Raw genomic sequence first — 126,670 nt, forward strand, 5'->3', positions numbered from 1 at the left:
GTGACTATATACACCAGCATATGAATCATGTGACTATATACACCAGCATATGAATCATGTGACTATATACGCCAGCATATGAATCATGTGACTATATACACCAGCATATGAATCATGTGACTATATGCACCAGCATATGAATCATGCGACTATATACACCAGCATGTGAATCATTATGTGACTATATACACCAGCATATTAATCATGTGACTATATACGCCAGCATATGAATCATGTGACTAAATTCACCAGCATATGAATCATTATGTGACTATATACACCAGCATATGAATCATGTGACTATATACGCCAGCATATGAATCATGTGACTATATACACCAGCATATGAATCATGTGACTATATACACCAGCATATGAATAATTACGTGACTATATACACCAGCATGTGAATCATGTGACTATATACACCAGCATATGAATCATTATGTGACTATATACACCAGCATATGAATCATGTGACTATATACACCAGCATATGAATCATTATGTGACTATATACACCAGCATATGAATCATGTGAATATATATGCCAGCATATGAATCATGTGACTATATACACCAGCATATGAATCATGTGACTATATACAACCTCATATGAATCATTATGTGACTATATACACCAGCATATGAATCGTGTGACTGTATACACCAGCATATGAATCATGTGACTATATACACCAGCATATGAATCATGTGACAATATACACCAGCATATAAATCATGTGACTACCTGTATATACAAGAGCATATGATTCATCATGTGACTATATACACCAGCAAATGATTCATGTGATTATACACACCAGCATATGATTCATTATGTGACTATATACACCAGCAAATGATTCATGTGACTATATACACCAGCAGATGATTCATTATGTGACTATATACACCAGCAAATGATTCATGTGACTATATACACCAGCAGATGATTCATTATGTGACTATATGCACCAGCAAATGATTCATGTGACTATATACACCAGCATATGATTCATTATGTGACTATATACACCAGCAAATGATTCATGGGACTATATACACCAGCATATGATTCATTATGTGACTATATACACCAGCAAATGATTCATGGGACTATATACACCAGCATATGATTCATTATGTGAATACATACACATCATTTTTTCAATGTACTTTCAGCTTTCCCATCTAATTTGCCCACAGTCTTAGCGTTAAGCTCAGGCAGCTGGTCTGAAAGCCCCAGAGATCCAATCAACATTCACCTGGAGTCATCTAGATGAGCAAGAACCTTACTCATAATGACTGAAAAAAAGAACAACCGGTTTAATAACCCGCATCCCAGATTCTCTAATTAATGTTATGACATTATTAGAAAAAGAGAGATTCAAGGTAACTTGCTGAGAATAATTCACAAACAGCAGATAATTATTTAGAGCTGATTATTTGACTTCAGATTGTATTTGACACCGTCATGCAGGATTATTAGTGTTAGATGTGGATGACTGTCACACTCTTGTGTTCGCTTGTATGATTAGGCACTCTATGAGACGTGTGGCTCTGCAGGAAGTCTGGTGGAGAGACGGCAGACGGAGACTGTCTTGTTCACATTAAAGCACTGTCTGTGTCCAATCACAGGTATGTCAGAGCCATAAAAAAAGTTTTTGATTTCCACGTGAAGACAGATGAACACTTTTAACTCTTCAAATCTGTGTACCTATTCTTTCGTGTGAAGATGCTAAAGAATGTCATATAATATTTTGGTGTGCTTCTTAGTAAGCAGTTGCTCATTTACCAGTTTGCATGTCTTGCTTCCTACCAATACATTTAAATGCAATTCAATATATATTGAATTACACTTTGAGCTAGTCTTTATTGTAGGGATGAAGGGGATGGTAAGAGAATAGTGGGATGAAAGAGATGGGAAGTAAGAGGATAAACAGTACATTTAATTTGTTATGTGTATACAATCAATTTTGTAAGTCATTATGTTAAAAATGGAAAATGGCATGTGCAAAAAAGTATCTTTCGAAAGAAATGTTTAATTTAACTTTAATCTAAACAGGCAACATGGTGGCATCCGCTGCATAAAACATATGCTGGATAAGTTGGTGGTTCATTCAGCTGTGGTAACCCCTAATTAATAAAGGGATTAAGCTGAAAAAAAAAATGAATAAATTAATTAATCTAAACAAAGTAACTAACTAAACTAACAAACTAACGAATTATAAAATGGTGAATTGCTATTAATCTGATTCATTATAACTGTTCATTTATTCAACAATTAAGTAAACAACTCTATATAAATGCTCCATTGAGTTCTTTGTTCACTCGATTTGTTCAAAACGCATGATTCATTCAGTGTTGATTTGTTACAGATGAACAACCACTCTGCTTTGCCTTCACATAATATTTTCATTGCCAAATCTGAGCAAAAACTATTTACTATTTATAATATAACAGAATATTAAGTTCTTGTTTATTGAAATGTTGAATAAAAGTAGTAATATTCATTCGTTCATTCATTTTACTTCAGCTTAGTCCCTTCATTAATCAGGGGTCGCTGCCAATTGCCACTGCCAATTTACCCAGCATATGTTCTACGTAGCAGATGCCCTTCTAGCTGCAACCTATCCCTGGGAAACACCCACACACTCTAATTCACACTCATACACTATGGACAGTTTAGTTTATTCAATTCACTTATAACCCACATGAACACGGGAGAACATGCAAACTCCGCACAGAAACGCCAACTGGCCCAGCCGGGACTCGAACCAGCGACCTCCTTGCCGTGAGGAGACGTGCTAACCACTGAGCCACAGTGCAGCAAAAGAAGCAATATTGAATTTAGATATATTTATTTATTTATTATTTTTTTATATTTATTCACTTCAATTCATGTTTATTTAAATCATACTTTTCACAATGTAGATTGTGTCAAAGCAGCTTATTATAGTTCTAGTAAAGTCCAGATTTCAGAGTTGAAGTTCAGCTAAGTTCAGTTCAGTGTGGTTTATGTTTCACTGCTGAAAGTTCAAACACTGACTTATTTAAATATTATTTATTTACATAATGCACACTGTGCCATGAATTGTCAAAATTATTTTATGGATTTTTCATCCATAATGCACTGTAAGTTAAACAAATTGTCACTCTCAATAGTAAAATATCTTGTTTAAACATAAAAAAACATTAATCTGGTGCGGTGCATACAGTATATTCACTAAAGCTAGCTTACTTTATAGGCTCAATTACATTTTAAAAATGACTTCAGCTATATTGTTTTTTGTTTTTTGTTTTTTTTTTTTTTTTTTTTTTGGGGGGGGGGGGGGTTCATACATTTTATTTACTTTTGTCTGTTTAATTAGCAATTTTATGTTCAACTCAGTGTGTTACTATCCTCTTTTCTAAGTTCAGCATTTGTACATTTTAGCTTCTAAACTAAATAGTAAATTATTTAGTAATGATAAATTGTGTTCTTTTCCCAGTACTGGGTTGCAGCTGGATGGGCATCCGCTGTGTAAAACATATGCTGGACAAGTTGGCGGTTCATTAAGCTGTGGCGACCCCTGATGAATAAAGGGACTAAGCCAAAGAAAAATTAATGAATACAATGATGTTGTGTGTTTAACATTTTACTAATTTGTTTAATGTTCTAATCCATTGAGGATGGTTGAGTCCACACCACAACAAACACAAACAGCCAACTGAAACACATACAGTTGAAGTCAGAATTTTTAGCCCCCCTGAATTATTAGCCCCTCTGTTTATTTTTATATCTAATTTCTGTTTAACGGAGAGCAGATTTTTTTCAACACATTTCTAAACATAATAGTTTGAATAACTCATCTCTAATAACTGATTTATTTTATCTTTGCCATGATGACAGTGAATAATATTTGACTAAATATTTTTCAAGACAATTCAATACAGCTTAAAGTGACATTTAAAGGCTTAACTTGGTTAATTGGGTTAACTAGGCAGGTTAGGGTAATTAGGCAGGATATTGTATAATGATGGTTTGTTCTGTAGACTAACAAAAAATATATAGCTTAAAAAGGCTAATAATTTTGACCTTAAATGGTTCAGAAAAAAATTAAAACTGCTTTTATTCTAGCCGAAATAAAACAAATAAGACTTTCTCCAGAAGAAAAAATATTATCAGATATACTGTGAAAATTTCCTTGCTCTGTTAAACATCTCTTGGGAAATATTAAAAAATATAAAAATTAAAAAATTCAAAACAGCCTAATAATTCTGGCTTCAACTGTATATGATGAGTATTTAAAGTGGTATAAGACATAACTCTATTGTGTTCTTATTATTCTAATAAGCAGAATGTTTTATCATCTGTTGGCTTGGAATGCACAAAAATGTAATTGCAGTAAATAATGTTCAGTTTCTAGCACAGACATAAGCCCTCAGTGTATCCTCAGGAGTCACAATTTGTTTTGGCTGTATGTGTTTATAATAAAAAAAATTAAAAATTAAATCCATTCCATTAAGATTTCCACTTGCATTTTATGAATCACCAAATAGCATCAGCTAAAGAAATTCTCTTATAACCTACTGACTAGAAAAATTCACCTACATCTTAAATGTGTAGAATTACCCATGAAAATATTTTAATTCAGCTGAACTATCTCCTTAACCCTCTAACTTTTAACCCAAAACAGTTTAGAAACACAAACCCCAAGGCCGCGGCTTAAAAGCACTTGAGCATATTTTCAAAAACTGTCCATTTAAACTACATTCAAACAAAACGCTTGCCAGACTAAATAAAGAAGCTTCCTGTGAACAGCACTATTGCAAATCACTTCCTTGAGCTGCAAACTCCGAAATGAATCACTAGACGTAGTGGTTTTAGGCTACTTCCAACTCCAAAAACAAACCTATTTAATATTACATGACAAAAAAATACAGTCTACTTCAGTTTCTGCGTTCATACCCACAGTCCACAATTATTAATGATATTTACCCTCATCCCTGCAACTCACCCTTTGCTTTCCTGCCAAAATCTTCTCAAGTCCCCCGAGATCCGAAATGCTGTTCCTCAAGAATTTTTCACACAATGTGTCTTTTTCTCTCTCTCTCTCAAAAGTTTCTGGTTTCTCAAAGCTGGCATCGGCACAATCAGGCTCATGTTAGCAACCAACAGACTTTTCCCCCTGCTGCTTGCAACCATTATAAAACCATATTTTCAAACTTGTGCTGTACGGGACTATTTAAACAGTCCTGTCCAAAAACACACACACACACATGAATAAAATACCATGGGCTTCAATATTTGAATAGCGCAGACCTATGACCCTGTTTTCTGTGGCTACTGTTTGTTAGCCGCTCATAGGAGAGGCTTGCGGGAGCAGTTTAGATCTGTTTTTATGATATTTCAGCACACAATTTGGCACTGGATACTGCTGGAAGGGAGAATCTGAGCAGGTGAAGAAGGCGTAGGGCTCTCTCTGTTGTCCTTTGAGCTTGGATAAACAATACATTTACATGCTTATTTATTCAGTCCAGATATGGATAGATTACCAGGGATTCTGGGCAGGACGAAAAGGGGGAAAACAGACTTTTATTGGGACATTATTTGTATTATGCAGGCAATCAGAGCGTCAGGCTGCGGCGTGAGTCATCTAATCACAGGTGTGACAGGAGCTTCAGTGGGACTGGGACATTACGGATAGAAAGAGGTCGTGATGCCCACGGTGTCCCAGCTTCACAAAGAAAAGGCTTCTATCATAGAATAACCTCCTCTCATATTCAGAGTGTTTCTTTTTCAAGTGTTTGGTGGCTTGCAGTCAGTGTTGGGTAAGTTACTTGAAAAAAAGTAATAGATTACAAATTACTGATTACTACTGGATATTGTAATCTGATTATATTACTAATTACTTTTTGTAAAAAGTAATCAGATTACTACCTAGAGAGCATTCGAATGTGGGCCACTTTAGGCAGTTATGCAGCACTGGTGGTCTTCCTTCGGCCCAGACAAAATGAATGTGAGCCTGTAGTGGCCCACTTGTAAAATGGCAAAAGGGGGACAAAGATTCCAATTCATATATGGGCCATTTAAGGCAAAGATTTGGCACTTTGGCACTATATGCGGCTTTGAGCCTAAAATGGCCCAGAGAAAATATGGCAAATGTGGCCCAGTTATTTTAAAACATATGTGGGCCACTTTTGGCAATTTTTCCCCACAGTAAACTCTGGCTAATGTGGCTTTGAGCCTAAAGTGGCCCAGAGAAGTTATGACAAATGTGGCCCAATTATCTTAAAACATATGTGGACCACTTTTGGCGAATATTCGGCACAGTAAGCTCTGGCCAATGTGGCTGTTAGCCTAAAGCAGTGTTTCCCAACCCTGTTCCTGAAGGCACACCAACAGTACACATTTTAAACCTCTCCCTAATCAAACACACCTGAATCAACTTATCATAGCATCAGAAGAGACTCCAACACCAAAAGTTAATGGGTCAGAAAAGGGAGACATCCAAAATATGTACTGTTGGTGTGCCTCCAGGAACAGGGTTGGGAAACACTGGCCTAAAGTGGCCCAGAGAAGATATAGCAAATGTGGCCCAATTGTCTTAAAACATATGTGGACCACTTTTGGCAAATATTCGGCACAGTCAGCTCTGGCAAATGTGGCTGTTAGCCTTAAGTGGCCCAGAGAAGATATAACAAATGTGGCCTAATTATCCTTAAAATATGTGTGAACCACTTTGGCGAAAAATTTGGCACAGTAAGCTCTAGCTAATGTGGCTGTTAGCCCAAAGTGGCCCAGAGACGATATAGCAAATGTGGCCCAATTATCTTAAATCACATGTGGACCACTTTTGGCGAATATTTGGCAGGAAAAGCTCTGGCTAACATGGCTGTTAGTTTAAAGTGGCCCAGAGAAGATTTAGCAAATGTGGACCAATTATGTTAAAACATGTGGGTCACTTTTGGCAGATATCTGGCACAGTAAACTCTGGCTAATGTGGCTGTTAGCCTAAAGTGACCCAGAGAAGTCATAGCAAATGCAGCCCAATTATCTTAAAACATTTGTGGACCACTTTTGGCAAATATTCGGCACAGAAAGCTCTGGCGATTGTGGCTGTGAGCCTATAGTAGCCCAGATGAGATATGGCAGCTATGGACAAGTATCTCTGGCTAATGATGGTGTGAGCTCAAAGCAGCTGAAGTAAGATGTGGCAAGTATGGTACTGTTATCCAAAAACATATGATAGGTCACTTTTTTTTCCACAAAAGAATACATTTAGAAGAAAACTGGATACCTGGAACTATTGACATCCATTGTATGAAAAAGCACTGCAGTGTTTGCGTGTTCTGTGTTTGTCTGAGGTAATTAGTAAATGTGTATATTCCAAAGTATGAAGCTGATCAGGCAGTTCTTGTCATGGGACTAGTGGTTTTCTGCTGGGTGCGCCTGGGAAATGCAAGCTCGTATGCAATATGCGCTCCCAATAAGCATGTGCGCAAAAGATGCGGTTATGAATGGCCCCATAAGCAGCTACTCTTCTCTTCACATTCAGAAGATACCTTCATCCCCAATCTTTCACAAAAATTCAATTTAGCCTGTTTAGGCTGAGTTGTGTCGCTGTGTTTTTGGGCGCCGGTGTCCTCCTTGGTGATGAGTATTGTCATAGAATGCTTTCTGTTTCAGTGCTGAACAACTTTCTGGTTGAGTTAAAAGCAGTCGAAGGTTCTTTAGAAACTGGACATAGACTGAATTTCACAGCAATATTTTTGTTTTTACGCTCAATGAAATCGAAGTAATGTCTGTATTTCCATTTGAAGAAGCAGCCACTTTTGACAGCAACCATTTCCACTCGTATTCTCCAACAATTTAAAAGCGCATGCTTATTAACTTATTAACACGGAAAACGTGATTTAAAAGAAGCATTTTTTTCTTATAAAAACTAAATTTGTAACGTAAGTAACGCAAATGCACTGACTTTAGTAACTGTAATCAAATTACACAAATTTAAAATGTAATTCGTTACAGTTTTTGAATTGTCGTAATAAATTTAAAAAAAAATGTTGTGTGTGTGTGTGTGCGTGTGTGTGTGTGTGTGTGTGTGTGTGTGTGTGTGTGTGTGTGTGTGTGTGTGTGTGTGTGTGTGTGCATCATTAAAACTACCAATCTACATGGGATGCACGTAGTTTTAGTATTTGATTTTATGGTAATCTTTAAAATAAATGAGCTCTGCTGCACATTCTGAAACTTTATCATACATTCAGGTTTATTTAAGGAGAGTCAGGAAAAGCAAACATAAAAGGGTTAGTTCACTCAAAATGTAAATTATGTTAATAATTAATCGCCCTCATGTCATTCCAACCCCCCTGAGACCGCCGGTATTTTAGATAAATCTGAGAGAATCCCTATCCTCCATTTTATGTGACTTTGACTGTAAATTAAGTTTGTTTATCAATGTCTTCAGCATCACAGCAAAATATGCATTTATGAAACTTGAATGTTGCAATGCAGACTATAATGGCAATATGTTGTACAGCCTAATTTATGCACACCCTAACTTGATAAGGAAGAGATATGCAAATAATTTTGTATTTACATAATTTTTGCCACCTAAAAGGATTCTTAGAACTTTGTATGATTAAAGTCTAACCATTGAAGTCATATGGAATGTTTGGGTCCTTTTATTGACTTTGACTAATGACCATTGCTGTCTATGGAGGGAGCGAGACCTCTCAGACTGTATCAAAAATATCTTAATTTGTATTCCAAAAATAGACAAAGGTCTCAAGGTATCCCAATATCATGAGAAAATGGTACTATTTTATATATTGTCAGAAAAGTGTTTTTTTTTGTATGAAAATGTACATATTTAAAAGTAGGTGTGCCCCTAATGACCCAACCCTAAACCTATCCCTCATTGGGGGATGAGCAAATACACATTGTACAAATTATTATTAATTAGGCACTAATTCAAAAAGTTGTGAATTGTCATGATTTTGCATTGGTAATTAATAATAGAATGTCATATTTTGGATGAGCTAATCTTTTTTCCTGTTTCCCAATACTGGGGTGTGGCTGGAAGGGCATTCGCTGCTAAAACATATATGAAATAAACATATACCAGAATAAACATATACTGGAATAGTTGGCGGTTCATTCCACTGTGGCAACCCCATATAAATAAGGGACTAAGCCAAAGGAAAATGAATGAATAAATAATCCTTTAAGAAAAGAAGTGGCAAGAAGCAGTATAGATTCACAGACAAGCAAGGAATGTACAATACAAAACAATACAATACAGTAATGTGGGAATGGGAAGTCTGAATCAGTTTGTATATACTGGGTTAGTGCAATAAATAAATAATAAATAAACAAACAAAAACAAGAGACCAGAAACAGTGTAGAACCACAACCAACCTCAAGTAACTTGGTAGGATGGCAAGAGTATTTCAGAGTCTGCTTCAGGATTTAAACACAGTCATGTTTGGAGAAGAGTCTAAAAAAAGAGAAAGTCCAGAGATTTGCAATTGTATGGGCAGAAATGATTTGTTGATGTCAGAGGAAAATAACTGGACTGATTCAGCCATTTCAACTGAAGTCTGACGAACATTCAAACTTTGAAGCAGAGCAGCTCCAACAGCAGAAAAAAAGTGTAAACTTCTGTTAGACAACAGCAATCTGAGCCTACAGTTTACATAGGCTAACTAAAACTGGACAACAGACAAGTGAACAAAAGCTGCCTGGTTTGATTGGTCTTGATTTCTACTGCAACTTTCAAATGGTAGAATTTGGCATAAAATACATCCTACCGTTTCAAACAGATTACGGTAAATTACAACATGCTGATTTGATTATGCTCCATCAATAGACTAGGATTGGTGAAATATCTTTTAGAGAATCATGTGTGCTTATATTGGTTAGCTTAGGGAAAAAAGAGAGATGCATTTTATCCTCATCCAAAACAACAGCATTAAGACCACTTATAAAAGACTCTGACATTATAGAGTCATATTTAAAACTGTCGTGGAGTTAGGCTATGAAATGAACACGGTACCAAAGCGCATCCGAACACTCAACAACATTTTCATTAAATAAGAAAAATATCAAATCAAGTGGCATTCACTTTAAAGGGAAAAAAGCACTTCAAGCGAGTCACTTCATCCATGAAATTGAAGGGATCTGACTTGCATCCTAAAAATAAAACCACCTTGATGCCAGCTGTTACACAAAAGAAACCTGACTTGAAATTTAGACGTTTAAAATGCAACTGAAAATGTTCAAATGCTACTGTGTGCAACGACAGCTTAAATGCTTATTGGGAAAGCAGGAGGTGAACATTGTCACTCTTGCTGGATGGCCATCCATCTGGTCTGCAAAATGAGGTGTTGCTGTGCACTGTGGGATCTGGAATGTACCTTTAACATGAACATTTGTGCCAATTCATCTGGTACCATTTCAACCCAAAACAAAGTCAATAAAGGTCCTCTTAAGTGCCTAGCAATGCACAGATTAGTTAAATGAATGACGTGATTTCAACTGAAACAAGAAAGGTGGGACATATAAAGTAACTCATCTTTTTAATAAACAATAAGTGTTTTGTTTATATCACAAGCTGGGTAAGTTACATTAAAAAAGTAATAGATTACAAATTACTCCTGGAAAATTGTAATTTGATTACATTATTAATTACTTCATGTAAAAAGTAATCAGATTACTAATTACTTTACTTTGAAGTTACTTTTAAAACATATAAAATATACCTATAAAAATACTAAATAAACTGCAGCTCTTTCAGTAAATTAATATTCACTGCAAAACATTACAATGGGCTGATCACAGCAGCTTTACATATTCAAAATACTTAAAAAGTTCAGGCTAAGCTTAAAGCCTGGGAAATGCGATACCTTCACTCCCGATCCTTCACAAAAATCCAATTTACCCTGTTTAGCCTGAGTTGTGCTGCTGTGTTTTTGGGTGCCGTTGTCAGCCTTGTTGACAAGTATTGTCATAGAATGCTTTCTGTTCAAGTGCTTGAACAAGTTGCTGGTTGAGTTAAAAGCAGTTGAAAGTTCTTTAAAGACTGGACATAGACTGCATTTCACAGCAATATTTTTTTGTTTTTACACTCAATAAAATCAAAGTAATGTCTGTATTTCCACTTGAAGAAGCCAGCACTCTCGTCAGCAGCCATTTCAGCTCGTGTTCTCCAGCAATTTAGAAGCACATGCTTATTAACTGATGTTGCAGTGGAAAACGTGATTTAAAAGAAGCATTTTTACTTCTAAGCACTATAATTGTAACATAAGTAATGCAATTACATTGATTTTAATAACTGTAATCAAAATTTGTTACATTACTGTGTTCCTCAAAAATGTCCTCACTGTGTTCCTCAAAAACACCTTACTGTGGAATGCGTTACACCAAACTCTGATTTTCATCCACCTATTTTAACGCACATTTTGGAATTAAAAATGCTGGAAATGCCAAGACGTCTTTACGTTTTGTTTTTTTTTTTACAACTGAGTAAGATCAATTTTTAATCCAATAAGAAAAAAGTATGATGTATTTAGAAGAACATATTTAGAGAATAAATTTCATCATGCGCGTAAAAAATCAAGTGGTTTTGTTTTTACAGATCATGTGATAATAAAAGTGGGTAACATTAGATGTCCGGGTTCGTGTGGGTTTCCTCCGGGTGCTCCGGTTTCACCCACAGTCCAAAGACATGCGGTACAGGTAAATTGGGTAGGCTAATTGGCCGTAGTGTATGTGTGTGTGAATAAGTGTGTATGTGTGTCCCAGTAATGGGTTGTAGCTGGAAAGGCATCCGCTGCATAAAACAAATGCTGGATAAGCTGGTGGTTCATTCCACTGTGGTGACCCCAGATTAATAAAGGGAATTAGCCGAAAAGAAAATGAATGAATGAATGAACATTGTATGTAATGGGATGCCATTAACAGACAAACCAGAGGACTGACCACGACTTAAACCATCTGAAATGTTGTTTTGGTCATTCTAAAATGCCTTAGCCAAAGTCCATCATCAAAGTGGTTTGGTATTATTACCTCTTAGAGCTGACTATATTTTCAAAAGCAGTCCCACACCTCTAAATGTAATTTATTATATACAAAAGGCCAACAGTTGCTTCTCTTACTGCAGCAAATTACATTTTTCTTTTTGATTTTTGGTGCCAGTTCATCAGAAAGTGACAATTTTGTTCAAAACAAAACAAAAAGTGCTCAGAGGTAGCCTAAATATTGTGTTGGTGCTATTTGACAACAAAATTGTCAGGAAAAATCAGTACAAGGTACTTGAAAAATGTGAAAAAATTTATTCACATGGCTATTAATAAAGGCTTTTAAATATTTTTTTTCCACATTTTTGGAGTGCCTTGGACTGATTTTTGCAGACAATTTTGTTCTTTTTGACTTATTGGATGGAAAGAATACTTTATTTGCAAATGTTTTATTCAAAATTCCTGTTTTGTGCACAAGTTTAACCCATATTTGGATGGAAACAGCTATAGTTTGCTAGACAGATCAACACTATGTTGGCTACTGGGTAATTTTTTCTTTATAGGCGAGCACTCGGTTAAATGGAAATAAACAACAGATTTCAGCTGCAACAAAAGCATCTTGTAAGGGGGCGGGACACTTTAGATAGCATTTGATTGGTCAGAAGATCTAATGAGAAACTGAGTATGAGGTGATGTCATAAATCATTGAGCGATATTGGCGGAAGAGAGAAACTGCAAGTTTGGAGTGCTTGTATCTTCTAAATGCTAATTTTGTCACTGTTTTGGAGCTCAGTAGATATCTAGTTATCTAACATATTGATAGTAACAACCAAACATCTTTTATTTTGATTTCATGTGGACTTAAAACAAGATTTCAAGTTGAACTCCTTCAGACGCATCGAGGAAAAGCAACACCTGGGCTGAAGATGTGGGTCAGAAGGCTAATAAAGACTCCCGGGGAAGTTTCTGGAACGGCGAATAGCGAAGCATCGCTGGAAGCTGGACTGGCGGAGGTGGAGTGGCAGCAGGCCATGATAGTGGGGCAGGTGGTGCGGTGAGAGGCTGGACGGGTCAGAGGACAGAGGTGTAAGGTCTGGACCCAAGCTGACGGGTCAGAGAGAGCCAGCTGGCTGACCACACCACACAGCTGAATGATTCAAAGGTTACAGGCAAACTATGGAAAATGAAAAGCTGAGGGAAAAGGCAGGTAAATATGATATTAGCTTCTGCATGTCCAAATATTTACACAGGCATACATGTTTGTGCTACAGCTATACATGACTTAGTGACAGCTAGTTCTCGTTGCTTGCTGTCTCGTCACCTCAGGCAATGAAGTATTAAGCGTTCTCCCAAAGTAAAGTCTGTCTAAGCCAGGTCTAAGCAAAATGCCAGCAGGTGTCTAGCTCAGCTCACTCTCCATCTCTTTGCCCTTGTTTGGTATCCCGCCGTGGGTACAATGACTCGCAAACAAAATGGCGACGGTTGGCCGCGCCTACTTGTAGCTTCTTTTGCAGAGTTTAGAAACCTATGGGTGACGTCACGGATACTACGTCCATATCTTTTACAGTCTATGGATGGAACATGCACGTTGCATGTGTGAGTGCACGGTGATTGTTTTTATTTGTTGTGTACTTGTGGCTTGTGTTCAGTTTTGTTGGTGTTGTGTTTAGCACGTGGTTCATGTTTATATGCGCTGTGTGCTTTAGTGTTGTGTTTTATGTCAACACATGGTTAATGAGTTCTCTCACTGGCTGCACGTTCTAGTCCTGTTTTGCTCGTGAGCCTCCTAAACCACCCCACCCACACACACACACACTCCTAACTTTGCGATCACAGATAATGTTTTCCCTCTACAGGTTGTTTTTGTTATCTTTTTGTTTTATTTTAATTATTAATAAACCGATTTGAGTTCCTGCACTTGAGTCCTCACCCTTTCCCCACCTAAAACCATGACAGGATTACACACAGCATTGTTGGTCTACAAAAAACTAATTCTGTTGCACTACTACACTTGATTTTGATTTTATTGTAAAAAAAAAATAATAAAAAATTCAAGAAAATGCGTTAAATGAGAATCTGAAATATTTTATGGCATACTTCAAAAAATAAAGATGATTTAATAATCAGATAATTTTTTTTAAATAAATTGGTCTTAAACTTCATATTTTCAGATTTTTTCTTAGTATATTAATTCTGTTACTTTTACCATAAACCGACTCATCAACCATTTGGTATAGGTTGATATTTTAGAAATTATGGGATGTGTTAAAAAAAATGCATTGTGTTAACTAGCGACATTAGGAGTTAAGAAATACAATCCAAAAACTAAATGTGGCAAAAGTTTTGTAGGTAAACCTCAAAATGGGAAAAAAATCGATTATTTTCTCACTCTGCTTCAGCCTACGGAAATAAGTTTATATGTTTGTTTCAGATTCTACAAGAAAAGACTGATGATCATTGAGAAAGGCACTGGGCAAGTGCAAGTAAAAAATGTTGAGTTTGCTTAAGGGGAGCACTTAAAAAAATGTTTCAAGAGCTGAAAATTTCAGCTCCAAAAATATGTTCACGGATGGATCAGGTCCAGCTCTGTATCAAAGTTCAGGAAGTAATGATGGATCTTACCTAAAAGATGAGCACCCTGAGGAGCCAAAAAACACCCAACTCTCACAAGGTACCGGTAAAGATTCAACAAATATTAAAGTAGAATAAATGTGCCAGTATGTAGCACAGTACACAATTCAAACACTTCAGCAAAGCCCCGCGGCGCTAAAAGACAACTCTGTAGCATAATACAACTGCGCTAACATGCTAGCCCACTAATAGACTGTGACGTACTGTTCCATTAGATTACTCTCTCTCAAGCTGTTCTTTCCAATCTGCTTCAATTCTGAAGTCAGACATGAACATGCTGGCTGTGTGGCCCGTCCATGTGAGGTCTCTGGCGACGACAAACTGTGAACCTGCAGTCTGAGGTGAATTAGCCTGAGGCGAAGTTCTCGTGTGATATTATTCATTCCAGCGACGGACAAAAGAGAGTACTGACACAGCAGCTGTATAAATGAGAACAGCAAGATAGCTTTTTATCATTCTTAGCCACCCAGACTCAAGAAAAAAAATGAATGTGGTGATACGTTGATTCTTGAACTTGGCAGTATTGAGGAGTGCTAGTATTTTGAGGAAACAGATGTGTGATTGTGGAAGTATTTTATTATATTGTTCAGACATGTATTGAAGGAGTTCGGAAATAAAATAATATTATAGTGATGGTAAAAGGTGCTACAAATCCTTTACGTTTTAGGTTGCTATGACTTTATCTTCATTAGGATCCTTTAACAGCATTGATAGTATAGTTCATAGCAAGAATATAGTCAGTGAAATAAACAAGCATTCATTCAGTTGTTCATGTGTAAAATGAGCTGAAAACATTTTAGGGGACAGCAGCAGATCACTGAATCTACCCAGCAGGCACAGGACGTCAACATGATGTCAGATTGACATTGTACCCCAATGTCAATCCCAATGGGATGCTGCATATTGGGTGGAAATGAAAATCGAGTTGACGTCAGAAGCCAGCATCAGCGTTAGACAGATGTTGCATTTCGGTTACTTTCCAACAAACCTAAAATCAAACAAATATCAACATCAAATGATGTTACAGCTTGACATTGTGAGGACGTTACCAATATGACGTATATCAGATGTTGGATTTTGGTTGCCATACCGGATAAATAAATGGAAGTATTTGGCATCAATATGACATTGGTTTAAGACAGGGGTTGGAACCTTTTTTTCAGCAAAGAGCCATTTCAGATTTTTTTGGGCAAATGCAATTTTTTTAAAGAGCCATGTGCCTTAGGCTTATTATCAGATTTACTCATGTTTAAAATATATATATGCTTGACTGCCTCTGGCCTTTTGAAAACAGTTATTATTTAGGTAGGCCACTATGCCATTATTTCTTTTCGCTGCTCACTGTACATGAAACAATAATCACCAACCAATGAGAGTGATTGTAAATGTAAGAAAGCTGATTGGTCAAAAGTGACTATGTGTGTCACACACACACTCAACACAGCTTTGCCTGCTGTTTTTCACTCGGACTCATTCTCTCTAATGAGTTTACAGCTTTCATTTTCTCCATAGCTGGGTTATTATGTACCTCCCTGTCAGAGAAAGGCTGTCCGGCAAACTCACAAGCAGTAAATTGTGCACAGTTATCTGCCCTTTAAATAGTTGGAGAATTTTAATTACTCGCTGTCTCCTCCCTCGCCATAGCAAGTGATAAATGATGTCTGTACGTAATAACAGGTAACGGGTTATGATTATTACTGAACCGATACCGAATTGTAAATTGTTGCTACTGATTAATACATACTTATCAATATCCATATTACATTCATTCATATCCACAATACACTCATATCCATATTTATATTCTTCTTTAATGCTGCTGTTCTTGACTGCAGCCATCTTGTGGCTGAATAATAGATTAGTGTAGGCTGCGTTCAGTCATTTTTGTTTCTTTACATTTAATTAAAAATATATAGATGATTTATCACAATCAGTGTTTTGTGTCTTATTGTTTAGCTTTGTGGCCGTTTAATAGTGGCATAATGAACATCTAGACTGTTGTTATGGCAGAATAAAGCCCTTCAGTCTTATACAAGAGCTGATAAGCCTGTCAGCCTTTATTCTGCAAGAACAACTGTCTAGATGTTCAATATTCCCTAATTAATACCCAGGTATTTTATTTAGATATTTATTTTAAAAGCATTGTGTCATACATTAGTACTAAATAATCACTTTCTTGATTAGGTCTTAATTATGTAATTGGTCTTAATTATGTAATTGCCAGCCTGTAATCATAACTTGCATGAATAGAAATAAAAGATGTTTTCATTTTGCTGCCTCTAAAGTTCTTATCAACTGAAAACCGCAGTAAATTAGGTAAAAATACATTTTTGGAAAAATGTTGACAGAGGCACATTTTTCCACTGAGCTTGGTAAAAATTCTGCAGTCAGGTGTCATCCTATAAACATTTAAATTTTGGTTAAGAATCCTGATGAGGAGGCCGACTCCTCTGACAAGACACAAGCCTGTTATAGTGACAGTCTGAGCAGACAGAACACAAGTAAACGTCAGGAGTTTTCTCAAAGCTGCGAATATTCAGGGAGACACCTGCCTGCGAGCATTTGTCATCCTCAAGGCACTTCGGTATTGTTAGTTTATCATCCCAAAATAATTTCGCTCTGTTTTCAGCTCAAAGAAACCAAAAAAAAAAACCCTGACTGATGGGAGCATCTTCTGGAGAAAGAGTCTGGTTCAAAGACTGGAAGTCATCGGGTGGCAGATCTCCGGGGAGAAGTTGACATGCTGACGATAGGCAATGCAGGTAAATCAGATTCTGCTACATCTTTATTAAACAGATCACATCTCTCTTACATCCTGAGAGCCAGGGGCAAAAACCTAATTAGAATGAAACTGGAACAAAACAGAAATGTGTTATATGACAGAAGCCAGACGTATGACAGAATTAATGATTTGAGACGAGTCCGTCTGAGGAGCTGACAGTCACGCAAAATCTTTATGACAAGTCAAACTCTGCTAGAAATTCAGTTGCTGTGCAATGTGTAAATGGTCTGAAGATGGAAAATTGATTGCTACCATACAGCGGGAATCAAATTTAGACAATCTAAAATTTCCTCAATTTTGAAATCACTGCTTAGTTCTTCAGTATTTGAGGCTGGGCATAAACTGTGTAATTTCCATGTGATTTCAGCAAACTCACACTATTCATCTTATTCTTTGTGTACGAGCAGGGGCAGCCATTTGAATCATTTTGACACAAGAATTTTGGTCTCATTGACTTCCATTCATTTTTTGACATTAAAAAAAAGGACCAGGACATACACACATACACTATGAACAGTTCACCTATAGCGCATGTCTTTGAACTTGTAGGGGAAACTTGAGTACCCGGAGGAAACCCACGCCAACAAGAGGACAACATGCAAACTCCACACAGAAATTATAACCAATCCAGCCGGGGTCCAAACCAGCATCCTTCTTGCTTTGAGGTGACAGTGCTACCCACTGCACCACCGTGCCACCCAATCCCTGTATTATTCCACTAATATTATCCACTTAAAGGAGTGAATGAAAAGAAGCAAGTGAATTGGAGCACTTTTGTTTGTGTTGCACTACTTGATAATTCCCTCAGACAGATTAGATTTTCAACTTCAGACCCTGTGATTGTTATTTAACTCTGAGCGAGCTGTCTGTTAGTAATGAAACAAATTATTTTCATTTCTGTCATGTGTACAAATGTTATGTTGATTAATATTTTATTTTGAAACGTACACAGATAGAATTCTGTCTTAGATCTTGTGGTCTGACTCGGAAATTCATTAGGTGCGCACATTCTCACAGCGCATTTTGGGTTTATCTAGCTGAGATGCCCAAACTTGGGTCCGTGGGCCAAAGTTGGCCCATGGTAACCTTTTATTTGCCCGCCATCCCATCTGAGAAGAGGGGGAGAAGGCTGTGGCCAATGCCTTTAACAGACATGGTCATTTCTAATTTAACATAACCTTATGTTTATTTCTTTCTTTCATTGTTAAGGCACAAAAACGCTAACTGACTGTTTGAATTAAATGTTGTGCATAAATCAGATTTTTAAAAATGTAAAAGCTGTCACTCGAAGATAGAGGACGATTGACAAGACATTGACGAGCAAATCAATAAAAAGTTCATTATAAAATATTAAAAAATATTTATATTTAATTTTTAATACAATTAAAATAATTTTCAAAGTATTATTTATTTGAAAATCTTAATAAATTAGGAAATTACTGTGGCAACTTTAATGTAAAAGTTTGATATATTTACCTTCAGTCCACTACCCTCAATCAAGTTTGGGTTTTGGTCCTTCATAAGAAAAAGTTTGGGCACCTCTGATCTAGCACCTCTGATCCTTGGTGTACTTCACACAGGTGAGTGGGCTTGACAAACCACTTGTAGGAAGCACTCTTTTCCTCTCCATATGAACCAGACACTTTCCTACAAACACTCCGATACAAGGACTCAAAATAATTTAAACTCACTAAACAAGTTTTGCCTTGTCAGTACATCAATATGTTACTCTCTGCTAATGTGAAGTGCTTCTTTTATCCTCATATGTAAATTGATTTGGATAAAAGCATCTGCTAAATTAATGAATGTAAATGTAGCAACAACTACAATTCTGTCAAAATTGTAATAATGAAAACAACCTGATATTGATCTATAACAAATATTGCTATGGATAGAAGCACTGTATATTTTCTATATGTTCTACACTAAATCCTCCCTCTTACACCCACGTTTCTCAGTGAAAGCAGAACCAAATTTATTCGTTCATTCTTTGTGTATTCAAAATGGAATGCATTGAAATAATACAGAAATGCCTTTTTTGGCCAAATGTGATTCTCTTTTTTTGTATACAGAATTCATCTCACTCCTACGTCTCACAGCACTAAAGAAACAGACAGTATTCGATCATTCATCCTTATCTTTTTGTGTATAAAACTGATGAAATTATGAAAATGCAATTTGTCACCTCATACAACATTCATGACTTTAATTTAAAGAATTTTCAAATATTGGAAACCATTCAGAACAAAAAACTAAAATGTCCTTATTATTTAAGAACCCATCTGTCTTTAAACACAGCGCTTGGCAATAAGATATGTGCTTCATAACGCTAAATGACTCCTGCGGTGTGGCAAATCACAACAGTTACTGTACAATGATTTCCAGATAATCTCCAAAGACATTGAGCAGCTCAATTCAGAGCTGTCATTTAACAGTCAATGCATTTTCTGTGAGTGGCGGTGTGCAGGAAAAGAAGATTCTGACAGGGATACTGATGCGAGAGGAAATCTGAAGGTCACTGCAAACTTTACCAACTAAACGAACAAAAGACTTCAGCTAAGCACTATATTTTCGATACTTGTACTGTTATACACTGTAAAATCCAATAGGCCCAGAATAGGTTAAATTCATTCAAAATGCAATCATTTAATAAATGTGTATTTTTTTCTATTAAGTACAATAACATTTCCATGACATTTGAGTGAAATTAATTTCTTTTTTGTTTTACAGTTTATTGAATACACATTTTGTATATTTATACAATTGAAGTCAGAATTATAAGCCCTCCTGACTTATTAGCCCCCTGTATATTTTCTCCAATTTCTGTTTAATGGAAATAAGTTTAACACATTTCTAAACACAATTGTTTTAATAACTAACTTCTAATAACTGAATTATTTTATCTTTGCCATGATGACAGTATAATATTTTAATAGATATTCTTCAAGATTCTAGTATTCAGCTTATAGTGCAATTTAAAGGCTTAACTAGGTTAAGTTAATTAGACAAGTTAGGGTAATTAGGCAAGTCATTGTAGGATGATGGTATGTTCTGTAGACAATAAAAATATATATTGCTAGCCAAAATAAAACAAATAAGAAAAAATATTATAGGAAAATACTGTGAAAAACTCCTTGCTCTGAAATATTTGAAAAAGAAAATTATAATTTTGACTTCAACAGTATGTAATAATAAATGAAGATATTTCTGCACAGGTCTAACATTTAATACATATTTAGAACAAAGGTGTAATGAATTATGTACATTTTTATTTTTAAATATGGATTGAGTGCATGTTTGTACTTTACCATCAAATAATAAATGATAAATATTTACACAATGAACACCAACAATAACAAACATTACAGTTTCTTACAATGTTTTAATGATTTTTTTATTTTATTTTAATGCTAAATAAAATATATAATTAAATTTATAAACAAACAAACAATTTCTAAATTCAGTTCTAATTTCCCGCAAACAAATAAATGAACAATAATAACGAAAAACTCCAAAACAGACGTCTGCAAAACCCAACAGGTGGACAAATCTAAACTTGTTTTTATTAAAACAAACATAAATATGCATATAATAAATAATATTCATAATAATACTAACATTATACTAATTGTCATAAATAAACTGACCCCCCACATTCCAAATGAATAAAGCATGGAGGCAGTGTTTTTTATATTTATGTAGAAAATAATATTTTTATATATTTGCAACATTTTAATCCTTTTATTTTGTTTTTCAAATGTAAAGATATTTGTGTATTGCTGTACAGCCTGTGTGTAATAAGCAATGTGTAAGCGTTTGGACCTGCATAGGCTCATAAATAACGCACTACGCTGGACTTTAGACCAGCTTTTAGTTGGTCAGTGGTGCAGTCCATTTCAGTTCCTCAAAATAGCAAAGCACCAACAATGCGCCTTAACACACTTCCTTTATAGATCGGCACACCCATGAGTCTACAAAGTGAAGCAAATGAATTTGCCATTTAAACAACTTGGTGCAAAACATGCAAATTAGGGTTGTGCTGGTCTGAAAATAACAACAAATCATGCCAAACATGTCTTGTGCCTTGTTGTGCCAAGTGTATGGCACAATGAGGTGCAAACTTTATAGCAATGACACAAACACACTGCACACAAAACTCTTCATTTCAACTATTTGAAAATTGTGATTTGTTATGTAATGAAATTATATTATTTTACAGTAATTCTGCATGATTTTTTCTCCTGTTATTTTTTTTAAATAATAGTTAATAAATAATAGATTATATACATTTTGGGGCAGATGTAAAATGCAATTAAAAGTATTTATTATGTATAACATATAACATTTTAATCAGTCATGGCAGTTTATTAAAATAATTGACAAGCGGATTTTTTTATTGGTGAACCACTAGTTTTAAGTTTAATAAATTCTAACATCATATACCCTGAAAACTTTCATTTGAACTTCATGCAGAATTATTCAGTACTAATTTATAACATTAAATATTTAACCATTCAAATATTTACTTTGTGTCTGTTTTTAGGGTATTTTTACCTAAACCTTTGCAAAATAAATGCTAAATTAATATTATGGTACATTTTTAATGTTGTGCTTTTTCTAAAGCAATTTTTACAAAGACAAAACAAAAACACTGAACTTTAACATCAGCCATGGAAGTTTAAAATAAGTACCAGCTAGAATGCTAATATGGGTTCATCCCTATACTTTTAAAACTAATAAATCACAGCAATACATTACACATTATTGCAATAACATACAAAAAAAATGTAAAACTCATGCGTGAACATAACGAAGCATTATAGAATTATAGAAGCTCCTTCCCAATTGTTCAATTTCACCAAAGCCGTGCAACAATAAGATTTGTGACTTGTGTAATTGCTTAAACAAAACATTTTTAAAGCCACGTTTTTTTTGCCCTACCACAAACTCATTTGCACCGTTCTTATCAGCAATGCTTTATTTAGTGTACCTTACAGATACTCATAATAGGATTCTACTGAAATTTAATGTGCGTGCCTTAATATCTGGCATATCTCATCTATAACCAGCCACCAAACAACTTGTGTACTTAATATGCTCATGAAGTCTCCTGCCCGAAGAATGCAATGATTAATTGGCTACATTAGACCCCTTTTTTTGGGACTGATTCAACTAAGTGGCTTTTACATACTAACTGCAGTTTAAAGTGCTATTTTCTGAACATATATATATATATATAGGAACATTTGTGGCCTAGATCCATTGGAGCGCATCATATGAAGCCTGCTTTGCTCAATGGTAGTATTGTGATGGCTGTATTAAACCATGCGATACACCAAAGGCCTTACAGCACCTGATTGATAGGGCACAGAATTGTTCACGTAAGGGAAAGTGTGTAGAAAACGGTTCATTAGGCGGTTAAAAGTTGCTCAATCCTCATTATCATGATGTCCAACATGCAAAAGGAAATAAAACAGAATTTTATGCATGGGGAAAGTTGAAGGACCAGACTGTTACATTGTAATTTCGTTGTGTGTGTATATACAGTGTATTTAGGCTGCTTTATATTGGGGGAAAATGACATTGTGATTATTTTTAGTTTTTCTGCAATATAAATTGAGACATGAATAGAATTACACCACATGACTTGAGTAAATCAATTTGGAAAGATTTTATGTTACATCGATTGGGATGATTTTGCAGGACAGATCATCTGCATAAATTTAACAGTGTTGACTGGTTTTCTGAATAGTCTAAGTATTCAGGGTAATCAATTACAGGAATTAATCAAATGTAAATAAATGACACTGCATACAGCCTTCATTGTATAGACATAAATACAATTAATATTTGTTAAAACTACAAATGTTAGGATTTCTAATACACAAATGGTTTCAATACACTTGAAATCTCACAGTCATAGGCCTTAAAAACAAACCAAACATGCAAATAATATTAATAATTTATTAATAATAATTCCTTACATTTATATAGCACTTATTGGACATTCAAAAGCACTTTGGACGTTATCTGGAGGGATTTTCGCATCCATCACCAGTGTGCAGCATCCACCATAACACAACAACAGCCATATTGCGCAAGACTACACACCACACACCAGCTGATTGGTGGAGAGGAGACAGATTGATGAAGCCAATTATGGGGATATGGAGGCCATAATTGAAAGAGGCCAGTGCGCAAATTTGGCCAGGGATTTTTAACAACCACAGACAGTCAGGATCTCAGTTTAACGTCGCATCCGAAAGACTGAGCTAACTGAGCAATATAAAGTCCCCTTCACTATACTGGAGCATTAGGACACACACAAACCGCAAGTTGAGCGCCACCTGCTGGTCTCACGAACACCACTTCTGGCAGCAACCTAGCTTACCCATGTGGTCTCCTGTCCAGGTACTGACGCAGCTCTTTAGTGGGATAAACTTCACAATGACTCCACAACGTTTCCTGATTTAATCCACCTCCAATTTCCAAATGGATTAATGAACTAAAACTGAACATAAACTTAACTGACATTACATATCCTGCGATTTGACTGCTATCGATTCTGAAACTAAATATTGGGCAGACCTAGTTTGTTTATAAATCGTATATGTGAATATATAAAAGCATCCCAGCATGCACAGGACATCAATATGACATCAGACTGTCAATTTGTACCTCTATATCGTGGGGAAATATATCAATGTATCAAATATACCAAATATCAATGTCTAATGATGTTACAGCATGATGTTGTGTCGACGTTACCACTATGGCATCTCTCAGACGTTTGGTTGCCATACTGACGAATAAATGTAAGTATTTGGCATCAATATGGCGTTGGTTTAAGATGTCGGCTCGACGTTGGATTTTGGTCATTTTCCAGCACAACCTAAAATCAACCAAATATCAACGTCATTTGATGCCATTATTAGATGTCAAAGTAACGTTGTCCTTAGATGCTGGCTAGACATTGAATTTTGGTCAGCTGATGTCACAACCTAAATCTAATGTAACAATGTCTTTTGATGTTGTGTGCCTGCTGGGATGTTTTTCAGTCACAATCTTGTTTCGAAATAGACCTTCAGACCAATTGTTGTAGTAGTAGTCGTACTAAGTAGTTGGTGACTTTTTTTCTTCACTTATTAGGAGCTCTAGGAATGTTTTGAGCGAATCTATTTTACAGTAAATTTTTTTAGGGTAACGTTATATTTCACAATAGTTATTTTAAAAGTATGCATTTCAGAAAATTAACAACAAAAAAAATTATATTAAACAAATACTTCAGAAATTACGGTTTGTTTTTGAGAAGTGTTTATTTTCAGAGTCAGGTTTGAGATTTTCATTCCCTATAAGTGTTAGCTTCTCACAATAAATTAAAATCAGACTTGTGATTTTATGATCTCAACTGATGTGTTGTTCTTACATAGAATTTAAATGTGTGTGTGTGTAACAGCAGCCTGTGTTTATATTTCGTATGGGGCAGGCACTAGGACCCAGCAGGAGGCCACTTGGGAGCAATTTGCACTCTCAAAAATACAAGAGCTGTCACTGGAATGGCACCTTTTCAAAAGGTACAAATGATAAAGAGTCCATTTTAATACTTCAAGGGTGCATATTAGTACCTAAAAAGAACAAACGTGTACCTCTTAATTTTTAAATACTAATATATATTTTTGAGGTACCAATATGGACCTATTTGAAAAGGTACCACCCCAGTGACAGCTCTCGTACATTTATTTCTAATAGTGTAGTTAAAAAGGAAGGATTGATAAAAGTATATACTGAATTTCTGCATTATTGTATAATTTCAGCTAAATGGATGATCATCAAATCCTGAAATGAAAGGTGCTGGATGTGTCCTGCTCTGTTCAGATCAGCTAGGAGATGTTGGTCTGTAGAGAGAATCTGGGAAAAACCCAAGCAGAACTGCAGGTCATTGTGTACTCTCTCACTGTGTTAACTGGATGGTTTTTCTTTACTCTAGTTTTTTTCCATCTCCAAGCAGCATTTGAAACCATCATGGCAAGATGATGCATAATTTAGACTGCACAGAACTAACTTATAGGATTGGGTGGCTGAAGGGAGCCAGCCGAGTGCCTAAAAACCAATTTCTCCATTCTGTTTGGTGCTGGGTTTTTCAATTCCATTTCTAAGCCACTAGAGTGTCCAAACCCACACCAGTTGAGTCAACAGTAGCCATTTCCATCCATGTGTTTTTATTCTTATTTTAGGACATCAAAGGGGGGGGGGGGAAGCTAAATCAAATAGCAAAAAAAAAATCCATATAAAATAAATTGGCACTTAAAAACATATGTATATTTATAAGTTTTTTTTTTTAAAGGAATCAATATGCCCTTGATCAGTTGACATGAGGCAATTGTACTGTACAAAGAGTTTTTACTCAACTCAGGGATGGGCAGTTTTTATGAAACATGCATTTCAAATACATATTTTAAATACAAAATATCTTTTCATTTGTATTTGATAGGGTTAATGAAAATGGGTTAATATTTTGTATCAAAATACTTTAGTAGCTTGTATTTTTGGATTACTTAAAATACTTTGTAAAAAGTCTACATGATGACATCATAAAATGCAGCCTCTGATTATTTCAGCTATTTGCCTAGGCTTGAGATCAGACCAGAAAATTTGTTACGGTGGTCATCATTTCTTGGAGTATATGGATGGAAAAAAAAAACAAAAAAAAAAAAACTGACAAATGGCATGGGTACGTTTGAGAGCAAGTCAACAACCATTGAAAACATCATGCTGCACAATAATAAGACCAGTCATGACTGTAGTGCACAATTCGGCATCAGCGTCTTTGCTTAAGAAATTAGTTGGAATAAAAATATCAGTCCTTAAGAACAGGATGAGGAGTCTTCAGCACATACAATAATCATTCTCAGTCTCAAAAAAATGTGGAAACGCAGAGAACTTTAGGATTATAAAAAAAAAAAAACACCTAAAGATTGTGTACTTGTGTTCACTAAGGGGGTAAACTGATACTCCTCCAGTTAAAGAGGTTTAAACAGTTTAAAAAAAAAAAAAAAATTCAGGAGAATGAGTATATTGCACAAATTATAGTAGTTCTGGATGTATTGGAAGTATATACACCAAAAAAAATAGACAAACAACATAAAAATAAGTCATATAGTGGCGATACCTATACTTTATTGGCTGTTTTAAATGCCAGTAGTTGGCCTGCAGTTGCTCTTTATACTGTAGTTAATGAAGAGGAAAATGTCTGTCTAAAGATGTCCAAGTGGCACAATACAGTATATGAGTTTTAATAATACTCAAGCCTATACAGTCAAAAACTCCAGACTCTGATGATTTTTTTAGGGATATCATGTTTGAAGTTGTGCATTGAAGAGAACTCTTGCAAAAAACATAATATATGGAAATGACTAAAAGTTGAGATTTTAGTAGTTTTTAGCAATCATGTTGTTTTTACATTAAGTATTGAAGATTTCAAAAAAAATAAATAAATAAATTATGTGAACAAAAAAAAAAAATAAAGTGACCTCTTCATATATATTACTCTTTTAAATAAGATGTAGAATATAAGAAGGGATGGAAACAATCAACAGATATAGAACTATGTTCCAACTCATCTACATGTTTACAGTGATCATCTTCAAGACAGGTCTTTTTGTATAAAATTTGTACCAAATTTATACTAAACTGAAAGAGAAACAAAAGTTTATGAATAGCTACTCATGTACAGGAGTAGAGGTAATTAAGTTGGCAGAGAAGCTGACTTAAACTTGCTCAAAGAAATGCTGTTGCTGTCAAACATTGTTTACTTCAAGTCAGTTTAATGGTGAAGTGAAGTGCCAATTGATGGAAGGTTTGCGAAGAAATGTCATGCTCCCTTGTAAAAATAAATATTGCTGCAAATACTGCATTTTAGTTTGATACATTTATGGCTGCTGTATTAATGTAGTTTGATACTCGTAAAATTGATCTACTTGGTATTTTATTTTAAAATGTATTTCAATGTATTTTTGCCCATCCCTGACTCAACTTCACTGACAAATTTAAAAAAATAATAATCTTATATTGAAGCCAAATAATGTGAAACTTAATTTAATAATGTGCACTTAATTTCACAAGTATCTAAACTTCACCTATACACTGATTCACAGATAGTAAAGAACAATGGTACATAATAGGAATCTGTGCAGAAACTAAACGAGAAAGATGTTCTGACGACAACAAGATGCAGGGTAGTGCCAAGTTAATGGAAAAACACAGTCTGTCAGTCAGTCAGTCAATCACTTTTGGACTACTTAGACTGCCCCAGTAAGTGATGACTTTGTCTTCTTGACTAGAACACATGGGATGGAAATGTTCCCTTTTAAAAGAAAGAAAAGAAAAAAAAAAAACGCAATGTTCTAATTTGTTCTTTTCTGAACATTAAGCTAAACTTTAGTCACCTAACAATAAAAATTCAATTTAAATAATTTTTACACTGTAAAATTGGTTGAACCCTTTAGCACATAGGTCTCAAACTCAATTACTGAAGGGATGCAGCTCTGCACAGTTTTGCTACAACCCTAATCAAAGACACCTTCTCCAACTAGGCGTTCAAGACTTCTAGACACTACTAGATCAGCAGTGTTTGATTAGGGTTGGAGAAAAACTGTGCAGAGCTGCGTCCCTCCAGGAATTGAGTTTGAGACCCATGCTTTAGCAGGGGAGAAACACCATATAGTAACTTCATTGACAATAGCTGGTTTAATGCTTATCAAACTGCGTTAATGCTCTTTTAAGCATCACACGAGAGACAAGTGATTAAAAGGCCAAAATTTAAATATAAATCTCTCATGTGGTAATATTGCTAAAAGTTTACACTTGTATGAGGTAATTTAGTAGGTTAATGCGAACAAGAGATGGAAAGGCATTTGCAGAATAAATTCTGACAAAGCGAACATTACAACCACTTAACTAGTCAGCTGTCTGCATTGTGCTTGCCTTGTTTACTGTTGGTTACTAGGTTACCAATACTACACTCAGCCACTCTAACAACTTGATTGAATTGCAGTTTAATCAGATTGACACAGATTTTTTTTTTTTAAAAACGAGTATAGAGTATAAGATCCTACAAAGACAAAACTATCTGCCTTAACTTGGAAAAATAAAGAATAAAAATCAGCTGCATAAACACTGTACAAAGTAGTTGTTTATTTTGCGTTCATTGTTTTAGTAAGCTTGATGGTTTTCCACAAGTCTCAGCAGTTTTAAATTACAAGCTCAAGCTCCAGGAAAAATCCACATCTTGTAGGAATTAAAAAGACACTGAATCTTTTACTGAGTTAATTGGAAACTCCAGTCTTGAAAAATACATCTTCTCCCATTCTAAAATGCAAAACAAATAATAATAAATTATATATGTATGGAATCATAGATGTTCAACAAGCACTTAAAATTTGTTTACACAACACAGCCTACCTGGTACTTCCCCAGGCACTTGCCAAATTGTCTGCAACACTGCGCAACATCCAGAAGGTTTTCAGCACTTGTGCCCCGTCATCTAAAATAAAGCACTGACCAACCCAAGCAGAGCATGAACCTGCAGATAAAAGCACACATGTAGCATTGTGTTTAATTAAAATTACACATTTGCAATTGTACCATGGTAACCACAGTTTCTAAAAAAAATTATCATAGTTGCCAGCAGGAGGAATTGGTCGCTGCCTTAAATCCTGCTGGTAAATGGAGCAGATCATTATGCTGTCAAAAAGCTTTTCCAATTGATGTCCATTTAAAAGTAACTACATATTAACAAAACAGCAAGCAAGGTAGTTTGGCAGCGCGGTTAGCCGGATAAAATGCTCTAACATGAGTGATGACAGTAAAAAAAAAATGAATTGATGGATTTAAAGTGCTACATTTTATTATTTTTCAGATACCATTAGTCTTGATCACCAGCTGACATGATTTCGTATCTGTGACTTTGCAAATTATTATTTTTATAATTTTTTTTAAGTTGTTAAAGGTAAATCAAAAACAAAGTACAAGCATTACTTCTCCAATTATATATATTTCAATTTTATGGGCTTTGTACTAGCATCGGTGGTTGAATTAAAATACTCACATTTACCTGAAACCACAACCACATTATTGGTTTATATTTGCATTAGGGCTGCACAATATTGGAAAAAACTACACATTGCGATATTTTTTATTCTGCGATATATATTGCGTTATGAATACAATTTCACTAGACTAAATAAGATTTTTTAAAGTAAATAATTTAATGTTACAATTAAAGTATTTTAAGCAAATAAATTTATCAAGTTACTTACTGTAGACGTTCAATATAACCAGAAAATTATTGACCACATAAATATTTGAACACCAATTTGGCATAATATATTAAAATGAATTCTGAAACATTAAAAAACAAAACAAAAAAAAAATTCAATTTACTAGAACTTTGTATACGTTAAGCTGCTGTTACACAATCTACATTGTAAAAAGCACTATAGAAATACAGATGAATTGGAAAGTTTAAAATCGATTTATTACTGCTATCATTGTGATTGTTTAGCCTATTTACAAAGAAATTAAATACTGGTTCACTAAACCATGTGATGATATAGTCTTGAAAATATAATATTGACAACAAAAAAAAGAAAAAAAAAGAGAGTTGCAATTTAGACAATATCATACGTGTTACTAGAGTTGAAAAACTTCTGTAGGGGAGTGCATAAAATATAACAAACAATCTACAAGCATAGAGAAATTCAATAAAGAAAAATGTGCAAATCAAATAAACAGCATTTTATAATTTTCCGAAGAGTTGAAATGTGTTCAGGTATATAGTAACTGAATAATCAAAATGTAAAATACTGTATAGCCTTAGTTTTTTTTTTTTTAAACAATTCAAAATTAATTGTTGTTAATTTGTAAGTGTTACAAACGGTACATTTTCTTATGCCTGAATGCTTGTAAACCCTTACACAGTCACAAGCCTCAAAAAACACTTCCGAAATGATTAGTTATAACCCAGACTCAACATTGCGTATACCCACGATGTGACCATAAAATGAACACTTTGCGATATTGATGCTGAGACACACTCAGCACATTTTGCAGTCCTAATTTGCATGCATATTTGTGCTCTAAAGAATCGTAACAGATAACAAATAACAGATGTGTTGTTTGAAATAGGTTGCAAATGTTTTAGAATACACGGTGTATTTGGATTTTAATAAAGTCGATTTTTCCTATGCTCATCATTTATCTGCACCAAATGCAGTGATATTGTGAAATGCTACTACAATTTTAAAATGCTGTTTAATGTATTTTTACATATTTTTGTGATAAGTTATGGCAAAGAAAAAACTTCATTCCTTCAATTTCACGTGACTCTTCAGAAACCATTCGAATGTGGTAACATTTGGTGTAAAATAGCATTTATATTTAATGTTGAACACCGTTGTGCTGCTTGGTAATAATAAAAAAAACGGTTTAAATTAAAATATATCTTATAAATATGTAAATATGTAAAAATAACTCAAATGTTAAAGTAATTTAAGCAAATAAATGTATCAAGTTCCATAAGCTAAGTTCAATATAACCAGAACAATCAACTACATAAGTATTAAAGCACCAATTTAACAAAATTTATTAAAATTAATTCTGAAACAATAGAACAATCAAAAACAAACTTACTAGAATCTACAAGTCAACTTACTAGAATCTACATTGTAAAAAGCACTATAGAAATAAAGATGAATTGGGGAAAAAAAAAAGTTTAAAACAGTTTACTAATGCCATCTTTTTGGATATTTTATTGCAAAGGAATTAAATACTGGGTCACTTAACTATTCGTTTAAAGAAACGAGAATGTGATGATAGTCTTGAACATAATACGCACAAAAATTGATTAGTGTTGGGACAATATGACCAAATTAAGTTAACGTAGCCTACTAGTTCTTACAAACTTATATGAATAAACAAATCAATTAAGTTATCTCCAATAAAACCTTATTGTGTTGAACAAACAGCAAATGTATTTTTTCAGTGTAGCCGACGTATTAACGTAACTTTATTTTCAGCACGTTTGAGGCATTATGAAGTTTCAGTAACAAAGCACGTCGCCGATTAAGAGTATAGTTTACCTTTCTCCCATAGCACGGAGAAAGAGAAGGTAGGTTGAGTCCCGTCACTGACCATCCCGATGATGCGGCCGGAGCGGTGATGACCTGCGGCTCCACGCGTGGTCTCAACAGCGGTCTGGTACACACCTCTGACCTCCGAGCCTTCAGCCTTCACCCGCAGCGTGGAGCCCAGCTCGTTGCGCCAAACACCGGTAACATTACAGTAGCTCACCTGTGGGCATTAACATACGTAAAGTGCAGAAATATCACTTTCAAAAAACGTTTATTATTCATATAAAAACGTCAAATAGGCCTACCTGCGCATTCGGCGTTGAGGACTCGTTTGCGGACGCGGTTTTGGAGGTCAACAAAGTCCAGAAAACCAAATGCCATATTAACGAACTCATCTTGGTCAAATACCGTGACATTGTGGGGGATATTTCACACTTTTGCCTGCCTGCGGTGGACTGGAGTTAATTAATTTGCATATGGAGGTAATTATGTCATTGGTAGCTGTTAAATTAGGCTTTTAGTTTTTCCCTGGTTGGAAATTAGTAATTAGAGCGACCAGAGGGAGGCAGTGTTGAATCAAGAGATGAAATTAAAAATAATTTACATTTATTTGAGATTATGTACTATCTCATAGTTAAACGGGTCTAGATGTCATACATTTTACTTCAAAAAATGTTCATTTTTAAAGAAATTTTCTATTTGCTCACAGCAAGTTTACTCACACCTATTAAGTATACACAGTTTCCACTTTTATTGCCCTGTAGATAACTGGACCACGGTTTATAATTTTGTAATCAGTTAAAATATATGCATTTATATGTCTATGCTCTAAAGTGTGTTTAAAATAACAGATGTAATGTTTGAAATGGGTTGCAAACGTTTTAGAATACACACACTGTATATTGTTAGTCATCATATATTTTTACATATTTGTGGCGACACAGTGGCGCAGTAGGTAGTGCTGTCGCCTCACTGCAAGAAGGTTGCTGGTTTGAGCCTCGGCTGGGTCAGTTGGCGTTTCTGTGTGGAGTTTGCATGTTCTCCCTGCGTTCGCGTGGGTTTCCTCCGGGTGCTCCGGTTTACCCAACAGTCCAAAGACATGCGGTACAGGTGAATTGGGTAGGCTAAATTGTCTGTAGTGTATGAGTGCAAGTAAGTGTGTATGGATGTTTCCCAGTAATGGGTTGCAGCTGGAAGGGCATCCACTGCATAGAACAAATGCTGGATAAGTTGGCGGTTCATTCCGCTGTGGTGACCCCAGATTAATAAAGGGACTAAGCCAAAAAGAAAATGAATGAATGAATATTTATTTGTGATAATTCTATATGATGGCAAAGGAGAAATTTCAGCATCATTCCTTCAGTTTCATGTGACTTCAGAAACCATTTGAATGTGGTAACATTTGGTGTAAAATTGCTTTTTTTATTTAATGTTGAACACAATTGTGCTGCTTGGTGATAAAATAAACAGTTTGAATTAAAATATATTGCGCTGCTGGATAATATAATATAATACGGTTTATAATTTTGTGATCAGTTAAAATACAAATTTTTAACCCTCCTGTCATGTTCCTATCCTGCCCCTTAGTTTAGTGTTTACTTCTCTTAAAAAAGCAAAAAAAAACATTCTTTAGCTGTGAACAATGTCTCAAAGTAGTATTTAACGTGAATTTAAAGAATTAGATATAAAATAGCTTCAGTGAAAATACAAATATGCACTCAAATGAACAATAGATGACAGAAAGCAAAATACTTTGTTTCATTACCAATAGACAGCTCACTAAAATAACTTTCACAGGGTCTGAGCAAAGAAATTGAAATTTGAATCAATCTGAATGATTTATCAACCAGCAAAGCACAAACAAAATGATATCCTTTCCTGTGTACGGAGTGCTCGCATTTTCATTCAGTCCTTCAATTGGACTATATTAGTGTACTAATGTAGGGAACAGTGACCGAGGGTTAAGACGGTGAGTATGGACACAACTAGAACTAATATATTTTGGTCATTTTTGAGTGAGATGCTAACGGTCTAATCCAATAAAATAATTGATGCTAAGCTAAGCTAAAAGTGCTCCTGCTAGACCCTGAGATTGGCTGAAAGAAAGAAAGAATTATGGTGTTATTTATCATTTCTAATGGTGGTCACTTTTGACCGGGAACACCACAGGTGTACAAGGTTGATTAAAAACTCAAAATTAAATGAAAAAGGAAGTGGCATAGCACAAAATGTGTGACCCCCCCCACAAGGATTATTGATAGGGGCCCCAGCTGAAGGGGAGGGAGGTAGAACTGCTCGTAAAATCAAGTAGGAGGGTGGTGGGTGGGGGGGCGATGGCGATCGCAAACTGAAGGGGGGTGAGTCCTCGTACAACCGAATAGTTAGGGGTTGGGGGGGGGGGGGGGGGGGGGGGTTGGGGGGCTCATCACGCGGGGCCCGTCTGCTACGCCACTGGAAAGAGTGCATGGTGTGGAGGATATCGTAAGGCCTTGAGGAAATCAAATGTAAAGCCCAATATCCCGAACATTAAATATATCATGGTCTCCACAGAAATAAGCTGATTTTTGCAACATTAATAATATGATGAAATATTAAAATGACTCCTTATATGCTGATTTCTTCCCAGCTAATTATCAAATGCAAAACATTTATGAACAAACAAAGCAATTAATGAAGCAGCATTTCAAAAGCAAAACTGCAGGTGACATGCGATGAGAACGAATGCTCCCAAAACTCTGAAGTAATTATCATCCAGTGCCATTGACCTTTTCAATTCGCAGTACATCTGATATTTAATGCGAGCATGCCTCGGTTGATTTTAAAGTATATGCTTCAGCCGTATGAGAAAATCTTCCTCTTATGACTCAGCAAGTAAACAGTGTGCGAAATGACAGGTTACTGGAGGCTGCTGCGCGGCCCTGTGTGCCATTAATGGTTTTTCACTCAACAGCTGCAGAGAGGAAGCAACACTTATGTGGCATTTCAGAGAGCATTATGTTATGTGCTCATTATATTCGTTCAGAGACACTAAAGGTTTTCTTTCATTTGTTTTTTTGCTTCTTTCCACTTTCAGGGAACATGCTGCTACAAATTTGCATCGGTTTGAATGGAAGAAACAGCAGTGGTCGTCTGGTACGTTTGGTTTATTTTTATACTACATGGCTGTTAAATGCTCCATTTTGATTGGTTGAGAGTTGTGCAATTATTTTCAAGTAAATGTTAAGAGAAAGTAGTTCCGGTCAGGCATTATTGTTTCATATTATTACGCCTGTTTCATATCATTACGCCTACGCTGATTTTGGTTTTATCAAAATTCATTATAAAGCCTATATCACCAAAGGGTTCAAAATCCACCAAGCAAATATTATGACAGATTATTGAATAAAACTTATTTATATTTCCACCCTTTTCCACAATTTTTTTCCACCATTTTATCCGTAAAGGGCACAAATTTGGCCCTTTTTCAAGATTTAAGATAAGTCTTTTGTGTCTCCAGAATCTGTCTGAAGTTTCAGCTCAAAACACCCATCAGATTATTTATTATAGCTTTTAGATTATTGCAATTTTCTGCTCTGAACAATATGTAGCTGTTTTTGTTGCCTGTGCCTTTAATGCTTAATAAAACATTGGAGAAACTGTAAAACACTAAATGTCCTCTTTATATCCAGGAATCTTTAGTAACTATTAATTCTGAAACTCTGGACAAAAGTATTTCATTATTATTTTCATCAAATTGCTGTTTTTGTGTTTGATAATGTTTGTTCAGATAATCCAATTGTCAGCCAAACCTCTTTGAAATAAAATAGTTCATATAAAAATGTGCAGGGATGCTCAGATAGGCTAGTCCACAGGACTGCAAGTGCTTATGAAGTGTGACAATTGGGATAGGGCTTTTTGTCTTGTCTACTTGCATGACACATTTCTGTGTTTAAGTGTTTAAGTGTTTAAGTGGATGTGAACACTCTGAATGTGCAAAGAACTTTTGCTGAAAAAAATTCTCTTCCTGAATGAGATAATTGATTAGAAACATTTAAAAGTACAGTGTATAATTTTTTCTACTAAAGGACATATGCACAACAAACGAAGATAGTTTGATGAAGCTGTGACTGAGTTTGAAATCAGGGGAGTTGTCGTCTTCATTAACGGACTCTTGTTTTTGGTGTTTTCCTGATTGCTATAAAACCAATCTAGAAATTAAGGATAAAAGGCAATAGCTTAGTGATACAAGGTATGGTCCAAATATGAATTTTCATTAATGTCAAAGGTCTGGAAAAAAATTGGTTAAATAAACTTGATTTGAATAAACATGCACACAACTTAACTGTCATCAATTTTTATGAAGGTAGGTCAAAATTAATAAGGTGCAAAATATACAAGAGTAGTGTGAGAAATTGCTCACTGTTATGTTTATCAGAGTTATAGAACAGGGGTTACGAAGTTTGTTTTCGGGGTTATCAATAGATGCTGCCCCCTGCAAAATGCCATCCTGGGGATCGTCCATGCCTAAATCCACCACTAGCTCTTTGGCAACTTTTTTTCACCCATTCAAATGCTCACTGCAGTAATATTTGTCGCTCGATTATACACTAAAAGAAACTAATTTTTGGTGTAATCAAATCTAATCAATTTACTCTCATGATTTATGTTAAGTATCGATGATAACTAGACATTTTAAGTAAATATATAATATCTACACATTTACATAAATGTATGAGTGAAAAGAGCTAAATAATAATTTACTTGTACTATTGAAATATTTTCTAATAATTGCAAACCTAGTAATATTTAGTACATTTAAAAATGGATATGCCGCAATAGATATGTAGTTCCCAGCAAGCTTTGCAAGAGATTGAAATAAGTAAAGAGTATTTTAAAAATAAAAGCAATCTTAGGTGTTTAAATTCATAGAAAGAGTTGTTACAGTTTAATCTTCATTAGTTTGAAGATTAAGAGGTGTTTTGAGTATACTTTTTGTTGTTGTTGTTGTTGTTGTTGTTTTAAGGTGACCACCTTGCAGAGAAGTAGCACTCGTGCTTAGTGTCTTGGCATTTCTATTATCAGCATTAATGTTTGACACTTCACTAAAAGAGCCATTGCTGTGCTAACACTACCTCTGGAATCAGTAAGCATTTTTTAAGTAAATTTGCTCTTGGGTTCAATTAGCATAAAATAAAGTGAAATAACACATCTCAAATGGAAATGTGTGTCTTAATTAAACCAATTTACACCAAATGTACTCATTTGTAACTAATAAGATTTATTTAAATCGATAAAAGCAATGTTTCTTCTGCTAAAACATGAACTTGGTTCATTGAATTCAATATAGACTCTAAACTGAAGACAATCAATTAACTTTTAGCTAATTAATTTAGGAGTGTTAGGTTAAACATTAAGTACATTTTACATGATACTGACAAGTTAATTGTAATTTTGTGTTACAAAAAAATAAAATTTACTTGAAATTTGTTTGTGCAAATTGTTACGAGGACTTTTTTAAGTAAATCTTAAGAGTTATTTTTTTCAGTGTAGCAATCATATACACTGACCTGACGCCCTGACAACAGCAGCATGTAGGAAAACTATCACCTTTAATTATCGACATTTCAGACAAACAGCAAGAATATATTAAAAAACTAACTAGATTATATGATTAACACACATTTTTCACAGAAGTATATACATATTTTTAATTCCTTACAAACAATTAGTGCTCTTAAAATATGAAATGGAGGTGGTCCCGGATTAAATTCTCTCCAGACTTTGAGAAGCCCTGATTTACAACATTACCTTTAACCCACAGATTCTTTAAATCACAAAAGTAGTTCAGGCACAGCTAAAGTAGTCCCACAATAATGTTCATAATATCACTACGCTGAATGATTTTAGTCATGGGGTATTGAATTCTTGATTCTGATTGGCTGATAAACATCCTAAGGGAGAGTTATTTTCAGCGAACCGCAGACAGGTCTTGACCAAATTACTCTTCAATATCCGTTCTTACAGTGGCCAGTTGTCAATTATTCCTTGAAATAAAACATGTCTTGAGTGTTACAGTTTTTCATGATTGCTAACACACTAAAATTAAACTTTTCCCACATTTAGCAAAACCGTACACTCAAGGAGCATAACACAAGGCTAGATCTGCACAACTGTAAGCACATTGTCAGCTTCACCCTTTTTGCAAAACATTACACACAGTGATATGCAAATCACTAAACACACTTGGATGCTTTTGAAAAACTTTTTCATAATGGAAATTCCTTGCAATTTCAAAGCAAAGGCCTTCAAATGAATACACACATGAACCATTGGTTAAAACACAGCCATCAGGTGTGCACACACACTGCTGCAAAACTGTAGACACACCAATCAACCACAATAAAAAAGCAATAGGTATAAACTATAAGTCTTCAATAAACATGTTTACAGTAGTATAGCTATAAATAGAGTCTTCAATAAATATGTTTTACAGGAGCTATAAATATTAATCTCCAATAAATAAGACAATGTAGCAGTATGGAAGAGGAAGCACGAAAGTGAGGAAGATTGGTAAAGCAGGAGACAGGGGATGGAATTTTTTTACATTGAAATGTTTACATCACCAGAAAGCTGAATAAGTACACTTTACATTGTTGTATGGTGTTGTTATGATAGGGCAATATTAAGCTACAAGTCTATCAATGTTTGGTGAATACAGTATGTTCATGTACTTTATAGCAATACCTCTGAAACCCTGATTATATCAGTATTAGTCAGTTAAAAATGATACAAGTTTTTAAATTGATTACAGCAGTGTGTAATTGAAGCAAACAGATTTCTATTCAATGAGAGGTGTGTGTTTTGTACAGTGTTAAAATTGTGTTTTGTTATAGTGTTGTAAAGTTTTGGATGAAGTGTTTTAAATTTCTGATGTGTTCTGCTGTTTGTGTGTGTGGATGTGTAAAGTGTGTGTAGTGTTTTGACAAAATGAGCCTTAATTTCAAAACTGTGCTAAAGCAATCAGAAAAAACTGTCACTTAAGTGTGGTATCAAAAGTGGTAACACTGTTATAGGTGCAATAATTAATGGCAATAGTTAACAAGTGAAACACACAAAGTTAGAAACACTGTCACAATGAGAAGCATGTGATGTTGACATAAAAATAGCTGCTCTATCGTTCATTTAAATATGTACATGTTTTTGAGCTTCTAGTGGGCAGAAGATTGATGTGTAAATATTAATAGAAGTTGCAGCTTGTGTCTGGAATGGCCTGATTTTTTTATTCCTCTACTTTTGGCAGAGCAGGTGTGTGTGTGTGTGTGTGTGTGTGTGTGTGCATGCGTGTTTGTGTGTGTGTGAGTGTGTGTGTGTGTGTACCTCTGCGTTCTGTCTTTCTTCACTGAAAGGATTATTGTGTCACTTGGGTGATGGTTGCATCAGTAATCCCTGTCCCATCGGACATCATTGCTGGTTTAACAACAAAAATCAAAATACACAGCAAAAAAAAAAAAAATCCATCCATCCATTCTCCACTGCTGATCCTCTGTTGGGTCACAGGACAGTAAAAATGCCTGTTGGAGAGTAAGAAATAAAATAATATAGTCAAGTCTGAAACAGGTGAAAAGCAAAGTTGGAAAACAAAGTTTAATATTTAATGTGGCTATTTTTATTCAGATAATGCTGGTTGTTTAAAATAATAAATATTATATTTTATTAGTATTAATTCAGATGAAAAATAGACAATATATTTAAAAAATGCAAAAGATTCTTCATTCTGCTTAGATATGTACTTTATTTCTAAAAGATTTTACTAGTTTAAATAGAAAATAATAAAAAAAGAAATCTAAAGAATATTCACTCTCTTTAGAAATGTACTTCAGTAGAGCAAACAACTTTAAAAGGAGTAACAGAATTAAAAACATATTATTATTATTATTATTATTATTATTATTATTATTATTATTATTATTATTATTATTATTATTATTACTACGGTGGCTTGAGAAAGCCAACATACTGTTATACTACATAAACTCATTATTCTTCCATCTTTGTCTTCGTCTTCTTCTTCTTCTTCTTCTTAGACTATTTTTAGAACGCATCTCCTAGACCGTTCATACTACCTCCACCAAACTAACACTAAACCTCTAAACTATACTGAATTAAGTTGCTATATCTTTTCCAACAGATCCAACTTAAGGTTTTCCGAAAACTGACCCGGAAAATTCGGAAAAGTCCCAACCGTAGACCAAACTTTGTTACCCCATAACTTTGTGCCAGTCTGTCATACAGACTTAAAGTTTGGGCTCATTTAACCAATCTGCCAGTCACCGATGACCTTTTAACTTACTAGCCACACCCTAGCAACCACTTACATCACCCTAGCAACTGTCCAATAGACTTCCATTGTAAAAAAAAAACTGCCATTGACTTTACATTGGACATAAAAACATACCAATCCATACTAACAATATACTAATCTATACTAGAAACATACTAACATACTAATAATACTAGTAACATGCTGATTCATACTATAAACATACTAGCACCATGCTAATTCATACTAAATTCATGCTAACACATACTAGAAACATGCTAATTCATACTAGAACCATGCTAATAACGTGTTAATTTATGCTAGAAACATGCTAATTTATACTAGAACCATGCTAATTTATGTCATCAACTGTCTTGCAACTACTTAGAACACTAAAATAGCCTAACAACTGCTTAGCAACCGACTAGCAACACCTTTGCAACTGCCTACACTGTAAAACCCAAAAGGTGAAAGTAACTCAAACCGTTTGAGGAAACTGATTGCAACAAACCAAAGTTCAAAAACTAATCCTAATGAGTTCTGTGAGCTTAATACATTTGAGTAAAAGAAGCAATTTAAGTCCAATAAAACCCAATAATCAGAACACCCTAGCAACCGCCTAGCAAGACATCAGCAATCACCTAGCAACGCCTTAGCAACCACTCAGAACACCCTTGCAACACCTTAGCAACTACCTAGAACACCTTAGCACTTGCCTAGCAATACCTTAGCAACCACCTAGCAACGCCTTAGCAACCACCTACAAACACCTTAGCAACGACCTTGCGAGAAACATGCCAATCCATTCTAGAAGCATGCTAACATACAGTTGAAGTCAGAATTATTAGCCCCCCCTAAATTATTCACCCCCTGTTTATTTTTTCCCCCAATTTCTGTTTAATGGAGAGAAGATTTATTCAACACATTTCTAAACATAATAGTTTTAATAACTCATTTCTAAAAACGGATTTATTTTATCTTTGCCATGATGACAGTTAATAATATTTCACTAGATATTTTTCAAGACACTTCTATACAGCTTAAAGTGACATTTAAAGGCTTACCTGGGTTAATTAGGTTATCTAAGCAGGTTAGGGTAATTAGGCAAGATATTGTATAATGATGAATTGTTCAGTAGACTATCGAAAAAAAATATAGCTTAAAGAGGCTAATAATTTTGACCTTAAAATGGCTTTTATAAATTAAAAACTTTTAGTCTATAGCTGAAATAAAACAAATAAGTCTTTCTCCAGGGCATACTGTGAAAATGTCCTTGCTCTGTTAAACATAATTTAGGAAATATAAAAAAAAAAAATAATAAAAAAATTCAAAGAGGGGCTAATAATTCTGACTTCAACTTGATATGTAGTTATCCATTTATGCCAACTGTTTCAAACTTTTTCAACTTTGAAACTACTTCAAACTTTCAGGCTAGGCTTTTTCAATCCACCATAAAGTTTGTCTACGAACTTGACTTTTCTAGTTATTATTATTATTATTATTATTATTATTATTATTATTATTATTATTATTATTATTATTATTATTATTATTATTATTATTATTATTATTATTATTATTATTATTATTATTATTATTATTATTATTTGAATACAGCTAGAGCTATTTAATGAAACATTCCATGTAATGTTTTTGTTGTTTAGTAATTCTGCAGAAAATATATCAGATGTTGATATTCGTTTTAAGACAACACAGTACCAATGTTTTAACTTCAGTTCAATATTTGGTAGAATGACGTTGATTTTCAATCACAACAAATGAAAACAGTTGTTTTACCGACCCTACAACTGCATATAAGTTTTGCAACAACAAAAAAAATGTATACAGAAAAGTTTCTTAGTTGAACTCCGTCAAATCCAGATGTGTGTGGGAAGCTGACAGCACTGAATCTACCACTGATGGGATTAGAGCTATTTTGACAAGATTGCCTGTTATAAATCACTCTTTCTAGCTGTGTGCCACTCATTCAGCTAAAATAGTGGAAAAAAGGGTGGTTTCTTTCTTGTAAATGTCCCCTCATAACCTTCCTCATCTCATCTCACCCACACTCATATCCAGCATCTGCTGAATGAAGTCTCTTCTCTGACAGACAGCCCTGTTTCTCCTGATCGCATCTATAATACCTGCAACATTTACAAACTGATTACAGTTATAAATGGACTCTGTTTCTCTGCGGTTTAAAGGGATGCCAATATCTAAATGATGACTGATTGATTAATTGTTGATATCCATTAATTATTAAGTGTCAATATCAATTATTTGCATACTTTTGGATTGTTTAGATATGGGCAAAACATAGAGGCATGGAGAAAATAATTAATTAAAAACTCTCCAAACTAGAGAAAACAGAACGGGATACTGGTTTACTGTCTAGAGTTGTGTTTTGTTTTGTTAGTCGTGGACAGGATCTTTAGATCATTGTTTATCTGGGGTCCGTTCTTCGTACATAGATTAATCAGTTAGCTGGATTTGGTGATTGACAATTTGACACGATCCAGGATCGTTTCGTTCGTCAAAACTGATCCGAGAGTTGTTGTCATTGCAACAGTTCTGGTAGCTCAAACCTGCTCGGGGGCAGGCTTATATCATATAAACAGGATTAGATTGGGTCAGTTTAAGCCAAGGTAATACTGAAAGCATGTAGCGAATGCTGATAATTTCTTACAGTAGTAGGCCTAGTAAAATACATTTGGGGAAATAGTAAATATGTATTTTTAAACTATATATATATACATAAAATATATATATATATATATAATATATATAACTATATATATATATACATAAAATAAAAATATATATTTTATATATAATATATATTTTTATAAAATATATATTTTAATCAAACTTATGCAATCTACACTCTGAAATAAAAGTACAAAGACTGCCACCTGGTGGTTCAAAGAGAAGATTTATTGATATGAACTTTTTAGATCGCTTTATTTACAATTTGTGTATGATAATAGACATGCACAATATGTGACTGTTAAAAAAGCAATAATACATTTATGCAGTCATAAACATGTTTTGACAGTTAATATGACAGTGATTTGATGCTTCACAAAAGTTCCAGACACCTTTACCAATATCAAAATGCTTTTGTAAACATCCAGTTATTCTTTACACCGATTAAGAAACAGGCTACTATACTACTATGGCTACTATAATAATGAAAATCCGCTCTAAATGTAAAACTAAATAAAATGCTAAATACTCTCGACACATGGTAAAGCATGCAGCCCACAACAAAGGTGGAAAGTTATTGCGTATCATATTTAACAAACCGTTTACTACGAACTTTATGTAATTTAGCTCACATGGATAATTGAATATTAATCAGATGATGTCATTACGCTGCTGTGCCGTCAGTCAATCGTTGCATTGCTGATCATGATTTCGAGGATCGATAGATCTGTCTCTCACAGCACACACAGAGATCTCAGATCAGTTTATCCAGACATTTTAATCTGGTTCACGAACTTGTTTGAAGAACCAAATTAGCCAGAGATCAGTTATCATGATTAAAAGATCCAGGATCTTTCAAATTATCTTAGATCACTTAAGCGAGCCGAGGTACGAAGAACGGACCCCTGGAATGGATTAGCATAACAGCTAACCCTTGTTAGCTCATGTACATTTTATCAAAGATGAAGTGGGCTAATAAATGACCTAAGCCATAACAAAACGCGTTCACATTCTCCATATTTTCCTTAAAGGGACAGTACAGCCAAAATTTAAATTCTGTCATTATTTACTCATCTTCCACTTGTTCCATACCTGTTTGAGAACACAAAAGAATATATTCTGAACAATTTTGGAGAAAACAGCTATTGATGTGCATAGTATATTTTGTTCCTTGTGTTGCATAGAAAAAAATAAAATAAAACTAAAGGTCTGGGCAAATTACAGAACTTTTATTTTGGGTAAACTATCACTATAACAAAATCCTCTGTATCTGAGAAGGTGAAACGTTGTTTATTTAAGTATGTTCTGATTTGCATTTATTTTTTGTGCAAAAATCATAAGTGCAAATTTTTGGGCAAAACATTGGATGAAATCAAGGGTTTTATACATAGGGGATTTAGAAATACTTCAAACAAGTATATGCTATGTTAACTATGTTTTATGTAGCGAATGCCCTTCCAGTCGCAACCCATTACTGGGAAACACCCATACACACTCACATTCGCTCATACACGATGGCCAATTTTTTTTTCCTTATTCACCTATAGCGAACTGTAGGGAAACCCTAGAGAAAACCCATAAAAACACGGGGAGAACATGCAAACTCCACACAGAAAAAACAATTGGCCCAGCTGGGACTCAAACCAGTGACCTTCTTGCTGTGAAGTTTGGTGTATGAAAGTGTTGCTTAAGAGATTCATGGCTCAGTGCAGGATTAAAGATAAACACATTTTGAGGAAACACTCTTTGAAAAAAAAATAAAAGCCAAAAGTCCACTAGCTGTATGTCTTGCTTTAATGTATCAATCGTTGATTTTTTTTTACAACCCCATTAGCATTTTATTTACAATTAGAGCATTTTCATTGGGTGATGATGTTTTGCTTGAGTTTCAATTGCATAACTTATCATTCTGTTGACTATGTGTCGCTTAAGACATACATTATTATTGTTGGATAAATGATTAATTGATTGTTAATTTCATTGTGCAATACTGAGTGTGCTTAACACAGGTGAATAGGCTTAATAAATTACCTGCAGGATACACACTCTTTTGCTCTCCAAATGCACTAGACACTTGCCAACAAAACTCTTTTGCCAGTCTTCAACCAGTTTTGCATTTTTATTTAGCACTTTTTCTGTGTATTGCCTCTTGTTGCTGTGGCGCAGTCGCCTCACAGCAAGAAGGTCGCTGATTCGAGCCTCGGCTGGGTCAGTTGGCATTTCTGTGTGGAGTTTGTTCTCCTCGTGTTTGTTCTCCCCGTGTTCACCTGGGTTTCCCCCACAGTCCAAAGACATGCGCTATAGGCGAATTGGGTAAGTTTTTACATTAGATTATCCCCACAGCAATAGGGTCATTTGCAACAGATTGATTTTACAGCACCAGCCTAAACTTTCTGACACCTTTTTGACACTCAAATACATAAAAAATTAATACAGGCGACTGAACATGAAGGATGATCTCCAAGTGGCGGTCTCCAAAGTTAAACCAAGAATAGGCTTGTGCTGTAAACATTGTGCCAACCAGTCTCATTAGGTAAGGTTAATATAAAATTAAACAAATTAATAAATTACTATATAAAATGATATGGTTGTTAGACTGTTACACTTTTTGTGTTGTAATGTGAAGAGGGACGCTGGACAAAGTAAGTGCGGCTCCAAATGCAGATTTTATTAACATGAATAGTCAGACAAGCAACAGTCAAAACAGGAGCAAACAGATGTATAGAGACAATCCAGAGTCATGGCTGATAAACAGGCAGATGGTCAGTAGAGGCAGGCAGCAGGCAAAGTAAACAAACAAAACAAAGTATGGATCAAACACGGAAGTCAAGGCAAGGAAAACACGTAGTAATGTTCACTAACAGTATAACAAGACTCAGCAACTGGTGTGTGTGTGTGTCTGTACTGCGTTTAAAGTCCATTTAATCAGTTCTGAACAGCTTCAGCTGTGTTTGATAGCAATCAGTGGGAAACCAGAACAGGTGTGAGTGTGTGGTGCGTGACTGGATCTTGTAGTCCATTTAACGGTGGATTTGTAGTTCTATGCGATCTGTGAGTTTACCAGCGATCTGTAAGGATTAGATCGCTGGTGATTGTGACAGTTGTCAATATTCTCATGTTTATATAGGCCTATTAGTGTGTGGGAGCCGTTGCATTCAGCATTTGTATGTTTATAACCACCTCTGAAAGTAGTGGGGGTCGTGAGTCATTGGCATTGTTATTTTGGGGGTTGTGGGCTGAAAAGTTTGGGAACCCCAGTGCTAAATAGCTAAATTCAAATGTACAAACACACTTCCTTTTAAGGAATCACTAATAATAATAATAATAATAATAATAATAATAATAATAATAATAATAATAATAATAATAAATTAGACTTCTATAAATTCTAGCATCTATGCTGGTACACTCTGGTGATTTATTTTATTCTCATTTTAAGTTGCTTTGGATAAAAACACCTGCTAAATGAATAAATGTAAATGCAATGTAAATGCCACTTTAAACAATGATCCATCATAGGAATTTGCAGAACCTGACGTATTTTCAACATGATTTGAAGGGATATAATGTAGTGTTTGAAGTCTTTTGAACATAGTGTTGTTCTTGGAAACCTTTATCTTTAGCTTTGTATTTCTTGAGCATTCGGTCTGAGCAATCTCAGCTTCTCTGAAAATGAAGTTTGCGAGCGAGAGATGAAATGGACCAGACCTTGTAGAAGGATCTCTCTGCTTGAAGCCTTTGATGAGCATCAAAGCCCCTCCACAGGTGATGTGCTCCAGTCCTCCGTCCAGCAGCTGCTCTGTGTTCAGTGTGAAAGGGTTTCCGTCTGAAGCCGTGTGTCTGTGAGCTGGTTTTAATGAGACTGGGGCTGGTTGTCATGCAGCGTATATCTCAAAGATCTCAAAGGTGCAATTATTCAAATGCTTATTCTCTTTCGCGATAATGAATTGAGAACTATCACAAATTAAGCCTTTTTTTCTGTGTTAATTCTGATTAATTAACATTTAGACAGGATTTCGGTAATCGGTACAATGATACTAGGATTATAAATTTTTGGATTTCAATTCACATATTAGTTTGGGGAAAATAGTTGTGATTGTTTTAGACCTAATACAAAATAAGGGCTGCACAAAATATTGTTTTAGCATCGATATCACAATATGTGCATCTGCAATAGTCACATCGCAAGAAATGCAATGTTGAATCTGGATCATAGTTGACCAGAAGGAGCTAAATAACTTAGATGGCTTATGCATAAAAAAAGAAGTTTTGTCTTGTTTCTAGTCCAAATATCTATATTTCATGGAAAAGGAGCAAGATTATTTTTACTCCACTGGCAGATTATTTAGCTTGTTTTAGAGAAAAACTCTTTGTTCATTTGTTCTGAAGTTGAAAACAAAACAATATTTTTACTTGATCTAAGATTTGTTTGATATTTGGACTAGAAATGAGACAAAGCAATGTGAGAAAAGCATGTTTTGCAATGTGATTATTCAACTTCTGAACCTGAATACTGTTAGACTTCCCATAAATCCATAAAATAGTGCTATTCAACAATCTTGTGAAACCGTTTTCATGTCGCAATACTTATCGCAGAAAAATAAAATGTCGCAATATTTTTTTCTATAGCATACAGCCCAATACAAAATAGTTTTTTTTTTACAGAATCACAGTATGGGGAAATGTAAGTATGTAGGATCTATGGATCTTTTTAATATTTTATTTCCATTTAGAGAGTAGATTTGCTTTAATTTTATTTATCGTAGAGTGAAAAATATGTTGTTTTAAATATATTTGATTGTATTACTATTCCCATTTTATTTATCATACATTAATGTGCATATATTGCTGCTTGACTTTTTATATTTTTGATTATGATTAACTTTTATTTATTATTTTTAAATGTAATATTTTTGTGTTTTAGCCCTAATGTTTGTTTTTAGATTATAATTTCATGTATCATCCAGAACATGTTAAATATGTTGTGGCTTGTTATTACATTCTAATATGTTATTTTTTTATTATTATTACTATTATTTATTTATGTTTATCATATTTTAAAGAATTGCAAATAATTTTAATGGAGAACAAAAAGTGTCAAAACTATTTTGTAGTCTATTCAATTCAAGTAAATTCAAGTGTATTTGTATATTAATAATTAATATTAATTATTATTCCAAAGAAACTTTACAAAAAGTGCACGTTATTACTGAAATTAAAATCAGAAAGAGTTAAGGTATAAAGATAAAGCAATAAAGATAAAGCAATAAAGATAAAGTATACTTTTCAAAAATGTGATGTACACTACCTGTCAAAAGTTTGGGGTCAGTTTTAATATTAATTATTATTGTTAATAATATTATTATTAATAGTAATAATAATAATAATAAACATAATAATAATAAATATTAGAGTGATTTCTGAAGGATCGGGTGACTCTAAAGACAAGAGTAATGAAGCTGAAAATTCATCTTTAAAATCACTGGAATAAATTATTTACTTAATTAACTTTAACTTAATTTTGAACTTCTTTTGAAAAGTTATTTTATAGTGCAATAACATTTCACAATTTTAACATTTTTACTGTATTTTTGATTAAATAAATGCCGCATTGGTGAGCAGGAGAAGCTTATTTTACAACATTTTAAAATCCTACTGAGCGCAAACTTTTGACGGTAATGGCTATAATACATTTTCAATGAAGTGGTCTGACCACCACAATATAATCAACAATTTGTGTTTTGCTTAATATTTGACAGTGGGAGGTGTTAACCTGAAGGCTATGGGAGGGAGGAGAACCATTAGAAAAGGTCCATGTACAAACTGACAGTCACACTTGTTGCAGACAAAACAAAATGCAGGCCGAACTCCGCAACTGACCTGCAACATCTTTCCCATTAAAAATGCTGACAGACAGAGAAGAGCGAGACCTGCACGCCAAGGAGCAGTTCATCATGTCTCACGCGGCGCTCTGCACGCTCCCGCTCGCGCTTTCAGCGGGAGACTCTTCCGCCACCTCACCGGAGACTGAGCACTCGAGACCGGACTCTCACGGCGAAGAGTTTAACTGCAGGGACAGAAACACTTGCTGCTCCCCTGACAAACCGCTGTTAAACAGGTGTATGACTCTGCCCGGGACTCTGATAGACGGCCGAGGAAAAAACGACCCGGTTACGAGAGAGTTGTCAGCTCTTGGGGAAGGTGAGGGATCCAGACACGAGTTCGAGCATCATCAACATCATCATCACGGACACCGGTTCTTCGACAGCGATGACGAGCTGGACTTCCACGCGCACCATCACTGGCATCCACACGACAGCAGCTCACACTATTCGTGAGTATGAGGAAAAAGCTTCGTTATGGATGTGGCATCTCTCTATTATAGATGCGATGTATGTGAAATTGCCACTTGTGTGACTTTGGTAAATGAAATATAATTGTTTGAAAAAGAGACATTTTTGAGTATTTTTAAAGCACTGTAAAATACAAGCCCACACAATAAACGCAGAAACAGTTTTGTTATTTTTGCGAAAACTTTCCCAACTTTTTTTTCATGGCCAGGTTGACATTTGCTTGGAATTGCTTATATATATGCTCCTAAACTTGATTAGTTAAATAGATAATGCAAATTGTATAGAAATTAGATGTCATCTACCAGTTTAGTAGTTGTTATACAGTTTTCTCAGTTGCTTTGGCTCAATTCTCGATTGAAATGTGTATTTTTCAAAACACTAAGTTTAGATCTCTGAACAAATAGCTCATTGTTCACTTCAGAGTGGCATTTCTTATTGATTTAAGCAAATTGCAAATGCTTTGGTTCATGTGTGCAAACAGTAAGTTCAATTTCCTGTAGTTTGGACAAAAACTAATTGCATATGACTTGTTGATCAAAACTGATTAGTCAATTCTTATTCACAACCTTTCAATCATTTTTCATTGTGTAAGCCATCACACTCAAAACTATCTATTATATATATATAGAGAGATTGACCACTACATTCACAATGCAGTATGATGCGTTCATACATGCACAATGCATTCATGAACTGCAGTAATATGCTTGTGAAAGAGCAATTGGAAGAAGTGTAATCTCTGGCAAGAATATTTTTTTCCATATATATTTTGTTGTATTTTTTTTTTTTTTTTTTTTAAGTAATGTGAAATATACAATACTGTAATTGGACAAGCAAGATTGCACTTTGCATGTAATACAATTGTACATGAATAAATGTACTGTGTAAATACAAATGTTCATTTATTTATTTTTTCCATGTAATATTGACTCTTCTCAACAAATATCAGATTTTTTTTAATTTAAATTTTCATGGTTGACTATCATGCTGAAACAACAACTAATGATTTTAAGCAGTGTGACTCACACAATAACAAATACACTTTATGTTCTGGTAGTCTTGGCCAAATTACTGACCATAACTAGCAGGAATGAAATGTTTTGGGAGAGTAATTTTGCAGACATGCAATAAAGTTCTGAAGTTCCAGCAAACCGTTTTGAGATTTGCACTCACAGTTTAGAGAATGTTAAGTCTGTTTTGAAAAAATGTGCCAAAGCAATTGAGAAAAACTTGTAAAACACTGTCAATATCAGATATTTAAGGTCTAAACATGTGTATACAAATGTTTGATGCTTGAATAAATAGTTTTGAGGGTGATGACTTACACGATAAAAAATGATTGACAAGTTGTGAAGAGTTTGACAGTTTAAATGAGAATCGACTCATCAGTTTTGATCAACAAGCCATATGCAATTACTTTTTCTCCAAACTACAGACAATTGTACTTTTACTGTTTGCACACATGAGCCAAAGCATTTGCAACTGGCTTAAATCAATAAGAAATCACAATTTGTTGTGAATAATAAGCTAGTTGTTCAGAGATCTTAACTTACTATTTTGAATAATACAAATTTCAGAGAATTGAGCCAAAGCAATTGAAAAAAACTGTAAATGGTAAAAGTAATTTAGCTGATTTTGGATTCAATTTGCAGGTGATTTTGCAGTTTATGCCTTTTAGTATCTTTATGATCACTGTAGTAAAAACCTCTTTAATTTTATTTCAAACACTAGCTACCTAAATCTAGTTATGCAAGTGCAGTGAATAAAGACGTAAGGTGAGACTAAAAGGGGTGTTCTCAGTGATGCCAAAGAAAAAAAAAGTATTCCCCAAAGAACTTTAAAAGAACCACAGCGTGAAAAATATTTTAATAATGTAACACATAGTTTTTTTTCAGTGTAATAAACCTTTTTGGAATGAAACGTTTCATTGCTGTTAAAGGTTCTTCACAGAACAATGGAAGAAATAAATAGTAAAATGTAAAAAGATGTGCTTGAAGGGACACTAGACCTAAAAATAAAACTTAATCACCATTATGACATAGATATATAACTTTCTTTCATGAAATAATGACAATCATTAGCATCATGCAATGTATATGGGACCACCAAAGGTAACACTTCAAAAACCACACATATGAACCAGACAGTCCAAACCACTAAGATAATGCAAAATGTTGTATGACCAGCTGATGAATGAATGTTTTCTCAAGCAATATAATAAAGGAAATATTTCAATAAATATTTATACTTTTTTCTGTACTTCATTTATAGCCAACTGTTGTATATGTATAGCCAACTGTCATGACCTCGTGCTTGAAATTATTTTTCATATTTGAAATATTTTTTCCATTATATTCTGACATATCCTCAACCTTGAGAAACTATTTTAATTCATTTTAGATTTAAGTGTTTCATTTAAATGCAAATGGAGAGTTTTGCAGAGCAATCTTTCCCAGATTGTGCTCCTGAGAACCAGAGTTGTCATACGAATTTTGCATAGTTCAAAAATATTTAATGATACCAAAAACTCTGTTCAGATTAAAAGAGGCAGTCTTATTTAAATACAAACTAACTTTTATTTTTAATACACTGTACTGTTTAAAAGCTTAAAGTAAAATGTCATGATGCCTGAAAACAGGAGCAAAGATTCTGACAATTCAGCTTTGATTCACAGGAATAAATGAAAATTTAGAAAAAAAAAAAGTTAAACAAGAAAACAAGAACAACAAAAAGTCAAAATGTATAAAAATAGTTTAATATTATTATTTAATAAAATCTTTTAAAGTTTATAATTAAATTATACTATATTTTATCAAAAACAATGCGGTAAGCTTCAGCCGATTCGAATGTTATCACTTGATTGAATGGGGGGCAGTGACGCAGTGGGTAGCACAATCACCTTACAGCAAGAAGGTCGTTGCTTCGAGCCCCGGCTGGTCAGTTGGCATTTCTGTGTGGAGTTTGCATGTTCTCCCCATGTTCACGTGGGTTTCCTCCACTTTCTGTTTTTTGAATTGAGTAAGCTAATTTGTCCGTAGTGTATGAGTGTGAATGAGTGTGTATGGATGCTTCCCAGTGATAGGTTGTGGCTGGAAGGGCATCCGTTGTGATAAGTTGACGATTCATTCCGCTGTGGTGACCCCTGATTAATAAAGGGACTAAGCTGAAAAGAAAATGAATGAATGAATGATTGAATGGGCGTTATCAGTGGTTATCAGCTGATAGATATGGGCCAGTAGGGGCCTTCTGTGCCTACTGGTAGGCTCAGAAGGCTGTTATCATCCATTCACATGGTTAATCAGCTATAGACCACATATGGCTGCGGCCGGAAGTTAACAATTATTTATATTTTTTATTAAATTTCCAATTAATTGTATTTTATTAATGTCTACCCCACACCGACCCTAAACCCAACCATCACAGTAATGTAAAAACAGATCTGGATCTGGAGCCTTCACTATTAGTAAAGCTGATTAACTTTGTGGATGGATGATACTACTAGTAGGCACAGAAGGCCCCTACTGGCCTATATCTATCAACTGATAACCACTGATAATACCCATTTAATCGAGTAAAAACATTCGAAGCGGGTGCAAGCTTCTGAAATTTATTTCCAAAGCATTTCTGTTTGTTGGCCAGCCAAACCTTTAAATTTTTCACCAAAATCATCTCAGAATAAATCATTTGGTCTTATCTTAGACCAATATTTTTTTATGTCAACAGTTGTCTCGTGGATTCTTTTAGGAATTATATCTTTTAAAAAGTTGATTCTCAAATTAAAAAAAGAACTCAATTAAGTTTCCTGAGCTGTGCAAGAGCAGCAAAATCTCCTTGGCCTTTACACAAATCAACATTGCAGTTATTAGATTGACACAGTTCACACAGACCATATTGAAACATAAATTATTAAGCCTGTTTATTTCAATCTCATTTAGTTTCAGGGCCCTTGACAGGTACATTTGTGATTCTTTGTCCTCTGTGCTCTCCAAAAACTGATCAGTAAAGATTTAGAGATGGAACAAAATGGCATTTTGCACGCTACAAAAAAAACGCTGTGTTTGATTTATCATGTTGTGAAGTGAGCAATGAATTTTATTCTAAGTGACATCTACAATTGTGATCTGTTACGCTGTACAATTTGCGCCAAGGCTGTTGCAAAATGGATCAAAATTAGATTTCATCCTTGCTGTCTATACCTGGCTTGTGTTTGAATATAACTTGCTTACGGTTTAACTAGTTCAGCGTCTTTGAAGCCTTTTTAAGTTCAAGGGAAGCTGACACTACAAAGCAGCTTCGATTAATTCAATAAAGTAAATGAATGGAGTCCTAAGGTGAAGATCATGCTATAATATGACGTTAAGAACATCTGTTCTTGAGGAGGTTCCTGTAATGAGATGAAGAGCTAGTAAAGGATGTGTGTAATTAGAAGTCCGTCTGCATTGATCTCATTGACCAGCGGTGTAATTTATGACCCTGTACTGTGCTGTAAAGTCATGCAGTGGTGCTTGACTCTACAAGGTCTACAATACCATGGATGAAGCTGTCAGTTAACATTATCTTCAATGTGTCAGATGTGAGCTTTTTTGGTCTTATCCCTTTTATTGACTTAAAATAAATATTATTGTAATTGTTCTACTTATAATTTGAAAATAGTTAATTGATGAGCAATTCAGTATTAAAATTAATGTAGACCATTTTGTAGTGTATTAATTTAGAAATGTAGTGGTGACAAATCTATTAATTTCATTATAAAGGAAAAAAGCTACATTAAAAAGATGAAATTATTAGGAAAATAACTATTAAAAAATGTACAAATAAACTTGTATGTACAAATCGAATTACTTCACTTCTCAAAATGTTATTTAAAAAAAATGCAAGTATTCAATATAGAGAGTATATATAAAGAAAGAATATTAAATAAGGCTAACATGATTGTCAATGATGAAAGACATCCTTTATCGTACACCTTCAAAATGTTGCCATCAGGTCATGGATATTGTGTTCCCAGATGCGTGAGAAATAGGTCAAAATTGTCAATTATCCCTCAAGCAATGATGTTTTTAAATTTCTCCTCTATTAGTGGCAGTTGATGGCCAGTAGACTGAGTATTTTGTTAAAGTAGTGGTACCATGGTACGTTGGTTTTTAAAATGTTTTAATTATATAAATGCCAAATGTGAAATTGTCAGATGTCTCTTTGGGTGTACGCTGTAAATAAAATTTCTCTATGGGGTCAAATAAAGTTAACTAACTAACTAAACTTAAGTATGTGATCGCAGAATTAGAATACATGTTTGCTTCTCAACTGCAGTGCATAATGGGATTGAATGAGAGCACAATAAAATATAAAATATACTTGAAAGAAAAGATCTACAGACCTAATATTGGTTGTCCACTCAAATAGTGCTCTACTTCTGACTTCAGTGGTTGATTTCAGACGCAGCCATGACCTTGGTTAACTAATTGATGTATGCTTAATTAGGCTTGGAGCTCAACACTGCAGAACTGTGGCTCTACAGTTTTGGACACCCCTGCACTCAAAGCATACTAAAAACTGCATCTTACACCCTTAAAATCATAGTTTATCCAAAATAGGAATATTATGTTATTAATTCCTCATCCTCGCGTTGTTCCAGTCCCCTGACCTTTATTCACCTTCTGAATACAAATTAAGATATTAAATTTTTAAATTTTTTAAAATATATTTTTCAAAACAGTTCAGAACAAAACAAAACAAAAAAAGGCATACAAAACAAGTGTCAAAGGTCACTGAATGCAATCATATTCACATTCGTATTTGGTTGATAAAATGTTGCTATATAAAATTTTGTTAAGGGTTACGTATAAAAGATCAACAAGCTCCATATATATATATATATATATATATATATATGTATGTGAAAGCACCACAATAAAATTAAAACATTACATTTCTTCTCAACCATTTACCCCAGTAAAGTGTCAGTACTTTCATATCATACACCTCTTCCTTGAGCCATTTCTGTGTAATGGCCTTTTTTGCTAGTTGTTAGTAGTGTATTAAGAAAATATGCATAATTTTTTGGTATTTTTTAAGAGTAAATGTCCAGGTTCATAGTTTTAAAATTACATTCCAGATTCAATCCCAGAGACAGACGAGTCTTCGCTGAGGCCAGCTTCCAGCCTCTGCCACTGAGACTGCAGCTCTGCACAAGACGTTTGGCCAGTGGAGAAATTAAAATGGTCGTGCCCAACTGAGCCTGGTTTCTCTCAAGGTTTTTTTTCTTCACTTCCACCATTTAGTGAAGTTTTTTTCCCTCTCCGCTGTCGCCACTGGCTTGCATGGTTCGGGATCTATAGAGCTGCGCATCGTTGGATTTGCTCTTCAGTGTTTGGACTCTCAGTAGTGATTATTAAACCACGCTGAATTGAGCTAAACTGAACTAAACTTAAACACTACAAACTGAACTACACTGTTCCAATTTACTATGACCTTTTATGTGAAGCTGCTTTGACACAATCTACATTGTATAAGCGCTATACAAATAAAGGTGAATTGAATTGAATTGAAATCCCATTGTTGCATTTATCTCTTTATTCAAATTTTAAATTAAGATATTTTAGATGAAATCTGAGAGCTCTCCTAAACATACTATACTACTTATATTGTATAATAGATGTCTATAATCCTCCAAACAGCAATGGTTCCGAGACATTCAATGTTCAGAATAGGGTCAAAACATTGTCAAAACATTCCATGTCACTTCAGTGGTTCAACTGTAATCTAAAACAAAGCTCTAAAACACTTTTGTGTGACCAAAAGCTGTAAATAGGTTGGTTTAGATCAGGGGTGCCCAAACTTGTCCTGCAGAGTTTAGCTCCAACCCCAATTAGACACACCTGAACCAGCTAATAAAGCTCTCGACACAGTAGAAACTTCCAGGTAGATGTGTTTAGAAAAGTTGTAGCTAAAATCTACAGGACACCAGCGTTCCAGGACCGAGTTTGGGCATCCCTGGTCTAGATCTTCGCTCCGATGTCAGGTAGTCAGGTTTCACATTTACTAAAGGCAGTATGACATAGTGCCATTAGATTAAGCGTCATACTGCCCATAGTAAATGTGCACCCTTGATCTCAATGAATCCAATTGAATTTAACAGTTTTTTGGCAGACATAAATGTTCTTGGAGCTTTGCATGATTACAGTCGATCCATTGAAGTCACATTTAGACAATGTTTTTAGTTCCTTTTCTGGACTTTAACATCTCAGGACCGTTGAAGATGAGAGAGAATATTTAGGGGACAGCAGTTTGTAGTGTCAGTCAAAACCATAGTGGATATAGACTGCTAATTTAATCCCATAATGCACTGCAGTAATGAGTGTACTACTGATGTACACTGAACAGCTAGTGAATGCTAATAATAATGCACACATGATGCCTTTCAGGATCAGGATTGGACACCCATGTTCCACATGTAGATGATGGATCCATTATCCATATCAGCAATATTTTTTCTTTTCTTCCAGGTTTGAAGCCATGCAGCGCAGACACACCACATTAAGGGACAAAATCCGCCGACAGGCCGTCCGTGGCCCGGCGTACATGTTCAGCGAGAGAGGCACCAGTCTGACTGAAGAGGAGGAACGTTTCCTTGACGCCGCCGAGTACGGAAACATCCCTTCAGTCCGAAAGATGCTCGAGGAGTCCAAGACGCTGAACGTAAACTGTGTGGACTACATGGGCCAGAATGCATTGCAACTGGCAGTGGGGAACGAGCACCTGGAGGTCACAGAACTGTTGCTGAAGAAAGAAGGCTTGGCGAGGGTTGGAGATGCCCTGCTGTTAGCTATTAGCAAAGGTTACGTGCGGATAGTGGAGGCCATCTTGGCTCATCCTGCATTCGAAGGTGGTCTTCGCTTGACTCTGAGTCCCCTTGAGCAAGAGCTGCGGGATGATGATTTTTACGCGTATGATGAAGACGGGACTCGCTTTTCTCAGGACATCACACCTATGATTCTGGCAGCCCATTGCAAGGAGTACGAGATCGTGCATATCCTTTTGCTCAAAGGGGCTCGTATTGAGAAACCCCACGACTATTTCTGCAAGTGTGGGGAGTGCGCGGAGAAACAAAAGCAGGATTCTTTCAGCCACTCGCGATCAAGGATGAACGCTTATAAGGGCCTGGCAAGTGCTGCCTATCTGTCTCTGTCTAGTGAAGACCCTGTGCTCACTGCCCTGGAGCTCAGCAATGAGCTGGCACAACTCGCCAACATCGAGACTGAGTTTAAGGTGAGGAAGCGTACAGATATGCCATATGCAGGGCTGTCAGTCAAAGTCATGATCGTAGGACAGGAATTTATAGGAGAAGACTAGGCTACACTGTAAAAAATACATAAATTTTTCAGATTTTGTGATTTATGTTTTAATTTTTGATTTCTTCCTGTTTATTTATACTTTTGAATTGCATTATAAGACCTTGGTATTCTTTTTAACAACTTTGAACCTTGAAAAGTTGACGTTTATTAAAATTTTTAATGGTTTAAAGTGATATATTGTCTGGGTTGGTGTTGTAAATTATGGTACAAAAACATTTTAACAAACATTAACCAATTTCTGTTATTTTACAAACTTTTTGTTTTCTAGTTGCATCCCAAATGGCACACTATGTAGTGTTGTAATGAAGTTTTATTTTACTTAGTGAAAGTTCAAACCGCTTCCCTGATGATGTTTGACGGTTGCCATATTAGTGAAATAAATGACCAAACTACCAAATAATACCATGCCATGAATAGTTAGTTATACATGGCATTTTGTTCATGTTTGCTGAAAAATGGCGTGCTCCTTTTTTTCCGGCTTCTCTTTTGTTTCTTCACGCTTCACTCTCGCGTTTGTCAGTGTCTGACAGGATCGGGTTTCAAAAGCACGTCAATAATCAAACGCACGTTGTTATTATCATCAGCTCAAGAAGTTTGTTATTTCAGATATAGACGCGCGGCAGCGCAAGGAAGAAAGCGAAACCGCTCGCGCCTCAGACTGCCTCGTAAAAAAAACTACGCGGCACAGGGTAAATCTGCTCTACTCCATGGCTTTGTGGCTGTTTATCAAGACGACGACAAGGTTTGTTTGAGCCCGGATCGCTGTAATCTCTCGGCTGTGCATGTATTTTAAACATGGCTGTTTTTTTGTTTTCATTCTGGCTTGTTGCATAGTGAATGACGTATCTCTGTAAACCAATAGCGTTCAGCTGTGCGTCTAGCTCCGCCTTTTGGTACCCTTTCTCGTGTTTGGTACCCTCTCCAAAGGGTGCCGAAAAAGTGGTACGGTACGGTTCGGTTCGGTACGCTTTTTGACAGTGGAAACGGCTATAAAAGCGTACCATACCGAACCGTACCGTACCACTCAGTGGAAATGGGCCATAACCGCCATAAATATAATAATGCCATGAATATAACCGCATTCACCATCGGGAGGCGCTATAATCAATCTTGTAGGAGAATTTTGCTTTCACAATCCAAAATAAATAAAGTAATTCAACATTAGTGCCCAAAAGCCCCACCCCTTCTGCTACATGAGCAAAGCAGCGGCCGTTGAGTGCATGAAGTGTCCATCATCCACATTTTAACGTTTGAATGAGTGCATCATCCTGGTATTTAAAGTGCACTTATTCTTTTTAGCGTTTTCAGTGTGAATGCACTACTTTCCCTATTTATACCACAAAATGATGTAGAATAGTGCGTAAGTATGCGATTTGGGACACACCTTCAATATTTTTTCTTATACAAAATACTATTTTAAACTACACAAATGTCAATAAAATTCATTTTGACTGTAGGGTGGAATTCAATTTGATCAACGTTGATCAACGCTGAATTTTGATCTACATCAAAAGTCGACAGGGCAGAGATCAAGGTCCCATAGTGCAATTCATAAGCGTAAAAAAAAATGGAAAAGACATGTGAATCACAAATACAAAAACTGTTCATTAAGATATTTTTACAGTGTTTTTTATGTATATTTTCATGTACCTCATGCTCTCAAAATATGAATTATGATATTATATAGTAGCACAAATTCCTTCTTAAATGAATAATTTCTTTTATTGATTGGTTAACATCATCACAGGACATGGAGAAATCTGCCTGATTGTTTCCCTTCATGTTGCGAGGACAATGAGCCAAATCACTTCAATGAATCATTATGTGCTTTGTAGATAATGCCGGCTCCTTTAAGGCACTCTCATGATTATTTCAAAGCACATTTTAAGCAGCTTCTCAGTTAATCTAGGAAGTGTCCAATCGTGAAGAGTGTGCTCATGGCCCTGTAATGAGCTGCTCGTCTCCCAGAGAAATGTCTCTGCTCATTCAGCCTCACAGACCAGCACAATATTCCACACAAAAACCAATTTCCCACCCTTGAGATTATCCTCATTATAAATTAGAGGCTTTTGGATGACAGTTTCTGGTTCACTAGAATCTCTGTACACAACATTTTTTCCAAAAGAAAACGTTCCTCCAGAGAGCTTCATGCGCTTCGGCGATGTGTGTTGTTTTATATTTAAATATGTAGAGGAAGAAGTTCTTCACTGAGAGTCACTCTAGGGAAATTTCTAATCAGGAGTTGGCGAATCCAGACAGTTTTTCCCCCTTATTGTGGTTAGCGAGCTATTAATTGAAACTGCTCCATCGAGAGCTTCCTGTAATCACCCCGTTATTATTCTCTCATCACCGTTTTTCTCCACAGACGATCACTTTCGACAGTTGTAATGGCGTGTCAATGATTCCGCCTCTGTAATTCCACATAAAATGTTTGTTGTTTTAAAACAATGCCGCGCTATAATTAGCAGGACGGGTTTCTCTTGGGTGCCCTCCATTAGGTAAAATCTCAGTTTGAGAAGATCTGATGCAAACGTCAATCAGACGGTGGTGCGACATGGGATTTTTAGACGTTTCAGAGCTGAGCGTTCACTGTTATTTGTATCCCGCTTGGATTGAATTCGTATTTTATGAGTGATTAAAAGCCCGGCTGTCGTAATTCTGTCTCTGTTTTTGCTTTCAGAATGACTATAGGAAGCTCTCCATGCAGTGTAAGGACTTTGTGGTTGGGGTTCTGGATCTGTGCAGGAATACAGAGGAAGTCGAGGCCATTCTGAATGGAGATGTGGATCAGAATCATCCAAGTGAACACCATCGGCCCTGCCTTAGCCGGGTTAAACTGGCCATTAAGTATGAAGTCAAAAAGGTACTGGGAAATGAATCATACACTGTAAAACAATTCTGGAAACCACTGCAACAAACCATTAAAGTTTGTAAAGTAGTGCTGTGAACTTAATACATTTGAGTAAATGAAGCAATTTGAGCACAGTAAAACCTGATAAATGAAGAGAAGTCAAACCAACTGAGCACTGTAAACCCAATAAGTTAAGGCAACTCAAATCGTTTAAGGAAACCGATTGCAACAAACAATTTGAGTAAAAAAAAATAATTTATATAAATACTGTGAACTTACTTCATTTAAGTTGAAGTAATGAGGTGTTTAATTAACTCATTATCTTCAACACTGAGTTCAAAATTCTTTTCAAATGAGTAGAATTAACTTTCAGTGAATTTTGAGTTAACTACACTCATTTCATTTGATAAAATTGACTCTTGGGTTTTACAGTGTAGGCTAAAATATAGTAGCTCAAATATACTAAATCATAGACCAAATATACTATAAGAAACTGTCAGGGTCAAAAATTATTTCAAGACTCCTTTCTGAGATTTTAATGTTCTTGCAGCAAAGGAACAATACAGAAGAAACACAAGAGGTTCCATTCTGGTTGCTCAAAGAGCAGTCCTTCAAGGCCAGTTTTTATATAGGCATACAAACAGATAATGATGCATTGTCTTTAAACATTGGTCTAAACAGTTTGTTTGAGAGAATTCTGTTCATCATATTATCAAATCATTGTCAGCACAATATTCCTGCAACTGGGACATTCCAACCATTAAACTGATTGAAAATACAGTTGAAAATGTGATTAAATCACAAAGCACACACATTTATAACATTAAATTTGGATTTCTTTAAAGGTATACCTATAAAAATAATATAAATCGAGTATATGGAAATGAATCAAATCAAACAGAAACACTACCTGCTTGAGGACATATAGTCATTGTTTTGGTCATCAAATAATCAAGCAGCATTAAAGGCAAAATTCATATCCCTTCTGTGAACGTTTAATTAATTTTTAAATATATGTTTAAGAGAGCAAGAACATTTTTCACAGTATTTCCTGAGAAATATATATATATTTCTCATTTCATTTAGTTTAGTTGCAATATATTTTAAATAATTGTTAAGGTCAGTACAGCCTTCTTTAGATTTTTGTTGATGTTGTATTGATTGGTTACAAAACACACCACTGTTGTCCAATGACTTGCCTAATTAATCTAACTTGCCTAGTTAACCTAATTTACCTACTTAAGCCTTCAAATTGCTCTTTAAGCTGAATACTAGTAGCTTGTAAAATAGCTAGAAACATAGCATGTACTATCATCTTGGCAAAAGACAGAAGAAATTTGTTATTACAAATTAGTTAATAAAAATATTGTTTAAAAATCTAATGAAAAACCTTCTATCCATTAAACATCATATGGGAAATATTTTTAAAAGATTTAGAAGTCCAGACTAATAATAATAAGACTAGTAATTTTGCCTTCAGCTGTATATGTTAATCATATAATGTGCATGACATCCCACAGATTCATGAAAATGACACAAATGCTTTTTATGCGTCATATTTAACAAGATATTTGAACAGTGTTGGGGTAACGCATTACAAGTAACGCGAGTTATGTAATAATATTACTTTTCTAAGTAACAAGTAAAATAACGCATTACTTTAAAAATAGGTAATAATATTTGAGTTATTTTTAAAAACATAACTCAAGTTAATTTTTAGATTAGTTCGCTTTTAAAAGATAATTTGAAAAAATAATCACGTTGAATCACACTGTGATTTTACTGAACTAATAAGACAAAAATACAAATGTAGCAAATGAATCTGTATATACGGCATGTACAGCATCAGGGAGCTCTCAGAAGGCATAGATATATATACACTAGATATCGCATACGGTCTCTGAGTATGCGTCAATAGCACCGCCACAGTGCTCCCAGGACAAATGTCATTCAACCGCACTAGTCAAGACAGTGTGCCAGATGTGAAGATGCTGGACTTTAAGCACTGTGTACGGGTGTAGTAACGAGCAAACAAAGAAAACAAAACACAAAGGCAGAACATTTCATAGGTCAGATTTCGTTTTTTACATTTTTGTATGTTACAACTTGTGCTAAATTAATGATAATAAAGTCACATATTATCACTTGAATGAGAGAATGATTTTCATAATTTAAAAAATATTAGCACACTGACCACCCGGAAAACTCCTGATCATAGATATATGCATATATGCGTATATCTCTGGCTCTGGATGGCCACAGTCCTCCACTGCACCTTGGTCTTGCATTCATTTCAAAGGAGTGCTACCCTGCACTAAAATGGCAGCTCTATTGATGCCTTCCTTCCAATAAACAACAAAAGGGTAGGCGACATCTAATGTAAATATCTATGCTCAGAAGGTAAAATTATTCAAATTTTTTTAATACGTTTTTTTTTAGATAAAATGAAGGTGTAGGTTATACAGTGTGTTGTTAATTGCCAAGCTTCTCTGGGAATTTCTTAAAGAGCAACGTAACGCGTTACTTACCATGAAAGTAACTAAGTAACGCAACTAATTACTTTTTTGGGGAGTAACTCAATATTGCAATCCATTACCTCCAAAAGTATCTTTCCTCAACACTGCTTGTGAATGCCTATAGACTGAACACCATAATATATGTGCAAGAGGTCATCGTTTTCACTGAATTGTGTTTTTGTAGTTTACACAGAAACAAAAATATTTTTATTTCCAAAAACTTTGAAATCCATAAAAAACACTATTTTCTTCTCAATGAGAGCACTGCAGGGTTTTTTTTTTTTTACATGCCATTACCTTGATGTAAAGCTTAGCATCTATTTGAGCTTATACAAATGTATAATGTTCATCTTTGTGTAAAGTCACTGTCACTTTTTATTTAACTGTCTAATTCCAATGCGACAGGGGTAGAGCAAATATTCTCCCATACCCTCAAAGCCACACACACTTATTACGTTATTAATATGAACTAATGGTGTTCAATAAGGAAATCCGGAAATAAACTCCAAACAAGTTTCGCTTTGGCTTTATATTTTCAAATTGTTGTCACAGTTTTTCTATTTAATATATATAGTATCTTAGTATCTGCTACGGTATTGAAGTAAATTACAAGTTGTTGCAAGACGATGTCTAATTCAGTGATATGCATTCAGTTTGTAGCTCATCCTAACTGCCAGCAGCGGTTGCTGACGCTGTGGTACGAGAATCTTTCAGGCCTTAGGCAACAGTCAATTGGTGTGAAATGTTGGACAGTGCTGGGAGTGATGGTGGGATTGCCATTTCTTGCCATTGCATATTGGATTATGCCCTTCAGCAAGGTACATCATCATCATCATCATCATCATACAGAATCCAGTGTTCTTTAACAATAAGAATACTTCTTTTTTTCTTCCAATGTTAAATGTATGTGTGCGTGTGGTCTCTTCTCCAGGTGGGCCAGGTTCTCCGCAGTCCCTTCATGAAGTTTGTAGCTCACGCCGTCTCATTTACCCTTTTCTTGTGTCTTCTGGTTCTCAACGCCTCCGACCGCTTCGCAGGAGTCAAAACCCTTCCTAATGAAACCATTACTGATCATCCTCGGCAAATCTTTCGCATCAAAACAACTCAGTTCAGCTGGACAGAGATGCTGATAATGAAATGGGTTCTAGGTGAGTGTGGGTCAAGCATGAGGTGCAGAGCTAGATCTGAAAGAGAATTCATAATTAAACTTGATATTCTTTAATGTAGTCTTTTAAAGATTTTAAAACAACTTTAGGGTCATTTCTGTTTATGCTCACAGAGGTTGAATTTATTTTGATCAAAAATTCTGTAATGACAATGACCTTCAGTAAGAATCAGTGCCACTTACACTACTGGTCAAAAGTTTGGGATCAGTTTTTTTTTTCAAAGAAAATTATTCTGTTCATCAAGGCGACGTTTATTAAATGTTAAAAAAAAAATTTAATTGTTAAATATTTATAAAAATAAATAAATAACTGCTGTCTTATCGTATGTAGTTTCAAATAAAATTATTACTTCAGTCATTATTGCTTTTATTACTATTGCAATTAATAATAATAATAATAATAATAATAATAATAATAATAATAATAATAATAATAATATTAATATTAATAATAATAATATTAGAGTGATTTTTGAAGGATCATGTGACTGGAGTAATGAAGCTAAAAATTCATCATTAAAATCTCTAGAATAAATCATTCAATTAAATGATTAACTACTTTAGAACAGCTATTTTTATAGTGCAATAACATTTCACAACTTTACAATTTCTACTGTATTTTCGATTAAATAAATGCAGCCTTGGTGAGCAGGATAAGCTTATTTTACAACATTTAAAAATCCTACTGACCCCAAACTTTTGACCAGTAGTGTAATGCTTCAAAAATCAGATATTTAGTTGTGCTGCTTAATATTTTTGTGGAATTATAAGGATTATAAGGACTCTGTTCAAAAGAACATTGATTATAGTAGAAATGTTCTATTACATTGTAAATATCATTACTGTCACTTGATCCATTGAATGCCTCAAAACTTTGAATGATAAAGGTATTGTTGATGTTAAGTATATTTTTCACAAACATCATAAGTTAATTAATATAATTGTATCTTTTTTTAATGTATGGATTTAAATATGAAGAGTTTAGTTGGAAAAACCTCTAAATACCATTTGAAATTTTCCTCTAAAATGAGCATTTTTATCAGGCTCATATTTGTATGTTCATTAATGTCAATTTTATGGCAAATAATAAGTCATTTTCCTGGTCTTTAAAGTGAAATATCTCAACATAAACAAAGGAGGCTGAAAAAAAATTTCATTTTTGATGGAAATTTCAGATGGCACCTATATTACAAATAGATTGTATACATTTTAATCAAATTCATAAATGTATTTATTTATTTATTAACAGAAACAGCTTAATGTTACTGACCAAAAAATACATATCAATTAAATTATTAGTAGTAGTAGCAGTAGAAATAAATAATAAATCATGAAAATCATGTGAAAAAGTGAAAAAAATTTAAAAAGCCTTTATTAACATGGCTATTACTTTTAAAAAAGCAGTTTTTATGTTGTTGTTGTTTTATTTAAATTATAGCCATGTTAGAAAAGGCTTTTAAAAAGTTTTCTCTTGCTTTTCGAGTGCCTTGGACTTGTATGACTTGTTGTTTATCTTTATGAATCCCTTATCCAAAGAGTACCAACACATTAATTACCTCTGAAGCACTTTTTGTTTGATTTTGGATTTAAATAACAAACCATTTAAAAAAATAAAGACAGCTAAAGCTGATATGAATACTGCAGGGCCTAAACACAAATATGATGAATAAACCTATTGTCTTTTCCCTAATTTCTCTGATCAGGAATGATCTGGACCGAGTGTAAGGAGGTCTGGGCGGACGGGCCACGCGAGTACATCATGCACCTGTGGAACGTGTTAGATTTCGGCATGCTGTCAGTATTTGTGGCCTCGTTCACCGCACGGCTCATGGCCTTCCTGCAAGCGTCCCAAGCACAGCTCTATGTGGATTTATATGTGACTAATGCCGACTTGATCAATGCATCATTACCAGCAGATGTGGCCTACTTCACTTACGGTATGACACAAAAATAGCGATTCTCTATATTCAGTACATAAAAACCTAAAGTGAGCTGTAACCTAGCCTTATGAAAGACCAGAAAGCCTGTTTCTGTTCTCAGTGAGAGGATGTTCAAAATGGCAAAATGCTGCCATCAAGTGGTGATAATAAAATATGCTTCTTTCTCAGCCAGGAACAGGTGGCTGCCCTCCGATCCTCAGCTTATCTCTGAAGGCTTGTACTCCATCGCTGTGGTTCTCAGTTTCTCTCGAATCGCCTACGTTCTGCCGGCTAATGAGAGTTTCGGACCCTTACAAATATCCCTGGGCCGGACTGTTAAGGATATTTTTAAATTCATGGTCATTTTCATCATGGTCTTTCTTGCCTTCATGATCGGCATGTTTAATTTATATTCATACTATTTGGGAGCTAAATACAACCCTGCTTTTACCACGTAAGTCTAAAAAAGTTTATATAATTTGATACTAATGATGTTAGCTTGGCCAGAATACTAATCTACTGTGTGTTCTTCTTTTTTGATGACCACAATTTTAACACCGACATTTCCTCCAGGAGAATAAAGATTTGCTCACCAAATGCAGATGAACCCTTGTGAAAATAAACCATGTTTTTATTATAGTCAAAGTATAGTAAGCCTGTTTTGGGGGGCATCGCAGGCCTGTAGCCAGGGGAGGTTCGGGTGGTTCGAAAGATACATTTGTCCTATTTTGACTACTATGCCATCATAAATTGTAAAAATAATAAATCGCAGAAGCCTTTAAGGCCAAGCAGAGTCCTCTGTTGGCTCTTGCTTCGGCGTGACTTCTGCTAATCAGTTTTGACCAATGCAAACAATTATTTTTCATGACTCATGACATCCAGCTATGCATGAAAACTTATAATCTTCTATAAGTGAATTCCTCTTTCACTCCTATAACTATTTTACAAGTAACTTTTATTCTAAATCTTGCACCTTATACTTGAAAGTAAAAAAATGACCAATAAAGGTGTATATACAGTTGAAGAAAATGAATGAACGAATAATAATAACAATTCATTTTATTTATAAATGGTGCCTTTCTGGATAGCCAAGGTTGCCTAATAACAAACATCAACAGATATACCAAAATAAATTAATAGAACAATTCATTCATCCATTCATTTTCTTTTTCGGCTTAGTCCCTTTATTAATCTGGGGTCGCCACAGCGGAATGAACCGCCAACTTATCCAGCATATGTTTTACGCAGCGAATGCCCTTCCAGCTGCAACACATCATTGGGAAACACACACACTCATTCACACACTCATACACTGTCAATTTTAGCATACCCAATTCACTCATACCACATGTCTTTGGACTTGTGAGGGAAACCGGAGCACCCAGAGGAAACCCACGCAAACACGAGGAGAACATGCAAACTCCATACAGAAACGCCAACTGACCTAGCCGAGGCTCGAACCAGCAGCCTTCTTGCTGTGAGGCGAACGTTAATAAAAAATAAAACAAGGCAAGACAAAAGTTGATATACATGAGAGGAGCTAAAGTACAAATTCATCGAAGTATAAAATAACATGGTAATGGATAGTCATAAGTAAATCTGCTTAAATAGATGGGTTCTGAGACGAGATTTAAAAGTGTGAAGACTATCGCTGCTCCTTAGGGGATAAATAGTGCTAAAACATAAAACAAATGCTAAACATTCTTGTACAGTTTCATAATTCAGTTAGAAGTTAAAAATCAGTTTCATTAATTCAGTTAATTCATGTTAGCTACATGTTAAATATGCGAGAAACACTAGAGCAGCGTGTTCATTTATGTTAGTGCTAACCATGCTAGATACATAATTGCATATATGTTAGAACATTCTGTTTGAATGGGGAAACATCAAAATCTCCAAAATTGCTTGCCAAGCTTATGATTAAATTTCATATTAGGAATCACCAATAAAATTAAACAACAACTGCCTCTTTAGTTTCATTTCTAAACTTTTAAATCACACAAAATCTAGAAAAACTCATGTCTGGTCCGAGCCCCTCCCCAAGAGAATCATCTGTCTATAGTGATCGATGATAGGCTTCTGTATTAGAAGGCGGGGCTTCATTCACCATATTGACCTTTATGCTTTTCCCCATTCAAAACCATTCGAGTGACACGTCTTGTGTATTCTATAGTCTTAGCTATAGGCTAGATGACCCTTCATGTTAGCATGCTAATGCTAACAACATACTAAACATGTTTAGTAATGTTAAAACATGCTAGAAATGTGCTAAATCTTGCTTTCTTCCATTCTTTTTCATTTATTCTTTCCTTAACCTATTTATTTTTACTTTACCCTTTGTTAATTTGCTAAGTTCAAACTTATAACTAGGACCAAACAGAATCTGTGGACATTTTTTGCTCTTTATGCGTAAATAATTGCAAATAATAATTACATTTAATGAAATGCAATGCAAATTCATCTAGATCCATTTATTTGGTAAACAAAGCAAGTCTCTAATATAATGTATCTATTAAAAGACAGGAAATATTACTTTAGAAACTGTATTGTAAATAAATCAAATTAACATTTTCATATTAGTCAATATTGTTACTGAAATTTATTTAAAAACTTAATAAATATAAATTTGCACACATTTACACAAGTAAATAAATACTCAATGATGGGCTAAAAATCTGAGTAAATCGGATTTCTACGTGCGCAGATTTTGTGTGAGCCTACTTATACTTATACTTACAAAGCTGTTTCAACTATTGATACATATTGATACACAGAAGGCATCGGGCAAAGTTTGCTTCAATAAACTTTTTTCTAGCTATTTTAAAATATTTATTTGTTAAAGGGATAGTTCACAGAAAAAAGGTCTGAAATGTCATTTGCTCACATTCATGTTACAGATGAAATATTAGCCATGGTATTACTACAAAGGAAGCAAATGGTTGTACAAAAAGTCTCTACACTTTGCTTATACCATAATAAAACCATGGTTTAAATTTGTAAATGTTATACATTATAACTTTTTTCTTAAGTGTTGCTTTTTAAAAAGAGCAGTATTTTCTGCTGAAAGAAGGCCATTGGTAAACTTATATATGTGAAGAATTATTTGTGAATGTTTTATGATCATTTTGAATGTCTGTTGCAGGGTAGAAGAAAGCTTTAAAACACTGTTCTGGTCGATCTTTGGTTTATCTGAGGTGATTTCAGTGGTCTTGAAGTACGATCATAAGTTTATTGAGAACATTGGTTATATTCTCTACGGGGTCTATAACGTCACAATGGTGGTAGTCCTTCTTAACATGCTCATAGCCATGATTAACCACTCATACCAGGAAATTGAGGTGAGCCCATGCACATTTACAATAATAAATTAAAGTATTTTGCTGTTATTGATACATTGATGTTTGTGTGTGTGTGTGAGCCCAGGAGGATGCTGATGTGGAATGGAAGTTTGCTCGTGCAAAGCTCTGGCTCTCGTATTTTGATGAAGGCAGCACTCTTCCAGCCCCCTTTAATCTAATACCCAGCCCCAAATCCTTCTATTACATGGCTCAGCGCACCAAAGCATGCCTAGTGAGTTTATGCAAGGCCAGGGTCCGCAGTAACAGCAGCCAGCAGGACATGGGAATGGCCAATTCTCGCTCTAAGGTCAGAGATCAGCGTGGGTTTTCTAACTGTTCAAATCAACAAATGGCTGTCCTTAATTTTGATATCTTTTCAGCTTTATCGATTTCGACCTTACCATTCGCAAGAGGGATTCACGGTTAGAAATCCCATCAAACACCCTACACGATATCAGGTAATGATTGGATTTTGATCCAGAGACACTTCTCTGTAGGACTTTGCCATTTTAAATTAAAATCCTATTCACAATCTTTTTATCGTTGTAGAAACTCATGAAGCGACTCATCAAGCGCTATGTCCTGAAAGCCCAAATTGACAGTGAAAGTAATGAGATCAACGAAGGTAAGATTTATCCAATACAATCTTTTTACAATAGCTATTTTAAAATGTTATTGTATTCTGTGGCTAATTTCTAGTTCACGCTAAATTAAACTTATGATTATGTTATGAATATTCTATAAGGGCAAGTTATGTGGGAATAATGCTATCATTGGTACATACCGAGGAAAGGGATCAAGAGTTCTGAAATGTTTTGAAGAAACTGGACACATTAGAAGATGTGACCAATAGACACAATGCTCAAGCATACAGTGCATCTGGAAAGTATTCATAGTGCTTCACTTTTTCCACTTTTTTTATGTTACAGCCTTATTCCAAAATGGATTAAATTCATTTATTTCCTCAAAATTCTACACACAATACTCCATAATGACTTCAATTCAATTGTTGCAAATTTATTTAAAAAAATTTAGCTCAGGTACATTCTGTTTCCACTGATCATTCTTGAGATGTTTCAGCAGCTTAATTGGAGTTCACCTGTGGTAAATTCAGTTGATTGGACATGATTTGAAATGGCATACACCTGTCTATATAAGGTCCCAGGGTTGATAGTGCATGTCAAAGCACAAACCAAGCATGAAGACAAAGGAATTGTCTGTAGACCTCCGAGACAGGATTGTCTCGAGGCAAAAGGCTGGGGAAGGTTACAAAAAAAATTCTACCGCTCTAAAAGTTCCAATGAGCACAGTGGCCTCCATCATCCCTTAGTGGAAGATGATTGGAACCACCAGGACTCTTCCTAGAGCTGGCCAGCCATCTAAGCTGAGTGATCGGGGGAGAAGGGCCTTAGTCAGGGAGGTGATCAATAACCTGATGGTCACTCTGTCTGAGCTCCAGCGTTCTTCTGTGGAGAGAGGAGAACCTTACAGAAGGACAACCATCTGTGCAGCAATCCACCAATCAGGCCTGTATGGTAGAGTGGCCAGACTGTAGCCACTCCTCGCCTGGAATTTGCCAAAAGGCATCTGAAAGACTCTCAGACCATAAGAAACTAAATTCTCTTGTCTGATGAGACAAAAATTGATCTGTTTGGAGTGAATGCCAGGCGTTACATTTGGAGAAACTCAGGTACCACTCAATACAAGGCAAATACCATCCCTACAGTGAAGCATGGTGGTGGCAGCATCATGCTGTGGGGATGTTTTTTCAGCAGCAGGAACTAGAAGACTAGTCAGGATAGAGGGAAAGATGAATGAAGCAATGTGAGACATTTTACAACAAGGGCATAGAATTGGCATGGATGGAGGGGATGTGTCCCCACAAATATCCACCAATTACTGAAATGTCCCTACCAATAATTTAATTGGCTTCAAAATAATAAAATAATGCTCCGTCAACCCTTAGTAACATACACATGCATTTCACTGTAATACTATTAACCAAGTCTGTGCAACTAATCAAAATTTGCTTTCGATTTAGGCCTCCATGATAATGAGAAGTTAAGTTAAATTGCGTCACACACCTCTCTAAATTACTCTCCAAAGCCAGACTGCAGTAAAATCATGTAAATTGACTTTAGCAGCATGAGAGATGATTGTTATTTGTATTTTTAAGTGTTCATTTTATATTATTACGCGAAACAGAATTTGTGCTGTTCAGTGCTGCTCAAGGATGTATGTCCCCACCAATGTCAAGAGCAAATCTACGCCCTTGGTTTACAAAGTTAAAATGCAAAGAAATAAACAGTAAGTGATTTAATGCCCTGCTACATTTGTTATTCATAATTTCATATATACAAAACCACAATTTGTTATATCATTATAAAGATCACCATGTTTATATAAGCACTATAAATGAGGAGGACTTCTCTCCTCCTCAATCCCGAGTCTGAATGCAGACACAGTGGAGCAGTGCAGCATGGCTCTTGCCCTGTCTGTTTCAACCATTAGCCCTGCTGGTAATCAGGAAGATGTTAAACATAGGCGAGCACAGCAACACAGATATCTGTCTGAATGGTAGCGAACTCAACTGATAAAAGGCAAAGTCTGCCATTTTTTAATTCTTGTGCAGCTCTCCCCACAGCTACATCACCGATTTTGATCCCGCCCCCAAAATTATTTTAAACCTAAAGATGAAATTAGCTGACAAAAGCTCAAAATTATCCATTTCCCCCCACAATTAAAGCTGACAGGTGCTAATGCTGTCTTAACTGATGCTCAACACACACACAAATCTGTTAAAATCTCAAAAAAAATACTTGAGGGTTTCCTGAAACTTGAAAAGTCTTATATTTTCGTACGACTGAATTCAGGAATTAGCCAGTAAACTGATTAAATGTAACAGTTATGTTTCCTTGTGAGATCAGGCTGTTTTGTGTTAAAAATAAAGTTTGAACCAAAGACAGTGTTTAAAGATTTTTACAGCCAATTTACCATAATGATAACGTAAAATTTAACTATAACACTTAATATTAGCATCCACACTAGTGCACAGTAACATTGTTTATTATTATTGTCCACTGCAGTTTTGTTGTCTGCCAATTTAAATGTTCATGCTCGTTCAGGCAGGGGTGGATTCGCATTGGTTGTTTATTTTTATTATTCATGAGCTGGAAAAACAATTGTTGTGAAAGGGATTCTAATGGTATCATTTCTCTGTCACTATTCTTGTGATGTTGACTTTATACATTGCAAACAATTGGCAGAACTTTGCATTTGCATGAAACAAACACATCTACTGGACGTTTTGATTCTCAATAGCACTGTGCAAATAACCACTTTTTAGAGTTGAAAAGGTGTCAAGTTATTAAGTGTTAAAAAAAATGGTAACACTTTATTTTGATGATCCGTTTGAGTATTAGTAGACTGTCTGCTCTTTCAACAGACATTTAACTGACTATAAGAAAATGACATGTTTTCACATAAGCAAGTATATGTCAACTTACACTAACCCTAACCTACTACTTATTGAGTCTACTTATAATCCAATGAGAATTAGTTGGCATGTAGATGCAATGTAACTTAAATTCAACAAACGGACCATCAAAATAAAGTGTAACCAAAAAACTTGGTTACACTTAATAAAAACACATGTATGACCATAACTCTGTTTAGGAAGATGCATTTTTATTGAAACATATCAACTTTGTGCTTGTTCTCTTCAGGTGAGTTGAAGGAAATCAAGCAGGACATTTCCAGCCTGCGTTATGAGCTCCTGGAGGAAAAATCCCAGGCCACAGAAGAGCTGGCTGAACTGATCCAGGAGCTTGGAGACAAACTCAGCAAGGGAAACAAGAGACCGTGACAAATGAACTGGTGTGAAAGTAGCTGAAAGTGTCCTAGAGCTTATTAAATTCAGAAATATTTAGTTTAGATACAAACTTTAAAGTCTTTTTATACTCTCAAGACACCAGTTTGTGAAATAGGTATGATTTGTTGTTGCCATTTGGGTGTAAGGTGCAATTTAATAAAGTAATTATAGAGCAAACTCAGGAAAAATGCAACGTTATATAATAATACCAATAAATTCAGAAGACTGTTTCCTCAGAACGTATATTATTAAGACAAAAACAGCAGAACTAAGTGTGTTAGTATTAAATATTATGATAGTTCTGGAGTCCCAGCACTGCACATTAGGGTTTAGAAGGTTGGACTAATGAGATTATGTTTTAAATAAATGTCTGTTGGATAACAATCTAAAATGTGCAAGGGGAGCTCAAAGACCTGCAAAAATGCAATAACATTTTTATGTTTTCTATCTTTAAATTATTTATGAAGAGTACAACATTGCAATGTACAAATACGAACAATATATATTGTTAAATCCCACAAATTATGTCAAAACTAATGTCATATTTCACCCTAAGACAGAAGATTAAGCAGTTTTAAACATTGTCAAAGGTACAGTTTTCTTAAAAATGCTGTTAATTTACTAACCCTCAGGCCATTCAAGATTCATTAAAACATTGAAGATTTTTTTTGTTGAAATGAGGTTCCTTGGTGATTGATACAAACATTAACGTCATTGACATTGACATGACATTGACATGAAAATGACAATGGCAATATTTTTGTTGCCTTTTGTGGAGTTTAAACTATTGATATACTGAAATGAATCTTCTGGATCGAAAATTCTGGATGCACTTAGCCAAAAACTGAAACCAAAAATGCTTTGTGATCATTTTTTATTAGTTGATTAAATGATCAAATTTTGAAAACATTTTCTTAAAAATGCTGTTAATTTACTAACCCTCAGGCCATTCAAGATTCATTAAAACATTGAAGATTTTTTTTGTTGAAATGAGGTTCCTTGGTGATTGATACAAACATTAACGTCAGTCAGCTCTTCGAGAGTCTAATATATACATATTTAGCCAAAACTAAATTGATATAATGGTCTGGGATTAACAGGATACTTGTATCTTTGTGTAAACTTCATTTAGAAGTTTTTATTTTCTCAATTAGGAACATTTTTCCTTTGATTGTGTAATGTCACAATGCAAAAAAAGTTCCTAATATTTTTTTAAATATTAGTTCACACAAAATATATATATATTTTTTTATTAATTACCCACACGTATGTCGTTCCACAGCCCTGTGACCTTTGTTTATCTTCAGAACACAAATGACGATGAAATCCGAGAGCTCTCTCATCCTCCATAGACAGCATTGGTCTCAATGTGTTTAATGTCCAGAAAAGGAACCAAAAACATTGTCAAAATATTCCATAAGACTTTAATAAGTGCTTCAACTGGGATCATACAAAGATCCAAGAACACTTTTGTACACCAAAAAAATGGTAAAAACTACTTTTTTGACAATGTCTTCTGTATCAGATCAGGGTGTGCATTTACTATGAGTAATACGATGCTTGTGTGTTGAACTGCTGACTCTAATGGCAATGCATCATATTACCTGTAGCAAAATGTGAAGATACTGTCACACAGGCAAAAACATTCATATTTACTGTATTTTTGGAGCTCTTTATGATTTCAGTTTAATCACTGAAGTGACATGAAAATGACAATATTTTTGTTGCCTTTTGTGGACTTTTGTGAACTATTGATACACTGAAATGAATATTCTGGATCGAAAATTCTGGATGCATTAGCCAAAAACTGAAACCAAAAATGCTTTGTGGTATTTTTGTTTATTAGTTGAATAAATGATCAAATTTTGAAAACATTTTTAAATTTGATTCAACTTAGATTATATTAACTTCAAAAAACAACCACATTTTAATGACAGCGAATGTACGGAAACCTGGAATGGCGTGTACAGAAGCTGATCTGGAATCAGTTTATCATACGGAGCATGTCCGTCAGTCAGTCAACATGTGCTGAATTTGCTGATTCAGAGGTTGCATATGAAGGGTGACGATCGATGAAAAGCTTTAATGGAAAGAAAGTGAATGCAGACATTTTTATATAAATTTTTTCAAGTTGCTTTTAAGATTAAAAATATGGGAAAATACTTAATGATAGGATGTTAGTGGAATAGAATGGGAAAATACGGGAGAATCTTGGCAAAACGGGAGTGTATTAAGCGAACAGTGTCTGTGGAACAGCAGTATTGCAAGGAAACGCAAAAAATATGTTTTCTAATTTTTTTTTCTCCCACCCAGATTTTTTTTCTTTCACCCATTTTTTTCCCCACCATCACGTTCCTTCCGGGTCTCCGTATGAATGAGTCCAGAGGGGTTATTGTTTTTTTGGGCTCATAATTTTGATCATTTTTATCTTTTGCTTGAAAAACTCAAATTTGGTGTATGCGTTCTTTGAATGTGTCAGGATTATTTGTTGAGGTCTATAGAGGGGCAGAGAGCTCCTGGATTTCATCTAAATCTTCATTTGTGTTTTGAACTTGAATGAATTTATCAGGGTGTCGAAACAACATGAGGGTGAGTATTTAATAACAGAATAAACATTTTGGGGTGATCTAATCTTTTAATTGCAGGCTTGGTTTCCTTATGTGATGGTACTGAGCAGCATTATACTGTATTTTCAATATAAGAAAAACTTTCAATTAAAAGTTTTTGGTTGTACTTCAGCAATAAGGTGGTACAAGCTGTGCTAAATTTGGAATTGACATCTGAAGGCACAACAAACAGTGCAGTGTCTGCCCTGCTATGACTATATTGAGCACACCTCAAGTCTGTTATTGCTTTTTTAAAACAAAAATGTTAAGCCAAAGTGTAAGTATTTGTTTGTTACCTTTCTGATATTAAATTTGATTCTTCCATCAGAAACAAATGTCCCTGAAAGTGATTGTTAACAGCAATAGAATGTTTCTAGTGCCTCGTGATGGAATTTAAATAAAAAAAGACTGGAAAACATGCTGTCATTTATTTTAACACATTATATATTTCCTTACACATTTGCATTGGAATTGTGTTAATTGGTAGATTCTGATTAGTAAGAAGCATTCATGTGTTCAACTTATAACAACAATTACAACTACACTCACTGGCCACTTTATTAGGGACACTTTACTATACCGGGTTGGACACCCTTTTGCCTTCAGGACTGCCTTAATCCTCTTTGGCATAGATTAAACAAGGTACTGGAAAATTCCTCTGAGATTTTGGTCAATATTGACATGATAGCATTACGCATTTTCTGCAGATTTGTCGGCTGCACATCCATGATGCGAATCTCCCCTTCCACCACATCTCAAAGGTGCTCTATTCACCTTATTCTCCGCGTACAAGCGGGCGCAGCCATTTGAATCATTTTGGCTCGAGACTTCCGGTCTTATTCACTTCCATTACTTTTAGAGGTTAAAAACAGCTCGTTCTGCTGCTATTGGATTGAGTTCTGGTGACTATGGAGGTCATTTCAGTACAGTGAACTCATTGTCATGTTCAAGAAACCAGTCTGCGATGGTTCGCACTGTGGTCATAAATGGATGGACATGTTCAGCAACAATAGTCAAGTAGGTTGTGGGGTTGACACAATGCTCAGTTGGTACTAATGGGCCCAAAGTGTGGCAAGAAAATATCCTCAATACCATTACACCACCAGCAGCAGCCTGAACCTTTGATACAATCTTCTGTTGTCCAATTTTGGTGAGCCTGTGCGAATTGTAGCCTCAGTTTCCTGCCCTTAGCTGACAGGAGTGGCAACTGTGTGGTCTTCTGCTGCTGTAGCCCATCTGCCTCAAGGTTCAATGTGTTGTGCATACCTCGGTTGTAACGTGTGGTTATTTGAGTTGCTGTTACCTTTCTATCAGCTCAAACCAGTCTGGCCATTCTCCTATGACCTCTGGCATCAACAAGGCATTTGCACCCACAGAACTACCACTGGCTGAGCATAAAAATATCAGAAGATCAGCAGTTTCTGAAATACTCAGACCAGCCTCTCTGTCACCAACAACCATGCTAGGTTCAAAGTCACTTACATCACCTTTCTTCCCCATTCTGATGCTCAGTTTGAACTGCAGCAGATCGTCTTGACCATGTCTACATGCCTAAATGCATTGAGTTGCTGCCATGTGATTGGCTGATTAGAAGTCTGTGTTAAACAGCAGTTGAACAAGTGTAACAAATTGGGCTGGTGAATGTATATAGTGACTTGTACAACTGTAGTCAACTTGGATAACTACAATTCCAAGTTTGATGATGTGAACTCTGAGTGAAACATCACACAGAGGAACACAAGTCCCAAAATTGCAGGAATTAAAATGTGGTTTACGTGAAGTGAAACTCACCATAAGAAAATGTTCATCCTTTCACATGACAAGATTTTTTGGACAGGAAGGACATGGTCTCAAAATTAATTACATACTGTAATTAATGAATTATTTTAATTTCAAATTAACAATGTGAAATATTTTTTTTACTGCAGAGCTATGTACTCAATATCAGATTAAAGGGCACAGATGATGAAAATCATCCTTTGTAAGCAGTTCGGACAGAAGTGTGTGTTGGTATGTGTCCACAGTCATATTGGAGTGATAGAAACACAATAAGTCTCTTTATTAATTTAAATTTTCTGACGTTAAAATAGGATCCAAATCCCTCCCATATTGAGGCCGAAGCCCAGTGCATTTGAATATTGTTCTGAGGTAAATCTAATGTTCTCATTCCATTATTGCACAAAACAAATATTAACATTTAACTCATTTCTAATAAATTCTCATAGCTGTATATATTATTAAATGACAGTAATTTGACAATATTGATTATTTTGGGTGATCTATTGGTAATCGCTAAGAGCAAATAAGTAAACCACTCATTGACCAATCTACCAATACTGTTCATTTTTAGATTTTTTTAATACAGTAATTATATTTCTTATCTACAATTTGTATTTGTGAAATCATATACACTTGTATAAACATATAACATATATAAAATGATATATGTATAATTCAGTTATTTAAAAAAAGGGATTTTAAAATTTTAATTGCTAAATGCATAACAGTAATACAGTGATAATAGTGAGGATTTAAATTAAAACAGTGCAAAAATAAATAAAAAATCAAAGGCTGAAATATGTAATGAGCTTGTCTGTGATCGGCTAGATCTCATCGTCCCGCCCTTTTGGTTTGACAGCAAAATCCTCCAATCAGGCTTCTCCAAATACACCCCCAGCGCGCGGCATTTTCAGGAAGTGATACTAAATGGAATTTGTGCTTTTCCCCCACGTGAGGCTCCACCGAAGCACCACGCGCAGCAAGAACAAACCGGCTGCTAACGATCACTGTATCACGTCACTGAGAAGCAGCGGCGGCGAGCGAGCTCTGGACCACAAACTACTGCCGTACGGGCACGGCGGAGCGGATCAATCTAGTCTGTAAGTGTAATTCAACAATACCTGACGATGAAACATCTTGGAAAAATGTACCACGTGTTAAAAATAATATGAATAATTGTGAAAGGGTGGTTTCGCGCGAGCGGCGCGTGGCAGGGATGCGAGAGGCCCGCGCGCACGGCTGCATTAGCCGGTTAGCTAAGCAAACTTTAGTCGCCTTTTTTCTTCCATTCACTGTTAGCCACGTTTTAATCAAGTAACAATTTATTTAGATCTTCTGTCCCTTTTTTCAGATTCCATTGTGAATTTTTCGCGATTATAATAGCCGATAATTCCAGCACTTCGCGCTAGCTAGCTAAAGTTGGCTTCTCTTTTTCAGCAGGTCCAGACAGCGCGAGGAAGATGGCGGACGACCCCAGCGCAGCGGACAGGAACGTGGAAATTTGGAAGATTAAGAAGTTGATCAAAAGCCTCGAGGCGGCCAGAGGGTGAGGCTGGCTCTCTCAGATTCTGTATGTTGGTACACAGGTGTTGAATGACAAACAGTAGCTCCTCCGATGCGCGATTTGAGTCGTTCTTTGAGGGAACCACATGCTAACCGCCTTGCTAACAGCTGTTGAGCAGCATGGTGGACAAAAAACAAGATCGTGGGCTGAATAGCTCTTTATTTCGAAAGGATTGCTTGTTGGTAAACGAACAATAAGTTTATATGTGGTGTCGTTTGTGATGTGACGCGCCATGAGGATGACGCCTTAAAATGGGTCGGTGGTGGAGGTGACGTGTGGTCTACAGCAAAACGCGTACATTATTAAATTAAATACACTGTTTTGTTTTTAAGTTATTTAAATAGCCCTTACATTTATTAATGTCGCCTTTCTATGTGGTAATGTTGCTGTATTTGAGTAGTGTCATGTCTCATGGCGTATAAAACTAGTCGCCCTAAAAGCTTTCAGCCGGTTGTTAACTCAAAAAATGTGTAATATTTTGTATTGGCATCATCATGATGGTCTATATTCCTGACTTAATTAATATATAAGAATATAATATATAAACATGTTGTAGTTATAATAGCACCACTCACCATTTCTTTTGTTCTCTAACTTTTTTTCTTAAACAATTAAAGTGAATGCTAAGCATAATGGCAGCTTGGGTTACTTTCAATTGTTTGAAGCAATTGATTGGTGAACTGTCTATTTAATACAGTTAGTTGTTTAGATTGTTCCATAATATATTAGAAATTTGATTTTTTTTTTCTCCAAAGTATTTATGTGGTGGTAGTTTAGTTCTTAAACTTAATTGTTTTTTTACGTTTGTTATTAGTCATTTGAACTTGCAAAATAAAATATTTAATATGTATCAAGCATGTAATAGCCAATGGCAATAAATACAGCTACTACTACCATTTGAATGTTCTGTTTAGTAGAAAAGCCTGAATTTTCTAGAACAAGTTACTAGAACAGTCACCATATAACAATACATTCCGAAGGATCATGTAAACGCTGAAGATAAAGGTAATCTGTGATGAACAACTTGTAATCATATTATATTTGCAAGTGAGTTTAATTTTACATCACACAGGGTATCCGGGGGGGTCTTAATGTCTTAAATCTCAAGCTAAATTTTAGGTCATAAAAAGTCTTAAATTTGCTGAAATATTGTATTGTAGTTCTTAAACCTTTTTATAACAGGTTTACATTTTCCTTTGTTCATGTATAGCTCCCCAATCTGGCCAACACACACCCAATTAATAAAAAACTAAAACAATGTTTTAAAATAAATTTTTATTCAAGAATGAACATTTTAACTCTACCACGTTCTAACTCTATCATTATGGTTTAATTATTTTACTTAAAATAACATTTGTTTAAATGTTTTCCATTTATTTACTGCTGAGGAAGCTGATCTAGACAGACTGTTGTGTATGCAGTTAGTTTATTATTTTATAAACCATTAAAACATTTTTTTTTGAGAAGTTATGTTGAAGTGTACGTATACAACTTGAGCTTTATTGTTTTGGCAATATTTAAAATATTTTGCTCAAAATTAACAAAATGTTTTAAATAAAATTATTACTATTATATTATAAATTTATTAAATTATCAATTATATAATTGATAGGGCAGATAAAAATCTTTTGAATTCGCCCCATTCGTAAAAGCGCTTTAGCGTTTAGCTCTGTATGTGTCTAAAATTTCATTTGTAATGGTTTTGTGCTTAATGTCTTAGTCTTAAATTTAACTTGCTGAAACCTGCAGAAACCATTACATCTAAAGTCCTACATCTAAAACCTTTGTATTGTAATATTTCATGCATTTATTTTCAAAAAAACAAATGTATGCTAATGAATGAAATGTTTTTAATTTCAATCAAATTAAATATCAACTCCAACCTTTTCTACAACAGTTTCTTTAAAAACTGCTATTATAATAGCTGCCCTTAAAAACCATGTTGTATTCTTTTCAGCAATGGCACCAGTATGATCTCCCTCATAATCCCACCCAAGGATCAGATCTCGCGTGTTGCGAAGATGTTGGCTGATGAGTTCGGTACAGCTTCGAACATCAAGAGCAGAGTCAACAGACTGTCTGTACTGGGAGCCATTACTTCAGTACAGCAGAGACTCAAACTCTACAACAAAGGTAAGAATATGGCTTCCATTTTCATTTTTTTTTTCACATCCATTCATCTGCTTTAATGTCTTTAACCTTTCCATAATGGTGCTGTTGTAATGGTGAAACTGGCAAGTTCAAACAGATATTGTGTATGGGTGGATATGATTGAGCTTTCCGCCCTATCTAATCTCTTCATTTGGTGTGGTTTGTTCCAATACCCTCACTAAAGTCTGCTGTTTTTCTCGCAGTGCCTCCTAATGGCCTGGTGGTGTATTGTGGCACCATAGTGACAGAGGAAGGCAAAGAGAAGAAAGTTAACATCGATTTTGAGCCATTTAAACCAATCAACACTTCCTTGTATTTATGTGACAACAAGTTCCATACTGAGGTAAGCAGGGTGTCCGCAGGGTCTTTAAATGTCCTAAATCTTAAATGCTACATTTTAGGCCTTAAAAGACTTATATCTACTGAAATGTTGTGTTGTAGGTCATATATTTATATATTTATTAACAGATTCTTTGTTCATGTATAGCTACCCAATCTGACCCATACAATCACCAACAATCCATCTCAATTAAACTTTTTATTTAAAAATACCATTTAATTACTTTGCTTACAGTAACATTTGCTTAAACATTCTTCATTTATTTAACTGCTGAGGTTATAGACTTAACCTATTTTTATGATTAAATTATTATTATTATTGTAGCCTGAAGTAATTAACAGTTATGTTTTGTTCTATTCTTTTTAAGGGTTATAGAATTTGTGAATGGATATATTTAAAAATTAATACAAAATATTCCAACTAAATTTTTATTGTATTAATTTAATTGTTTTTTAAAAGGTTTTGAAAAAAAAATCCTTAGAATTTAGCCCTGCATAAGTCTAAAATATAATTTAAAATGGCCTTAAAAAGGTCTTGAAGTCTTAAATTTAACTTTAAAACCTGCAGAAACCCTGGTAAGATCTGTTTCTCTGTCTTGTTTAAACGTTTGTTGTGAATGTCATAGTAGAGGTCTTAACAATGTGACAATTGACTATCCAGTTGAGATCTTAAACTTTTTACTGCATGACGATTTAACATGAAGTTAAAATTCAAATCAAGAAAACAAAAATCGCTGTATATGTGTTATGACGCATGACGAAATGAAACTAGCAATACTGAATTTTCCGGGCTATTAGCAATGGAAAAGTTCAAAAGCCTTATGTGAACATCACACAGTGTATATAAAACACTTGCTAATGCTAATGATCCTCATACTGCCCATTCCTAAAGACAGCCACTTGCTCGATTGAATTGTCTTTAAATCAGCCATTTTGTAAAATTGTTTGAATGAATCGCTGAAAGGCGAGGAATTTTTTTCATTTTTATTTTTTTTGGCCATTGACTGTCATACTTGATCATTTAAGGCCTAGATCTTAAACTCGTAGCTAAATATTTATATATATAATATATATATATATATATATATATATATATATATATATATATATATATATATATATATATATATATATATTTTTCTGTTAACCCAGCATTATTTTATTTGTAACGCTTAATTTGTGTTCGCAGGCTCTAACAGCTCTCCTGTCAGACGACAGCAAATTTGGCTTCATTGTGATTGATGGTAGTGGTGCCCTATTTGGGACTTTACAAGGCAACACAAGGGAGGTGCTGCACAAATTCACTGTGGACCTGCCCAAAAAGCACGGTAAAGCATGTCCTCAAACTGATTGCTAAGGCTTCTTTTTGTCTTTTATAGAGTTTTAAATGTACTTTTTCACATGAACTGTCTACAGGTAGAGGAGGACAGTCTGCTCTTCGTTTTGCTCGTTTGAGAATGGAGAAGAGACATAACTATGTGCGTAAGGTAGCGGAGACAGCTGTGCAACTTTTCGTGTCCAATGACAAGGTCAACGTGGCAGGACTGGTTCTCGCTGGATCGGCCGACTTCAAGACGGAGCTCAGCCAGTCAGACATGTTTGATCCGGTATGTTCTCTTAGCAGCGATTGATTCATAAACTTTGTTCAGCATTCTGTTCCCTTTCTGACTTCGGTTCTTCTGCACATGTAGAGGTTACAAGCGAAGGTTCTGAAGCTGGTCGACATATCATATGGAGGAGAGAACGGTTTCAACCAGGCCATCGAGCTCTCGGCGGAAGTGCTGTCTAATGTCAAGTTCATCCAAGAAAAGAAACTAATAGGTAGCCAAGTTATGTAAGGTTTACAGGCTTGATAAAGGCAATAAAAAAAAGAATATTTTATTGATTAAACACTGCCTTTAGTGAACCTTATATGAACTATGAGTAATGTAGTCACCTGCCTATTTTTTTTATTTTATTTATTTATTTTTTGGCCTTACATGGCTCCTGTCTCTAATTTCAGGTCGATATTTTGATGAGATCAGTCAGGACACAGGGAAATATTGTTTCGGAGTTGAAGACACACTCAAAGCGCTGGAGATGGGTGCAGTGGAGATCCTTATAGTTTACGAGAACCTTGACACTATGCGTTATGTCCTACGCTGTCATGGGGAGAATACTACACCGGAAAATGGTACACATCCTTGTTTGTACCTCCAGTGGTGTTTAGTCACAATGTTGTTAAACTAAAAGTTCTTGCTCATTTCAGTTTCATGACTTTTTTTTTTTCCCAGATGAAAAGATCCTCTATCTGACACCTGAACAGGAGAAGGACAAGTCTCATTTCACTGACAAGGAGGTAAATAATACCATTTCCGCTTCATTTGAATCATTGCTTGTATGTGAATCAGCAATTTTATTTTTCAATTTGCAAATTGAGATCAGAGCACTGCTGGATGCTGATCCGCTTTTGTATATTTAAGTGCCTTTTATATGATATGGCCTGAAATCAGATCAGCAGCCTTTATTACATACTGTATCATCAGCCCATTAGTTAAAAAAAAACTCATTGCTTTCCACTATAAACAATTGAGTGGAACTTTTGATGGCAAAACAAACCCCACTTTTTCAGTAGCACAGTGTTTTTCCCATAGGGATTTTAAAGTCTTTGTTAAACCATTATAATCCACTCACCAAGCCAACCAGCAATGAAATGAATCACAGGATTACTAGCTTCAATTTGAAATGTAGTCTTGTACTTTAAACATTTAACTATTTCTGTATGTTCTTTGGGAAAGTTACTATCCTGCAATTGTGAATGGCAATTATGTTTGGTGGTAAAACGTAATCTATTAATTTAAATACTTGAATGTTTTTGCAAAGTGTGCACTTTATTTATATATAACAAACAATTGAAGTTTTTATTTTCACCACTCTCTGCAAAGGGAATGTAATTTTTAAAGTGTAGCGTATTCTCAGTCTGTTATCTTGGAATAATGCTGACATTAAATGCACTTTGTTGGACCCTTTTACGTAATATTTACTTTTCTATATAGCCAGTGTGCTTCTATGTAGAGTTGTATAATGTTAACAGTCCTGTATGTGTTTGTTTTAGACTGGTCAGGAGCATGAGCTGATCGAGAGCATGCCACTGCTTGAGTGGTTTGCCAATAACTACAAGAAGTTTGGGGCCACGCTGGAAATTGTTACAGACAAAAGCCAGGAGGGCTCGCAGTTTGTGAAAGGCTTTGGAGGCATCGGTGGTAAGTAAATGACAATAATAATACTAATATTGATTTGTTCAGTAGGAATTGCCGTTATTGACGTTTTTCTTGTCGTCTTCAGGAATCTTGAGGTACCGGGTGGATTTCCAAGGCATGGAGTACCAGGGAGATGATGATGAGTTCTTTGATTTAGATGACTACTAGGTAGTCGGGACTGACACAAAATTCAAATATAAGATTTTCCCCCCTTCACCTACCCCGCAAACGGCAGGGGAGCGAAGGAGATCGAATCAGCAGGAGGGAGAATGATGAGAAAATGGCGGATGGTCTGCGTGTCCCTGGCTTTAGAATACAGCGACTTCATCTCTGGACTGGAAGAGACTGAGTTTTCTCCTCTCCACTAATTACTGGGTCATCGCAACGAGCATGGCCGTGGCCCATCTGCCTGTCCTGCCTCAGCTCTTCACGAAAACACTCTAGGCTTTCAGATCTACTTTTTTCTTCCCTTCTAATCTCACTCCTTCCTTTGCCTCTCCTTTTATAATGGCATCTGCTGCTGTTGTATTTTATTCAAATGTATTATATTTTCTCTTATTCAGTGTATGAAGAAAGCAGTAGCAAACGATTAGATCCATACTGCTTACCTAACCACCTCAAGCCCATTGCCAGGCCTGCGTTCTAATTCCCTGGTTAGCCCACACTTGATTTGTTGCCTTGTTTTCTGCTGTAAAACCGTGTGGTGGTGGTGGTGATGCACTCTGAGCCAGCGGTACACCCTGCTCCTCCTCCCATCGCATTGTGCCCACTTTGAGGCATTTCTCGCTTTCAGACGGACCATATAGTAACTGGACCCATCTCTCCATGAAGACCGAGATCCATCTTTCACAGTACATTGCCCTCACTTGTTTTTTCCTCAGCTCCCAGGAGATGCTACTTCTCGAAATAAACTATATATGAGTGCCTGAATTTTGCAGTTTGTGAGATGTGACAGCACAGTTGTACCAGCATCTGGACCGTAACTTCAGCCTCCTGCTGTTTCCGAACATAAAAATCTTTAGCTCGAGCCTTCAGCCCTCATTTGGTTATACGATGGCTTTACCGGCAGAACACATGCATGGGAATGTCCATTTGGACCGATTATGGGGTGGGGTGGGGGGTTACTGTGTAAACTGTGATGTGTGAGTGAGTAAACGTCAGTTCGGCTGTTTAATTCCCTCTTAGAAGTCACTTCCCAAGCCTGTGACCCGCCACAGACTTACAAGCCTCTAATTTCTTTCCATTTTCTTTTTTGTCCAGTTATATTTTAACAGCAGATTGGTTTTAGAAAGACGAGCCGCAAATCAGTGATATTCTGGGCCTTTAACAATTGTGGCATGATTGGGTGGTCTGATGCCAACTAAGAAAAATATAACCAAATAATGTAAAAGTAAAAAAAAAAAAAAAAAAAAAAAAGAATCAAAACGTGGGCCCACGATATTTTAGCAAATATTATGTTGTATATTTTCTCATTTTCTTTGATCCATCAATATTTTGTATAAATCATTTGTTACATCTGGACACAGACATTAAACGTTCTCATTGTTTGCAAATTGCACTTATAGCTTGTTTATTTTGCAAAGCTATTTTATTCTGAGTTTTATAGGTTTAAAGTTTGAAAAGATTAAGTCTTTAGAAGTTGAGGAAGCCAATTAATTTTTTTTTTTTACCTTTCTCTACACTTGTTTCAAGCCTGTTTGAGTTCATTTTTTTCTGTTGACCACAAAAGGATGGTGTTTTGAAGAATGTTGGAAATGTGGAGACATTTAATTATTTGTTTTTTTTTTTTTTACTTTGCATGTCAATCCTACAAGTTTACAGCGTTTTTCAGAAAATCTTTTTTTATTCAACATAGTCAAAAGACTTGTAACCTCGTGAAGTTGAGTGAATTTAGCTTTTGAGGTGGATAATTAACTTTTGATGCTTTTATTAATTTCGCAATGTATGTTTATATGTAAAAATTACTATTTGGCTGCTGGAACGATTGTCATCAGCAAACGTCCGAGAATGTTCCTCATAACATATGTGAATCATTGGGGATAACCCCATTCTTTACCCTAGCACCAGACGGCGCCCAATCCCTGTTGGTTTTACAACATGCACAAAACCCTTTTTGTCATTTGCCGACCAACCACAGATATTCTTACAAATGATATCCCACTTCGATTATGACGTAGCGCGTCTGTACCCGCTTTGTACCTTAGCAGCAGAAATGACCCAATCACATCGCGGACAACGCCCATTTGGGCACGTTTGGTTATTAGACATCCAATCGGGTGATTCGACTCATGGCTCACTTCCTCCGCCTTTTTTTGTGACGCGTTTGTGTCGCAGGGCGGGGTTTCCATTTTCACTGCGAGTTTCGGGGAACAAACATGGAGACGGAGATGGAGGACAAAACCTTAGAGCAGATGGTGAGTGTTCGAGGACGCTTTTAACAACATTTTCTAACAGCTTCTTAGCACTTTAGAGATTTAAAATACACGCGACAGGTTATAAACGCAACGTGGTTGAATATAGGCAGCTTGTGGAGTGGGTAGGGATCGGTTGTGGGGGAAGGAGAGGTGAGGAGAGAAATGGCTGGCTCGGCTGACAGGGAGGGCCCTACTGTGTACCGCTGCTTCCCTTGGTCGCTTTCACTTCTCTTCCCCGTGTATTCCTCTTGATTAAACAGCTGAGGCGAGTAGATAGGGCAAGCAGTTGTTGTCGGTAGGGGTTGAGGCTTTTTCTTGAGCTAGAAGCGGAGGCTGAAAGAGGGAAGCTGCCGCGGCATCGTGGTGAGTCCGAGTCTCATCGACTTTAGCCGGCGACTGGAGCTCTACTGCGGCGTCTCTGCGCCACTCAATCCAGCCCGAATTTTGGGATCCAACACGAGTTATGGTTAGTAAAAACTCCCAAAACGCTTACCTTGGCTACAAATTACAATTTCGTATACATTAGTAAGCCTCTTTTTACTTCTCACGACACATTTTGACTGAAGTTTAAAGCTGCGTAATAGGAAGTAACCGCTCGTGCTGTCAATTTCTAATGACGTTTCTGTGCCAAACGATGACCGAATATACAAACATTGTGGTTTGTTGCTCGAGGAGTTGTTGAAAACAAGTAATTAAGCGGTTTAGTAAACGGACATCTTTTTAGTGAAACACAGGCGTTCGTTGATGGTGAGAGAAAAAGAATTATAGCAAGCAGCTAGGTGGCTAACCACATCGACCCATTAGCATTCGCAAGCTAATAACAATATTGAAGGATTAAAGAGTTGAGTTTTGTTTAGGCTTTATGCGATAGATACTTTCTACAATAACGTTCTTTAATACTTTAACTGTTATAATTTATTTGATAAGTTTTTATCATTACAATTTAAGGTGAGACAATTGCTATATTGATAAGTTTCTTAAAAAACGATTACTAATTACATTAAATTTACTTTGAAAGTAACTTAATTGCTTTAAGTAATTTGATTACTTGACTGCACAAAATCCCTTAAATCTCAACATGGAGAATAGAAATTAAACTTTCATTTATTCAAATGTTATGGAAATGGGGCGTTTTAGCTGTTAAATTTACTACTAAAGAAAAGTTAAAACTCATATGTATCAAAACAGTAAGTTATCAAAGTAGTGACTTTAAACATGCCATTTTGTTTTTAATTTCTGGCACAGTTCATTGTTTAACCATGTTCAGTTGCTTTTCTGAATTGATTTATACAAAGCTTTTGTATTGACAGTATCTAAGGCAAGTACATTGTACGTAACTATCAATGATCAAAAAATGCGAAGATTTCTTTTTCAGTTGAAAGATACATTTATTACAGTAACTAATTACAAATACTGGACACTATGCTAAAAAAAAACTTCATTTTTCTTATTCCTTAGACCTTGGTCAAATTCTAAGAAAACATCCAAAATACAATTAGTTGCACTTTTTTATTATTATTAAAAAAAAGTTTTAGGGGTTTTTAATCTTTAATGAATAGAATAGTGCAGATAATTGACAGGAAATAGTTGGGAGCAGAGAGAGGGGAAGGGCTGGCAAAGCACCTCGAGCCGTGAATCGAACTCGGGTCGCCGTGAGCACTATGGTGCTGTATGTCAGCGCACTTAACCACTAGGCCATTGGCACCGATTTTTAAGTCTTTTCGCAGTGTATAACTTTGGGTTTGTACATTTCAATTGTAATACATCAAGAGCATAGTTTTGCTCTTGACATTTGATGGGGACCTATAAACCCCCATCCTAACCCCCATTGCAAAACCACTTTACATTCATACTAGTGATGCTGTTCGGTCTATTTTAATCCACTCTCATTACAATTTCTTTTCAATTAACAATTACAATTAAATGAAGGAATAGTGTAATGTTAAAGGAATGTTCAATAAAAAGAGAATTTAATGAAGACTTTATCCATAGTGCAAATGAATCTCATCCATGATGTCTCATACATCAGTATTAATAAAAAGTAGTCCACGTGCTACTCAAGAGTACTGACAGGGATCCTATTTATAGCTGTTTGTTCTGTAGTTCGTTTTTAGACTGTTTTATTGACACTATATCTGCCTAATTTTTTAATTATTATAATTTTTTTTAAATCTATTTATTTATTTTTTGTAGGTGAATTAAGTTATTGGTGAGGACATATACCCTCAGTCCATGCTAGTTCTACGCCTCTGTAATATTTAAAATGTATTTTTTCTCAATTGCATTATTCTCTGAGCCATGTCACTTCAGCATCACTCGGATGCACTAAATTTGACACTATTATTCTTACTAAAGGTATTTGCAAAGGGAAATATTCATACAGATATAAGATGGCCAATATTTTGTCATATTCCTGTCAGTTTTTATATAATATTTTGTGTTCTCCTGCCCATTCACAGTGCTCTCTGAATTATGCAGCGATACCAAAAACACCCACCCTAAAAATTTCTTTAAAAATATTGACAAGAATTTATACCATGAGCCACTTCATCCAGTGTTCATTGTTTTTCCCAGAAACATGTGCAGAATATTCATATTTTATTTGTCTCATTTGCATATCTAACACCAATTTAGAAAATTGATAATGCTCCATTTTTTTTCAACTCATGTAATCAGTCATGTGATATTTGTGTGTAGTTTCATGCCCAAGTTTAGATACAATACCTATTCTGATCTTATTCATTAAAGTAGTGTTTTCAATCCTTGAATATGCTCTTAATTAGTAAAGCTCTCTCTGACTTAATATCTGTACTAGTCAATACAATAACATTATAGAATCAGTTTTGCAAAATGGATTTGATTCTTGTTGCCATGGATACAGTGAAAAGGGTAGGAGTGAATGCTCTTGTGTTTGTCCACTTGAATCGTGAAGCTTGAGGAAGATAGATAAATGGCTTTTACTTGAAGATAACAAGCTATGTATATTTGTGTGTGTGTAGACTGTTGAGAACTCTTAATGAATCGGAAACTTCCTGCTCTGCTGACCTAGAAAGATGACTTGAAATGGATTTGTCATCCCTGGAGTTGGCATTAGTCAGATATGATTATAATTGTTAACTGAAACCAAGTCATACTTTCTCATTGTGACTAAAATAACACTGTGTCTCGCTTCAGTATCACCCTTGATTTCTTCCAGATATTTTGCTGGAGTTTGTAAAGGGTTATATTGTTATTATTTTAATCTATTTAAAAATGTTACTAGGAAGCATTTCATGGCATTGGCAATTCATATAGTTGCCAAGGCAACCGTTTAAGTACTAAAAAACAACAACAAATGGATTAATTCAACATAGTATGAAAAACAAACATTAATTTAATCTAGAGTTTTTGCCTGAGTTTATAGGTTATTATCCCAAAAACTAAAACCCACACAAAAACGTTACTTGAGAAAATATTTTTACTTTAAAAAATATTTTCAGCTAATTTTATATTTTTAAATAATTGATAAAACATGTGATTAAAAACACTAAATGGTAATGAAACATATATAATATAAATAATTTGAATGCTAAAATCTCATCATTGCTCTTTTTAATAATGACAATGGCTTGCTTCAGTATCACGATTTGTATAACAGCAACGTTTTCTGGCAGTTTTAAAAAATATTCCGTCTGTGATGTCACACCACTTTTAGTCCAGAGAGCTTTTGCCCAAAATAGTAGAAAGTTTGGCTGATATTCACAGTCTGAATGGTGACTAGGCCTGTCACAATAATCAATATATGGACTTATCGCACAACACATGGACATGACCTCAATCGTTTTTGGTGATGCTATATACAGTTGAAGTCAGAATTATTAGCCCCCCTGTTTATTTTTTCCCCAATTTTTATTTAATGGAGAGAGATTTTTTTCAGCACATTTCTAAACATAATAGTTTTAATAACTCCTTTCTAATAATTAGTTTTTTTTTGTCTTTGCCATGATGACAGTAAAAATATTTAACTAAATATTTTTCAAGACACTTCTATACAGCGTAAAGTGACATTTTAAGGCTTAACTAGGTTAACTAGGCAGGTTAGGGTAATTAGGCAAGGTATTGTATAACGATGGTTTGTTCTGTAGACTATCAAAATAAAAGATAGGGGCTAATAATTTTGACCTTTAAAATGTTTTTAAAAAAATTTAAAACTGCTTTTATTCTAGCTGAAATAAAACAAATAAGACTTTCTCCAGAAGAAAAAAGATGATCAGACATGCTGTTAAAATGTTCTTCCTCTGTTAAACATCATTTGGGAAATATAAAAAAAGAAATAAAAAAAATTCAAAGGAGGGCTAATAATTCTGACTTCACTATATGTCGCACACACATAAAATCTCTCTATCTCTATCGCAGCCTCTGTTACTTTTTACCTTTTTCTGTTAACATTTATTATTATTATTATTTAAGTTTTCACATTCTGATTCCAATGCCTAATTATTAAATGGTTAATGACTTTTTAAATATTGTTATGAATAAAATATGATGTTTTTATTGGAAAAGTTTACTTTCTTTATGATGATATTAAATTGTCATTCTGGCATAATATAATGAGTGGTATAAAATGGTCTTAAAATGACAATAATATAGTTTATCGCAATATATTTTGGTGCAATAAATCGTACAAAAAATAAAAAGAGATTGTGACAGGCCTAATGGTGACTACGTATTAAAGTAGGTGCTGAGTCGTGGATACTGAGAGGGAAGCTATGGATGGCTTCATCTTGGTCGTGCCTGTATTTGGGATGTAAGCATATCCTAGTGGTGGCCTTGACTGTGGGACAGCTGTTGACACGTTACCCAAACGCCTACACGCCCTGCCCCATCCCACATCTCTACCGCATGCTGATGGAGAGTCTGTCTGTCCGATTATTCAGCACTCCCAGATCGTAGGCTGGCTCTCGGTCCGTTCAGCTGCTTTCCAACAAACAATGTGGTGTGATTTATGAACATATGAAAGCAGATGATGAAAGTCTTTTTGTTTAGGAGTGCTTTCAATTAATATTGCAGTGCATGTTTGATTCAAAACAGACATTACTGTTATTAATGTTAATAATGTGCTTGTTCTTCTTCTGCAGAACACCTCTGTCATGGACCCGCAGACTGCAGACCGCTCTCCAAAGATCACATTGCTTAAGGTGAGGTGGACGAGTCATGCCTCAGGTTTGAATGTCACACGCTGTTAAGAAAATAAACAAATACAACAATAAGGGTCATTTGAGTTGCCTCTCCCTGAGCTCTGATGGATTTTCCTTATTCAAGTACTGTTGACTTAGGGGTTGTATTGCTTAAAATGTGCTTGGTAAAAATATGTGCCTATTTTAGGAGGTTTTATTGTATCCGTATTTAGGATTAGCATTTCCTTCTGAATGTCTTAGGCAGTTATAATGGCCCTGAAAAGATATGGACATGTACACTAGTGACATAACCTGTAGGGTTGTCAAAATTAATAGTTTTTTCGATACAGACTCGGACAATTCGGTATCGGTTCAGTAATAGATCCTCAATGCACAGAGGTATTGGATTGTACCGAATTGATGGCATGAAATGTTACCGAACCGTGGGACCAGTGTAGGTTCACACCTCTAATTACCTGTCACATGAAGCAAAATTTTCAGCTGATATTGCATAATTTAGAAATCTTGCAATATTTCTGTAAAATGTTTTGACTGAAATTGTATGAGCTTTGGTGTTGAGATGCGTTTTCAGATTGTCCACTTTTGACCGCTTCCATAGGTAGTTAAAAACACATTCAACTAGATGCTTTTTGTAATGTTACTGCTTCAGTGCAACTAAAAGCTTGCCTACTTTCTGCTTACTGAAATAATTATCAATCATTATGGATATATTATGTTATTAAAGCATGCTAGCTTGACACTTTAAACGTTGCCTTTTGAAACGGTAAGTTTGCTTTGAAGGCGAAAACCTGTAAGAAGTGCACGTCCTGATTATATTGCTGTCAGAGCAGATTTAACAACTGCAACCTTTTTCCATCATCTTTCAAGCATGTAAATTGGCAAGCTTATGTTGCGTTATTAAACCGAAGCACTTCTTGTGGAATCAAATTGACAAATGCATCTTTTGTCTGGTGTAAACAGACCAAAGGTGTCTTGTAGCAGAGCACCTGCATCTGTCTTAAGATCCTATGATGGTTTTCCTTCCCTATTTTCTGAATCTCGTCTAATATGTTTTTTCCCCTCCTCCCCCTATACAATTCTCCCAGTCTACCTTTATCTGTCCTCAGGTGAGTAATGGACCCTTGACGGGCTCTAGGAAGCGGCCGTCAGAGGGAAATTACGAGAAGGAGAAGGACGTGTGCATCCAGCTCTTTGATCAGTGGTCTGAGGCCGACCAGGTGGAGTTTGTGGAACACCTGATCTCACGCATGTGCCATTACCAACACGGCCACATAAACTCCTACCTCAAACCCATGCTCCAAAGGGATTTCATTACGGCACTGCCAGGTAACACATAGAAGTCTTATTTTTCACCTATTACATCTTACATATTAACCTTACAAAGGTAAAAAGGTTGTGAATGTTTACTCAAATCACACTCTTATTGCATATTTTGTACTTTAAGATTTACATCCCTGGATTTAAACAATCTCTCCAATCTTTTGTGCTCCAGCTCAGGGTCTGGATCATATAGCAGAGAACATCTTGTCATTTCTGGATGCTCGCTCTTTGTGTTCGGCTGAGCTGGTGTGTAAGGAATGGCAGCGTGTCATATCTGAAGGCATGTTGTGGAAGAAGCTGATTGAGAGGATGGTTCGGACAGACCCGCTGTGGAAAGGTCTTTCAGAGAGACATCAGTGGTGAGTCACAATGCTGATATCACTGTTTACATCCCTCAAACCCCCTCATTTATACACTAGCTTTAACAACCTCTTCATTATCTCTCAGTGAGTCATTATGTGTCCAGACATTCTGGGGTCTTCCGTTTCGATTATCCTGTAGATTTTTATTTATTTATTTATTATTTGCCCTTGAATTATGAAGGCATGTTGATGAGGAATATCTGTTGCTGTTTCCTTCACAGGGAAAAATACCTGTTCAAGAACCGCACAACAGAAGTTCCTCCGAATTCATACTACCGCTCTCTTTATCCAAAAATCATTCAGGACATTGAGGTGGGCTATTCAAATATTTGTTTTTGTCTTGTCATTTTACAAGTATATTATGATTTATAAATGTCAGCTCTTGCAAGCCATTGTTTTTAAAGAAAGTTTTGTATATCACACTTGATTAAAATCAGTAAAACTGTTGTTCTGAAGAGACCTGATTGCTTCGTCAGATGAGTTGATTTAAGTTAGGCTTTTATGCCATATAAACCTTGGCATGTGAACATTGACAGAAGCTCACCATATCTGCTTGATCCACAAGAACAAACTACAGATGTTCTGTGCAGTGATGCATGACAAAGAACCTCATTGGTCCTCAATTTAATAAGTGTGTGTGTGCTTTTTTTTTTTGTTTTTGTAACTGATGTTTAGTATGACATCACAGGATCAAACATTGCAATTTGAAATTTAGTCCTGCATTTCAATGTAGTTGTCACTGAAATGTTGCAGTGTGTATTTGGGGGGGGGAAAAACCCCCCGAAAATGATTCAAAATATGAGTGAGTTTTAACTACCAGAAAACAACAGGAGCTGCATAAAGAGACCAATGAAAGAGCTCTCCCTTTTTAAAAAGTAAAGAGAATATTCAGGGTTCTTACAGGTGCTGGTAATCCTTAAATGCTTGGATTTTAATCTAAGGTTTTAAAAGTGCTGAGATTTTGGATAAAGTGCTTGATACGGCTTGAGAATGTAATTGTGTTGCTTTCATAAGTTATGACTAAATGGGTAATAATAATTCACTATTTAAATGAAATATTTTAACATTAAGTTATGTGCAAATGCCATTAGCACTGGCTGTTTTTATATTTGTTTTTAGTTTTACATTCAAGGTGAGTAAATTGCGTTTAAGAGTAAATTAGTGTTGTTTTTTTCCCCTTAGAATACTATACTATATTACAGAATGCTATAAGAAATAGCATATGATATAATGAAGTATGTAAATGTGTAATTTGCCACACTTGTAAAGTGCTGAAAAAGTTTGAAAAGTACTTAAAGGTGCAGTCGCTGATCTGCCAGAATGCTAGCATTAGCATAATAGCTTAGAAATTTTATGACCCTACCCTGCTGTCCAAAGCCACGCCTCCGTAAGTCATGAATGCACGAACTCTCACTGAAAAGATATAACACTAGATCATGTCATTCACCAGTTAGAAAACTCTATGGAGACACATACTTTATGTAGCGTAGTTGTTGACAGGCCAGCGGATGCAGGAATTATATTTCCCCAAAACTGTCACAGGCTGTCACTGTTCAAAAATGAACATGTGTGAATATAAATCAAACTTCACCTCAGTAAAGCTGGTTAGGCGGAAGAGCACATTTACTTATGTTTTGTTGTTCAACTAAATAAAAATTAGATCAGAAAAAAGGAGTGCTAAAAACAGAAATATCCTGTCATCTTTTTACATTACACTTATATTTATGTTCCAAGACATCGAGTGACTTTTCCAATTGTACTCACTGATCCTCGTACATCACTTGTTTTCATCTCCTTTTACACTTGAACAACTAAACGAATGCTTAGGTCTATTTAACCAGCTATATTATCGATGCTGTAAAAGGTACTCCATGAACTTGAAAATAGCCAATCGTTTGCTGGATGTTTTCATCTTCTGTGCATATAAACCCATTTAAAACCAAGAACACAATCAACATAAGCTTTACTTGGTAAATATAGTTTTAAAACATACCTTTCTAAAAGAAATATTTCAGCCGTGGTGTCATCCTTCAGATCGTTGTTTTGAACTGCATAACGTCATTGCCCTCCATCGTCTAAAAGTAATTCCAATATTGATTCAGGGTTTAGAAAAGATTTGATTCTGCATTTGGCAAAAGCCCTTTCAGAAACGATCTTTTCATACATACAAGGCCACGTTGGTCTTTCAGAAAGAAGTTCAGGTTGATGCAGAGTTTGCCTGATGATGTCTCCTGTCAGCGGTAGATCCATGGTTCGCGTGTGTGTGAACGACATATCTGTGCGCTTAAAGAGGTTGCGCAGAAATTCATATTTAAATTTGTTGACTGTTTGAGATACCTGTCGTGATTGAGTTATTTGTTGGCCCGACAATATTTAATTGGATGAACATTTTAGTTTTATGCCTTATCCAGAATATAAAAATACACATTACTATTGGAATGTAAAGAGACTTTTAACCAGCGCAACAAAAAATCTTTCTGAAGACAATAACCTATTACCTTTAAATTTGACTTGAACCCTGAATATTACTTTAGTGCAGCTGTTGTGCAAGCATGCTGATTCAGTGAAAACCTCCACTGGAGATGGAAATATGCATATTTTTTTATTTATTTGTTTTAATTAATTTTCACTTTGTTTTATTTAAACACACACACAGTTGATCTCTTGTTGCTGTTGTTCAGCAGCTCACACAACATGCCTGCCAAACAAATTGTAAAAGGAAACTTTTGACAATATTCAAAAGCATTTATGCAAATATGCAAGAGAGCAGTTTAAAGCATTGACCTCTCTGTGGGTACCAGTGATGTAAAAAAAAGAATTTTAAAATGTACTGTGGCATTGCAAAACTCCAGAGTGCCAGTTTGATCACTTTAAGCCTGATTTGATGAAATGATCTAAATAGTTATAAAGTGTTTGCCTTTTTTTTTTTTTCTAGACTATTGAAGCAAACTGGAGGTGTGGCCGACATAATCTGCAGAGGATCCAGTGTAGGTCGGAGAACAGCAAAGGTGTATACTGCCTCCAGTATGATGACGAGAAAATCATCAGCGGTCTACGAGACAATTCCATCAAGGTATGAAAACACTCTTGACTTTGTAATTCTAGTGAAGCTGTTGTGGGTTTGGTGAAGTCATTACCGGTAAAAACCACACCGTTTGATTGCATCCTCCTTACACAGGTGTGATTTTTAATCTGTAACCACATCTGACCTCAAGTGCGTTCTTGTGAATTATGCTGAAGATGCATTTAATCAGTTTTTGCAACGCATGATCTTGTGACTAGTTGGAGGAAGAGAAGCTCTGAATTCAGGAAATCAGTTCAAGTATTATAATACTGAAACTAGTGAAAAGTGTGTTGAAATGGGTACTGATTCAAGTGACTCATTCTAAGATGAGAATGACTATTCATGTTGATCATATGTAGTTTTAGTGGTTGTTTAAATGCCTCTCAGTGTATTGTTGTGGTAAATGTACTGTTCAGATGCTTTTGCTTTTATTTTTTATAGGTGAAAGTTTTAAGCACAGCCAAATCATTGATCAACATATGGGATATACCTTTAAAATGTTTATTAAAGAAATTCTTGATGTTAAATATTTTCAAAAATCAGAAATTTGCCAGTTTTAACGTTTGTTGTTATTGTTGTTGTTATTTTAGATCGTATATCAAAGTTGGAATATATCTTGTCTTTGCCAACACGTGTATAAATTAAAAGGCTTATTTTATATTTTAAGACTTCCAGAAATCCTTTCAGCTATGGTAAACCTTTTATTGACAATGTTTAAACAGCTTTTATATATATATATATATATATATATATATATATATATATATATATATATATATATATATATATATATATATATATATATATATATATATATATATATATATATATATATATATATATATATATATATATATATATATATATATATATATATAAAAAACACACACAATTCTGATTTATACTGGCTGCTGTAATACAAAACTGGCTGTTAAAATTGTCCAATATATTGGTTCATTCCATTTAGAAATGGAACATTTGCGTAATCACTCTTATCGAGTAAAGAAGTTCAAATTTGAGATTGTGAAATTGATGATGTTTGCAGTTGTGAAAAGACGTCATATGTGTGTGTTTGTCCTCAGATATGGGATAAGCAGACTCTGGAGTGTTTGAAGATCCTGACAGGGCACACGGGCTCTGTGCTGTGTCTGCAATATGATGAGAGAGTCATTGTTACCGGCTCCTCTGATTCCACTGTCAGGTCAGATTTCTATCGTCCTCTTGCTCTCTATAAGTCCTCTGTTCATTTCTCCATTTTTTTTTTTCTCTCTCCCCCCGCTCTTCCATTGCTCCACATGTCTGTTCAGCTGGAATGAATAAGGACCTGATAAAATCTGACTCCTCTTGCCTTCTCTTTTTTTTCCCCCCAGAGTATGGGATGTGAATTCGGGGGAGGTTTTGAACACTCTTATCCATCACAACGAGGCAGTGCTCCACCTGCGGTTCTGTAACGGGCTGATGGTAACCTGCTCAAAGGATCGCTCCATTGCAGTGTGGGACATGGCCTCTCCCACGGACATAAGCCTCCGCCGGGTACTCGTTGGACACAGGGCTGCAGTCAATGTGGTTGATTTTGATGACAAGTACATTGTCTCTGCCTCTGGGGATCGGACTATAAAGGTCAGCACTTCAGTCTGTTATCAGCTGTCAGTCAAAGCACAAATCACTGCTCTTGGGGTTGTATCTGATTTCAGATGTACCTGACCCTAATACATGTCAGTCAACTTCCTCTGGCAATAGTTTTTTTTTTCTCTTATGAAAGTTTACAGACTTTCAAGTAAAAAAATTGTGCATTTTAAAAGATTTGTCTTTTGTTAGGAGAAACAAATCGTTTACAAATCAAAACAATTCTATGTAAAGGGAATATAATTCACTAAATATGGCTTCGAATTACACAAGCAACATTAAAATAATGATTTGGTGCAAATATGCACATTACAAGCAATATGAAAGGGATTCCTCCATCTTAGACAAAAAATAATATCACTCTTGGCACTTTCATATACTAAAAGATCGCTCTGTTATTACAGTTGGGTTTTTACAATTGTTTTACGGTGGGAAAACTTTTATAATATTCATTCATTATTCATTTTGAAAAGTCTTTAATCTAAGACGGTCACTCGGTAAGGTCTATTAGACCACATTTAGAATGAGATTAAGTTTTGGACAGAAAATATCCCACTGTGTGTGTAATATATTTTATATATGATTCAGTAAATGTCACATGAGCAAAGGTTCAGTTTTTTTTTTTCCCCCAAAAAAAATCAGCATCCAAGCATGATCCCCCATTTAAAACACCACTAAATACGTTTTTCAAACTTATAATATTTCCCTAAATGAATATCATTGATACAATAACTTTTAACTAGGTTAATTCTGCTTCTTTGGCTTCCAGATTTGCCTACTTTAGCCTGAAATCATATGCGCGACTTTGGGCTAGGGTCCTGGTACACGACCCAATCCATCTCTGCCAGTAGAACCATGTACATAGTCATCTAGTGTAGAAATACATGCAAGCGTGTGCAAGTTGCTTTGTTGGTAACAGGCAATAGACCATATATGCACAGCTAGTGTTTTTCAGCCAATGATGAACTTTCGGTGAAAGCTTAATGTGACTGTTTATAAGTTTGCTTTTACAGTATCGATGTTGTAATGTTATTCAAATATAATCAGTTAAATAGACTTAAGCAGCCATTTGGTTGTTTACGTGTAAAAAGAGACTAAAGACGCAGGCACTGTCATTAGCAGCAGGCTAGTCCAGAAATTCCATTGAAAATACTGGGGTAAAATTCATTTCTGTATTTTAAAGACAGTGCGGAAAAATAGAATTTAATGCAGTGCTTCTTGTTTGGTCTAATACCCACTTTATATTATGTCGCTGGTTTATTTAAAAATTTTTTTTTTTTAAAGAAATCAGATCTTAAAGCGTGCCGATTTTGTATGGGTATGACAGTTAACTGGAAGACCTGGGGCTGGCTGACTCCAAGTCTGTGTGCATATACCCCATTGCACTCATCAACCACAAGTTCGAGCCATGAGAGAAAGTTGCATAGTGTTGCTTTTTAAACCAGTGTTTCTCAATCAGGATTCTCACACCCCAATGCACTGCACTTTTTATATGCTTTGCCACTTCTGATTTGATCATATGTGCCCTTTCAAAGTGGACTCCCAAGTTATTCTGCTGTGATTTTTCAGTTTGCAGGGAGCATATATGTTTCAATCAAATGGCATTTTAGTGTTTGATATGAAGATTTATATTGTATTTATTTAAGGAAAGATGTCTTATCACACTTTACGCTTTTCTAAGAAGAATATACTGCAGGCAAAGCTGTTGCGCAAATCTGTGAATGAACACTCTGATGTGAAATAAAGGGTTCTTGTGCTCTGGTAGAGAGCAATGAAGCAGTACGGGAACACTGCACAATATGTAGGGACCTGTCAGTCAGAACACAGTTCATGCATGAAGCATATCTAAAAAGCTTGTTCTCTGAATCAGGTGCATTAAATAAGAGAAATGTGCAGATTGTGGATGTGAGGATTAGGATTGAGAAATGCTGCTTTAAGCATTGTTAGATTGCAAAGGCACCAGCACAGAAAAACTTCTTGATTTCCACCAACTGTTTATTAATTTTTTTGCATAATTTATTAAAATTGCTCACTTTTGGTTTAAATTTAGTTTCCTGTTTGTCTAAATCTAGAAGTGTCCAGCAGAGGGCAATAGTGTTACAGGTTTTCTGTTCTCTGTAGAATAGAGAAGCGCTGCAGTTAGTGCTCATATTCTCCAGATGCTCTCCTCTCTGCTGAATTTGGGATTCCGGGAACAGACACCCCTGGTCCACCAATCACTCTGGGAGGGGTGCCAGGTCACTGTGACGCCCCCACTCTTGCAAAACATTCCTTAATTAATGAGATGGGCATTTGGAACTGGTGTGTGTTGATGTCTTGAGGTGGTTTCACATGTAACTTTCTCAGTTTAAATAGTCTAGTGGGTTACAACGGTGAAAGATGGCACGCGGTTTGAAGCTAAAACTAACCTGCTTTAAAAGTGTTGTAGCCAGTGTTTAATCCAGATGTGTAATGTTTTTCAGGTATGGAGTACAAGCACCTGTGAGTTTGTTCGGACACTAAATGGTCATAAGCGAGGAATTGCTTGCCTGCAGTACAGAGACCGACTCGTGGTCAGCGGCTCCTCAGACAACACCATCAGGTATGTGCATGTGTGCCAATTGACTCTTCATTTACTAGAACTCTCTACTTGAAGATGCCACATTTATATCCAGTACATTTTGTCATGCATTTACACACACAGAAATGCAATTATGACCGCAAACAAACAATCATTATATCAATGTTTTTTAAATGCATTTTAATGATGTTTTACTTCAATTCATTAAATTAAATTAGGTACAACCAGATCAGAATGTCCTCATAATACAATTAGGTACATTTTTACTCCCTAGTTGCATTTTTTTACTCCCTAGAATTCTGCAGATTTTTATCCCATCATTGATTGTTTATTTACTTGTGTAAATTCATATTTATTCAATTTTTAAATCAATTTCATTAATATTATTGACTAATATGAAAATATTTATGATTTATTTACAATATAGTTTGTAAAGTAATGTTTTCGGTCTTGTAGTAGGTATATTATATGAGAGAAGTGCTTTGTTTATCAAATAAAGTGGATATAAATATATTTGCATTGTAAACATTAATTAGCAGTTGAAAAGCTATTACTTTTTTTCATATATTAAGGTTTTAGTGATTATACTCCCAAAATCATTCTGCATAAATCTGCAGATTTTTATCAATATTCTGTGCAGAAATGGCAAAAGATTTCCGCAGATTCTGTCTGGCCCTAGTATTCAGTTATGCTTTTTTCTGTCACTTTTCTTTAACATTATTAAATGTAAAGCATAATTTAATAAATGTATCATAATTTTATTCAGTTAATGTAATTTTAGATTCATTATACTTTTTTTGGGGGGGGGGAGCAAACTAAGCTCAATTGGTATGTAAATATTGTGCAAAATTATTCATTTTCCGAATTAAAAATAGAACCTAATAGTTTTCCTTGTTGGTGAAATGTGACCCTAATTCACATGGTTAGTATTAGTTATGGTTTATTTTTCCTCTTAATCGGTGTCAATCCCTCTCTCCAGGCTTTGGGATATTGAGTGCGGAGCATGTTTGCGGGTTTTGGAAGGACACGAGGAGCTTGTTCGCTGTATTCGCTTTGACAACAAGCGGATCGTGAGTGGAGCGTATGACGGGTATGTCTGAGACTGATTCATTCCAAGTTGAAGTGAGTCTTGTAATCTATTTTTATTTTTTTTTTGCATTGCATTGCAGTGAAGAATAGCACAGTGTGGAAAACTATTTTTGCAAATGTTTGCAGACAACCAAAAAGACTGGGAGGGGAACATCTTGTAAAAAGTCTCAATAAAAGAAGCATTTAAAATATGCAGCTTTGGTTATTGGAAACCTAGATTAATCTTAATTTTAACATTTTAAAACTTCAAAGGAGTGTTTAAATTTATAATTTATTAGCAAAATAATTTGTAAAGCTATTGCTGAAATGCAGTAATGTTGGTGGGATTAAATTTGAGCAGTTTTTTTTTTTAGTCTGGATTATGGCTGGTTTATTCCTGGCCTTAATGTGAATAATCTCTTTATTCTCACATCTTTAATTGTGAAGCTGCATTTGTCTGCTCTCAATGCGCTGGTCATTAATCTGATACTTGAGCAGTGCACAATACACACACAGCCAAGGGAGCAGTCACTTTTAATCCCACAAAGCCCACAATTGAATCACAGATTATCTGTAGATTATGTGTGAAATGCGCCTCCAGAGCTGCTTTACAATGGATAAATGTGAAAGGGGGGTATTTTTAACCAATATATTGTGGATTTATGATGGTCATATTTTTTGTGACGTCTAATGGGCTTTTAATATTTTGTGTGTGTGTGCGCGCAGTAAAATTAAAGTATGGGACCTACAAGCTGCACTCGATCCACGTGCTCCAGCCAGCACTTTGTGTCTACGCACACTAGTGGTAAGTGTCTGAATCCTCCTAACCTGACAGCATTTTACCTCAATACTGTGAAACATTCAACCATATCTTAAAATAATTAATAATTGTTTTGTGTACAACACTTTACATTTTATTTGGTTTTTTTTTTTGATCATATTTGACTTGTATACTTTTTTCAGCAAGGATTACACTGATCTAAAGGGATAGTAAAGACATTTTGCATTCTATAAAGACAAATTTGCTAAATATGTTAAATAAATGCTTTCTTTGAATTTTTCTGAATAATTCCTAATAAAATATTGTAATGGATTCTGAAAATCAAATCTCCTTTTCCCAGAATCAGACATGCAAAATGACAAATTAATTAGGTTGTAAAGGGGAAAAACAAGATGGTCTCAAAGTGAATAGTAGAGATGAGTTTATTAGCTTCTGGAGAGATCAGTCAAAGAACAAACTAAACAACTAGAGAAAGATCATTCAAAGATAAATTAGTTAATTTTCCCTCTCCATAAATGGGAGAAAAGCTAATTTATTACAGGGTCATGACCCCCCCCTGTCTCAGCAGAGTGATTTTACACCTCTAGTTTGAAAAAAGTCGGGAAAGTGGGTCCAACTTTTTTTGGGGGTTGGAGTGTCAAGTGGCGGATAAGGGAATGGTTTGCATGAAATGGGGAGTTTCTTTATGTGCACCTCAGCTGAATTTCCCACTGAAAACACAGACGCAGGGGGCATGGACAGTGATTCGAAATGCAACGTTTACAGCGGATCTGAGAGTTGTGTGGAAGTGGAGGATTTTCAGTCCATAATACTGTAGTGATATTACTGTAAACTTAGTAACTAAATCATTTTGACTAGCGTGTGTCTTTTTAAAAACTGAAAGAGTACTGCTGACGATACTAACTAACTTTGCCATCTGAATAAACAAAGAACATTGATCACATAACATCGACCTTAAAGGAGATGAGTGGCAAATCCAGATTTCACCATTTCCCTATTTGAAAAGCTCTCTGGCAGAAAAAAATGTTCTTTACGAATGTATTTTTGTCGCGTGTTGCAGACCACTGTAAGGTCCACACATGAGCTGTGCTCTCATCGTGGGGAAATGGAAACAAAACCTTCGTTGCGGCACTTTTATAAACGTAACTCTGACAACCCATGTCTCCAAACAATTCTTCTACTTGTTTAAATTATAGTTGACAACACAACGTGGCATCTCTCTCAACACTGTAAAAGGTCAAAACAAAGCTATCAAAAACGGTCTTCAAAGCTATATCATGCATATTAATGAAGCAATAGAGCGTGCTGATTGGTTCGAACCAAGTCTTTCTCATCATTAATGAACAGATGTACTAAACTCAATGACGTCACTTTGTACTGGCCGGTACAGACAGGCAATCTCCATGCTGGAATTAACACTTAGTTCTCATGGCTGGGACATTGCTTAATTTCTTTTTAAACCGGGAGAACAAAATTTGCTCTAAACAACACAAAAACAACCAATTTTCACTTTTTAGCTAAATATATGTGTCCTTGTAGTGTTTTTAGCAACATGGGACATGCATATGACTGTCAACATCTCATAAAAATGTGTTTTGGTGTTTTGACACCCTTTAACAACTTATAATACAAGATATAATAATTGCTTTGAACAGACTGACCCTAAATAACATTGACCTCAAAACTAAATGTGTTAAACAAACTTTAGTTTTATAGTGTTTATTTAGAATCGACGAAAGTCAACATTGTTGCAGCATCACAAAGTGCCCAGTTTCACAAATGTATTGCACCATATACTGCAGTGTGTCTTTTTCATTCCCAGTTTGTGTGTGTGTGTGAGTGATGTAGATCCAGCAGCTTTTGTCATAGATGGATTGCTTTAATAATTCTCTCTGTCTGTGCGCAGGAACATTCAGGCCGAGTGTTCAGGCTCCAGTTTGACGAGTTCCAGATCATCAGCAGTTCCCATGATGACACAATCCTCATCTGGGACTTCCTCAACGTCTCAACCAATGGCCAGACTGAAGGACGATCGCCGTCCCGCACTTATACCTATATATCCAGATAGCAGGTAATGCTCCGTTTGACATGTATTAAAGGGCACCTATGATGAAAATCATCTTTTGCAAGCTGTTAGGACAGAATTGTGTGTAGATGTAGTGTGTCCACAGTCATTTTGGAGTGATATAAAGACAATAAAAAGCCCCTTTTTTTTCTTTTTCTTTTTTTCTTCTGATGTTAAAATAGGATTCAAATCACTCCCATTTTGAGGCCCACCACAATGTAATGTAGGAGTGCGGTTTTCCCACTCACCGAATTGATTGACAGTCGTATATTGACATGTCTCTGTAGTAATGCATATAATCATATCAACAAGACGCACATCCTGCAAAGCAACTGGGATTAAAAGATCTGTTCAGCTCTCTGTGATCATCAATCATCATCAAACGTGATCAAGAATGAATTTTACAAGTTTAAAACGTTTTTAAAACGGTGCATGTTTGTAATGAATTACAGCAATTGTGTGTTATTTATTTATTTATTTTTTTTTATTATTATTTTTTTTTTTCAAAACCGTCTGTATCACCACAGCCGCGTCAGTACATTTATACAAGGCGCTTCAAACCCGGTTTGTGGACATTTAAATCAGGATTATTTTTTACATTAGCATAACGTATGTCCATACAGCAGTGGATATTAACGTGTATCTGGTCACATTGCCTTGCAAAAACAGTGCAAAGTTAAACGTGTGTCTGTGTGCATGCGTTAACTTTGTGACAGCATTGTGTGTGACCCATCGCTGCAATAAGGCTTGAATTAACTCTACAAGAAATGCATCAAATAATCATTGGGAAAGTTCTTACTGTAGTATTTCTCACAAACATTACGTGACATCTGCTTGCTTCATGTCTGTCACTGTGCTGTTTATCTGACACAGCCGAGGCGACACTTTGGCAGGCACATGCGAGAAGTGCGCGGGGAGAACTAGCATTAAAGGCACAGGCCACAAAAACAGCTACATTGTGTTCAGAGAAGAAAATTCCAACATTCTGAAAGGTATAATCAATAATCTGATGGGTGTTTTGAGCTGAAACTTTAGACGTATTCTGGAGACCCAAAAGACTTTTCTAAATTTTAAAAAAGGGGTAAAATAGGTGCCTTTGAATCAAATCTTCATTCTCTAATATGCAAACTCTGAAATATATGTTTTATGTGATCTGTTGGCAGGGAAGCCCCGGTGGCGTGCGGAGTGTGTGCGAGTGTGTGTGGGGACTGTTCGGGTGACCCAGTCTCCGGAAGTGTGCCAGGATCAAAAGGTTGAGGAACGCCACCAAACACCCCTTTTTCCCCACTTAACCGCCTCTCTCCATCTGTCCGTTTTATTTCTCCTCCTCTTCAGTCGTTTGGAGGACCACAAACAAAAACCATGTCAGTTCTCTTTCTTCCTCTCTCTGTGGAGGAGGAGGTGGAGAAAAGATGGAGAGAGTGATGCCATTAAACGGAGAACATGAGGGTGGGCAACCCTCACCCCGTCGCCCTGTACAGAGTGACGGCTGCCCCGGCTCCGCCCCCTGGGCTCATGAACTCTGTATCTATCTTTTGTTCATTTTATTTTTATTGATTAAGAAAAAAGAAACTAAAGAGAGGAGGCAAGGTCTGAGTGCCTTCCTTCCCTCGGGACTGTTCTGCATGAATGAGCGAGCGATGGGACATGTAATGTGTGCTGGTCAACCCCTCGGTTTCTGTCTTACGTTTTTTTTTTTGTTTTTTTTTTTTTATGCTTTCGTTTTGTTTTTTTTTAAGTTGGGAAATTGACTTCATATTTCTTTTTCTTGTGTAAATCGTATGAATAACCGTAGTTTTTTGACTTTTCTCCTGTTACGTCGCTCCATTTCTCGTTTTTAGCGCTGTCCGTCTCGTTCCCTTTTTCACTGTCTGCTCGTCTAGGTTCTGAATGACCCATAACTGATCTGAATTTAGTTGTAAACAGAATTGTCTTGTCTAAAATGGTGTTGTATATTGAAAAGATTTTTTAAAGAAGAAAAAAAAAGCGTTATTAATAAGAATAAAGTACTTGACTGTGAAGGAGTGTTAAGAAGATTGCACAAGCGCATCATGTTTTTATAGTGTGTATGTGTGTTCGTATGCCCCGTTCGCCCCCTTTTGAGATAAAGGCTTTCCGACAGGCCCGGATTTCACTAACCTCACACAACCACTGCCAAGACCTTCCAAAAAGCACAGGGCCGCTGTTCAAATATTTAAGTTTACCTCCTGCTCCGAATATGTGGAAATTGGCAGAACTGTCATTTTCGTTCTATTTGATTTTAGCTCCTCTTACAATCTCCTCCATGGCAACAGCCACAATACATCATTCCAGAGCTGCAGCGATTCAAAAAATGCTTGAATGCAGAACAGAATTTTAATCCTAAATCTTCAGAAGTTCCGTCTTAAGAATGGAATTCCATCGAAATGAGGCATTAATATGAGTGATGTCAGGCTAGTATGAGACGTAAGGGTGGACATGGAGACATTATAAAGAGAGGGAGGATCAAAGCAAGTCTGCAGACGAGGGACTACTGCCCAGTGTGGGTGATCAAGAATGCAGTCGACGATTAGAATACAGACAAAACAGCCCTCAGATGTGTTCGCTATTAAGGAAGCATCGGAGTAACGTCTTGCTAGAAAGTGTGTAGACGACGTCTTGTTTGGGATAGATTGCTTTTAGTGACCAACAATTATATCTAGTAGATGCAGTTTTTCTGTGTGTGCAGGACTAGTGTATACACGCACACTCCACTAGGTGGCAATGAAACTCAATGGTCAATGTATCCACAAAATAAATATTTTAATAACATGAATAGTATCAAAATATTTCATCTCTCAATATTTCGCCAGCCCCAAGTGGTTTTGGGACAGAGTAATTTGCAACAGTAACCACAACATTTTGCATTACGACACTTGCAGGGCTGGATGCTCCGGGGTCAGTCTGAATAACTGATCGATTGAAAGCTCCAGAGAGAAAATCAACTCATGTTGTGGTCTGTAATGGATATGTTCTGTTAGAATGCCACAAACATCAGTGCAGATCAAGGAAAAGTCAAATATGCTGGCTGTGTCTAAAATCACAAGCTTCCTTATGTAGTAGACAAAAAATGTACATGTTAAAGTATATCCGTATTCACTGTACAGCTGTGAATGGCGGCAAGGTTGGCAAATGTACTTATTTTTTGGATTTAAAATAGCATGAGATCTCAGATAAAGCCTTCACAATGCTTCTAATTTTCAACATAAAAAGTCAATCAATACATTTATTCAGCGACGATTCATTAAATTGGTCAAAAGTGGCAGTAAGATATTCATTTTAGAATTCTGAAAGGAGATTTTTAACATCTTTCTACTCAGAGAATCTGAAAAAGACTAACAAAATCAGTTTCCACAAAAAATATAGAGCAGCTCAACTGTTGATTCTTAAGAGCACAAACATTCGAATGATTTATAAAGGGTCATGCGAGTAATGTCTGCATGAAATCCAGCACAATATTTTAGTCCAAAAAAAAAGATAATGACCTGAAGCAGTAGTCACAGTTATGTTTTAAACATGACGCTTGCTGCGTCCCAATTAGCATACTTCTACTATGCCCTTAAAGTATGTATTTATTTTGTGAAGTAAAGTAATACTTTTGATTGTGTAACAGAAGAGTATGCAAGCTTTGGGACATACTACCTCATTAACAGATCGTTGTGTTGCTTAGTTATAAGTTCTGTCAATCATCCCCATTTCTGTCATATTAAATGTCCTACCTTATTGGAGAAGCAGCAGCAGGTTAATCTCCCATTCACGAGACTCCAGGTCTTTGGATAATTGTGCATTCAGACTGCGGCTCTGCGATTTAATTGAAATCGAATTGCTATCGCAAGTTGTAACGTTGCGATTAGCTAATCGCAAGAGGCTGCAATATGAAACGTATATGTATTATTTAATTTCCCCCGCGCAGAGTGACTGCTGGCTGTGTGTGAGTCTTACTAGCCAATTAAGCACACTTTCGTTCTGCCCAATCAGAATTGCACAACTGAACTATGTCCACTATAAAAAAATCTGCTTCTTCAGAAGCAAAGACAGCACGTCGGTAGTATGGGAAAATATTCAGTCACAAAAACAGGTCATTTTTAAGAGCTAATTGTTGCCACGGCTTACAGATTATTGAGCTGAAGCTTGACTTCAAATTTAAATCGTAAATCAAATCAAAATCGCAATATCTGTCAAAAAAAAATGCAACTAGATAATTTCCCCCAAATCGCACAGCCCTAATTTAGACGTTAATGTCCAAACATGTCTTTATATAAGTTTAGTATTATCATGTTTGTAGTATATTTACATTTTTAACCGTGTTTGTAGTTCTAATCAAATACATGTCCAACGCGCAATGTACTGTGGGCAATATCAGCGATAATACTATGGACTGTTCGACACTTAAATTTTTTACCATAAATAGTAAAGCATACGGGAATGTTTGCCATATTCTTCAACATACTACCACTTGGGACATATTTTATTTTCAAATACTGTTTAGAATGGATAAGTAGGCAAATTGGGATGCAGCAAAACTAGTTCGCAAAGGGCACTTTGGATTGAGAACAATTATGACCACCATGCTAAAGCACCGTTCCAAAATAGGAACTTGGACTGGCCACTACAAATGACTCTTCAGAATAAAGCATAGCTCTCAAACTGGATTCCTGAAGGGCCGCAGCTCCAACCCTAATTAAACAGTGCTGATCCAACTAAATCAAAGTGTTTAAGACTACTAGAGACTATTAAGCAGGTGAGAATTGGAGGTGGTAGGAGCTAAACTATGCAGAGCTGCAGCCCTCCAGGAATTGAGTTTGAGACCATTGGAATAAAGGATTCCAAAAGGTACAATAGATGGACACTTCACTCCTTGCGTATGTTTTTGTTGCAGATGTCACAGAAGTGAGTTCTAAAATGTTTTTGTACCCTACACCTTATACCTTCCAAACTCAGAAGGGATTAGGGCAGGGTTGTCCAAACTCTGTCCTGGAGGGCCGGTGTCCTACAGAGTTTAGTGCCAACCCCAATTAAGCACATCTGAAGCTAATCAAGCACTTTCTAGGTATACTAGAATTATCCAGGCAGGTGTGTTGAAGCAAGTTGGAGCTGAACTGTGCAGGACACCGGCCCTCCAGGACCGAGCTTGGGCACTTCTGGATTAGGGCATAGGGATGTTTCCTTCTGAATAGTGCACCGCCTATATTGCTCCCTTTATATTACACTTCATTTCAGTGGTTGCCAGTATTTCCATCACTGAACAGTATGAATGTTCTCCTGCTGAAAAGTGAACAGCAAAGCATGCGAGGCAAAAAACAAAGCATAATAGGATCCTCTTGACAAATACATTCAGGTTGACTTTGGTTCTTGGTTGCAGCCTCCAAAAAATAGGCTCAAAGTTGATGTTTTTGATGCGTATAAAAAGTATGCAAATTGGTATCAAAGTTGGCAAGCTAGTTTTCCAGCCGTACAGCATCAAATAAGTAGATCACTTTGCTCTTTTATTGTGGGACAAATAAAAGTCTGTGGCACTGGACGTTAGAGGTGAATTCTTTGGCCTCCGAAGTGCTTGGTCCCCTTGTTGTCAGGGTTGAGTGACTGGACACTTGCCCAGGAGTCTTTGGTTATGTTTGCGTGATTACACAGTGTTTAAGCAACCTCGTCCTTCGACTGACTTCTACCCAGAGGTCCGTCCTAATGTCTAAGCTACATACATTTTCAAGAGCGTCTCTAGTCGGTCTGCTAGATGAAATGTTCACGCTCTGGTCAGTGTTTGGTGCTTTATGGCAGTGGTGGAGGAGAGGTGGAGGTCTGCTGGACTCTCTTGCTCCTCTTGCTGACTGTGGTGAAGCTGCAGGGCTGCAGGTCGGGCTGTTCTCCTGGAGGAAAACGCTTCATGAAATGTACGTCCCGTTGGTTGGGTAACGTGTTTGGGCCCTTTCGAGGCTGACCCTTTTTGGTAAAGCCGACGTACCAGCCTACGTAGTGTGCTGACATCCAAGCCGTGTAGTTATTCTCAAGCATTATCTCGATGAAAACGCAGCCTCCGTTTACGCTGCTGTCTTTCTGGAATGAAAAAAAATATATGTATATACATTTCATGAAATTATCTCTAGATATATCGGCTATCTTTAACCATGATTTCATGCAAATAATTTGAAATGGCACTTACAACATCTGCAAAAAAGAAAACATCCCATTTGTTCAGAAGCATTAAATCAGCACTTTCTGAATTGGCACGATTTATGAGTGAATAATTGAGAAACCACTTTTTTTCTTCATTGTAATTACGTTCAGACAACACAGGTTATTTTGCAGTTGGAGGCTGATGAATGATGTTTGAAAAAACAGTTCTGTAAGACTTGACAAAGTCATTTAGAAGATGGACTTTCACTCAGGTGTTTGCAGAACTATTAAAACAACATTTGTGATGGTGTGAGATGAGAGCTTGTTAGTTCGGTGATCCAAGCACATCATATTCGGAGACACAATCACATTACTTTTTGATGCGCATCAAGGAATTTACGCCATAAATTTGCTTCCATCATCATTTATGCACATTTTTTTTTACTTGGAGGATAAAAAGTTCATCCTACTCAATTGTGTAAGTTTTTCCATGCACTTTTTTTAAATTATGCTAATTTTACTGCTTCCATTCAGTATTTTTATTTTATGCAAATTCATAAAATTCACTTTAAAATTGGTATATGGCCATACACTTTTCTGTTTAGAGAAAGCAACACTAAAAAATATTTAGCAGAAACAAGCTCATATATCAGCTTTCTGCACCTAACCCTGGGTTACTGATACCTGTTTTAACCCCGGGTAAAAGAAAGTTTCAGGCTTTGTCACATTTAATCAGAGTTGATGAAGTCCTTCTGTGGAGCAAAGCTGGCACTGTTTTATGGTGTTAACCACACAGCAGTATTGATGCTGGAAAACAAAGCTTTGCAAAGCTGCACGTTAACTGAACCAGTTGTGTTGCAAAATGGTTCATTGTGTAGAAGCATTTGGTATTATATGTCATTTATTTGAGACCTCTTAAGTGTTTTTCACAGTAAGTGTTTTAGAATGCTCTACAGAACAGTAAACTGACCAAATGTGCAGAAAGGCAAAGCTTTTGCAAATGTTTTATTTAAGATATAGTGCAACTAACTAATCTTCTTACAGCATTAGGTGTCAGTGTAATATTCTTTATCAATTTTCAGGGCTTTTTAAAGGGATAATTCATCCGAAAATAACATTTACATTTATTTTACTCACCCTCAGGTCATTGGAGCTGTCTAATTGGCGCCTTCTTTTCTTCAGTAGAACATTTAACGAGCTTTTTTTGGGTCTCTTGATGGTTTATATAATGCAAGGCAAGTAACGAACAATATTGACTTATTCTTCACTGTGGAAGTGCGCTCGTTTTTGCGATTTTGTTTTTGAACTTCCGATTCAGTCGTCTATGGGAGAAATGACTAGGTATACTAAACGGTCAAACCACTTGCTCTACAAACAAGTGTTTGCATGACTATACAGACCAAGTAGAATAATATAATAAGAAAAGATCAGTTTGCAACAGCAAGCAGCAGAACGAGCTGTTTTTAACGTCTAAAAATGAATGGAAGAGAATGAGACCGGAAGTCTCGAGCCAAAAAGATTCAAATGGCTGCGCCTGCTCGTATGTGAAGAATAAGGTGAATACAAACCAAATCAGTCGGTACAAATCAATTTCCATGGCTCCTGATGATAAACCAAAGACTTGTGTAGCAAAACAATCAGTCTGTGCAACAAACTGAACATTATTTACAATAAACAGTTCTTGGCACATGCACAAGTGTAATGAGCACAAGCTTCCAGTTACACTCAGACACAAGGTGAATAGTGAGGATCCACAGGTTTTGCCAATAATTTAGATTTTTATGTTCTACTGAAGATAAAATGTCATTTAGATCTTCAATGGCCTGAGAATAAATGAACTAAATTGTCATTTTTGCAAGAACTATCCCTGTAATTTTGTTTTATGAATGGCTCATACAATGACCATTAAAATCTATTAGCTCCAATAATCCTGACGTGTGTCTTTTTAAATGTCTACAGATTTGTAAAACTGATCTGAGATCAGTGCACCTACATGATTCATGCATTTATTTTGATCATCACCCTCTGGTGGCTAACCATCAAATTTCGAAAGATTTTGAAACTTGCAATGCTTATTGTTAATCAAGGGTGTAAATGATGAACAATGTGGGATTTCTTTACTCTGGAGTTAGAAAGACACTAACTGTTTCAAGTGTTTAAAAAAAGAGATCTTTTCTTCAGTCTTTCATGTGATACACATGTCATTTGTGTCACGAAGCGCAATGCTTCTTTTAGAGCGTGAGTAACTAAAAGGATTCAGGACCTACAATAAAACTCACCTTCCCTACAAGCTTCCCCTTGCGGTTCATGCACAAGTAGTAGTTTGTTTCTTTTCCACGTATTCTCACTTGACTCCCGAAGGTGTCTGCTTCCACCACGAGCTGGGCTTGTGAAGAAACCAAATACACACAGACACATGCGTGCATACATTAGATGCATTGCCATAGACGTGTTTAAAGTAATTAATATTTTGAGGGGATGTTTTCATGATTTTAGTGATGTAATATATTTACATTCTTATATTCTTTTAGAGACATTTCAAAATAGTTCGATTTTTCTACATAATATTAGGTAAATCAAATTGTGTATATATAAGAAAATAGTTTTATTAATAAATGATACAATTTCAGCTGAAATGACTTGATTTTTAACTAATGCTAATATTTAATTTTGTATTCATTAAAAATTACTCAAATTTACACAAAAGCAAGTCAGAATTATTAGCCCTAACCAACCTCCCCCCCCCCCATATATTTTTTCCCCAATTTCTGTTAAACAATAGAAGATTTTTTCAGCACATTTCTAAACATAATAGTTTTAATAACTCATTTCTAATAACTGATTTATTTTATCTTTGCCATGATTACAGTAAATAATATTTGACTAGATATTTTTCAAGACACTTCTATACAGCTTAAAGTGACATTTAAAGGCTTAACTAGGTTAATTAGGTTAACTAGGCAGGTTAGGGTAATTAGGCAAGTTATTGTATAATGATTGTTTGTTCTGTAGATTGTCAGAAAAAAAATATATATATATAGCTTAAAGGGGCTAATAATTTTGACCTTAAAATGGGTTTTAAAAAAATTTAAAACTGCTTTTATTCTAGCCAAAATAACTTGAATTTAATAAAATGACTTTCTCCAGAAGAAAAAACATTATCCGATATACTGTAAAAAAACCTTTGCTCTGTTAAACATCATTTGGGAAATATTTGAACAAGAAAAAAAATTCAAAGGGGTCTAACAATTCTGACTTCAACTGTAAGTAAAAAGAAGCGTTTAAAGTTCAAATGACAAAATATATTATTTTAACTGATATATAATATAATATAAACAAATACAGAATATAATTGATTATTTGTGACTATTAAAATAACAGAAATTAAAAACAACCAATATAAATGATTAAAAGTAGTGTTTAAATGAAATATATCATATATTTATCAGTGTGTATATTTATCATATATTTATCACATTATGAGTTATGAAACAACCGATATAAATATTTAATGCATTCCATTTATTTAATGTAAAGGCAGGCCCACACATCAATATTATTTCTTACCATATTTGTCTCCATCTTCTCCCATGGCAGTGATCTTTTTGCCGAGCACCTGAACATGTTTTCCACTGGTTCGACTGTAGATTTGGTAAACCCGGTGGTGTTTCCGGCTCAGGCCGTCCCGAACCCCAGTCTGATTCTCAACATGCACTCCAAAGTTGACATTATCCACCGCTAGCACCTGCACAAACACAGCAGCCAGTCACAAATCACTCACATTGATTTATGAACTATCAATTGATATATGGTTTTATTATCGGCAACACATGCAGACTGTAAGCACCTGTAACGGGCTGTAGAACAGTAACACGACCTGGAAGCATCTGGACAAAGAGAAATACAAAAGACATCTGTGACATATGCGTTTACATTCAGTCTTGTTGCTTTTCTTAAATTGTTAGGGGAGAATAAGCTCGGTTTATACTTTTTTCAGGTAAATTGAACATTAATACTTGCCTACTAGGTCCAAATGAAAGCATGAAGATAGATAATGAAGGATAAAATAAATATGCATTATATTTATGTTTAGTTTGCCTGGCACAATGTTAAAAGACTAAAGTTTTAGGGGACGAAAAAGATGAAAATGTTTATTTTAAGCCAAAACTGACACCACATGTGAGTGTCTGCATGTACTTAAAGATCAATGTTCAGATCTGCTATGAATTGTTAATAATACTTTATACATATGCCAAGCAATCTCACTCACTCTCTTTTCTTAAATGGTGTCAGCCATGCATCATAATGCATCACAGGCGTACAGATCTTCTAGAAAAAATATTGTTTCCTTTAATCTTTGTTAACCATCGTGTTTTATGTATTCTTTTGATCTTTGTTTTGTTCTTATATCATTCTTAGCTGGAGGGGTTAAGTACTTTTATTTTGTTTTGTTGTACAAAATATATAAAGAAACTCCAGTCATTATTGCTTTTATTATTATTACCATTATTATTAATAATAATTAATATTACAGTGATTTCTGAAGGATCGGGTGACTCTGAAGACTGGAATATTGAAGCTGAAAATTCATCTTTAAAATCACTGGAATAAATGATTAAATTAAATGATAAACTACTTTTGAACAGGTTTTTTTAATAGTGTAATAACATTTCACAATTTTACAATTTGTATTGTATTTAGATGAAATAAATGCAGCCTTGGTAAGCAGGAGAAGCTTCTTTAAACATCCTCAAACTTTTGACTGGTAGTGTATATAATACATCATAAGAATTAAAAGTTGTCTTCATCTCAACAGGTTTAATATAGTTAATTTTTAATACCTGATCATGTTACTGATTTTACTAAGTATTATAAAGGATCTATAAGTACATGAAAACATTAAAAACCAAAGGACAGGATTCAATTAATTACTTTTTTATCTGATATTTTTCATGTCAAATGGAGCATCCAGGATTTGTGATATTCATTATTTATTATCACTACAATGTTACTTTTTCAACACAACTAATTAAGCTGCTAGCATTAACTAAATGTTATTTTTGCCATTTTTCAAAACACACTTTGTCTTTTTACAAGACATTCTATCTATCTGTCTGTCTATCTGTCTATCTATCTATCTATCTATCTATCTATCTATCTATCTATCTATCTATCTATCTATCTATCTATCTATCTGTCTATCTGTCTATCTGTCTGCCTGTCTGTCTGTCTGTCTGTCTGTCTGTCTGTCTGTCTGTCTGTCAAAACACTATCTATAGATAGAACAGTAAGGACCTGGAAGCATCTGCAAGAAGAGAAATACAAAAGACATCTGTGACATTTGCATTCAGTCTAGTTGCTTTTTTTTTAGGTAAATTGAACGTTCATATTTACCTGCTACGTTTAAGTTAAAGCATAAAAAAGATAAATAATATAAAATATTATATATATATATATATATATATATATATATATATATATATATATATATATATATATATATATATATATATATATATATATATATATATAGAGTTGAAGTCAGTATTATTAGCCCCCCTTTGATTTTTTTTTATTTAAAATATTTCCCAAATGATGATGGTAACAGAACAAGGAAATTTTCACAGTATGTCTGATAATATTTTCTCTTCTGGAGAAAGTCTTATTTGTTTTATTTCGGCTAGAATAAAAGCAGTTTAAATTGTTTTTTTAAAAAAACATTTTAAGGTCAAAATTATTAGCCCTTTTAAGCTATATTTTTTTTTACGATATTCTACAGTCATTATACAATAACTTGCCTAATTACTCTAACCTGCCTAGTTAACCAAGTTAAGCCTTTAAATGTCACTTTAAGCTGTACTGAAGTGTCTTGAAAAATATCTAGTAAAATATTATTTACTGTCATCATGGCAAAGATAAAATAAATCAGTTATTCGAAATGAAAAAATTAAACAGGGAGGCTAATAATTCTGACTTCAACTGTGTGTGTGTGTATATATATATATATATATATATATATATATATATATATATATATATATATATATATATATATATATATATATATATATATATATATACTTTTTTAATATATTTATTTTGATTGTTTTATTTCTTAACTTTATTTTCATTTATTTATTTTTACAATTCCTGACTTTTCTGTAACTATTTATTTTTTGCAAACTCTTTATAGATTCATTCTACATTTACAAGATATTTTCAGACATCCTTATGTTTGCCACTGACTGCAGCAGTTCTATACAAATTCTACAAAAGTCAAAGCAGGATTCAGACACAGAAAAATCTCATCACCATCGTGCTGTTATCTTAGAGGAGAGTCTGGGTGGCCTTATATTCTAATGTGAACCCAGCATCTGCAGACTCTCCCTTACTGACCCACAACAAATCCTCAGTCAGCCTGGCCAAAACGAGACGGAGACTCCACGTGAAACTTACAGCACGACAGCAGACCACAGGACGGACCGCATCGCGAGCTCCAGCGCTTCAATCAGCCCGGACAGTGAGACCTCTGAGGCGATGCTCTGAAAACCTGGAGCCAGAAGCGGACACAGACCCAAGAGAGCATCTGAGCGCGTGTTTGGAGGATCTCCTCAGAGAGAGTAAACCTGTTTTGATGAACATCGAAGAAGGACAGGTGAAAAACGGGTCATCCTTCTGCGTGACCCCGATGACACTCCCGACAATAGATGGAGATCAGAAAGCAGTCTTGTTTCTTTAAATATCTTCAAGAACGCTGCTGTCTTCGCACAAAAACGCAGAAATCGGGGGTCCTCTTGTCCCTTAAGAAGTCTTTGCTTGATTTTCTCCTTTTCCAGGCTTCTTTTGTTCGGCTGTGGGGTGGAAAGGACCCCTCTCTCGCCACAGGACAGTGCGTTTGCTGAATGAGAAGGAAGCGCAGCTGAAGTGGAACGGAGATGGGCGGGGTGCGCGCAGGGGCAGGATGATGATGAGGATGATGGGACGGTGTTTCGAGCTCACTTGTCATCATCACTAAGGTGAAGAGGTGAACGAGAAGTGATTTAGCAATAACCGACATCTTACTTTTTAAAGAAGAATCGTCAAAGTTTGACAAAGTCTAGACGTCCCGTTTTAAAGGTGCATTCAGACGTGTTTTTGGTGATTATACGAAATGAATGTTTTGAGAAATGGATCGTGCTGTAAAGATTCCAGTACTGTCAGTTTTAAAGAAAAAAAAAAAGCAGTTTTATTTGGCATGGAGCGGGGCGCCCCCTCTTGGTGGCCACCATGCTGACATCACATTGGCGTCATGCAGTTCAGTAAGTTTTAATTAAAGTTAACGCGTTGTAAGTCATTAACCAAACCATCCAGCGACGAGGTTAATTATAACATTCCACTCTTTAATTTGAGGCAAACATTGGCAAAAGACTAAGGTACAATACTTTACTAACGGCATAGTTCACCCAGAAAAGATAATTCAGTCATTAAATATTCACCCCAATTATTTCAAACATGCTTTCTTCTATTGAACACAAAGGAATGCATTTCAATAATTGAATTTTTATAAAAAAAAATAAAAATAAAGTATTTTATTTTATTTATTTTTTTACTGTGGTTGTAAATGGCTATTGTTTTTTTTCTGAATTTATTTGTGTATGTGTAAGGTTAAGTAATTGAACCTGTGGGTGAACTATCCCTTTAACAGTATGTCAAAGCAACAAGCGAGTAGGAGGATCTACTTTTCTACTCTTTCTTCATTGCAGCTCTCTGATTGGTGGAATTTCTGTACAGCATCATGGGTAATGCAGTTTATCTGCATAAAAAACTGAATGCGAACTGATAGGTTAAACAAAAGTATTTATAGTCGAATATCAACTCCAGAGCAGGATTTAAGTTATTTTTATTAAACTTCAATTATCCTGAGAAATGAACTGATTGAATGAATGAATAATTTACATCAAAAAAGAAAAGGTTTTCTTATGAAGGACCATAAAACCAAAGTTGATTGAAGGTGGTGGGCTGAAGTTAAATAAACCAAAGTATTACATGGTGATACTTGGTAATTTCCGAATTTATTAATATTTAAAAATAAATTGAAAGAATACTGTAATCTTTTAATAATTATATATTTTTTTACAATTTATGATGAACTTCTTACAATAAAAAAACAAACAATTCCCTTCATAACACAATGGTGTTTGATGCTAAATACATTGAAAACATTTGATTTGCTCATCGTGGATCATTATATATTTTTTTTAATCTGATCATACACAAGATTTAATTGAAGGTTTCATTTCATTTGCTTCTTTGTATCTCAACAATTAAACAAAAACAAAAGGTTATGTTAAAATTTGAAATGTTAAAATTAGAAATGCCAAATCAAAGGTTACCATGGGCCAACTTTGGCCAGTGAGCCCTAGTTTGGGCATCTCTAAGTTTAGCAAAACAAGCAATCTAAACAATTTGAACATAATATACACAAGAAAAATCATAAATAGCTCATTCTGAAATAATGCAGGGTGACATGCAGGGTAGAACAAGCCAAAAAAAAAACAAAACAAAACACAGATCAAACATCTTTTATGAGTATTTAATAAAAAAAATGGTAAAGATAAACAAACAAGCAAACAAACTTCATGCATCCACACCAATAGGTGTCAGTACAAAAACCGAACAGAACAAATAAAAACCCTAACAATCACTTTCTTTAAAAACAAGATTTTTATTAAACCTGAAAAAGCAATATTAGTCCATATTTGAGCACTTCAAAATAGAAGCGAGGGTGTGAGAGAGGTATGTAAGCAATAAGTCGTTCCAAAATGAACATTTCACAGGGATTTCAGAAACACCGCCCTCTTTCCCCCCTCTTCTGACCACGACAGAACCGCAGACACCCGGGTCAGCCAACAAGCGCCAGCTCTGCATGCTCCTCCACCCCCCTTTATTCGCCCCAGCACCCCTGTGCCCCATCCAGGAGGAGCAAGAAGGAGAGAGATGTAAATTAGCGGGTAGCTAGACAGGTCACGGCCCGCTTGGCGGTTTTGAACATCCTAAATGAGCCGTGTCACGTTTCCAAAATACCATAACTCATTTCCTCTCACCTTAAAAATCACAACATTTCCAGAGACAACAAACATTTTTGATTGGGGTAACGGTCTGATGTTTCAGCTCCGCTGGAGAGCATTGAGCAATTAGTGGGTCATAATGTTCATGATGTTTAATGTATACAAACCCGGGTGTGTGAACGGCTAGTTATGAAGGTTGACTGGATCACGCTCACCGGTCTGATTGTATAACCTTTTGTACCAGCATTTTCTCTGCTCTTTGTCTTTCAGAGTTTGGACTTCAGGCCCTCCACCCAGATTGAATTTTTAGATGAAGTCCAGAGATCTTCATGTGAAAGGTATCAAATGCACTTACTTTCAGAGCTCTTTGAATTTTAATATGTTCTGTTTTGGTTTTCTTAAAGGAATATTTGTGTTGATTGTCACATATGATCACAGATCCTACTAATTTTTTTTATTTCCACCGTGAAACGCTTACAATTGAGGTAAAATCAAATGATGTCAAGCTTACAATAAAAAAATAATAATAAACTGAATAAAAAAATGAATTCTGCTGTTACAACTTGTGAGGCATTTGAACTGTGAAGCAATACTTTTGAAAGTAAGGATTTAGGATTATGGCATTGCGTTGTCATGTGACAGTTGAAAAACTGGATTCTGAATTAAAAAGTGCAGTATGTAAGTTTGACACCCAGTGGTTGAACTAGGTATTTCATTCCTGGATCAAGCACAGGTTGCCAGATTGAGGAGTGCGTCTGACGATCGAGCCAAAACGCTCATTTAAACCATGTTTTAAAGCAACAGCACACAATGGAAGGAATATTTTCCATAATAAAAGGAGTTTTTGTTCTAATCAACACCTGGAATTGATATATATTAGAAATGATTATTTTGCAGCTGAACAACAAGATAAACTGTGATCGCCTCAGGCACACCCCATGTGCTTTATTCAGTGTTAAATGCTAACAATGTGAGTTTGAATGCCATTTTACATGACATTTATTGCCATACTACTGAAAGCAGCAGCAGATAGTTCACCTCAGATCTCTGAAATTGAACTTCAGAACTGTGACTCAAAATAACACACATATGAGTGGTTCAGCATGTACATTCAATAATGTTAAAGAGGGTTAATATGTATTAATTAGATTATAAACCTTACCATTTCGAGAGTGAGTGCATATTCTGTGCTTCTGAATGGCTGTATTTAAATTTCTGTCGTGTTTCATCTGGTGCAAAGAGCCCAATTGCTTATCACTGCAAATCTCGTGATGTAGCGTGTTGTTAGGACACGAGGTTACAACCTGCTCACCTAATGTTAACGCTCGTAATATTTATATTATTTGCTAATTAATAACCTCATTTTCCCAGAGATGGGTTGCGGGTGGAAGGGCATCCGCTGCGTAAAACCTGCGCTGGATGAGTTGGTGGTTCATTCCGCTGTGGCAACCCCGGATTAATAAAGGGACTAAGCCGAAAAGAAAATGAATGAATAACATCATGTGGAACTCTGAATCTGCGTCTCATTTCGGAGTCTGCTACTGTCCACCGGAGGTCGCGTTTCGGTCACTGATGTATGCTTCGAGAGCCTTTCTGAATGAATGAATGAAATACGCTGTTTTCCACCAAGGCAACTCAGGGTGCTGAAATATAATTGGCTTAACTGGCATTGGGTTGATTAAAAGAACCAAAACAGAGACAGCGTTCGGGCAGGTAACTCACATTTTCAAAGCAGAATAACTGACTTCAGCATTGTTTTTCAGACAAACAAGGATGTTCACTTGGCATGTTTCTTAAATATCTGCAAACATATAATGGTATTTTTATACTTTAGACGGGTCAAAAACTTACATACAGCACCTTTAACTTTATGCTGAAGACGGTAGTAAGGCTTGACATTAAAGAGACTAAATTTCAGCATGCTGTGATAAATGATCCGTGACGTATTTTGAGCTGAAACTTTACAGAGACATTCTGGTGACACAAGAGACTTTTATTACATCATATATAATAGAGCCCATTTAAATCTTTTTTTGTTAAAAAACAAACAACGTGTCAGCAGATGACAGCAGGTCACTGTTTTAATGTGTAAGTCATTCATTTGACTTTAATTAATCCCCCGCATAAAACATAGTCTGGATAAGATGGCGGTTCATTCCGCTGTGTTGACCCTTGATGAATAAAGGGACTAAGCTGAAGGAAAAGGAATGAAAATAGCTATTTTATGTTTCAGCAAAATGGTGGAGAACTTGTAGAATCGCTGAACTGAAACAGAACTAGCAGTGGTACTTAAATAACCCAGCATTTTTTTTCCCTCATTCGTAAGTCACTTTATACAAAGGTGTTTGCTAAATGACTGATTGTAAATGCAAAATTTGATCAGATTTTTGTCATATTTTAGCATAAATTATATTAAACCACATATAATGATTATATTGAAATATTGAGGTTTAGAGAGGGACTTTCCTGAATTCATACACAGTTGATGCCTTGTAAAATACTTATGTTTTCTAATGAGACAGTTTGATAGGCCCCATTAACGTCCATTTTAAGTGTTTTACTGTAACCCAAATCTTTTTTGTTCAGAGAGCAAAACAAAACACATGATCTGAAAGTGTTAATGAATATCGAATATGTATAAATATGAAACGAAAGTCTCAGTCAAAGCTCCGTCTGAATGGTGTGAATGTGTCCAGAAGCAAGCATACTTCATCTCTTCTCTCAATGGAGTTGCTCTCCCCCCTTCCAGTTTCTTTTTCATCCTCCTCTCATTTCTCATGTCCAATTCTACCCGTTTCAGACAAAATAGGAGTTTCTCCTTCTTCTGTTCGTCTGCTTCTGTCTCGCTCTTTCTCTTCCTTTTGGCTCATCTTCCATCTTTCCAGACTTTGAAGGGAGTTCAGTCTTCTAATATAAGACAGGTCCCTACCACAACAAAGGAGTCAGCTTTGAGTTTGAATAAACACTTTCTCTCCTCCTTCTGCCTGTCTGTACCCCACTCCCATTTTTCCTTCTCTGTGTTATTTCTCTCTTGGCCTGTGCTGAAGTATGAGCACTTGTTATGCGTTCTCCATGGTAGCCTTTTCTTCTGGAATAGATTAGCAGGCCGGGGAGGAAGGGGAAGCGGCGGCAAACCAAAGTTGCGGAGGAAGAAGAAGGTGTAAAAGGGAGTGAAGTGTGAAAAGAAAGGGATAGAGCGATGGAAAAATGATTGTGGAATGACAGGGAAGGAAAGGAGGTCACCGTAGGTAACAGAAACACATGCTGTTTGGCTCGTAAAGGTTCTCTTTTGGCACTGATCCTTTAAAAACCTCTTTAAAAAACAGAAAAACTTCTTCAGATTGTTAAAATATTCTTCACGCAGGAAAAAAATAGTTTAAGGAATGTTCATGTTGGGGAACAAAAAACAAAATGGTTCTTTCTATGTCATTGTTTTGACGACCTCTGTATGATTATTATTTACAAGCAGACCAACACGCTCTTTTGGCAAATTATATCTAGGTTTAATTTTTAACGAAACAAATAAATGTGTATATTTGCATAAAAAATACATTCTGTGACTACATAGAAAATCTCTACCTTGTAAAATATTAAAATTTTTCTAATTCACTACATTTTTAAGCTTCTTTGGATGCCATTACACTGATGGTTGCTAGGAATGCTCCGATCGATTCGCCAGAAATCGGTATCGGCCGATAATCACATTTTATGGTTCGATCGGTACTCGCTAATCTGAATTGGCGCTAATTCTGAACCAATCAGAAGAGTTGTTTACAGATTTAGAAGCAGAGGAAGATCCAACACAATCTCACGGCAATTCGTAACTTTTTAATTTAGTGGCTAATTCGTATGAATTCGTACAATCTAATGCGTACAATTTAGTACGATTTGCTCATCCCCAATGACGGTTGGGTCTAGGGGTGGGGTTAGGTGCCACGCCTCCTTTTTAAAATCGTACAATTTCGTACGACTGAATTAGCCACTAAACTGACAAAACGTAAAATACTTATGTTTTCTCGTGAGATCAGGCTGGAATATCCATTTTAACTTCTTATGCGTCAAATATGCTCTCCAAACCTTGTCTTGATTGAGATATATTGAATTCCTCTTGCGTCATTTGCAATGTTTCTACAGTGCATCCGGAAAGTTTTCATAGTTCTTCACTTTTCCCACATTTTTTATGTCAAAGTCTTATTCCAAACTGGATTAAATTCATTTATTTCCTCAAAATTCTACACACAATACCCCATAATGACATAGTGAAAAAAGACTTTTTTAAATTGTTGCAAATTTATTACAAATAAAAAACCTGAAATATCACATGTACAGAAGTATTCACAACCTTTGCTCAATACTTTGTTGATGCACAATTGGCAGCAATTACAGCCTCAAGTCTTTTTGAATATGATGCCACAAGCTTGGCACCTGTCTTTGGGAATTTTTGCAGTACCTCTTAGTTACCTCTGAGTTAACAACATACTGTATAACCTTTATTTTCCTTTAAAAAAAAATTAGGTTAATGTTATCTTCTGAGAACTTCCTAACACCTGAACTTTCTAAGACTTACTTTTTCCAAATTTCTAAATAACGTTTACTTATTGACTATCACTCTGTTATGCAAAGTAACTATTTTAAAAATGTAATAAATAGGAAGGACGGCGCATTGGCTCAGTTGTTAGCACTGTACCCTCACAGCAAGAAGGTCGCTAATTCGAGTTTCAGCTGGGTTAATAGGCATTTCTTTGTGGAGTTTGCATCTTCTCCCCATGTTGGCCTAGGTTTCCTCAGAGTGCTCTGGCTTCCCCCACAGTCCAAAGACATGCTGTATAGGTGAGTTTCCCAGTACTGGGTTGCAGCTGGAAGGGCATCCGCTGTGTAAAACATATGCTGGATAAGTTGGTGGTTCATTCCTCTGTGGCGACATGAATAAAGAGACTAAGCTGAAGTCAAATGAATGAATGAAAATAGCTATTGTATGTTTTATCAAAATGGTGGATAACTTGTAGAATCTCTGAACTGTATCAGAACTGACTTTTTATCTGATTTTAAAAGTAATTATTTGTTACAAATTGAATGTTTGCATAAAAAAAATCATCTCATCCAATTCTCATCCATCCAATTGTCCAAATCATCCATTTTCCATCTCAATCTTTTTCAGCTGTGATGGATGTCATCACACTGATGATTCTTTCCCCAAAACGCCTTCAAAATACCATGCATGTTTTGGGCGCTTTCACAAGCCCTCTTTTCAGCTTCCCCATGCCCTTACATACACTGCATTGTCATCTCTGGACTCTTTCCTGGTTCTCCAGCTTATTAACCCGCTCTCGCTCGTATTTGCAGTGTAGAACATCATGAGCTGTCATCACTGGGCTCCTCTTCCCTCCCTCCGTCCCCATTCCCTCCTGGCTGGGTTAAAACCACAGGTCTGCTCTCTCTGTGTGCTGGCGAGAACTCATGACCGCAGCCACTGAACTGCAAGGATGGTAATGGACATTCTCTATGGCAAGCTGTTTTAACGTTTCATCTATAAAGCCTCTACATAAAACTAATACTTCTATCTTTTATGCCATTGATGCATATGTTTATATTAGTGAGATCAGTCTAGACTGCTCCCTGTAGCATACAATCACACTGGTGTAATTAGAATGCATCACATGATCAGCTGCTAAATTGAAATCTGCCTGTTGCGATCACTGGTGCTGAACAGTTTATCAGTGTTTCCAAACAAATAGCATTTATTTTATTTTCACACTGTTTACGTTCGTTGAACATTTACTCTATTCTTCTACCAGTTAAACAGATACTTTTTTGTTTGTACTTTGGAGAAGCTGATGAACTGACATGTTGTAAAGACAGTGTTGGGAAATAGAGCCTTTTCACATTTCCGGGATTCTCAGTAGCGGAAATCATCATAGTTGGGAAAACTTAAGAGTGCAGTGAATGAGAGAGTACAACAAAATCTTTTTTTTTTTACAATCTGATTTGCTGAAATAATAAAAGAATGTTCAGATGATGATGTTATAAAGACTTTCAGAAAAAGGAAAGAAAATTGTGTGAGACTCATAACGGCAACCAGAGGAGAGAACAATGTCAGATTTACTGTCCCGTCCCATAGACGCTGTGTTAGAAACGCTTGGCACAAGTGGTATTTATTTATTTTTTTTGTAATTTGAGGCAAAATACATACACAAATACATACAAATGTTCATACATTTAAAAAAATCTAGATATTAAAAACTTTCAATGATTTAAGATGCTGATGACTCTTAAGCGCATCATAACAGTATTTTATAAACCATGGGAATTTGGGCTTAAAACACAGAAGCCATTTTAAACGCACATGAAGTTTGTAACAAAACAACCCATGTATTTAACTAACACATGAAATAACTCTAACGTATTTCCCACGATGCACCTGGCTATAGTGCTGTGGGCCAGGTCATTACAATATTTTTT

The 126,670-nt window shown here is 35.5% G+C and overlaps 5 protein-coding genes across 7 annotated transcripts; 3 read left to right on the top strand and 2 right to left on the bottom strand.

The window, feature by feature from the left end:
- Positions 1 to 28,601: 28,601 nt before the first annotated feature.
- Positions 28,602 to 31,943, bottom strand: avd (avidin). The gene is made up of 4 exons (XM_056467609.1): positions 31,854 to 31,943; positions 31,558 to 31,768; positions 28,880 to 29,000; positions 28,602 to 28,786 (listed from the first exon to the last, which is right to left on the bottom strand). The coding sequence occupies exons 1-4, from the start codon at positions 31,941 to 31,943 to the stop codon at positions 28,744 to 28,746; spliced, it is 465 nt and encodes a 154-aa protein (XP_056323584.1). The 3' UTR covers positions 28,602 to 28,743.
- A 16,472-nt stretch (positions 31,944 to 48,415) lies between these two features.
- Positions 48,416 to 73,418, top strand: trpc7a (transient receptor potential cation channel, subfamily C, member 7a). Its single transcript, XM_056466865.1, has 12 exons — positions 48,416 to 48,887; positions 56,412 to 57,174; positions 59,941 to 60,123; positions 63,281 to 63,445; positions 63,559 to 63,775; positions 65,496 to 65,729; positions 65,901 to 66,165; positions 68,854 to 69,049; positions 69,135 to 69,356; positions 69,430 to 69,507; positions 69,599 to 69,674; positions 72,775 to 73,418. Exons 1-12 carry the CDS (start codon positions 48,457 to 48,459, stop codon positions 72,912 to 72,914), a joined length of 2,970 nt encoding a protein of 989 aa, XP_056322840.1. The 5' UTR covers positions 48,416 to 48,456; the 3' UTR covers positions 72,915 to 73,418.
- Positions 73,419 to 78,253: 4,835 nt separating this feature from the next.
- Positions 78,254 to 85,528, top strand: etf1b (eukaryotic translation termination factor 1b). 2 transcript variants are annotated; one of them, XM_056466821.1, is made up of 11 exons: positions 78,254 to 78,405; positions 78,743 to 78,851; positions 80,827 to 81,002; positions 81,224 to 81,363; positions 82,549 to 82,687; positions 82,776 to 82,966; positions 83,051 to 83,180; positions 83,362 to 83,532; positions 83,633 to 83,697; positions 84,454 to 84,601; positions 84,684 to 85,528. In XM_056466821.1, exons 2-11 carry the CDS (start codon positions 78,766 to 78,768, stop codon positions 84,764 to 84,766), a joined length of 1,329 nt encoding a protein of 442 aa, XP_056322796.1. In that variant the 5' UTR covers positions 78,254 to 78,405; positions 78,743 to 78,765; the 3' UTR covers positions 84,767 to 85,528. The 2 variants fall into 2 exon arrangements, with proteins under 2 accessions (XP_056322796.1, XP_056322797.1); XM_056466822.1 differs by having other exon boundaries at positions 78,746 to 78,851.
- A 1,419-nt stretch (positions 85,529 to 86,947) lies between these two features.
- On the top strand, positions 86,948 to 107,069 carry fbxw11b (F-box and WD repeat domain containing 11b). Of its 2 annotated transcripts, none has more exons than XM_056466332.1 (13): positions 86,948 to 87,012; positions 92,130 to 92,189; positions 93,275 to 93,515; positions 93,682 to 93,868; positions 94,093 to 94,183; positions 96,807 to 96,944; positions 98,018 to 98,136; positions 98,306 to 98,555; positions 101,024 to 101,142; positions 102,101 to 102,211; positions 102,916 to 102,994; positions 104,877 to 105,041; positions 106,199 to 107,069. In XM_056466332.1, exons 1-12 carry the CDS (start codon positions 86,974 to 86,976, stop codon positions 105,036 to 105,038), a joined length of 1,596 nt encoding a protein of 531 aa, XP_056322307.1. In that variant the 5' UTR covers positions 86,948 to 86,973; the 3' UTR covers positions 105,039 to 105,041; positions 106,199 to 107,069. The 2 variants fall into 2 exon arrangements, with proteins under 2 accessions (XP_056322307.1, XP_056322308.1); XM_056466333.1 differs by having other exon boundaries at positions 93,296 to 93,515.
- A 728-nt stretch (positions 107,070 to 107,797) lies between these two features.
- On the bottom strand, positions 107,798 to 118,050 carry fgf18b (fibroblast growth factor 18b). Its single transcript, XM_056466334.1, has 5 exons — positions 117,621 to 118,050; positions 115,012 to 115,051; positions 114,732 to 114,909; positions 113,444 to 113,550; positions 107,798 to 111,104 (listed from the first exon to the last, which is right to left on the bottom strand). Exons 1-5 carry the CDS (start codon positions 117,650 to 117,652, stop codon positions 110,820 to 110,822), a joined length of 642 nt encoding a protein of 213 aa, XP_056322309.1. The 5' UTR covers positions 117,653 to 118,050; the 3' UTR covers positions 107,798 to 110,819.
- Positions 118,051 to 126,670: the final 8,620 nt, after the last annotated feature.

The sequence above is a fragment of the Danio aesculapii genome, chromosome 10 (assembly GCF_903798145.1).
Source record: "Danio aesculapii chromosome 10, fDanAes4.1, whole genome shotgun sequence".
NCBI classification, from domain to species: domain Eukaryota; kingdom Metazoa; phylum Chordata; class Actinopteri; order Cypriniformes; family Danionidae; genus Danio; species Danio aesculapii.

Coding starts and splice junctions, on each gene's coding strand:
- avd (XM_056467609.1), bottom strand. CDS start 31,943: ATGAGTTCGTTAATATGGCATTTGGTTTTCTGGACTTTGTTGACCTCC. Junction 31,769..31,853: donor CCTCAACGCCGAATGCGCAG/GTAGGCCTATTT, acceptor TAATGCCCACAG/GTGAGCTACTGTAATGTTAC. Junction 28,787..28,879: donor AGTGCCTGGGGAAGTACCAG/GTAGGCTGTGTT, acceptor TTTGCATTTTAG/AATGGGAGAAGATGTATTTT.
- trpc7a (XM_056466865.1), top strand. CDS start 48,457: ATGCTGACAGACAGAGAAGAGCGAGACCTGCACGCCAAGGAGCAGTTC. Junction 48,888..56,411: donor GACAGCAGCTCACACTATTC/GTGAGTATGAGG, acceptor CTTTTCTTCCAG/GTTTGAAGCCATGCAGCGCA. Junction 57,175..59,940: donor ACATCGAGACTGAGTTTAAG/GTGAGGAAGCGT, acceptor TTTTGCTTTCAG/AATGACTATAGGAAGCTCTC.
- etf1b (XM_056466821.1), top strand. CDS start 78,766: ATGGCGGACGACCCCAGCGCAGCGGACAGGAACGTGGAAATTTGGAAG. Junction 81,364..82,548: donor ACAACAAGTTCCATACTGAG/GTAAGCAGGGTG, acceptor TTGTGTTCGCAG/GCTCTAACAGCTCTCCTGTC. Junction 83,698..84,453: donor CTCATTTCACTGACAAGGAG/GTAAATAATACC, acceptor TGTTTGTTTTAG/ACTGGTCAGGAGCATGAGCT.
- fbxw11b (XM_056466332.1), top strand. CDS start 86,974: ATGGAGACGGAGATGGAGGACAAAACCTTAGAGCAGATG. Junction 93,516..93,681: donor TTTCATTACGGCACTGCCAG/GTAACACATAGA, acceptor TTTGTGCTCCAG/CTCAGGGTCTGGATCATATA. Junction 102,995..104,876: donor TGTGTCTACGCACACTAGTG/GTAAGTGTCTGA, acceptor GTCTGTGCGCAG/GAACATTCAGGCCGAGTGTT.
- fgf18b (XM_056466334.1), bottom strand. CDS start 117,652: ATGCGGTCCGTCCTGTGGTCTGCTGTCGTGCT. Junction 113,551..114,731: donor AGAAGATGGAGACAAATATG/GTAAGAAATAAT, acceptor TTTCTTCACAAG/CCCAGCTCGTGGTGGAAGCA. Junction 111,105..113,443: donor AGGGGAAGCTTGTAGGGAAG/GTGAGTTTTATT, acceptor TTTTCATTCCAG/AAAGACAGCAGCGTAAACGG.